General features: G+C 44.6%; 2 protein-coding genes, 1 non-coding gene and 1 pseudogene across 3 annotated transcripts; 3 read left to right on the top strand and 1 right to left on the bottom strand.

Annotated features, from left to right (window-relative positions):
- Positions 1–38,475: 38,475 nt before the first annotated feature.
- Positions 38,476–85,688, top strand: LOC8032470. The gene is made up of 3 exons (XM_029978549.3): positions 38,476–38,597; positions 76,295–76,675; positions 85,285–85,688. Exons 1-3 carry the CDS (start codon positions 38,534–38,536, stop codon positions 85,677–85,679), a joined length of 840 nt encoding a protein of 279 aa, XP_029834409.2. The 5' UTR covers positions 38,476–38,533; the 3' UTR covers positions 85,680–85,688.
- A 35,486-nt stretch (positions 85,689–121,174) lies between these two features.
- On the top strand, positions 121,175–122,668 carry LOC120844216. The gene is made up of 2 exons (XM_040215867.3): positions 121,175–121,516; positions 121,667–122,668. The coding sequence occupies exons 1-2, from the start codon at positions 121,175–121,177 to the stop codon at positions 122,666–122,668; spliced, it is 1,344 nt and encodes a 447-aa protein (XP_040071801.1).
- Positions 122,669–124,436: 1,768 nt separating this feature from the next.
- Positions 124,437–124,509, top strand: Trnas-gga. The gene has a single exon. It is a non-coding gene; the product is annotated as a tRNA-Ser (tRNA).
- A 213-nt stretch (positions 124,510–124,722) lies between these two features.
- LOC120844215 lies at positions 124,723–126,857 on the bottom strand (annotated as a pseudogene).
- Between the last annotated feature and the right edge of the window lie 17,322 nt (positions 126,858–144,179).

Below are 144,179 nucleotides of genomic sequence, written 5' to 3' on the forward strand. Positions count from 1 at the left end.
GGCTAGGTGGCGTAAGCTACCGACCGATCCAAAGGGCTCAGCCGTATTTCATCCATCCATCCGTGCATCTACAAACCCTCGTATTATCCTCAAAATGCAAAGCAAACTTCTATGGATGTGTTAGGAGCTTTGATGAAGGAGTCGGAAAAATCTGGGGCACGAGGAGCGCCATTCAAAATACGGTAAAGCTAACAGGTGTGCGTAGACCAGGGGCGGATTTAAGGGGGGGGGGGGGGCCACGGGGGCGGCCGCCCCCCCCCCCCCCCCCCCCCCCCGTACCATCTTCTCGGAGGGCAATTTGACATGGGTGAACCTCCCGGTGCATAAGAAAGAATGGGAGAATAGTATCCTTACAAATTGGCCGCCCCCACTTAAAAACGGAGTTCTGGATCCGCTTCTGGCGTAGACACTGCAATTCTAAGACTGTGTGTACGGTTTGCGCAAGCAGACGACAACGCGCGGAGGAAAACAATCTCGGAAACTGAAGTTGACTAACCTTGACATCTGGGAAAATTGGTTTATCATGGTTAAAAACCTAAAAACTGCTCAAAGACACGGACAATAACGAGAAGGTAGACGAGCAACAGCACTGATATACAACTAAAGTTAATTTGTGCGATCATCGAATGTAGATAATGCAACGTCAACACGAAAAATAAGGCAAAAAGTGTCTGTGCGCTGTATTAAATATTTTTTTTTTAAGATAGGGGACGCCCTCATCGCTTTAGGACATTTGTAGCTTCCACGACGGTGGACGCAACTTCTGAGTTCGATCAAAATAAAGACCACGGGAGTTGAAACAGTTATGTATTTGTATTTAGCCACACACTATGCGCTTATACGGGATCAGCTTTGTATATAGTGTATTTAATGACGCTGTTAACTACTGCGTGAGCGAAACATGCATGCAGTTTCACGAGTGTGTTTATTACATAAAGGAACCAGGTGACGATCTACCCGTGCATATTATTTTTCACGTTTATTGAATAAATTTTGCGAGCAGTTCTAAACCTGTCTCGCAATTTCTTTGAGTTCTTACATTTCACATGTTTTGTCTGGAGGGACAAAGCTGCCAGCCGAACGCAAACACAATGGCGGGGAACAAAGACAGCACGAACACGTTGACGATATTCGCCTGGGAGGAAAAGACGTCAAGATATGCAGCGCCAGCAACCCGAAGACGCCGAAGGGGACTTCACGAAGACCAGTTCGACCGCTAGGCGATGCGAACACTTCGACGACATTCCCCTCGGAGGGAAGCGACGTCAAGAAACATACCGACGAGCCGAAAACGCCGAAGCAGACGTGACGAAGACCGCTATGACCTCTAGCCGTCGCGAGCACTTCAACGGCATTCCACTTGGAGAGGCGCGACGTAAACAAACCTAGCACCGACGAGCCGAAAACGCCGAAGCGGACGCCACGTCGTGAGCACGTCGACGACATTCCCCTCAGAGAAACGCGACGTGAAGAAACCGCATCGAGTAGCCGAAAACGCCGATGCGGACGCCAAAAAACCCCCTACGACCGGTAGCCGACGCGAGCACTTCGACGACATTCCCTTCGGAGAGACGCGACGTCGAGAAACTGCGCCGACAAGCCGAAAACGCCGATGCGGACGCCAAAAAAACCCCTACGACCGGTAGCCGATGCGAGCACTTCGACGATATTCCCTTCGGAGAGATGCGACGTCAAGAAACTACGCCGACAACCCGAAAACGCCGATGCGGACGTCAAAAAGCCCCCTACGACCGCTGGCCGACACGAGTACTTCGACGATATTCCCTTCGGAGAGATGCGACGTCAAGAAACTGCGCCGCCAAGCCGAAAACGCCGATGCGGACGTCAAAAAGCCCCCTACGACCGCTGGCCGACACGAGTACTTCGACGATATTCCCTTCGGAGAGATGCGACGTCAAGAAACTGCGCCGCCAAGCCGAAAACGCCGATGCGGACGTCAAAAAGCCCCCTACGACCGCTGGCCGACGCGAGCACTTCGACGACATTCCCTTCGGAGAGACGCGACGTCAAGAAACTCCGCCGACAAACCGAAAACGCCGATGCGGACGTCAAAAAGCCCCCTACGACCCCTGGCCGACACGAGTACTTCGACGATATTCCCCTCGGAGAGATGCGACGTCAGGAAACTCCGCCGACAAACCGAAAACGCCGATGCGGACGTCATAAAGCCCCCTACGACCACTGGCCGACGCGAGTACTTCGACGATATTCCCTTCGGAGAGATGCGACGTCAAGAAACTTTGCCGCCAAGCCGAAAACGCCGATGCGGACGTCAAAAAGCCCCCTACGACCGCTGGCCGACACGAGCACTTCGACGATATTCCCTTCGGAGAGACGCGACGTCAAGAAACTCCGCCGACAAACCGAAAACGCCGATGCGGACGTCAAAAAGCCCCCTACGACCACTGGCCGACACGAGTACTTCGACGATATTCCCTTCGGAGAGACGCGACGTCAAGAAACTCCGCCGACAAACCGAAAACGCCGATGCGGACGTCAAAAAGCCCCCTACGACCACTGGCCGACACGAGTACTTCGACGACATTCCCTTCGGAGAGACGCGACGTCAAGAAACTCCGCCGACAAACCGAAAACGCCGATGCGGACGTCAAAAAGCCCCCTACGACCCCTGGCCGACACGAGTACTTCGACGATATTCCCTTCGGAGAGATGCGACGTCAAGAAACTCCGCCGACAAACCGAAAACGCCGATGCGGACGTCATAAAGCCCCCTACGACCACTGGCCGACGCGAGTACTTCGACGATATTCCCTTCGGAGAGATGCGACGTCAAGAAACTTTGCCGCCAAGCCGAAAACGCCGATGCGGACGTCAAAAAGCCCCCTACGACCGCTGGCCGACACGAGCACTTCGACGATATTCCCTTCGGAGAGACGCGACGTCAAGAAACTCCGCCGACAAACCGAAAACGCCGATGCGGACGTCAAAAAGCCCCCTACGACCACTGGCCGACACGAGTACTTCGACGATATTCCCTTCGGAGAGACGCGACGTCAAGAAACTCCGCCGACAAACCGAAAACGCCGATGCGGACGTCAAAAAGCCCCCTACGACCACTGGCCGACACGAGTACTTCGACGACATTCCCTTCGGAGAGACGCGACGTCAAGAAACTCCGCCGACAAACCGAAAACGCCGATGCGGACGTCAAAAAGCCCCCTACGACCACTGGCCGACGCGAGTACTTCGACGATATTCCCTTCGGAGAGATGCGACGTCAAGAAACTCCGCCGACAAACCGAAAACGCCGATGCGGACGTCATAAAGCCCCCTACGACCACTGGCCGACGCGAGTACTTCGACGATATTCCCTTCGGAGAGATGCGACGTCAAGAAACTTTGCCGCCAAGCCGAAAACGCCGATGCGGACGTCAAAAAGCCCCCTACGACCGCTGGCCGACACGAGCACTTCGACGATATTCCCTTCGGAGAGACGCGACGTCAAGAAACTCCGCCGACAAACCGAAAACGCCGATGCGGACGTCAAAAAGCCCCCTACGACCACTGGCCGACACGAGTACTTCGACGATATTCCCTTCGGAGAGACGCGACGTCAAGAAACTCCGCCGACAAACCGAAAACGCCGATGCGGACGTCAAAAAGCCCCCTACGACCACTGGCCGACACGAGTACTTCGACGACATTCCCTTCGGAGAGACGCGACGTCAAGAAACTCCGCCGACAAACCGAAAACGCCGATGCGGACGTCAAAAAGCCCCCTACGACCACTGGCCGACACGAGTACTTCGACGATATTCCCTTCGGAGAGATGCGACGTCAAGAAACTCCGCCGACAAACCGAAAACGCCGATGCGGACGTCATAAAGCCCCCTACGACCACTGGCCGACGCGAGTACTTCGACGATATTCCCTTCGGAGAGATGCGACGTCAAGAAACTTTGCCGCCAAGCCGAAAACGCCGATGCGGACGTCAAAAAGCCCCCTACGACCGCTGGCCGACACGAGCACTTCGACGATATTCCCTTCGGAGAGACGCGACGTCAAGAAACTCCGCCGACAAACCGAAAACGCCGATGCGGACGTCAAAAAGCCCCCTACGACCACTGGCCGACACGAGTACTTCGACGATATTCCCTTCGGAGAGATGCGACGTCAAGAAACTCCGCCGACAAACCGAAAACGCCGATGCGGACGTCAAAAAGCCCCCTACGACCACTGGCCGACACGAGCACTTCGACGATATTCCCTTCGGAGAGACGCGACGTCAAGAAACTCCGCCGACAAACCGAAAACGCCGATGCGGACGTCAAAAAGCCCCCTACGACCACTGGCCGACACGAGTACTTCGACGATATTCCCTTCGGAGAGATGCGACGTCAAGAAACTCCGCCGACAAACCGAAAACGCCGATGCGGACGTCAAAAAGCCCCCTACGACCACTGGCCGACACGAGCACTTCGACGATATTCCCTTCGGAGAGACGCGACGTCAAGAAACTCCGCCGACAAACCGAAAACGCCGATGCGGACGTCAAAAAGCCCCCTACGACCGCTGGCCGACACGAGTACTTCGACGATATTCCCTTCGGAGAGATGCGACGTCAAGAAACTCCGCCGACAAACCGAAAACGCCGATGCGGACGTCAAAAAGCCCCCTACGACCACTGGCCGACACGAGCACTTCGACGATATTCCCTTCGGAGAGACGCGACGTCAAGAAACTCCGCCGACAAACCGAAAACGCCGATGCGGACGTCATAAAGCCCCATACGACCACTGGCCGACGCGAGTACTTCGACGATATTCCCTTCGGAGAGATGCGACGTCAAGAAACTTTGCCGCCAAGCCGAAAACGCCGATGCGGACGTCAAAAAGCCCCCTACGACCGGTAGCCGACGCGAGCACTTCGACGATATTCCCTTCGGAGAGACGCGACGTCAAGAAACTCCGCCGACAAACCGAAAACGCCGATGCGGACGTCAAAAAGCCCCCTACGACCACTGGCCGACACGAGTACTTCGACGATATTCCCTTCGGAGAGATGCGACGTCAAGAAACTCCGCCGACAAACCGAAAACGCCGATGCGGACGTCAAAAAGCCCCCTACGACCACTGGCCGACACGAGCACTTCGACGATATTCCCTTCGGAGAGACGCGATGTCAAGAAACTCCGCCGACAAACCGAAAACGCCGATGCGGACGTCAAAAAGCCCCCTACGACCGCTGGCCGACACGAGTACTTCGACGATATTCCCTTCGGAGAGACGCGACGTCAAGAAACTCCGCCGACAAACCGAAAACGCCGATGCGGACGTCAAAAAGCCCCCTACGACCACTGGCCGACACGAGCACTTCGACGATATTCCCTTCGGAGAGACGCGACGTCAAGAAACTCCGCCGACAAACCGAAAACGCCGATGCGGACGTCAAAAAGCCCCCTACGACCGCTGGCCGACACGAGTACTTCGACGATATTCCCTTCGGAGAGATGCGACGTCAAGAAACTCCGCCGACAAACCGAAAACGCCGATGCGGACGTCAAAAAGCCCCCTACGACCACTGGCCGACACGAGCACTTCGACGATATTCCCTTCGGAGAGACGCGACGTCAAGAAACTCCGCCGACAAACCGAAAACGCCGATGCGGACGTCAAAAAGCCCCCTACGACCGCTGGCCGACACGAGCACTTCGACGATATTCCCTTCGGAGAGACGCGACGTCAAGAAACTCCGCCGACAAACCGAAAACGCCGATGCGGACGTCAAAAAGCCCCCTACGACCACTGGCCGACACGAGTACTTCGACGATATTCCCTTCGGAGAGATGCGACGTCAAGAAACTCCGCCGACAAACCGAAAACGCCGATGCGGACGTCAAAAAGCCCCCTACGACCACTGGCCGACACGAGCACTTCGACGATATTCCCTTCGGAGAGACGCGACGTCAAGAAACTCCGCCGACAAACCGAAAACGCCGATGCGGACGTCAAAAAGCCCCCTACGACCACTGGCCGACACGAGCACTTCGACGATATTCCCTTCGGAGAGATGCGACGTCAAGAAACTCCGCCGACAAACCGAAAACGCCGATGCGGACGTCAAAAAGCCCCCTACGACCGCTGGCCGACACGAGCACTTCGACGATATTCCCTTCGGAGAGACGCGACGTCAAGAAACTCCGCCGACAAACCGAAAACGCCGATGCGGACGTCAAAAAGCCCCCTACGACCACTGGCCGACACGAGTACTTCGACGATATTCCCTTCGGAGAGATGCGACGTCAAGAAACTCCGCCGACAAACCGAAAACGCCGATGCGGACGTCAAAAAGCCCCCTACGACCACTGGCCGACACGAGCACTTCGACGATATTCCCTTCGGAGAGACGCGACGTCAAGAAACTCCGCCGACAAACCGAAAACGCCGATGCGGACGTCAAAAAGCCCCCTACGACCACTGGCCGACACGAGTACTTCGACGATATTCCCTTCGGAGAGATGCGACGTCAAGAAACTCCGCCGACAAACCGAAAACGCCGATGCGGACGTCAAAAAGCCCCCTACGACCACTGGCCGACACGAGCACTTCGACGATATTCCCTTCGGAGAGACGCGACGTCAAGAAACTCCGCCGACAAACCGAAAACGCCGATGCGGACGTCAAAAAGCCCCCTACGACCACTGGCCGACACGAGTACTTCGACGATATTCCCTTCGGAGAGATGCGACGTCAAGAAACTCCGCCGACAAACCGAAAACGCCGATGCGGACGTCAAAAAGCCCCCTACGACCACTGGCCGACACGAGCACTTCGACGATATTCCCTTCGGAGAGACGCGACGTCAAGAAACTCCGCCGACAAACCGAAAACGCCGATGCGGACGTCAAAAAGCCCCCTACGACCGCTGGCCGACACGAGCACTTCGACGATATTCCCTTCGGAGAGACGCGACGTCAAGAAACTCCGCCGACAAACCGAAAACGCCGATGCGGACGTCAAAAAGCCCCCTACGACCACTGGCCGACACGAGTACTTCGACGATATTCCCTTCGGAAGATGCGACGTCAAGAAACTCCGCCGACAAACCGAAAACGCCGATGCGGACGTCAAAAAGCCCCCTACGACCACTGGCCGACACGAGCACTTCGACGATATTCCCTTCGGAGAGACGCGACGTCAAGAAACTCCGCCGACAAACCGAAAACGCCGATGCGGACGTCAAAAAGCCCCCTACGACCACTGGCCGACACGAGTACTTCGACGATATTCCCTTCGGAGAGATGCGACGTCAAGAAACTCCGCCGACAAACCGAAAACGCCGATGCGGACGTCAAAAAGCCCCCTACGACCACTGGCCGACACGAGCACTTCGACGATATTCCCTTCGGAGAGACGCGACGTCAAGAAACTCCGCCGACAAACCGAAAACGCCGATGCGGACGTCAAAAAGCCCCCTACGACCGCTGGCCGACACGAGTACTTCGACGATATTCCCTTCGGAGAGATGCGACGTCAAGAAACTCCGCCGACAAACCGAAAACGCCGATGCGGACGTCAAAAAGCCCCCTACGACCGCTGGCCGACACGAGCACTTCGACGATATTCCCTTCGGAGAGACGCGACGTCAAGAAACTCCGCCGACAAACCGAAAACGCCGATGCGGACGTCAAAAAGCCCCCTACGACCGCTGGCCGACACGAGTACTTCGACGATATTCCCTTCGGAGAGATGCGACGTCAAGAAACTGCGCCGCCAAGCCGAAAACGCCGATGCGGACGTCAAAAAGCCCCCTACGACCGCTGGCCGACACGAGTACTTCGACGATATTCCCTTCGGAGAGATGCGACGTCAAGAAACTGCGCCGCCAAGCCGAAAACGCCGATGCGGACGTCAAAAAGCCCCCTACGACCGCTGGCCGACACGAGTACTTCGACGATATTCTCTTCGGAGAGATGCGACGTCAAGAAACTACGCCGACAACCCGAAAACGCCGATGCGGACGTCAAAAAGCCCCCTACGACCGCTGGCCGACACGAGTACTTCGACGATATTCCCTTCGGAGAGATGCGACGTCAAGAAACTCCGCCGACAAACCGAAAACGCCGATGCGGACGCCAAAAAAACCCCTGCGACCGCTGGCCGACACGAGTACTTCGACGATATTCCCTTCGGAGAGATGCGACGTCAAGAAACTGCGCCGCCAAGCCGAAAACGCCGATGCGGACGTCAAAAAGCCCCCTACGACCGCTGGCCGACGCGAGCACTTCGACGACATTCCCTTCGGAGAGACGCGACGTCAAGAAACTCCGCCGACAAACCGAAAACGCCGATGCGGACGTCATAAAGCCCCCTACGACCACTGGCCGACGCGAGCACTTCGACGATATTCAATTCGGAGAGATGCGACGTCAAGAAACTGCGCCGCCAAGCCGAAAACGCCGATGCGGACGTCAAAAAGCCCCCTACGACCGCTGGCCGACACGAGTACTTCGACGATATTCCCTTCGGAGAGATGCGACGTCAAGAAACTCCGCCGACAAACCGAAAACGCCGATGCGGACGCCAAAAAAACCCCTGCGACCGCTGGCCGACACGAGTACTTCGACGATATTCCCTTCGGAGAGATGCGACGTCAAGAAACTGCGCCGCCAAGCCGAAAACGCCGATGCGGACGTCAAAAAGCTCCCTACGACCGCTGGCCGACGCGAGCACTTCGACGACATTCCCTTCGGAGAGACGCGACGTCAAGAATCTCCGCCGACAAACCGAAAAAGCCGATGCGGACGTCAAAAAGCCCCCTACGACCGCTGGCCGACGCGAGCACTTCGACGACATTCCCTTCGGAGAGATGCGACGTCAAGAAACTGCGCCGCCAAGCCGAAAACGCCGATGCGGACGTCAAAAAGCCCCCTACGACCGCTGGCCGACACGAGTACTTCGACGATATTCCCTTCGGAGAGATGCGACGTCAAGAAACTGCGCCGCCAAGCCGAAAACGCCGATGCGGACGCCAAAAAACCCCCTACGACCGGTAGCCGACGCGAGCACTTCGACGACATTCCCTTCGGAGAGACGCGGCGTCGAGAAACTGCGCCGCCAAGCCGAAAACGCCGATTCGGACGCCAAAAAGCCCCCTACGACCGCTGGCCGACGCGAGCACTTCGACGACATTCCCTTCGGAGAGACGCGACGTCAAGAAACTGCGCCGACAACCCAAAAACGCCGATGCGGACGCCAAAAAACCCCTACGCCCGCTAGCCGACGCGGGCACCTCGACGAAATTCACCTCAAAGTAGCGCGGCGGAACCCGAAGCAGACGTTGGAATACGCACAGAACGGAAACACCGACAACGCAGACGTGGTGGGCGCGCAGACGAAGAACGTGAAAGCAGACGAGACAGTCTATTAGAAGGCAGACGGCACGCCGCTATAAAAATACAAAATCGCGAGAAAAACAAACCCGAGCTCCTCAAATGAGCCGGTCAGAACATTGTTTTGGAGTAGGTCGCTATACTCTCGAACCCTATGACGTTTCTGCGCATGCGCGAGGTTCGCCATCAGAAGCCGCTAGGTGGCGCCACCGGTACGAATCTGACGCCTGTCGACTGTTCGCGCTAACAGTGTCGCGATGTGTACGCGAGCTCAATTCCTGTTAACTAACGGTAGTAAGAAATAATCTAAAAAAGCATTGTGATACAGCCAAAATCTTGCCTGTGGTGCATAAAGTGTAATATTGGGTCATTCGTGTTTCGTAAATTTTTTGTTGTCAAGCTAGAAATAAATGAATAAATTTAGTGCAACGTTGAAGTAATTATTCCACGGAGATTCGCAGGCCATAAAAAAGCTCTGCAAAAAAGAAACAAAACAAAACACACATCTTGTTGTTTATTTATACGATTGCTCTGGAATAATCTCTGGCGTAAAGAGCTTAATAACAACGTGGATTTCTGCAAAAGCCCTACTGCTGCCTAAACCACCCCCCCCCCCCTTTCCTCAAAAAAATAAATAAAAGATGCCGGTGTAAAACCTCGAAAATTTAAAATAATAGAAACAGCTATATTTTCTCCGAAATTCCCTAACAAACGGCGTTTTTCTTGCCCCTCAATTTGCCTTCGTTCAATTCGGTTTCACAGTTATTTGTCTGATCCTGCAGCGAACCTAGTGCCGTGCTCTAAACCCCTCACTTGACAGCGGGGACTGGAATTCATTTATGCCGTACCCCTTTCCTCTCTCAACGGGACCGGTAATGTGCGCCGGTGTCTGCCGCTGGTGTATATCCAGTCCTGAGGCAGGGCCCCCAGGTGCGCTCACTCATGTATAACGGAGCTGGACGCCGTCATATTACGTGCACAGGCGCTTCTTTGAAAAGCCTTTTGGAATGCGTGGTCAGCAGTGGTATCGCAAGACCTTTGGTTGAAAGTGGATCTTGTCGCCCTATGCACGCGTGGGCCTGGAATTCGTTACTTTCAAGCTAAAGGCGGGAGCATAAATACAAAAAAAACCCATGCGTACGTCGCATGACTTTGTATCCATAAGAAATAGTGTTAGAATATTTTTTAAACGAGCCCCGGACTTGTATTTTTTGCGCTAAAAGTTTAGGCATACTATGAACGAAGCTGTCTTTTCTACTTATATGCAGTTAATATTCTGGTTTCTCAAAGACATCATCAAAACAATTTGGCATGTTCCCACTTCCTTGCAAATTTTGGAATTATTTAACAAACATTTGTTCTAGTCTAATACTTGATTCGGACGAAGAAAATTTACTTGCAATCCGGCGGTTGCGATGCCACTCCTGCGGCAAAACGAATGGTGGGAGTCGTGGTTCTCAACGGTGGCAAAAGCAAAATCCTAAACAAAATATCACCCATGTGAATCGGGTTAAAGATGTTTTCGCCTCCGCGATGTCACAATCACCTTGAAGACTTTTATCCGCGTGTTGAGTTCTCTAATATTACATTTTCTGAAGTGCGCGGCGTCTAGTTTCTGTTGCAACAGCCCCCCGTGTACGCAATAGTTCGATTCTGCAATTTGAGCATTTATTGGCCGGAAAAAATGGCTGCGTCAGCCTTATGCGGGAATTCGACTCACTTCATTCGCGAATGAGCGTTTGGCAGGAACTGCGATCCGATCACACTCTTGGTGCTCAAAACATTATGATCGCCGATGATGCTTGATAGAGTTTATTCTTTTTTTTTTAACGTATTTTACTTATTCGTAGGTAAGCGGCGGCGAGGAAATGGAAATCAATAAGGCATGCGTATATGCGAAATTCTATGATACTTCCTTTTACGAATAACTAGAGCCCTCGTACGAAAAGAAAGAACCTTCGAGGAAACAAACTGGCGGCTTTGAGTTCATTTTGTTGGTTTCAGGCCGGGACGGTCGCATTTCCCTCTTTTATTTCTTTTCACTGCACTCCCCTGCAGGTCACGAGATGCCGTTCGAACCAGAACCTTTCGAATAGAGTAATATTTGAAATCCAACGAGATTTTTTAATACCACCTTGAAGACAAGGAATGCGCATGACGTTTTTTAGTAGCTCCCCGACTCGCCCCAAGCGACAATCACGCTAAATTTTGACACGACAATGTGTCAAGTGGCAACTGCGTCCCAGCTATCAAAATGAAACTTGCAACAAGAATGCCGGTTTATTCTTTGTTTAGCGCTTGTCTTTATTCTGCAATCCACAGTTCCTGCAGTTTGTATTATGGGCTGCTCGTTTAGTGCAAAAATGAATGACTCTGATGTTGATCGTCTCTAGGACATTTTCTGGTGGCAACCTATTCTATTTGAAGCTTGCGTCGCCATCCTTAGTGCGGCCCAAGAACCCGCGGTTACGAGTTTTACAATATGGTATGTGTTGTTTTTCGTCAGTTTTTAGTTCAATATGGCCTTAAAAAAGTGTTCAACCAGCCGCGTTAAAAAACAAAAAAAAAACGTTTAATTGTGTCCATTTACTGGCCGGTCTGACTTTCTTTATTCGTTTTGAAGTTGAAATGTACAATATCCAGCCAGGCTATAGGCGAACGTCTTGCACTTGCTCCAGAGCGAAAGGTGTGTAACTATATTCACAGTCGCGTTTGAATGGGTTGCATGAGAATACGCCGGCGAGTAACTATGCCCATTCACACATCACTGTTCTTTTACGCTTGAGACTTCACAACTGTGCTTCGAATTATGCCTGCCAATGTACTTATCTAACGGATTGCAACGCTTCGTACAAAACTCGGATGTCCATGCGAGTTACGGTCCTACCTCGACTGCTCAATTTCTTGTTACCGTCCCTACAAGGCATATGAACCACGATTGTCCCAGCAACTCGCTATTGTACTTCGAAACAAGCGGTCGTAAATTAGAGTGATGCATGTATCAAAACACGGCAGAAGATAGATGATCGCACGCAGGGAGACTGGTCGCCGCCATGCTTCGGCTCGTGTGGGCACGCTCGTGCTATTAAAATCTCGTCAAATCGACGTTCACGCGCACGCTGCACGTGATGGTACGCATGGGGCACCAGCGCCGCTTCAGGATTATAATTATCTATAGAAATATTTTTTGCAAGCCTTACGATGTTCTTGCGTCGCTTCAGTGTTAGGGCACTTTGCCCTTTGAAAGGGCTTGCAACCACCGCTGCCATCGGGGTTCGTATATTGTATACACAAAACTGGTACTCCGGTTTGAGACCTGTACTAATTTGCTTTGCGGACCTTCGAACAGCGGGGATTAGAAATTTTCGCTCATGCATTCGACTCTTCACGTGAACGTGTAACTTCATCACCTGCTTCAACTAGAGACACTGGGTGTTGACGTCTGTAGCAGACGATAGCGCCCATCCGAGGTACCTAGGGGTTGCAGGATGAATCTACTAGGGATGATTTTATGTGGAGAATACCTACAGGCCTTGTGTTCTGGGCGACATTTTTTCTTCCCATTCGAATACATTGAGATAAACACACATTCGTTCTTTTGAGTAAAGGGAAAGCTGTCCACTTCAGTACACGTATGTTGACATCGTTCATTCACTTATCACACAGTCGATTATTTCGGAAGCACTGAGTTTTGGACCCTTGCACCGCATTTGGTATTATGCACAGGAAAGCAACTGCGCGTGCCCAGAAAGCGTTCTGCTGCCCAATTGAGACAGAAGGGAGCATGCAAAAGGGGATTATCATGATCGTTTTCACCCAGTGTTCATTAAAATGTTAATTACGTTTACAAGTATGGTGGCATGATGTGGAATACGTTCAAAAATATAAAAGGAACAAGAGCGTGCACGAAGCACTAAAAAAACGAGCTCACGCGAAGGCTCGCAGCACTCTCAACTAAACAGCCAGCGTCCGGGAGTCAGGGCTGGGCGCTTGGGTGAAATATCTATAAATGACTGGCGTGCAAGTCTCGGGCCAACGATATATTCGATCCGGACAATGCGTCAACTTCCCTAAAACACGTTGCTTACTCTGCGGCGATATGCACTACCTACGTGGTGCAGAATATTCCACGATGCCCATGCCTCGACAGGCAAAGAGCCTTTAAAGCACCCCAAGTATTCACCGCCTCGATATTGAGTACGGAGACTTCACCGACGACAAAATTTCCTAACGTTCTCGTCAAAATGCCGGACCGCTTGGTTGTTTATTTTTGAAGTTTCATATCAAATGCGTTTCGTCATATGGAAATTACTAAATTTCAAACGTGTCCCGTCGTTGTTTTATCACCTCAATATTATGATTACATATGCTAGGCATCTTGCAGCCTTAGTGGAGTTATCGTTCTTAATTCGTTAACACTTTAAAAAAAGCCCGTGTGTAAACTTTCCCGCACAACACTCGGAGAGCCAATCACGGCAACTTACGGAAGCAGCTCAGCGAATGACGATGTAGAAACAAATGTTTAGACTAAAAAAACGCAGTCTGAGTTGTGACATTAAGCAATACAAAATGTCACGCCTTGCATTGCTTAATGTCACAACTCAGACTGCGTTTTTTTTTTTTGTCTAAACATATGTTCTGGCATCGTCGTTCGCTGAGCTGCCTCCGTAAGTTTATTTATTCCTCATTTATTTATTGAAATAACCCCACAGCGCCCGTGAGGGCATTATAGTGGGGGAGGGGCAAATACAAAATGAACATGACGCCAAAGAACACTTAATTGCTTAAACAGTCAAAACTCAAAAGGTGACTTACCCGGATCAATTAACATAAAAATAAAACACAACGAAAACTCAAACCAGCGTAAAGCTATAGACTCTGCACTCGTGAATATATACAGACAAAGCTGAAATTTGTAGGAATAACAAGCTTTAAGAATCTGAGAATGCGTCATGAAATTGAGAGCTTCTGTTTGTTGAGACAATCTCTTCAGGTAACTGGTTCCAGCTGAGTATTGTACAAGAAAAAAAGGAGCATTTGTAAATGTCTGTTTTGCTGGTAAAAGGCCTAATTTTTCTGCTATGATCCAGGCGCCGAGAGGTGAAGTGAGGTGGAAGTAAATATTGCGTTTTACGACGATTGGCTCTCCGAGTGCTGTGCGGGAAAGTAGACGCATGGGCTTTTTTAGAGTGTGTTTTGAACACGACTTTTTAATACTAGTCAGGACATTTACATGTTAACAGGCGATAGGGGCCCATTCCCTGGCGTCCAGGTGCCCTGAACTCGTCAAACACAAAGTTGGAGAGGAAAGTTCGTGGAGCGTGCTGATGGGACGCCAGCGAAAAAAACGCACATTCATCGTCGTGATTGTCCGAACGGTGCTGTCCGTCAACTTCGGCCCCAACTTTGCATTTGGCGAGTTTAGGGCCCCAGCGATGTGTGTGCGTCCGATCAGCGCGTGCTGACGGCGAGCCTCCACAGTTCTTCCGCAAAGTGCCTTTCGCACCAAAAAGATTGCCGGACTTAGCAGCCTATTAATGCGAGTTCTCGTTCAGAGTATGCGCTCTAAATTTCGCCCTCAAATATGGCGTCCAGTGAGTGCCCCTTATTCATGGCGACAATTAAGGGTATCGCCACCCGGTGGAATTTTTTCACAACCCAGTCTTAGCATACTTCAACTTCCTTTGGTGGTGTAAGCACATGCAATGTCAAGCATCTTTGCATTAAAAAAATTAAAACATAACCGCGTGGGTATCACGTGCGCTACCCTTAGTTAGCAGAACCATATATGTAAACATTTTGGGCACATTAAAACTGTAGACCTATGTTGTTGTAAAAAAGCTATCTCCAAACTCCGGTCTAAAAGCATGCTTTTCGTGCAAGGCTCGTCAAAATATGAGGCGCTAGAGAAATGCAGCTTTCTGGGTTAAGTCCTTATTTCGAGCTGTTTTTGTTCGCCTTCCACCCATTGAAAAGCATGCGGGAAGGGCCGTAGAAGCCGATACTCTAGTGGTGGTAGTTAGATTATGCAGGTATAGCAGCTTAATCGTTGAGTGCAAAGTAGAAACTTCAGATACCATATTTATTATTGATACTGGATCTTAGGTAATGCTCACGAAAGCGTCTGTATTACAAAATCCGAAGGAAGTTGTTCCTTTTAATATTTCGGAAGCGCGCGTTCACACCCAACTGATTGGAATTACGGAAAAATCATTCAGAATCATTCAGAACAATCGGTTGTTTTGGGAATATTTTTTTAAGATGGGAGGAACTACTTTTCAACATTTTTGTTTTGCATGCGAGGTTGATGTGATCTTTCCAGTTCCTGGAATATTCGGCTAAGATGTTGTGCGAAAGTACGAATTAAATATTCTGGCATCTGAAAGTATTCTTAGAATAAAATGGCAAAGCATCCCTATTCTTAAATTACAAAAAAAGAAAGACGTTCACCTCGCATTTTCTGATGCACCACCCATCGAAAGTGTTCGTTCTGCTATAGTTCTTACAAGGCAATGCGTACTACCACCAATTTCGAATACAATGGCCGTTGCCAGACTAAGTCATTTGATACCAATTTCCAGAGAAAGCGTTATAAAGGTGAGCTCATATTCATAGTTCACGCCCGTCGTCGAGCGGGAGCGTGCGTAGCCGAATGGTTAGCGCGCTTGACAGTCACGTGGCATGTCTGGGTTCGATTCCAGCCAGCGGGTTGTCCCTTTATTTATGCTTTCAACTTGGCGTTCTCATAAGTTCGAGAACATTCTCGTCTGATCGAGTTCCGAATGGTGTACGCACCGAAGGTTCTACGCCGAATGTTCTAGACACCCACGAGTGTAAATAAGGGACTCTGCATAACGAGCCGGGTCAGTCACGTCACAGCGTTCGATCCCGCTGTTACGCCCGCGACGCTCCGTCGTTATCTTCCGTTTACTTCTGTTTTGGGCACAAGTTCGCCCCATTAAACGCATAATTTTTCTCAGTTATTATTTGTTTCATCACTTAGCCATTTGTGACAATATGAACAGTGAGGGTGAGGTACCGGTGAGAATGATCAACTTGACAATATAGGAACTTCACGTGCCTGAGAATCAGCTTGTTTAGTACTTCATAGATATTGCGGATAAAAGGACAACAAGAGAGCCCGTCCTCGGTGGCGGCACGCAGACAGCACCAAATGAAGACTGGCATCCTTCTGAGCACTTTGATCGCGACCACCTGGAAGAGGAAGACGAAGGTTCTGGTCAGTTTGTTACGAAGGCAACAAAATTAGTCGTCGGCACGAGCCAGAGAGCACGAGACTAAAAAGAACGTTTGTATCTAAGCTCGTAGTTGGTCACACCATATTTTGAGTCCTCAAAAACGATCGCGCTACAACGGGGATTCCACCATGACTTTTGGGAATTATTGGTGGCAAGGTTTTAACATCCACTAAATGCAACGATGCGGAGTAGCTATAATTGTACCAGTTACGGTTTTACAATGGTTTATAATTGCTCTATATATTCATACAAACTCTTGCTCTTTGAACGAATGGTGAAAGACAACTTTCTCTTGTTTGTGGCATAGTGAATCTTTTTTCTTTTTTTTTTTGGCAGAAGGTAATCATTAGGTGCTAATGGCTTTGTAAAGCTGGTAAACTTGTATTAGATACAATTAAAAAAAAATCTCTACTTTCCTCTTTTGGCTTACTCCCACTCGAAGAAACTTGAACTCTTCAGGTACTTGGCGACATCTATGTGAGTAGGGTTTAACTATGCCGCTAAAGCTAACACTCTCCATGACCTGGAAACTGCGAAATCAATAGGGGATTCCTTTTTTATAATATCCTTTGAAGACGTGACTTTTCTAGTGTAGATGGCGCTACTTCCCCGAAGCTGAACGTTTCACGGGGGTGTGTGCGAGAATAGGTACAGGGTGCGACCGTAAGGACTAACACATCTCGCGCGCTTTCAAATTTATATTTCCAAACATACATTCCTAAAAGGAAATGTACTAAAATACTAAGGTGGGCTAGTTGGTCTAATATATTGAATTAAAAAGCGATAAGGGCAGTCACAAACATGCAGTAGACAAGACAGCGCTATACTCGCTGTCTTGTCTTATAACGTCTAAACTTTCTTGGAAACTTCATGTCGAATACGTGATTAACAGTGCTAATTGTGTGTTAGGATACCTTAAAAGAAATTTTTTTTTCGATCTGCCCTCCCTGAAACTAACCATTTACAAAACACTAATCCACCTAGAATATGCTGCCGCCTGTTTGGGACGCCTCACACTCTTCACTAGTTCCCCTTATAGAATCTGTCCAAAATCGTTCAGCCCGTTTTACGCTGTCAAACTGTCACCGCACTGCCAGTGTTTCTACCATGAAAACTTCTTTCGTTTGTGTCGTTTCCATGAATTATTTCGCCAAAATGCTGGCCTTCGTCCTTAACAAATTATCCCACCATTCTACTTCTCTGCTCACATTCATCATAATCATAAAGTCAATATGCAAAATTTTAGAACTTCATTGTTTTAATATTCTTTTATTGCCCAAACATCATTGGATTGGAACCACCTTCCCACCTCAATGGCTAACATTACTGATATTGTTTTGTTTAATAGGGTCCTAACTAACATTGGGGGTGCACAGTGTAATTAGTATTTTGATGTCCACTACCCTCTTCAATGTATTACCTTGAGTGTATTTAAAATAAATAAATAAATATATAAGTAAATAAATACTCACAACTGGGGTTTTAATAGAAAAAGGTGGAAGTCGTTTACAACTCCCTGTAACGCCGAATTAGAGCGCAGCTCCTGAGGAGGAGGATGGAAGCGTACTGAGGGATATAGGTGACTCTGAGGTGACTCCTAAGGTCACGTGACTCCTCAGGGAGGTCAAGTGACCTCAGTCGGTCACGTGAACCCAGGGGGGTCACGTGACGTCAGGGGGTCACGTGACCAACCTGGTGGGGGGGTCACGTGACCTTGAGGGGTAACTATGACGGCGACGGCGACGCCGCTCAAGCCGGAAACGGGCCCCTAAGAGCTGCGCTCTAAAAATGAAGGAGTTTACAATTCGCCGTAACACCGAATTAGAGCTCACCTCTTGAGAAGAAGGAGGGGAGGGTATGGAGGAGGAGGCATGTTTTTGTCGTGACCTTCACAAATGACCGTGACGTCATGCTTGACGTCATAATAGGGAACTTTTCATAAGGAAACATGCGTGTCACGAGTGACCGGCGCGCTGCATTATAGGATGTTTCGCATGATGCACAGCGTGGTTACGCCGACGGCGATGCCGACGCCGCTCAAGCCGGAAACACGTGCCTAAGAGCTGAGCTCTAAAATAACTTTTAACATTATGGCAACACGACTTTGAAGGATGCAGTTTTAGATGATAATCCCCCTCACTAGACACCTTCCGCGACCTCATGTAGGGTGGTGGAGGTATAATAGTCCTCTGTCTGATAAGGATACAGATGTCTCACTGACACAGACGTCACCACAATTCTTGATTGTATGCGCCACGTAAAGTTCTTTTGACCTTTTCCACGGTACTCTCCGAGGACTTCTGTCGTTTCGAAGATATGTGTTTAGTGGCAGTCACGGACGTGTATTGCAAGATGCCTGGAGGTGAGGAGTTGAGAGATGACGCATGTTCTCGCAGTCTGGTATACATGTGTTTGAAACTACTCGTGACATCACTGCTAAAACTCAAGAAGATGACAAAAAATGATGCCTCGGTGACTTTCTTGATGTCTTTTTTTAAAACTGGACCTAGTTGTAAGAACAAGCTAAAAATTTCAGAACTAGTCATACATTTTAAAAGGGAGAATTTCAAACTGCTTGCGTCTGATAAGGAGAGTGGATTCGAGGTATGTCTTGGCACTGTGTACTTAGATAACGCTTGAGTAACCATACAAAAGAAAGTCTACCACACGCATGACATCAAGATAAACAAAATCAAGGCAAAAGCACATCAATTTTTTTTTAAACTTGGTCTAGAAAACTTTAAAAAAAAATGTCATCCAACAATAGTTGGGGCGCAAATTTCGCTGGTGAAGGTTTAACATTTTAAAGAAATCCCGAGACTGGCGGGAAAAAAGGACAACACAGCACGAAGTCTTAAACACAGCTGAAACTGACGGTACAGAATATCGTGATTGTATAGGGTACTAGTATCCCAAGAACCAAAAGGAAGGAAAAGGGGAGAGGATGAACTTCTCTTTCCTGAACGCACAAGAGAGGGAGGGTAGAAAGTTGGAGAAGTTGGTGATTTATAACGATTAAAAAACGCAACAAGACGACAGACACAAAAAAAAGACGCAGACATAGCGCTGTGTCTGTGTCTTCTGTGTCCGTTGTCTTGTTGCACTTTTTAATCATTAAGGGAGGGAGGACACTGACCAATAGCACACCGGTACTGTTCTAACGGAAAAAGGGGGAGGAGAAAGATCCCTTTTCCCACCTCGGGGGGGTCCTGATACACGTCACGAAAGAAAGGGCTGCGGGATTTTTCTTATTAGGGGAAAAACCAAACATGGACAAAGGCGAACAACTCCCGACATTTGTCACACCGAAACAAAGGGGGCAGGCGTGAAACTTAAACCCGAACAAGCAAGATTTACACAGATAGAAACGTGACCTCCAAACAATTCAATTTGTTAAAATGATTTCAACTCCGTGTCCGAAATGAAAGAGGGCCTATTCAGTGCATTCCCGTGACCAATATTAGTGACAGACTATTTTATCAATCGGTTATGATCCTCTCGCTCGGTCAACACAACCGATGTGCAATTCCAAAGACGTACACAATTGTTACATTCGAACACATGTTTTGATATTTTTGAATACTGGTGTTTACTTCAAATAAAACGTTTGTGTTCAGTTAAACGATGATTCAAACACGGCTTTGTTTGTCCATTGTAAAATAACTCACAGGCAAAATGAATCTTGTACACTACGCCCTACACACAATCAACCTCTTTTCTCTGTGTCTTTTGGTACATTTAGTTCTGGCCGAGTTGAACGGGTCCAACCGACTTAATCTGAACTCATGTTTGAACACAGTGCTAATGCCGTAGGGGTTTCCGGCCGATTTGAGGTTATGAGAGATCCGATCGAAGGAAGGCAGAACAACACGCAAGGCAGATTCACGAACCTTTTGACATTTTCACTTCTATTAACCCGGAACAACTGTCTGAGCACATAACCTTTGGGAAAACATGCCACCCTGAAGCAGTTAAAAAGGCGTTACGGCGAATCACTAATCGAGTGCGAAAAATAATTTTAGGTGCACTATCTACTAAATTCCTGACTATGCCAGCCTTGATATTTTTCCAGTCGACACTTTTGAATGGCAGAAGCGGTTTGAATTCGTTTTGCCCAACTGTGTTGACAGCATGGCAAAACGGACGTCAAGCCGCTCCTGCCTTTCAGACCGAATCCCTGAGTGCTTTTTTTAGCGATTCGTTTTGTGTATCATCACCAAAAAGTAACTATCTTGAGGTCACTTCCAAGTTTTACTATGCTAATAAACGTATTTCAAAAGACTGAATTAGATGTATCTAAAAGCAAAATTATCACCGCAAGAAAATTAGATCGAATTCCACATGTGCTCATGCATCAAATATATAAAAAAATATATGAGATCCCTACAATGGTGTTCTAGCTTGAGCTCCGTGATTTACTGAGCGTGTAAAAATCTTTCACTGCGAAGTTCCTAGATTAATGCTTGCCACACTCTCTCCGTAGATCACTCTGATTCAGTGGCGGAAATTTCGGGGAAATCAACGCAGGAGCCCATTTAGTGAGCAGAAGTAATATTGTTTTATAAAAAACAAGAAGGCCGTCTGAAATTAAAAGATCCATCAACAACCGCCCAGAAACGTAAAACTACAAAGAAAGTACACATATCAAAATAATCAAGAAATTATTAAAACACATGATCTCCCACGCAAATGAACAAATGTCATTGTTGCGTCCAACGAGCCGAAAAGTTTGTTTGGCTCTACCGTTTAAATATATATTGTTTGGGAAAGCTCCAATAGACCTTATGCAGATTCACCCGACATGTGTCGGACATGGCGCGAACCTTGGCGCGAACCACCGGCAAAGCGACGTGTCCCTTTGCGGCGTATTATAGCGGCGCGCGACGACCGCCCGACTGCCGTTTCCGCTACGTAACCAACGAGGAGATTAAATTATTTTATATCTGATGTAGTTTTCTGGATTGTGTTCTTTTTCTTTTCCAATTAACGGCAGTATACCAAATATTTGAATAGTAGCAGTGGTTTACTATACTATTTGGGCTCCACACCCGAAAGAGCAACCGCGAGTAAGTGTCGCAGCATACTAAACAGTCGTTATGATATCACACGCTTGTTATTTAGGTTAAGGGCTATTTATATTACAAAGAAATATCAGTGATCATTTATTTTTTTCGGGAAAGTTTTTGTGCTTTACATTGGCTAGTGTGCTAGCTACGCTCGCGCCGAGCGACGGCGAGGCGACGTCAACACCCCTCAAATTTTCTGATTTGCCTACTGATTTTTGTTCTTCTTTTCCACGACTAATGTTTTTTTGTTTTTTTTTATTCCCGATATATAGCTCATGTTGAGCACAGAGGAGCTAGAAAACGTAACAACAACAACATTTTGCACAATAATATAAGGACAGTGGTGCTAACACGATAGGATGAACGCTGCAGCTTACGCTACGTTGTAGCATTGTTAGCACGCGTCTCACATTTTGAGAAAACTTTTCAAGATGTAGACGAAAGTATAAAAGTGGGCCCTTGGCTGCTAGTCTGGACGCTGGGCGAGTTTAACAGTCGCACTTGTTCGCTTTCAAACAGAGTGACTTCGGGAGAGAAGCTTTCTCATTTGTTTATAGTACTGCAAACCAGGACGTTTTCAAGCACTGATCCTTTTCTTTTTTTTTTCTTTTCTTTTTGCGGGTGAGCGTAAAATTTAAAAGCGCGCAAAGCTAGATGATTTACCTACGTTGAGCAACACGTAAAACTGTCGCTGACATCTAATAATAATAATTTATTAAAGAAAGCGTGCGTAAGAGCAAACGGGCCTAAATACTGAATTTGTTATTTCTTATTTTTATTCCAAAAGGAAAAAGTTTCGGATTTTCGTATGGTGGAGAAATCGGCTTATGAATAGATAATGTGCCGTGTACTCCCACCGCCCGGGGACGTCGTTGCTCTTTTTAGCGTTTGCGTCTCGCGTATACATTTTAGGATAGTAAATTATTTCCGTAGTCCTTTTATCTCCAACATTAAAAGTACTACTATGGTGGATTCGAGCTATATTACACACACTGATTATTAGGCTGTTTTAAGTTATGATCCCGTGTGCTCACCAAGAACTTCAATAACAGTTTACTTTAAAAACTTCGTTCCATGATCTTTTACGGGGAATAATGGAGTGTTCTGAAATAGAAGGCTCGTTTTGGGTTTACTGAGAAGAATTGGGGCACCGAACTGCGTACGCCCAGTTCTGCACCTGCGCAGTGTGACGCCTGAATTCTTCTTGATAGACCAAAAGCGATGAATTCCCATTTGTAAAACTCTCTAATACCTGGAAATGCCCAAAGGTGAAGACAACGGGGAACCAAAATTAAATTTGTCGTTTTAACTAGCCATTATTTTTCGAAGGAGTTCAAAGAAATACCCAACAGTATAAAAACACTCCGGCACACAGAAACCTATGCAATTCCAAAAATATACACAAACTACGGAAAAAAACAGAGAAACTATTATTTTCCGGCAATATTTAATATCTTGCCTAAAGACATCCTAAGCCTGTCATCTAAGAGGCAGATGTATAAAAAAATAAAAGAGTGGTGCTTTTGTCGAACTGAAATTCTGAACAATGAGGTATTATGTAAAAGCTTAGAGTTTTCTATCGAGTGTATCTCGTTGCATACGTGTTGATTCTTGTCATTATGTGTTTAGATTCACAATGTTTCTTTTCTTACCATTGATTGATTGTTATTGTCGAACTGGGTTTTAGTTCACAGGAGAATTATCTACTTGTAAAATTCCTTGTTTACTGTGCTATTTTGAATCTTTCTTTCATGTTTTACTTACATTTAACCATCATTTGTGTCTACATGATAAAAATGTCTGTACTGCCATGTCCCGCATACAAGCTTACCTACGCTTAAGCGGGATGGATTGTATGAGAGTTTTTTTCTGAAATCAAAGAAACTTATCTTATCTTTAACGTTCAATGGTCCCATCATGGAACTTCGCATTACGGGTCTGCACATGCTGGGCCAAGGCACACTGGCTCAATAAATGCTCACGTACTCCAGATACACAGCCATGAATGCTAGTTAAAGAGATACCGCAATAAAATTCAAGCACCAATTGCATTCTCTAAGTGTCAGTCACGTGACGACCACACCACGGCGGCCAAACACGTTTTGTTCGAGAAGGCACCGAAAACTTATTTAAAAGGACTAAACCGAACGTTCTCACGCCACTCTGAAGTTAAAGACAGCGCCGCTACGTGGAAGAACGTCGGCCAGTTGCGTGCGCGCGATCCCTGCCGAACCGGATTTCCCTTTGCTCCCGTCTTGTTCAAGTTATGCCGGGAGTGGGGAGGGGCCTCTAAAACGGCCAGGTTGTAACGCGTTTACGACATGAAGTGGCGGAGCTCATAAACACGCCAGCCTTCAAGCAGTTTCGCACGTGCTGGGCTAGTGGACGTCATGTCTCCCATGGTGTATTCCCCTCTCTGATTGCTGATCTCATTCGCTTCTAGGGAGGCTGCGCTATCCCTAGAAGTGCCTGACGGTCAGCGACTTGTGATTGAACGGGCCAAGCGAATAGCAGAAGCTAACGGAGCCCTGGACTAAGGGCATCGCCTAAGAGGGAAACAGCGGCTTCACTTCGTTAATAAAGTTTCTATCTCTCTCTCCCCCTCTCTCTCAGAGCGCTCGCTAGAATCGGTTTTGTGAACAAAAAGTTAAGCCATCTTTTCAGCATGCAAGCGTGTCATTGTCACTGGCAAATAGAGTTGATTGTGCTTAACTTATATAGAGAAAAACAGCGCAAAAAAGACGAACATGAAGTTGAAAGCGGCCGCAGGACATACGCCGACTAACAACCGAAGGTTTATTGGAACTTTCAAGCGCGCACAGCGGCACGTGCAAGTAGATGCTCTTCTTTTTCTTTCGACAAAAATAAATTCGAATAGAAAAAATAAAACGAAAATTTAAAAAAAAAAGAATGTGAGAAGAAACGAAAAATCTACACCAGCAAAAGAAATCCTGAGGCCCAAATGATGCGTTCGCACCACGATTAGGACCATATCTGAGGGGTGGCCAAACCGCGGCTCGCGAGCCGCATACGACTCTTTGCTGGTCCAAGTGCGGCTCGCGGATCCCTCGTAAGGGGACACCCCCACCCCCCTTCCCCGTTTTCGCCCCTTTCCATGTTCCCCCAGGGAAAAAAAAGAAAGGATTCCAGAATAAAGCGCACTGCTGCTTGCAGTTTGACAGCCTTGTACTCTGATACATACAGTCGTACAGCCTTGCGCCCCCCTACGTACCGTCACACTCTGAGCCAAATATTAAATTTGCCCTTACACCCCCCCCTCCCTTCCCCCTCCCCCCCCCCCCCCCCCCCCCCCCCCCCCGCGGCTCTGAGAAGTTCCGTGGCTTTGTTTGCGGCTCTTGGGCCAGGCCAGCCTGGCCACCCCTGCCATATCTGAACGTTGCGAAACGCGTGATAAAAAGAAATAGTACAAAAAAGAAGTTTTTTTTATTATTATTATTTCTTTGAATCACACGTTTCGTGCAAAAAAAAAAAAAGAAAACCTTAAGACGTTTCTTGTTTGTCATAGCTTGTTCTGTGTATTTTTTTTTATCCAATTTGTGTCGCGTTTTTTTTTTCAGCTGTCTTCACTATGTCGTTCAACCGACCAGCCCAGCAAACTAATATTTTATGTTTAACTTATTTCTGTTTGTGAGAGGTATACTAGAAGTTTCGATTCAAGAACCCTTGAATTCACAGAGGCCCGTCGGCCTTGCTAAGTCACACAAACTGACCTTGCTCAAACAGGCATCATCCGCTTGTCGGGAAAGTAAACATACGATTCTGAATGAAATGTGTGAGGGCGCCTGCTGCGGTGCTCAAGCGAAGCTCTGTTTTATAGAAAAATAGATGCCTAGTGAAACAGACGTATATTAACTTCAGCTTGATAATATTTGTAACTAATTATCAGTAGGATGAGACCCTCAACATGATAAAAAAACAAAAAATAAAACGTCACACGACGAATGCTTTGAGCAGAGACTGGGTATCATAATGCGGTAGGCGCCGGTGACGGTGGAGACGCCTCAAAAAAGGCGCCGAGCCACGGATAATTCGCGTGGTCGATAAGAGGTGGCGCTAATATTACATAAGGTTCATTGTATTTCAAAACGACCTGTTGTAATAAGCAGTGTTTTTCACCCATACCCCTACGAAATAAATGCAAATTAATATCTGATATTGCTGCTTTGTATTACTTTAATAATATTGTAATACATGCCTTTCCGCGTTTCTTTTTGTCGGTGAAAAATTAAGTTACGCGGCACACTGTCGTCAAATATCGTGCTCCAGGAAGTAGCGCCATCTAACTTTTAGAGATCAAATCATCAGAGTTTCATTTAAGGGCGGTGTCCTCTATTGATTTTGGAGTTCCCTGGTGTTCGACACCGTTAGCTATTCCGCTGTAGTGAAAGCCAACTGATACAGATGGCGCCACTAGCCTGAAGAGTCAGGTTCTCCTCAAGTCGGAGGAAGTCAGACGAATAGAATATATTATCTTTTCCTAAAATAGCTCATGAAAATTATCCAGCTTTATTGTGACTGTAGTACGTACTCCTTATATTGTGCAAACGAGGTAATGTTCAAACTTTCCGAAATTCGCAATCCTCATCTTCCACCATTCGTCAAAAAAAAAAACGGATTTCTAAATATTCTGAAGTATAACAAACTGCAGGAGCATTGTAAACCTCGAGCACTTGTACTCAGTGCTTCTCAGAACATCACTGTGAAGGATTAAAACAATGCATGATTTTTGGAATCCTGCTTTTTTTCGCCAGCATTCCGGTGGCGCTTGTGCATTGCTAATATGACATTCCTCTCACTGTATGGAAATTACCCCGTCGTGCAACTTTCCGACCTCTTAAAACATTCAAAACAGTAATGAAGTATGTGGGCTATGACATGTATTTGTTTTAGCGCACAGCTCTTACGCGCGCGTTTCCGGCTTGAGCAGTGACGCAGTCGCCGTCGACGTAGCAGTAGCGCGTCAGCGTAGCGCGTGGGAGTAACGCGTCGCCGTCGGCATAACTGCGCGGTGCATTACGGGAAACGTCCCATAATGCACCACGTTGACGCGTGCGTTGCATTATTGCACGTTTCCCTAACGCACCGCGCGGGAGGGAGGAGGGAGGAGGGGGAGGGGGAGGAGTAGGGGGAGAGAGAGAGGAAGAGGAATGAGAAGAGTGGGAGGAGGCGAGGAGCAGGGGCATACCGTCCCCTTCGTACCCTCCAATCCTCCTCCTCAAAAGCTGCGCTCTAATTCGGCATTACTAGCATGTAAATGAGTTTCATTTTTGTCATTGCTTATGTCGAGCAGCTTTTATCAGACACCTCTTCTCTGGCTTCCCCCTTTTTCAGCTGTTTTGAATTGTCTGGGGATATTTTGATCGCACCTGAAACCATATTCGCACATTTGCATGGGCTGAAAGAATTAGCGTGGTGATGCGGGCTACTTGGTTCATACTTAGGGATTCAACACAACGCACAAGGAACGAAGACAAACTAGAAATGTTTCAAGCTATTTACTACGTTGCAATTATTCGTAATAATTCCTTTTTAGAACAAGTACAGAAAAAAAATGCACCCGCTTTTTTCTGTAGATATGCACTACCGGAAATCAATTTGAAATCGCACCAAATCAAATTATATAGTTAATTTTACATTCAACAAAAAGTGGGGGAAGGCCGAAGATATAGCTGATAAATCAGCTTGACATGGTTTTCGGCCACCCTATAGAGGCAGTGGCGGCGGGTATGGAAAAATATACACCAAAGATTTAGGAAATAAAAGAGTTAGTGAAAATGCAAAAGGGCTTGTCAGGAGCAATGGGTAGAGGTATTAAAGAACATTGAGAAACTGATTCGCACTTTCCTTTTCGTTACACAAAGTTAGATTTTCCTGGCGAGATGCGAGAAGTTAAGTTACAAGCAAAATGTTGATCTGTACATAACCTTCTTAACAAAGAGCGGAATCACAAAGCGGTTTCTGTATGTTACTCCAATGACACCTTCTAATTTTGTAGCTAAACTTCTGACGTGCGAGTCACAGGGCATATGCGCACTGATGATCACACCTAAGGATTTAAAATCTTTAACCATTTTAATCGGTGAGTTATTTATCAAGAGATGGGCAGGCAGGATGACCTTTCTATTTCTAGGGAGCAACAAGATATATTTTGATTTGTTTGTGTTGATTTTTAAAGAGTTACTTTCTTCCCAGTCGTACAACTTACTTAGAGCTGGGGTTGCAGTATCACTGATCTCACGGTAACAACGTCCTGCAAACAACATTGTCGCGTCATCTCCGCATATTCCTAATGTAGCTTTCACGCCGATGTTCGCTATGTCATGATCATACAAATTGAATAAAACTCATGGAATGCTGCCTTCAGGTACGCCTGTACTTATTGTACTTAATAATTGCAGTCAGCTTTAATTTGTAACTAGCACATTAGCGGCAATTCAAACTCTAGTGTTCATTATGATAACTCATTGGGTAGCGTGTACCAGCTTGAAGCACGTGGAGCGAACGCTCGCACTGGAGGGATACTAGGTGCAATGCAACATTCAGCCTAAATAAGCATAGTACTGGCGTGCAGCCCTGTATTAGTGCTGCGTGGTGCACGTTACAAAATACCAGGCCAGCGGCTGCTTTTCACTTGCCAAATTTATCATCCACAGCCAGCTAAGACACCAGATGCCGATTGGGGCACCCGGCCAATTATTTTCCGGCGTTATAAACATACACAAAAGTACTTATTAATTTTGGAGTTACAAATCTCGGCCTTACACTTTTTTGAGGCAAACAATATCATCTAAAGTATGTTCTTTATGCAAGTGTTCTAGTCGACATGTGTTAATTAAAGCGATTATTGTGTTTCTTTCTTTCGGCTCGTTAAACGACTAGCCATCGACTGACTAAGGGAAATTAATCTCCATCAAACCATTAAATAATTAATTGGTAGCATAATCGATAAATTGCCCAGGCGTACAGTAAGTACCGTATATCTGGCCTTGTTACGTTATATATATATAATTCAAATAAATCAAATTCTAAATCTAGCATTTTTACATGTCAGCAAGGTAATTGAGAGGCTTTGTTTTGACGATCTATCTATACACTGTAACATATCATCAGTCGAACAGTACAGCCAAGAGGCCGATGTCTGTTTGCTCAAAGCCATAAGAATAAAACAAAAAGCCCTTGTAAAAAAAGTGATCTTAGCACTCTTTGCGTACTCCAAATAAAAAAAAATGGCCAGGACAAGTATTTTATTCCAGCGAATCTGTATATAGCTAGTGTTCCATGCATTTTCGGTATCCATGCGCAGAAGCTAAATTGCTCGTCAAAGCGCTCCACTGTATAAAAATGCATATACGCCCAGTCACCTCAAAATGCATTTTGATAAGGAAAGACGTCTAAACGTGCGCTAAAGGAGATGCACCCGAGACCAAAAGAACTTCTCCCGCTCGAGCTGCGTTACATCCCTGCTTTACACACATAAAAGGAGCAGCTTTTATAGTTATGTGAATCATTAAATGTATAGATTTAACTTTTGCAAAGAATGTAACCAAGTTGTAATGGAACCCATTGGTGTATATCATTGTTATCACAAAGCATTCACCACCGTTTCGAAATGATACGTATATACTCTAAATAAAAAATTTGTTGGAGTGCTTATGTGTGTCTCTTGGCAAATCATGAGCCGTAGTGCTCCACAGCTTCGCCGGCCAACCACCTTCATAGAGTGGAATGGGTCAAATGTTGTCGCTGTAACGCGCTTCCAGCTAACCGTTTCATCTGATGCTTTCTCGCTAACTCGAAGCCTGTGCGAATTTGAGAACAAGCATTGTATTGACACTAGAGTTTAGAGTCTTCTGTTTCAATTATAAGTGCAAGATCAAATATGAAAAAATCGAGGTTGGAAGGAGACAGTTAACATCGGTATCCTACCAAATATGCTTTTCATCTGAATAAACTCCACCCTGTCAAAGGGGCCCTCCAGTTATATTTGCGATTCTGTCCTTTTTACGTTATTACCTCGTTATTAAATCGAGCTACTCAAGGAACAAGTATTAACCACCAAAATTTTCGCGACATGTCTTTTGATAAAGTTAAAATAAAGTAGGTTAATGTCTAATGGCGCCACAGTATGCAGAAAACGCGCGACGGGTATCGTCATCGACAAATCATTTTGTGATTGGGAGTGTTGGCCACATCCGTCAAACATTTTAGTACTGGCAAAATAAGGTGTATTCCTCCGGAAACCTTTGTTACTTATTTAAAAATGTATTGAGCGAAAAAAAAAAGAAGATTTTCCCCAAATCACTGCTGCCGCTACGCTGAATCTCGACAAAATGTGTCAGTATTTAGCGCAGAAGGTAGGGCTCAGCGAAGGTGGGGAATTTCCACCTCGCAACGGCCCGCATACCGTTGACTTCGCAAGCCACTGTGTTATCCCGGTTGTCCGCAGTTTTCGGATGCAGCCATCACAGCTTCTTTCGATGACCGCCTATACGGTCCGCATACTCTTGACTTCAAGGAGCCCATTTTTCCTCCCCTATGTTGACGGTTTCGCATAAGCGGCGTCGCCGCAGCACCTCTGTATTATGTTGAAGCGTACATTGTGAATATTTGGATAACATATCCGTGTGCCTACACCCGGGTGCCATAGTTAAATGGGTGCGTGTCAACATTGGCGCGTCGTTTTTAAGCCTGCGAGAAGACTTTTTCACCCATACGTAAAAAGAAAAGTAGACGTAACCAGAGAACAAACGAAGCAAAAGAATACGGTTTGAACTGAGCCCCGGGATCCCGACACCAGTTCAATTCAGTCAAGTTCAAAGCACAACCCATCCAGACCAAAGACGGCTGCGTGCAGCAGGAAATATATGCTTACGCATTTAATAAAAAAAAAAAAAAAAAAAAAAACAATGCCTGCACTGTGACGACACAAGAAATACCTACGTCAAGTTCACCTTTGAGCTGTGGAACCAGTCAAACTGGGCGAACCGGCGTGCAGGTGGGGCAGCGCAATGAGCAGTAGCCCTCTTGCAAATGTCTCATTCCATTCGGGAACAGATAGTTGGTCCCCGTCGGGGCGTGTGCGTGAGTCCTATTCTTGTAATTTGAAGGTAAGGTTATTGTGATATGTCTCGTGCTGTTCTTGCCGTTCAGTTTGGTGTTGCCGTGTGTTCTTGGCTTGGACGTTGGTGCGTTCGATCGGTTGTCGCTGTAGGTGTACGTACGTGGCTGTACGTGGAGGACTGGCTGCCCCGAAAATTTTCGTGGGCCAACGTAGGCATAACGAGGATGATTATAGCTTTCCAGGGTGTCAGTAAAGCTTGAATCTAGACGAGGATCGAAAGGTAGAGGGACGTAGAACTCGGGGCGATCTTCTGTGTGAGCTACGTATAGTCCTCTGCTGTTCGTAGGCGCCGTCAAACGTTTCCACTGGAAACAAGAAATTCAAAGTGTAAAATAAAGTGGTGGTGTGCAATGAAAACAAACTTGAAGCACAAATTGTCAACACGACCTAATTGAGGAATCATCAGCTCCCTTCAATGCCACACGTAAATCAATGTGAGAGGCTAGCTACGATGTTGGTACCGGAGTTATTTGTGAGAGGGCTGCTGCGAAATGCGAGCGGATTGCGTACGTCGAAGACGGGCGGCGAATATTTTGACGGACTGACCATTTTTATTGTTTTTCTTTGCTGTCATTCGTTTGACATCTGAGGAAAAAGAAATGCTCATTTGCTTCTCCTTCGAACCTTTCGCGCCACAACTATATTCCCCAAAATCGCCGCATTGATAACACCTCCGCGATGGACTCTAACCCGATTGGGTTGGGCGTTTTTCAGAGCGGCGCCGGGACCTGAAGATGACGACGAAAGTCGTTCTGCGCCGGCGCGCATTGGGAATTCGTCGACGTTGAAATATAAAGCGCTCAGGTTCATTAGTAACGCCGATCGCGTTCGGAGCCTGAAGCTGAGACAATGGAATGAGCTTTAGCGGCGATGGGTGCACGTCCTCTACTCGGAAACCATGAGCCTAATGTGCAGTCAAGCGCCCAGACGCTTCTTTCAATCCCTCCGGTCATTAACCTTTCCCGACTGTATCACGGGATGAAAGTGTTTTCTGGTTTTAATAATCTTAATTTGCGTATAGCTCCCAAATACGTTTTAAAAAATCGAAAGAAATCTGCGTTTTTACGTTTGACGAGGTATGTTTCAACCCAAAAGGATATATTGGATTGATCCTATCAAAAGTAAGTTGTGCCACTTTCCCGTGCTGTACGAGAGTATAGCTCTCATTTATGACTTATTGTAGGGGCCTACAGAATGTGTCATGGATGTCAAAGTGCCTGCTTCGATAATACCATTCACATTCTAGGCAGGAAAAACCTCATGTTCAATCTTACGTTTAAAATTATATTAATTTTATTACTTTATTAGTTATTATTTGTAGCAGGGTCTGGCAGAAATACTCTATAGCAACTAGGTGTCCGCGATGGCGATGTGGCTTACAGAAAGCGAGCCACGCGCAAAGACGCGCACCAGTGCGCGGGTGAAAGAAAAAGAAAAAAGCCACGAGACATCACTCGGGCAGGTGGCTCGAAAAAAATGTCGACGGCTACACCTTCAGCTGGCTGGTTCCCGGTCCGGACGGTATCTGTAAATACAACCTGTAAATAAATTAAGTGGCCCTTGATTTATTTACAGGATATATTTACAGATACCGTCCGGACCGGGAACCAGCCAGCTGAAGGTGTAACCGTCGAAACCTTTCTCGAGCCACCTGCCCGAGTGATGTCTCGTGGCTTTTTTCTTTTTCTTTCACCCGCGCACTGGTGCGCCTCTTTGCGCGTGGCTCGCTTTCTGTGAGCCACATCGCCATCGCGGACACCTAGTTGCTACAACTCTAAAAATTATTTGGCTACAACTTTTTTTCTACATTTCAATGACGCCTAAGATACTGTTACAGCAGAACATATATACAAAAATGCCTCCCGATAGGTATCACGACTATATTTGCAACATATAAAACGTAATTGAAAATATTATTTTTTACATATAAAAGCTTCTTTCATACCATATTTTATTTAATTCGCTCCTGAATTATTGTTAACTAGTTTGGAGAACTACCACCAGCACAAATCTAAAAAAAAATACTCCTATTGCAAAAGAAAAAGAATCTGTGCTTCTCATTGATAATGTTTCTTACTACTCTAGCACCCAGGGTCTTTTCATAAAATTCGTATACCTCCTGTTTACAACGTCTGAAAGTATAGACTCGGATCAGTTTTAAGTTAGAAAATAAAAGATATCGGGATAGCTTAGTAAACCTTGCGGAGCTAAAAGAACATGCAACTTTGAACCGAACTCGTTCCGCTGCAGATTGAACTGCCCCTCTGTGTCACAACAACTATTCAATGCAATCACTCAAATACACATTTCCTACTTTATTGAACGCCCTAATAAAACGTAAGATTGATATTATTTCTAGAGCAATTCAGAAATTACAATCTGAACTAATGTCGGCCGAAAACAAATGAATCGATTTATGAGACTTGTTTAATTTTCGTATTCTACTTTGTTATGTCGGGTTTCTCAGTGTTTTTCGCTGTTGCCTTGTTTTGACTTCTGTTTGTGCCACTAGAAGGGAGTAAGGGGCTCAGTCAAGCTGTTCTCACAGCTTATTTTCTCTTGCTTCCTCCATTCATGTACCGAAATGGAAAATAAAGTTCCTTAATAATAATAATTTTAATAATAATAATAAAATTCAGGAATACATATTCAAAATACAAATCTTGAAATACATTTTGATAAGGAGCCACTTCAGGTCTATTCAAAATTCATACAACCGGTTGTGCGCACCCGCAAGTGTATAAAAAACGCAATTTATTTTGTCTTTGTTAGATTTATCAACCATCAAAACGAATACTAACTGTCGAATTCCAACTCTCGTGTTTTCGCGCCCAGAATAAAAAAAGAACGACATCTCAATAAACTTAAACGAGATACATCCGATCCAGATAGTATTGCGATAGCAGGAATACAACCAAAATGTACTTTAATAGAGAAGTACAAAATACAGTAAAAAAATTGTCGCGCGATCCAAAGATATAAATAGAAACTATATTTGTAAAATACGATTGCGAAACATTTGTATAGCGATATTCCCCAACCCTGCTTTGTAGCGACTCAGAATGATTTACTTCAGGTTCTCTTTGGGAAAATACGTGGGCACTGTACACAAACCACATGGAACTACATTTATCGTGGAAACTGTGCATTAACCAGAAACTGAAAACGTTCTTGAGCGAAAAAGAAAACGAACTAAAGGTGAGTTTTAGTTTTTTTTTTTCTTGTGAATTATAGTATAACAAGTATTTGACCCGAACATATCAAAAAACGCGCCCAAAAACTGGAAAAAAAATAACAACCGCTTGGTAGGACGTTGCACGGAGAGGTTTCAACAGCCTTGCACGGGCCGCTTGTTAAGGAACGCGTGAGCGTTTTCGATTGCTCTCTTAAGACTTCCGGATAGGGAGGAAAGGTTGAGATGTTTGATAAGTTTTCAGTAGTATCCTCCCACCAAATGCTCCGGGAAGGGGGAGCTTCAGTGGTAACTGATGTGGTGGTTACTTGGCGCGTGAATCTGAAATATAATTTGAATATTCGCGACTCTGGATTTCAAATGAAGACGATTTAAGTGTCTTTTTTTTTAATACAACACAACTTAAGTTTCTGTTTAAGCTAAGCAACTCTGTAAAAAAAAAAAAAAAAAAAAAACTTTTAGCGAAACTTTCAGTATGGAACTCAAGCTCCTCAGTCTTTGAATCAATAATCTGAACATCTAAAGCAAACGGTGCTCAGTCCACCCATTGTTTTTTTTTTCTTTTTTTTAGAATGAAGTTTTTCCCGGCGAGTCAGACAATTAAGCAAATGAGGCTCCTACAAATGTGGGGAAGGCTTCAGAATATCAATGTTTGCGATACCTGAGTCAACAAATGTAATTATGTGGGCACGTTCATTTTACATTTCACTTATCGACAACAAAGTAACTCACTGCCTTCAGGGTTTATGAAGAAGGTTGTTCGTTTTCGGGGTTTATGTTTCTAAAAGTACGAGGGTCTCGCTTCGGGTTTTATATTTTTACCAGAATTTGACGTCTTTCTCTGTCTCTGTGTGGCGTCTGACAAAAATCTGAATTCACCGTGACTAATATTGAAGAAAATGGGTCGGGCAATGCGGATTCCCCAGCATCGAGGGCACGTGACACAGATATTGGGAAACGGTCGTAGTACCGAAAGGGAACGGAACAAGGTAACTGGTGTGGTTCCCAAGAAAAAAGGGGCCTCCAGGCAGTTCTGTGGATGCACTGTTCTAGATTAACACATCAGAAAACTGTGAATTAAGATTTTCTCCCCAAAAAGATTCGGTTTTTCTTCCTCAAGGAGCACGTCAATTTGGGGTGTTTTTGTATATTGCGATGTTCATAAACCCGAATTTCGGGTTATTTCGTGTGGTTTATCGGTATTAGCCAAACACGCAACCATATTTCTTAAGCATGCTGGCTAAGGACTTAGTTAGACACTCTATAAAATATAAACGCGCCTTTGGTGGATCACAAAAAACTCTTGAAAAATTACAAGGTTCTAAATTTGAACATAGCGATCATATTAACTCTCTACTATCAAGCAAATTGAGAGAAGTCTCCGTTTTCAAGAAGACAGAAAGAAAGAGTTTTGACAGCGTTTGTGCTTCGTGACAAATGGTTAGCTTCTGAAGATTTCATCGATTTGTTGAGCACGTCAGGCAACTTAATACCATCAGAGCCCAAAACAAATACGCCACTAAAGTGGCACTCACGTTGCAAATATCCATCAAGGCAGCGTTATAAAAGATATATATAACAAAAGTTCCCCTTTATAAAACCTGCTTGTAATATCCATCGAATATTGATTAATGGTGCCGCAGGCTCCAGCTGCCATCTCTCGAACGTGACCGGCTATGTCTTCCAGGTGACCATCCCCGAGAAAAAGATTTCGACACGTTCGAACTAGCGCAATGCAAGCACAAATGTATTGAAACATAGAATCGCCGTAGCGGCAAAATGTTATTTTTTGTTTGGCTCAATGACTTGCGACATCGCCATTTAAGACTACGGTCTATACTCCCGCTGTCACCTCCATAACGGCTCCGTGCTGCAAAGCATTCTGACGCAAGACTCTCCTCCACATTGAGCGAAGCACCTGATGGAAATATTTTGGGCGGATGGCCCGGTAGACTGCTACGGGAAGCGCCGGTTTGAGCTTGCACCTCCTCACCCCCTCTTCCAGTATACCGACGTCGTCAATTTCTTAGTGCCAGCCGAAGTGACGCAAACAGCACGTCAGGACGCGCTTCCCACGCCGGTCTTGCTGCTGCTGCAGTCTTCCTTTAGGCCGAGTCGACGGCTGCAGGAAATCGGTTCACGTTTAGCCGCTATCTGCCGACCGACGCCTGTCAGGTGTTGTGACGTGCCCGAATTATACCCAACACCGGGTTTCGTAAGCGGATAGAGCCATGCGTGGGTCTTACAGTTGTCCGTGATGTTCGATACTCCTGCAGTTTTGGCGCTGCAAAAGTTGCAGCAACATGAAAAGTTTAGTACAGTATTCGGTATCAATTTGATTACGGTTTAGGCAGTGGGTCGGTTAAAACCCCGTGAAACCTGTCGGTATTTAAAAACAAACCTGATATAGAAGAAATTGTCCTTCGGAATTGTGTGTAATGCTAAAGCTCGCACGGCAATTGGGATAAAACTAATTTCGCGTTATCTTTTCAAGTGAGGCGACCACACATATGATCCGGCTGTTGGCATAGCAAATGAACAAATGCTCGTTTTGCATGTGGTTTATGCATACTTCTGAGATGTTTGAGGCTATACTTTTTTCTTTATGAGTACTCTTTTTTATTGACAATATTATTGTTACATTTCATTTGTTAACCGCACATTTTGAAATTATCAATCTAATGACACTTGTTTGATGGTGAAGTACGCAGATTGCTGCGTGTCTCATTATGTGTACTGGAGTATGACAGTCCCGGCAATAAAAAGAAAATGAAACCGAATAGAGAAAGCGATAGTCAGAAGTGAGGAATGATACCACTAAATACTGAACAAAGCTCAGTGAGGCCTTCGCACAAATTTTAGCACGCATGCCGCTCTCTATGTTGATGGGCACATATCAGTGATGTCGCGTACAAAAACATATACACGATTACTAATGAACCTATAACGGTCTTGTCGTATTGTAAAAGGAAAAAACAAAACAGGAAATGGTTCGGAAACATATGAAGTATAGTCTACGTTATCATTCTTTGATTGCCTTCGTATTTAAAAATTAGACTAATAATGAGTTTCTGAACATTTGAAAGTAAGAAATCACTGTAGTAGGAAAAAAAGGTTTCACATCATTTTTTATTAGGCGACTTTTTACAACAGATATGGAAACAAAGTGAGTTAGAAATCGGTTCATGGTTGAAAGGTCACAAGAGAAACACACGCCAAGATACCGGACTTGTGCTGCTTATGCTGCTGGCACAGTACTTCTGGTGCACGCACAAAGGAACAAAAGCTTTTTCTTTACAAATATTCCATGGATGCACCTCCACGTTTCAAGTTATTCCCCAGTTATTACACCACCTACGAATACAATTAAGGACCTCTTGTAGACTGGCGCAGTCTGAAGGCGTATTAATATCCACGTGGACCGCAGAATCCTCGTTGTACTGACGGATGTTAGAGAATCCAAAACAAAAAAAAACAGTATCATCAATAAAGACTAAACGAAGGGGATTAGAAACTGCCCCCCTACAGAACGGCTGGTTTTCTTTAATTCAGATATTTACAACACATTTCCTTTTATTGGTTATTAGTCCTATAAGCGGTGAACTATGTTCTGCACGGGGAGGGTGGATAAATTTATCTTAACGCGCACTTCACAAAATGCGGATATCGCCTTCCTCTTTCCAGTTCTGTGATTTGGCCTCATAATATCGTGATAAAGTAATCTAAGTTATCGGGTGCAAAAAAAATATACAGGATTTTTTTAGGTTGGTAACCAAATATACCGCTATACTATTCCATTCATTCTTTTGGTTATGCCTTGTATATTTTTAACCCACTTTATGCGAATGAAACAACATCATTAGCCTCTCGGGGAGCTTTCTCTTGCCAAACCGGAGAGGAAAAAGATCCCATTCATGGCCGGGTTAATCCAGGGTCCAAGCTGAAGTGCGAACACGCAAGCAAGAAATTAGCAACGCGGAGTTCTATCTGCGTCCCGGAAGTGCAGTCGAGAATCTCGTATCCGGTGGCGAGAATGTGACCCTCCGCCGCAAAGCCTTCCCACTTCCGGTCACGCCTCCGCTTCCGAGGTCGCCGCCTAATTGCGGCCAACAGGGAGAAGCCGTCCCCCCCCCCCCCCCTCCCCTTGTTCACACACCAACACCGCGGTTAGGACCACTTCCCGCGGCCCTTTGTGGCTCCGGACGGAAGCTTGCGACACGGAGAAAGAGCAACAAAAATAGACCCCCTCGCTTCTCTGCCTTCGACACTTTGGCTGCGCGTTGTATCTCGCAGCGAACAGCAGTCTCGGCCTGGAATAATAGGGAGGAAGGATCTAAACGTATAAAAGTATAATATGAAAAAAAAAAAAATGACGGCCCAGGCAGCTCGATTTCCCTGCGTGTCCGCCACCCCTTGTTCATAGTGCTGGATTTCGTGTGAAGAGTGCAGCGCAGTTTTCAGCAAGCTGGCGTTTTGTGCTGGGCGTCAATAGTGTGCAAAATGGAACTATACAATCAGTGGTTGATCCTGGGGAGCTTGCTGGTTCTAGGAGTGTTGCTTCCGAGTGAGTCGTCAATCTTGTACTAAATACTATAGTAGGTTACAAGTCAAGAAGGTAGCGGCAAATGCCCCTCAAAGGGAATCATATATCCCTCCGCCACCTCCGCATCCAATAGCGTCCCATTGTTTCCGTGACGTTGCGGCCGACGCGCGAGGAGGGTCTTGCCTTTCTGCACATATTTGCTTTATCTTTCGACTTTGACTTAGCATTGTGGAAGCCAAAAGAGGGTGATTAGAGTTTTCCCCCTCCGATGAAAACAACAACGACTTTCGGGGATTAGCTTCCCCCTCCGATGGATATCAAGGCTGCTTTCAGGGGCTCGGTTCCCCCTCCAATGAATACAAAGGTCGCTTTCTTAAAAAGTGGGATCGGAGACAAGTTGGCATCACTCTGTACCGAATATCTATCCATTGAAGCGGAACAAGGAGTGTTTCCAGTGAACTCTACTTTCCACTGCGGAGGAATTTGAAACAGGCGCCTCACGCTTGTGGGAGGAGCTTCTCCTACCTTCTTAACTTGTAACCGACTATAACTGAGACGACGATCTCTGTTGTACCGTCTGTTTTCTGCGGCGTATCCTACTCTGTAAAACGAGATATTTATTTTAAGTTTCTTAGTTTCTTTTTGCGAAGTCCGTTGAGTCGAAAACGTTTATTCCGGAGACTAACTTGCCTCAATGCCTCATCCAGTCAAGTTAGTGTCCGCAATAAAAGTTTTCGACCTCATTTGATTTCGCATATAGATACTGGCTGTACTCCCTCTATAGTAACTCACAAGAAATTCAAAATGACGTAATATCTTCACGCTTGTTACTTCGCGATCTTTCTTCGACGTTGTCATCGACTAATTGCACGATCTAACTGGCTGCGAAAGGTAGTAAGTTATGCGGACACACCACGTAATGCCTTCCTTAAGGCGCCAGTGAGCGTAAATCATTCCCGGCTGGCGCCAGAATTTTGCAGACCACTCTGATACCCAATCCTCGAGACATGCGCTGTCAACTAGTCGAATGCCAATGCGAAATGGAAATATATTTTCAGCTCAAATAACGTCTATTGCACAACACCAATCCTGACGTGTCACAAGCTATAGTCATGCTGAGTGCCTCTTTGCCGAGTACGATCTAAAAACTACATTTCTTTCGGCTTGTTATACAAGGTACACCTAAAGTATACTAATATTGGGAACTTGCCGTCCACCTCCCCCCCCCCCCAAAAAAAAAAAAAAATAACTTTTGAAGTTATGTAAATCTTTAACCGAAAAAAAAAACTGCATCGCCGGACGCTAATTCTCCGTCCAAAGTTGAGCTGGAGCTCCGAAGCAGAAGAGCAAATTTGCAGAACAACCCGGTATATTATTCAAACGTTAGAAGTGATATTATAAGCATTTCAATGGGACATTGGGGCTCATATTTGCCTGTTTTATGTTTCTTACGCAAAAAATCTCCATGTATTCGAGAGCACCGTCGACCGCTATTTTCCCAATGAAATTGCAGAAAGTCGCATATGAATTTTGAATAAGATACCGATTTGTGCTGAACCTTTGGCATCGGGTTCGGACTTCTAGTGCTACGTTTGGGTGGGAAACGAGCGCACTGGCTATACGTAGCTAAATTTTCCAATGAAAAAAAGACCTTGTAATATTTTGGGGGGAACGCCTTTTAAATTGGGGAGGTTAACTATTCGAAGCTTAGTGGGAAAGTACAAATATATATTTTTTTAAGCATTTCTGGTTTGAAAAAGAGTAAAAATGATATGCGAAAAACACACACACACAAAAAAAAACTCTTAGCCACGTGTTTGCTGAGATTAATAAAATTTCGGCCTGTACGAGTATTAATTATTATATATTCTCTTCCGTTGTCTTTATGGCTAACTGCCGGAAGACAATGTGACATCAGTTGGTATTAATGCATGGTATGAAATACGGATTACCTGTACGATTTCAAGTCATACGTTTCCAATGCTTCGATAACTACTCGCCTCAAAATGCACAGGTTGACCTCGATTTAGGTGTAAAAGTAAAGCACCCTAATAGGTCTTCAGCTAGATGAGTCATAGCTGTCCCGCAACCAGAAGCTGTTCATGGATAAACGAAAACAATATAACGAGGAATATGCATTATAGTGCAGAATTATTGTGTTTTTGTTGAAATTATTTCTCAGTTAATCAAATACACGTGTTCGCCGTGTGGTTTTATAACACGCGCGTAATATGACAACATAATTTGTCAGCAGCTTTAAAACCACGTAGTTTGAAAGTATATACAGCTGCAAATCTTCTGCTGAATGAATCTTCGCTGTGTTTTCTTTGAAGTTTCTCTATTTGTAATCTAATTTTTCTTCTTTAAATAGTTTATATAAATTGGTTCCGAAATATGTCCAACCTTAAACCTTGAAGTAAACGAAGTTCTAAAAATTTACAACACTAATATAACACTGTAGATAACTAGCAACTGTTTTCTTATGACGAGCTTTTTGTACGCGGCACATTTCAGTTATGATCCGAAACAAAATTGTACAGGCGAGCGGTTTACCTTCATTGTTGAGTGAGGCATGTCAAAGACTCCAGTATGAATCCGTAGTACGTTGAACAAATTTTGGATATACAATGGACACACCCAATGATATTATAAGGTGATCTGGCTGCGGAGTGGCTAATACTTGAAGTAAAAATTGGGAGTGACACAAATATGTATTCTCCTATGAAGGAAGATTCATATTCTCCTTAATAGGAGAAAATAAGTTAGGGGTTAACACTAATTGAAAGTTGAAGTAAATTAAAGAATTAAAACTAATAAAAACTTGTTTAAAAATCAATATCAATATGTGCATTTAGGTGAATCAGCCTCTGATAAGTTAGAAGTACGACATGGAGTGCCGCAGGGATCGATTATGTGCCCTCTGCTATTTCTTGTTTATGTAAATGATGTGGGAAAAATACAGGGCTCTCCAGAACTAATCATGTGCGCAGATGACGCGAACACGTTCTTTAAAGCACGTTCAAAAGACATATTACAAATATTGGCCAACGAATACTTGGAGAAGCTGGCTAACTTGCTTAAGCGTAACACATTACATCTTAATGTTATTAAAAGTAAATACATAATATTTCGCCCGTTAACAAGCAGGACAAAAACACTATACTTATTAGATTTGATAACGTACCTTTAAGCAGGTCAAAGCTAAATAATTTTAGGCATATGGTTCAATGAAGACTTCAACTGGTCGACGGATATACAGAAACTTTGTCCTTATCAATATTAATCAATAGGATGTATCTGTACAATTAATTAAATACTACCTCCATGGTTAACAAAGAAATTATATTCTTATTTATGCTGCTCAAAATATCATACGGTGCATTAGTATCGGGTGCCCCTTCTATGACGACTGATAATAAAAAATAGACCTTCCAAAACGAATATTTCGCATGCTCGCCAATTTTTAGGGTAACTTGCGAGACTTGCGTACGGACCCACTGTTTCAAAAATGCACTATGCTAAAGGCTAATAAAATATATTCCTTTAATTAGCTTCAGGTGATTCAAAAAGAGAAGGTATATTTCATGCCGAAGAATGTTAGCTAAGAACATGCTTAGAGAACAAATAACTGGAAAAGACCTAAAGTGAGAACAGGTGATGGGAAGCAACAATTGGGTTATCAAGCTTTCTCCTTCCTAAACAAATATTGAAGAAAAGGTAAACTTTCGGTGTTCCTGTCAAAATTTCAAGAGAAATATTTAAAAAAAAAACTCCCGGTGGAGAGTAACATCGTTTATAAATGAGTAACAAATGTGAAAAAGTCCTCTTTGATGTAAGTATATTATTTTCTCAGTCGCGCTTAATCTGGTACCAGTGTTTATTATGCAGTTGTTTGGTTCTGCATGTGCATTTGCAGATGTCCTGCTTTGCGCTGTACTGTAAAGGAGGTAGAGACGTCGTCAGGCTGTAATGGCAGCTTTTTTTTCTACCTCCCTTCCTCCCCTTTTTCTGGAAAGAAATAAGCAAACTAAACTGAACTGAAAGGCATAATTTTTATGGCATCATCCAAGAGCTGGTAATGCAGTTGTTAGTTTAAGATTGTCGTCGCCGTGTCAATATAATAGAAAATTCGAAAAAGAAAAAACATTAACAGCTGCTAAGAACACTTCTTAGCCGTGAAACATAAGTAGTAACAGCCGCGGCTATATAGGCAAATTTCGAAAAGTATATCTGGGAAAATGTCGATTTTACGATGAATAAAACAATAAAGCTCTCCCATTCCTTTAATATTTTTGGCCTCCGTTGGCGTCAGGTAAAATCATAACTATGTTCGCATTTTAGAAAAAAACATTCCTCAGCTTTCTTTTTTTTTATTATTTAAAGATTTGTGTATCACTTTGATGATAAGGTGATGAATTTACTTTTATTATGATGTCATCGCCAGGGTAATGCGATTCCTTTGTGAATTTTATGTGCATATTTTTATAAATTTAAGGAAAACTAGAGTTACCTTTTTGTGAATATACTTTAGCTACCATTCTACGGGGCAACTGATTTAGCCTTGTTTGAAAATTGTCTCATATTTTTAAAATTGAGTACCTGTATTCAAAGCTCATCTCACGGAATAGTATATTTTTTGTGAAATTACCTTTCACGCAATTGGTAACTTTTTGATCGCGAATGTTTTTTTTTATATCTAGACTATTAAATAAAAGTTTTGAATAAACAGCGCTTAAAAATGATTCTCTGGAAAAAAAAATCCCTGACGGTGCATCTTAACGATACATATATTTCAGCCCTCAGAAGGATGAAATAAGCATATAGATAAGAGAAGCAATTCGAACGTTATGAAGGTTAGGCCAGCGAGCGGTCCTTCCACACTTTAGATGCGGAGATAAATGTTCATTCTGAAATGAGCAATTGAGCCAGTGCAGTACGATTTCAACACTGGGAACTCTAACATGCATTTCGCACTTCTGATTACACAATCGCACGCCTCTACGACTGCCGTCCATTTCGAAACGGTGGGGCGCAGACATTTAATTCGAGCTCTCTTGGCTCCGTGACAATCACATGTATAATATGCATACACACTCCCATAATACTCAACAATACTCAATAATTATATGTAATATCCATACACATTTTAGACGAATGTGCATGGAGATTACATATTGCATGTAAATGCGGGTGGCGAACGGTCATTAACAAACATTATGTGCAAACGAACAATATGCATGTTTACTTTCTTGAAGAACAGAAAGAGGGTCAATCACAGTGAACATTACGAGAATACCAGAAAATTACTAACTTCAAAACACGATTAGATCTTACAAAGGAATCTGCGAAGAAAATATGAGTTGTTGAAACGTCATGGTGACAGCCACTGCTCATATTGTTTTGTTTTTTATTTCTGTCGCTGGGATAATTATATTATTCGCCGTCATTAGTTACCTTAGTGTTTTTTGCAGAAAATTGGGCTTACAGTTTTTATAGAGGGTAGCTTTGACAACTGTAACGCAAAGCTGGAAGTTGTGTTGTGTAGTCCATGTAGAAATAGATAATGAAATAAAGAGGTTGAACACAGATTATCAAGACGACAACAAGTTGGGTATATGAATTTAGTGTTGCTCATTTTGTCTTGCAAATAAATAATTTGCAAATAAGTTATTTAAAAGTAAGTATAGGTGACTCTTGTTGTGCATATAACACCGCCATATAACAATTTCATTTTGAAGTGCAAACATCACGGAGTCTCATCTGCGAAGGAGAATACTTGATCGGGCCAATACAACTGCTAACTTGGGGTTATTAAAGCGGATCATTCAACAAGTATTTTAAGCACGCCTGCACATCAATACTGCGTCATAGTTTATTTTGATACGCAACAATGGAAACTGAGCTCCTGATATCAAAGCCTCATATCTGAACTGTCTTCTCCCGTGCCTTATGGCACCACACGCGGAAACCGACACGCCAGTTACCTCAAACTTTCTGAAAGGGCAACTGTGGTCAATACTTTCAAATATGGGCTTACGACATGTTTCGTTAAGATGTAATCCTATTTTTGTTGTCAATATCTTCTGTGGTTTTGTAAATATCATGGCTCAAAGTTTTGTCTTGGGCGTCTACGGGAAAACGTAAACTATTCGATAGAGAGGAATGGCAATACTTGTCATCAACAGTACGGCGGCGACAACGTCAGGATGTTGCTGCTATACGTAGTGCGATATGCCGCTTCACTAGCCAAGCTGTCAAATGCAAGATACAAGGGAAGATGCTTCCTTGTTAGCATTTGCGTCGTTGATATGCAGCCTATGTGGGAAAGGTCAGTTCAAAATAAATGCGCTTGTGAGTAAAATTCGAATTCCACGCGCAATGTACTTAAAGAATAAAGCGCTTTAGGTGCCGGCACTGGGAGCCCGCTCGAGGCGAGCAGCGCGACTGCTTCGTTATATTCCTGTTTTCTCCACGCGCAGACAAACATTAATGGGATACATAACAAGATGATTTTAATACTGTAGGATCACACAATTGGGCGGAGTGAGCCTCACACGCTGTATGGCTGTTTACAATCGGGATCTCCCGAACCTGTGTATACTGGGCAAATATTTGCGCGGTGGGGTAGCTAGCTAGCATATATCGCTTTGGGATAATTTAAACGCGGAAAACGTACGACGGACACCCTTGGAGGTCGCGTTGTGTAGAGCGTTAATTCTCTCCTCAGGAGACGCTACCCTCTGGGGTCCTAGCTAGATATTTTGCGCGTGCATGGGGAGGCGCGGTGCAGAACAGCGCAGCATGATTGCATAGTTAATGCGCAGGAGCGTTAGTATAGAAAAGGATATACTGGAGACTCAGGAAAACCGCTAAAAGGAATAACATTTTTAAAACGCAAAAACCAGCTTTAATTGTTCGTGTACACAAGCAAGAAAAGGTATGGGAGAAGATCCAAACCAAAAACGTTCGTTATAGCCCAGTGTTGCTGGACTAACAACTACCCCGCTGACTGCCTGCTAAGGAACAGCAGGTCGCATGTTTAACATCTGTTTCAGCGGATTACGGGGCTTCACTCCAACGCAACATTCCGTTCGTGATCGCATCTCATCGAAAGCAGTCAAATAATTTAGTGTAATTTTTGACCGGATTTGCCTTTTAATATGAATTTGAGCTCGTAGAATCCTCGTTATGATGATAGCTTGTATACTGCTTAGCTGATATTTTTCTTTTTGACACACAATGTATTGTATATAGCTTGCAATTTAATAATCCAGAGAGATAAACACGCCATTAAGGAAGAGTCTACGAATGAAATATGCGAGTGTCGAAGCACGAGACACAGCACTGCTAGTTGAGTAAAATATATTTTTTATTGCGGTTTATTTGCTTAAGACACACTCCCCTAGTTGTGCAGGCGGCTGTGCGGTGATGAAAATGAACATGGGGCAAGTTCGGGAGCAGGGGCTGTGTATCAGCTTTCAGATTTTGTAAATTCCTAAATCGACTTCTACCTGGCAACTGCGCAACGGAATGCTCTGACTACTGACGATGTCGTATGAATGTTGTCGATGTTCTACGTTTCTTAGTGAACACATCGATTAATAAAAATTTATGTTTTCTAAGCAATTAATTGTGAAAATTAAATGTTTTTCCTCTTCATTTGGGCATTTGAAAAACTCCAGCTCTTTCTCCTTAATGAGTACCGCTTAGTTTCTGAATCCTGCACACGGGGTACTTATAACTTCAAAATATGCCCGCACTTCTACTTTCTCGCACAGCACTCACAGAGCCATCGACTCTGATCTGCAGAGGAGTTCGCCGTGTGACAACTTATGTTTGGTGCTCAAATGAAGCCTTAAATATGAAATCGAGCAGCGTGAAATGAGATGCTCCGTTTCCCAATACAGTCTTTATTTTTAGGTCTAAAGTTATTGCTAGAGCGGGAGAAGCGGGGCTCATCCCTATCTTTCCTGAAAATTAACGACTTGCTAAATTCCCAAAAACAAAAATTTAAATTGAAAAACAACGAACATTGCAATGTTCCCGGAATTATTTTAGATCGGAGTCATAAACTATTAATAAGCAGTAATTCAACTTCTGGAGGCCTATGTTTTCTTTACCCAGGGCTGTACAGTTCTTTCGCATTGAACCCTATAGGTCCGATATTAAAAATATATTAATGTCTGCTTTTGTTTAACAACATAACAGCATATGGAGGGCTGTAATTTTATGTTTATCATAAAGGAAAAATAAAATCTATTTTGGATATTTAATTGAACGCTTTGTTTTCATCGGATGTCCCGGATAGTGGTCCATTGATGCTAGACAGGCCCGTGCATCTCGCATTTGGAAAAAGGATGCTTCGAACAGTTTTGCAGACTACACAATCCTAGCCAACCTTCTCTCTGTATTAAAGCGATCGATTTATCCACAATACATTTGGCGCAGCCATTCGCTCAGCTTCCTTAAGAGGTAAATATGATGGCCTCTCTGTGTGCTGTTCCGCGGCGAGGTATGGGCAAGGCATTCATTAGTTTATGTTTACTGCAATATACAAGTTAAGCAGTTGGCGCATGCAGTTGTCTGAAATATTCAAAGGTAATGACTGCAGTCCAGGCTAATGATGAAGCTGAGGATAAAATTAATTTAACTAAAATTAAATGACCCCAACATCAATGGGTCTGACGTTTCACTTGTTCATTGTCCCTCTACCGGAGGCGCAGCCTGTTGTGTTTGCGGGAGAGGACGGAGGGTAGTTTTATGGCACTCAGCCTCTGCCGCAACAAAATGTAGGCGACCTTGTACAGGGCTTTGACGTAACGTCAGTCTGTCCCTCTTTCAAGTGGCCAGAAGCGCCTTGTCAACGGAACGGATGCTACAATTTACACCCTCCCGCGCTTTTTTCCCTAAGTCCGCCCTTCTTTCTGTTGGGCAGAAGCGTCTCGTTAACGCAGAAAGAAACACCATCTCACGCGCCGATCTTCTATTATATCTGAAAAAGTGATGTCAGTGCAAGCAATAGTATACGCCTCTCTGATAACGCCACAGCAGGGAAACAAAACACCTCCCAAACTGCACGCACGGCTTACACTTTCCCTCTAAAGTCGTTAGCTAAAGCGAGGGAACGGTTAACACAAACCTGGGAAACGCGCGCCACCTAGGCGCACAAGTCAATTCGGAGGTTTAAGTGCCGTATTGCTAATTGCTTTGCGCTGCTATTGATCGTGCAATAGAACACAAAAAAAAAAAATCAATTAAACGCCGGATTGCTTACCGTCGACGCCAGACTGAATAAATATGGAGGCGGCATGTATTCTTCACCAGTTTCCGTCGATCCGAATATACAACGCCGGTTGAGGTTATAAACCAGGGCTGGGCAGTATCCCGATACGAATATATCGCGATAGTATCTTGGAGATACTTTCTTGTATTTGTACCTCTGTATCGATATACATTGGAAAAATGTATTTCTATCTAAGTAGCGAAATACGTTCACAGTGTATCGCTTATATCGTGATACTTTGCCAGAGTGGTATCTCGTTACATTTGTATTTTTGTTTAAATATTTTAAAGGATAAAAACATTTGCCTGGCGCAAGTTGCTTCGGAATTATAATATGGACCGCCCTATAACAGATTCCATCTCTACCAGCAACATTAAAAAAATTCTGGTTTAAACAAGGTTACTTGCAAGAATAACGAAACCAGCTCCACTTGTACAGCCCTTTACTCTTTTCTATTTTGCAGAGCGAACGCTGTAAAGGAGTTTAATGGAGAAAAAGGACTGCTTTGTTGTCCAATCTTCACACTATATGGGAGACAGAAGCGTATAAGACAACCGTTTGAGATGCGCCCTCTCGGCTAAACTGGGTTCATTTCGGGCAGACGCCTTTTGTCATGCATGGTATGCAGACTTTATTGTTCTGTAACTATATGGTTTAACGGGGGTGGCAATCTTTTTTAGCGGCATTAATATTAAATAAAAGGTCCGAGGTAAGGAAGAGTGCGAAAAATGACACAAAAAGATGAGCACAAACGTAGTGGGAACAAACGAATTTCTGTAGGTACCTGTACGTGTATTCTGAAATACGTCTTCAGCGTTTTTGCAGAGTATATTAGGGATATCTCGTTACATAAAAGACAAATGTATCTCAGCATCTGTATTGGGGCCCTTAAATCACATGTGTATCAGTATTAGTATTCCCTAATATTTTTGGACTATCTCTGCTCAGCCGTGATATCAGCTAAAGTCAAAATACTGTAGCGCCTAAGATCAGCCTCGTCTTATCGCACAATCTCTAGGACGACCGGCGAACTGCCGCGAATCCCATGAGGGTCCTTCAGATGAGCTACGACCACAGTTTAGAGGGAGCACAGTTTAGGCCTAAGTAAAGCGCCACACGTGAAGCCTTAGCTTCGTTCCTTCAAGTAGTAATTAACAGATGACGCCTAATTCACAAAACAAATTGTCGCCAAAGATTTTATTATGCTTAACTTTTTTTACTTTCTTGATTTTTCCTTAACCCGTCGCTTTAAATGGTTTAAAGGCTGAGGATATAGAGGAAATAATAAAAAAAAACAAAGTTAGGTTGATGAGCCAGTTGAACCGGATACGCCAGACGTGTCCCCAGAAACAGCTGTCACTTGGCATTTTCTAAGAAAAAATAAACAACACTCACGACGCTTAAGTTGCACGAATACAATATGTACATTCGATTATATCAGCATTGATGCCAGCACAAGAGTAAAAAAGTTAGAATTTTTATGATATATCTGCACAGTTTGGGTAACAGTAGTGAAGGGAGGGTCGGGTAACCCAACGAAATCAAATGCTGGAAAATTCCTGGATGTTCTTTCGTAGGCAAGTTCTCCCATGTCGACACCAAGAATACCAATCCCAGGACAACGTGCTTAAAGGCATATGCACGGATCTTCAATTTACGGAAATCCATCTCCCCCTCCTCCTCCGCCTCCAGAAATTGTTGCTCCTCCTCTGGCCTTGTACTTTCCGAGTATACTTAAATATTGCCCATTGTATTTCGACGGCATTTCTCCATAGCTTGCACCAATTAGCTGCGTGTGTAGTTTTTCCAGTGAATTGAACGCACAGATAACATGTGTGTATGCACAAATCATTAAATTCGGAACCACAATCAATCATTATAATTTATGAGATAAATAACAAAACACTAGATAAAAGACATCACCTATAATCGTGGCTTCCCGCCATTATGAAGGTCTGCAGTCCTGTTCAGAGGAGCTTGTTCGAATAAGGGTGCCTGATTAGTGTGGTGTGATGTTGTTGCATGCTCTGGCTGTGACTACATCCTAAGAAGTGTGTAGGCCCTCATTTTAGGATAGACAAGAAACCAATTACTGTTTCACGGAGAAAGCGCAATGGTGTATTGTATCGCCTCATTTATATATTAATAATTTTATGGTAATTGATTACGAAATTTCATATTTTAAGTGCCCCCGTGCAAGTGGTATTTTTGAGTCAGAAGAGCTTCGGAATCTCATATTGCGTACACGCAATATTGAATCGCCTAATGTTTTGTAAACCACAGGGAAAATTTAGCTCAAGAAAAAAAAAACCAACATGACGCCGTTCTCAGAAAAAAAGATATTAACGAAAGCGAATTCTTCTTGAATTCTTCCAATGATGTGTCGAATGAAATAGCGTCCTCTGATTACTAGCCCCACCATCAGAAGAAATGGACCTTTTTGTGTTCTGTCTGTTCACTATATAATCTAGGAATGTTGCTTGCTGACTGATTAAATTTTATTTTATATTCCCTGTGCTTTGGTACTGAAGATGAATCGATGCAGGTTAAATTGCCATATTATATCCTACTGCTGCAATCGATTTCTCAGTTTAATTTCGATTTAGTTTCAAATACCCTTGTGCCTAAAATTTACTAGGCAGCCTTTACTCTATTAACTAGGCCTGCACATGCTCTATATTGATGGAGAGGAATACGGATGAATGCTGGATGTTTCACTCCTGTATTTCAGTAAAGCACAAAAATTATTATAAACGCAAATATACGTGGGTTTTGAATTAATAACCACATTTTTATATGCAGAATTTCGTTTGATGTGGAACGCCACCGACGCCCAGGTGCAGTCTCAGCCTCCCTGCACGCGCCGCCACGTCTTTTCAAACCATCGTGTTATCCTTTCCTTTTACCTCCGCCGTTTTCGTTTTAAATTTAATTGTTTTTCAATGACTTTAGCAGCTGTTGAACAATGATCATTCACAGTGTGCCATGCGACAAGCACTTTGCACACCGGAGAAATATGAGTTAGCTTTCATATTAAAGAAATACTGCATTAAAGACGGGAACACATGCCTGAAAACTATGCGGACATCTCACAAAACAGTATGTGTTTATGAGGTGGACTGCTTGTAAATTGCGTCACGCTCGACTGTGATAAAAGAGCGCTACATGCAGCTCAATACACGTAAAATCGATAGCTGGCAGTGATCCAGATAATATAAAAATCCTGAATAGACCAAATCAATCACACAGAAACCTAAATAGTCACAATTGATCCAATCCAGCGAGATTGACAAACGGGCTCAAGGTAGTTGAAGCCCGCACTATAAAAACCTCGGTGCAACGTCTTAGCTCAGCGCCTTATGGTAAAGGGGAAACAGAGCGCAAGCAACTGGGTCATTCACGGTATGTCTTGCCGCCGACGTACGCCTGCGGTATAGCACGCGACTGTTTGCGCGAGTGATACTTTGTTCATTATATATAGTACGCTGGCGAAGATTAGTGGTGTGTATACTTAGTCTAGCAAATTTCGTCCGGTGGCGACCGTCCGCTGAGAGTGACATGGGCCGTGTTTCCAAAATTTACTCGATCTTGCTCCAGGGTAAGGGTTTTGTACCTTGGCGTTTCAAAACCTACCCGCGTCCAGCACTTTTTAATATATGTTGTCCCATGACACGACCCGCCTGAGTAACTCGGATCCATTTGGGTGAGATTTGGAACAGAGCCATGTAGGCCCATCATACTTACTCTGCAGGCCACCGTCAACGGCGATTTATGCTTAGTTCAGGATACTTAATCCGCAGGTGACTATTGCCGTGAAGTCTTACATATATGTTCTGCATACTTAATTCGCAAGCGCTCGTCAGGGGCGAATCGTATTGAGTCAAGCATATTTTGTCCGCTGGCTAACACCGGCGGTGAGCCATGCTTAGTCCAGCATACTTGCTCCGCAGGCTACAGTCAGCTAGCGAACTGGCTCCCTAAGTACGAAGCGAGGTTCCCTAAGTGAACTCACGGCATCACTGTGTGTATCATAAAGTACGAAGTGATAGCGCAGCAGGTGTATGGCTTCACAACATTTCACAACATAAGGCAGCAATCAATAGAAAGCGTAAAGCGCGCGAGACACTTCCTCTCTTTGCGTTTAATTTGGTTAGAGCAAGGGGTTCCCCGCAATCCAATGGCAGTAAGAATCAAAGCCCTAAAGGCAACCACCAAAGAAAAAAAAAAACAGAAGCCATGACAAACATATAACTGAGGCAGGACCTAACACACACCAATCCTAACAAATTTAGACTTTATAATTTTAATAAACCCAGGGCCACAACCGTGTGTCAATGTGTGCAGCGCATCCGAAAATAAGCGAAGAGTGCTTAAGCAAGCATAGCAAGTCATAACAAAATGCTCGCACGGCGCATTCTGTACTCCGCGGGTTTAAAAAAAAATGATCAAGAGTTTAAATGTTAGTCCAGCAAATACAGAAATTTATTCGTGATAGGGGGTCAAAAAATATTTTAAAGTCTTGAATTCCGTGTGAGTTTCGGTTAATTTTCGCATATGAGTTTTATCCTTAAACATTTTGCACAATGTAGGGAAATGAATTGAGCTAGTTGGTTATTCATTTCGCTGAACCAGCTGAACATTGAAAGGAAGCAAGACAGAGCAGCAATTCCCTTGCTCAATAAATATAAGAGGAAGGGAACAGCAAAAAATTAATGAAGAAAACGCAGAAGAAAAGGAACAACTTTAGTAGAAGTGTAGGAGGTTTCAATGAATAGATGGTAGTACAGCGGTCGGTCGCCTTTTCCTACCTCCTTCCTTCATTCTAATGTTCAGCTGGTTTGACCCGAAACTTCCGAAAAATGAATGCGATCTGCGCGGAAACAAAGAAACTATCACTGCAAAAAGAAGACTATTTATTGGATATTTTCTACTCACTGAATGTTACGAGGCTCCCTCCAGAGATCATAGATGGAGTTTTGATAAAGTGTGCAAAGTTACGTTCACTCACACGCTAAATGAAGCACGCACTAGGCCGACGGTCAGGCATTGATGCGATGCAACAAGCCAGGGTATGGCACCTTCATTATTCTTAATGAAGGCGGTCCTTCGACGCTGCCAAAGTCATCGTTCGTCGGGATCACCCCGCATTCCGCACGTCACCAGGTAGGGCTCCCAGTCTTAATTAAGGGCTTTAATTAATGATGCTAGTCTTCTGTCCGAGCATCCACGACAGTTTGCGGAGTTTAATGAAGAAACTAAGCAAAACCGGCACACCTCAATGGCCTCTAAGGAACTCTGATGTGCATAACAAGTCGTGAATTTCGGAGCGTTAAGATATATGAAGAACAACTCAAAGGTCCAATTAAAAAATCGCAGGAATATTTTTTTTTCTACTTAACTTTTGTTTTTGTTGAAGGAAGAGTGTTTTGAAGAGCCAGATGATTATTTAAATAAAAATCAAGTTCTCGTAAAAATTGTTAACTAAAACAGCAGACAATGAATATAACAAAATATATTTAATAAGACGCTAACCCTTTAAAGCTTATACAAACTCGTGAAAGAAGGCAGGCTTGTTGGGTAAAACATTTCAAGCCTTTGGGAAGAACGTTTTATATATATATTTTTAGACCATCTTATAATCTTATACGGGCGTTCACAAAAATGGGCTCTGGACTGGAATCATCTATAGCTACCAGAGGGGGCATATGCTTCAAAGCTTATCTTCGCTTTCCTCAAGCTCAAGGCGGCATTCCTTCTCATAGCCTGCTTGACAAGGCTCAGAAGTTGGGGAGGTAACCCACTACGGCTGGGCAGCGTATCAGGCTCTGCTCGTATTGCGTTCCAGGAGATGATACGGTTACAATTACAGATGAACCCTGCACCTAAGTGCGTTCATGAAATCGCGATTATGAAATCAGAGTTAAATTAACGTCATTAGAAGCCGCGGTGACCTGGACGCTGCGTGTCAGATGGGCGCTTGTTGTGAGACGCTGAAAGACGCGCTGTTGGCGGAGCTGGCGCGTCTCGCCGTTCGTCGCTGGAAGAAGTGTGAGGTCATTACCTCCTATATACTGTCAAAGCCTGGCAGATAGCTAACAGAAGCCGCCGACAAAATGAAAAAGGTGGAGCGGCAGACGACGGATGAGAGAAGAGCCACGTGACTGGCGGCCAAATGCGGCGAGAGGCCGAAACACACTTCTCCAGAGCGAACAAGTGTGTTTTGGGTCCTCGCCGCTGCAAAAGCTGTGCGCTGACGTCCAGGTTCCCCGAGAAATGGCTCTTTGATGATTTGTGCCACCAGATCCTCGCGCTCCAAATCTGCGACCAGGAATTCTATGGCTCTGTCGTCGAACTGCAAGGCTTAGCAAGTATAAAAAGGCTATGAGGAGGTGAATGTTCATGGGAGCGGAGTCAACTGAAACATCGCAGTCAAGACCCCACGGTGCGTGAAGGTGACACCGATGCCCCAACGACTTTCCCGGGCTTGTAGCAGTTTTTGCTTTGTCTGCATCATGGATTACCGCAGGACTGCTAATTATTTTTGAACACCCGACCTCCAGCACGCGCTTGCTGCCTTTCGTCGTGCTTCGACTGCATGTGCAGGGTCGAGGCTCACAAAGTGCCAAAGCCTTATCAAAGGTACAAAGCTAGTACTGGAGGCGGGAAAATTTAAACTCCTTCGTGCCACCCTTATCCTATCAGCGACTTCAGAACCGCTTGTAGCAAAAAAATACATGGAACAAAAGTGCATCATGGGAGAACTAAACGTTTCATAAGCTTAACAAAAAAACAAAAATTCTAGAGATAAATATATTGGAACAAACCAAGACCAATTTAACGTAGAGAAATTCGGACGCATATTTTGCTCTCATTGCTAGTCCGCGACTTGAAGGGTTGTCCTCACTGAAGAACGCTGTTGGCTATCCAAGACTATGTCAATCAATTACGGACGCCTCAATCCTTCGTCATATGAGAATGAGTAGGGTGTCGAAATGGCGGTAGCATTTACTGACTGTATGAGCAAGCAACTTCAATTGCCGCCGCAATATGTACAGGCTTTGATATCCTTAATACAATACAGCAATGCTTGGGCTACACCTGAGAAAAGCGTGATTCGTTGAATGCGCTTTCGACCACAAAACTCGGTACGCAAATTTACGCTGTTTGTTTCCGGTATGTTCACGTAATGGCAAACTCTAGCTAATTGAAGTGAGGAGCCACCCCCGAGAAAGTTCTGGTGAATTGGAGAGACTGCGAGGTCTGCATTAACTCAAAACAAGCCAAGCAAAAAAATATTAAAACACGTCGAGCGATTACAGTCACGCTGTTGACTTTATATCCATGTCGCTTTTTCGTGTCTGTTCTTGCGTCCATATTTTATTACATAGACTCCCTTATAACGTAAGTTACGTTGAATAAGCTAAACAACAACGCATACCACGGCTACTATGTCCTTCCTTCTATTATATATATTATTTTTGTTCATGAAACGTCATTGGGCTCCCTTTATATTTTTATGCTCAACGCGCATCGAAACGGACGTGGAAGGCGTGATTTTTAGGTGACGTTGCCAATCGTCAATGCAGGCCTCATATATTAAAAAGATTCTTCGGGCCTTTCCAAACCAGATAAGTAAATTGAAGTTTCATTTGCCTCAACCAACGTTGTTGAAAAAACTCATTAGTGTTAATCTTTATTTGAATCGAAGAAGACGTTGATAGTGCGGTACCGGCCGAGTTGCTTAGTAAATTCCGTGCAGTTGTTCTGCGATTTATCGTCACAAGTCTAAGATAACCGGCGTGCGATGGATTTCATTAAACGCAGGCACCAGTATTGCTGCGCTCTACCGAGGGATAGCACCTTTCTCGCGTATTATAGCTCGCCCCTTACTTCCTCAGATAATAATGACTTCGTCGGTAACCTATGGCGCTGCCACTCCATCGATCGTGCCGTCCCCGTGCACGTTGAGCCGCCATCATCGCTCAAGCTCGCGCTGCATGATTACTTACGGGCTTCAAACCGACGGACGAGTTAAGCCTGATTTGCTAAACTTCTGTCGGAATTTTACACGCGAGCGGACGGGCCCTAACGCCACCGTGGTTGGCGGCGCCTCGGAGTCGTAGACGTGCCGCGTCTACTCAAATAGCTGGCTGCGGTGCGCGCATTCGGTCCGCTCATTACGGATGTATTTATAGCGGGTGGCCCCCGCGACCATCTCCGGCGATACGTCACGGATGAAGAGGGCCTCCCCTCTCTCCCCCCTCCCATAAAAATGGCGCAATTAGGCTGATGGATGGCCGTAACGCAACGCGAGCGTAACCGATGTAATAATCCCAAGGTGCGTTCGCCGTCCGGTCGGGATCCGAAAGACAGCGACGGCTTCATTGCTACGGCCTGCTGTAACGACGCCCGTAAAGATATATACGTGCAGGCGCTCGATGCGGGCCCGCTGATAGCGCTCCACGGGAGAGGCCCCATTTGTTTGCCCACGAGGACGCGGCGCGACTGCCCATAAACGAACGCGTCGCATCGTCCATCTCGCCCCTCAAACGACGAGGCATACGGCTTTCTTTATTTTCTTTTTTCGAAAAAGGGAGGGGATTGTGGCGTGCCCTAGAGGCGCTGCTTGTGCACTTTCCACCTGTTTCTACTTTGACACGCTCGGCGACGCCACTCTGTTAGCAGTAAGGAGACAAACGTAAATTGGTCTTTTCGATTAGCGTGGGTTCATAGCCTATATTAAGTAGTTGTCTAGACGTAGAGACGCTCTGTAGAACCAAAAGTGTCTTTAAATTCTGACAAGCACTGGGGAATGCCAATCGTTGGAATGTACTGATGGACCCCTCTGAATGATGTGTTCAGAGCCCCAAAACAGTCTGCGTTGTAATATGGCGTATGCAGTTTTAATAGCTGACGCCGTAATCAGTGCTTCAGCGCAAACTGTTTTCTCAATTCTAGACGAGGCATAACAACAGCCTCGTCATTGGCCAAGCGTTCGCCATTCGTCACACGCAGATGGCAGCGACCGGTTATCCCAAGTGCGTTGCGTGCAGTTTAGACGCATCAGACTTCCAAAGTGCGGAAGCTTAATTACCAACAAAAAACCTAGGGAACCAGTTAGATTGGGCGCTAATACCAACAGGATTAATGAATTTGCATACCTTCCGCACGCTAAGCTAATAAATTGACCACCGTACTTCGACAAAATTGTATAATGGCGGTTAATTACAACCTCCCAGCTAAGAGGCGCTGATCTAACTTACGTTTCCGCCCTAGGTACATGCTTTTCGTTCCAGCAGAATACTGCGCGGGCCGGCAATTTCACGGCGGAGCAGACCTGTTATATGCACGGCTAAAGGAGAACACGTATTCTAAGGACGAGTAGAGTCCGAATAACTGTTTTAAATAGACCGTAACCGGCCTGATCCAGAACTCAAACATAGTCGTACACTGGAGAATTACCTACTTAAAATATTTTCTTGTGATACATTTATTTCTGTGGAATGTGTGTCCCTTTAACAGGTAGTAAATATTGCTATAGCCATTAATATTATTCACTCATAATAGGTTTCATCACTGATAACTTTCGAGATACTCGTCCTTCTATTTGCGTTTTAATATATCCATGGCCAGTATCCAGGAATTTAATCAGTATCAGTTGCTAGTTTTATGGAAGCTGGAAATAATTTTTGCATTTGAGAGATTTGAAAAGAAAGTAAAAGAAAGTAATTACAAGAGTTTCTACAACCTTGAACCTAGCCGCCCTCTTATCTCCCCGAATTCCACACTATGCGAGATGCAGTCCACAAGCGCATGAAAATTGCCTGGCCCATTGTGCGAGCAGAAGTGACTTCTGTCAAAAGTTCACTAGACGATATGCATTGCACTCCGTGTATTTGTACTAAAGCGTGCGCCTGCAGCGCCACATCCTCATCTTACGGTGCGAGTATCTCGCGAACGCGATATCTCGGCGAAGCCGCCGCACCGAGATATCGCGTTCACCGAAAGCCTGCGATGCCATCGACGACAGAGGGCGGCAGCCAACCGTCTTAGTTAGAGCCCCTGTATACGGAAAAGTAGCGACATCCTTTGAAGAATGCCACCTGCTATCTTGGAGCGATCAAGGCGGCGCTACCATCGGCGCGCGAGCGCGAAAGAGCAAAATATGACAACATGAGGGATAAGGAGGGAGACGGAATGCCTCTGCTGTCGGAGTGCAGTGCAAACTACGAGCTCATGTTGCCAATCAAATACCCCTACTGTGCTACGTCACGGCTTTCACTGTGTTTCGTTAAGCGCATTCTTCGAGGCCGGTAGACCGTGACAGTGCGTTTTTGAGTCTGTGTGTATGTACTTTGCGTGTCTTTCAGCCTTTGACTGTGCTCTGACTCAAGTATAGGAAGGCCGTCTGATATCTTGGAGCGATCCACGCGGCGCTACACTCGACGCGTGGGTATAAAAGAGCAACACACAAAGATAAAAGGTGTGCGCGTCAGAGGAGGTGAGAGAGGATGTCGCTACCTTTCTTATTCAGGGATATTAGTCTTAGTTTACATTGAAACGTTTCCAGGGAGGTGGTACATGCAGCCGTTTCAACTACGGGAAACCTCTCCGTGCCAATGCCGTTAGATTCTCGCGAAGTAAAATGCTACCAACTGGTGAAATATTTGCTTTTACCAACACCTCCCAGATAAGAAGGGCGTAGTACTGTATTTATTACATCACCTAGAAGAGACCAGTGCTGCGCCAGCTTTCGGCTTATGCTGAATCAGAAAAGACGAGTCCTTGCCAATCGCTGACTGAGCACTAAATTCTGCTCCCCTCCCCGTCCTTTAGGAGAATGCGTAGCTACCGCGTTATCGCGGAACAAATGTTACTTTTGCAGAACATATTTCATGACGTGTGTCTAAAGGTTTGGCAACCGTGAACGAAGGTCACACACTGAAGAAATTCACTGCGATGATATCTTCATATCTTCGAGACTGACAAGCCATCTTAATCCTGTTTACCTCTTGTCCCTTAAAGGAAAAAAAAAGAGTACATAATTTTACTCGCGAATTATAATTTCTATGGCACAACTTCATAGATAAGAGCGAATCGTTAATTAATTGTTAATTTTATCTGACACAGCGTGTTAAAGAATGAAGGGAGATAAATTAGCTCGACGCGCAGCTTTGAAAAAAAAAAAACAACAGTAAAGCATCGACCTTGGCTCGCCTCCACTTACCATGTTTTACTTTAGTCAATATATGTCACCCATTATTGACAGATAACCATTCCTCGCAGGGCAAACAACGCCGCAAACTCGAAGTGGAACTCCCCCCCTCCCCCTCTTACTTATTTGCATAAATTTTCCATTGTACGGTGGGGCTTCTTCGACTTGAAAGATAGAACGTGCCGAATCGCTCCCCCGAAAGCTTCCGGAAATAGCACGAACGCGATCTATATCGTTATTATTTTAGGCTTGGGATTTCACCCGAATGAACTTCAATATTCATGCAGATCGGGATAATAAAAGCAGAGGCATCGAAATAAATGACATTTAATATGCGTCCGCGAGCTGTCCTTGCCGCGAGTTTGAATAGCAAAACATAAAAAGACTTTAAGCATTCTCAACGGAAAGCAAACATTCTTTCTCACAAAACATTCGCCCGACAAAAACACCCAACTATCCACAAAAAAAAAAAAAAATCCTTGGAGAGCGCGAGAGCGAAAAGAGAAAGCAGAAAACAGGGGCGTCTCCTTGGACCGCTTATTAAAATATATGTCCTTCTCCCCAATAGCGTCAACACAACGAAGGCCCTCAAATTGACGTAGCAACCGAGTTCTGTGTTTTACGCTTTATTTTTTACTTCGGGAACCTTGCGACTGGCAGACTTCTTAAGAAAATGAGTGGCAAAATAAACTCGTTTGTCGGATAAAAAACACAAACGAGGGCAGAAAAAAAAAAGTTCAACGGGGTGTGTGGTACAGGCAGCACATTTGCGTAATGGTTTCGCGGAAAATGGCTTTGCGAAAAGACCGACTCTGTGGGGATGTAAAGATTGGGAATCCGGGAGAAAGGAGGCCGCATTTCCGAAGAGGGAGAGAGAACGAGGGCTTGGGACCCTTTAGGGAAAAGTGCGGACCGCCCCATTAGACACGGACCAGAGGCCTTGTGGGGGCCGCAGGGAGAATATAGGGTCAAAAGCGTCGGCTGTTTAGATCCGACGTTTTCGGAGTGCGTTCGGAGGGCCAAACCGATATGCCCGGGAATCTTTCTCATTTATATGTAAGAAAACCAATCGGCTTTCTTGCTAAACGGTGTAGTGTCGGAAAGTGCGCTTCAATACCGAATTCGTTTTAAGAGTAAGCAAAGAAACGCGCGAATTCGATCAAAAATAAATGTGAGAAAGTAACACGACTTGAATGTGGCAGCTGGAAGGCGATATCTTTCTGCCTCATTTTGTGAAGATGCGTGATGAAAGCCCATATTCCCGTTGAATAACGAGGCAGAAATAGGGGCCACAAGCGGAGAGCCTCGAACCACGTTCCCGAAATGTTGGAACAAAAATTTAGAGGACTGGTTATTGAGTAAAAAGATTGGTTTCACGATTACGAAAAAAACAAAACATATCGACACTGACATTTAATTTCACAATTTTTCAGAAGTGTCATGGAGGATGAAAATGGAAGGACACAAGAGAGCCCGTTTCTGCAAAATGCCTATTCCGTACAAAATATTAAAAAAAAAAAAGAATGAAGAGGAAAGAGGTCGCCTTAAGGAAGAATTGACGAGTACGAAAAATATAGCGCATGAGGTCTTTATACTATTTTGTTCTTCTGAAGTTGGGCTTCTCCGCAGTGAAGATTGTGGCAGGCGCCATCCGTAAGCGACACGACGTTATGTAGTGTTTTCATTTATATTGTTAGTTATTGCGTTATCACCGGCTTGCTACATACACTGTCTGCCATTTTGAAGGAATTTGTGATTTACTGTGTCATCAAAAATCCGTTGTCCAGTCTATATTTTGTCAAATTTATTATTATTGGGCAATTGAGGAAAGCATTCCTATGTGTCTTTGGGTAGCAAAAGCTTTCAGGGTTAAAATAGTCGCTTTTTTGTATCGTCCTATGTTTAATAATTCTTTAAGTTAAACTACGACTTTGGAGAAATGAAACTTAGGGAGAGTTAGCAATTCGTAATAGCAGCACAGGCACTAGGGAACTAGGAGAAACAGAGAACAGGAATAAAGGTGCTCACGTTAGACTTTTATGTTCAACTTCTACTTGTTTCCGAGAAACAATAGCATAATACGAGGAAAACAATAAAAAAGCAGCGAAAAAAGTGAAAAACTACTTGAATATCAAGCAGTGCAAAATATTTTTATACACTGTGTGTAGACAAGTACTCCAACTCCTTCGCGAAATTCGCGCTAAAATTAATGCAGTTAGTCTGACGTGGCGAAGGCTTTTATATAACCTTATCATCAAAAGAGAGCTGCCGCCGAGATTTTCACTTCTTTCATTTTGTGTCAGCAAAACCGTCACTCTCCACATGTATATATAATGTGTAAGAAGAAAACGGCACGAAGCCTCTAAAAAGACGATCTGACGTCCTTGAAGATGGGGGTCAGTAAAACAGTATCTGATGTCTGACAGTCTTGTGGAACTCGTTATGTAATGAATAAGGAGAGAGTCCGCAATCTTTTTGGGGGTGAGCTTGGAAAGACGTGCGGCAGATCATTATAGCAACAACATGAATGTTTGCTGTGAGTATATAGAGAAGTAGTTACTATGGCATTTATCTAAATTTTGCGTGTATTAAAATATTTTTCATGACACTCTTTTTGTTTTTGTTCTTTTAGCCAGTTCATCAGACAGACTGGAAGCAATGAGAGACCTAGCAGGGATATTTTCTGAGAAGGGCATGCAAAAGCTTGTGGCACGTTTTAATAACTGTGGTAGTCCAGGGTTTACTCATAGAAGGGGACGTTTTTTTCGGATGAGCGGGTTTAGATGGGATACATTTTTACGAGAGAATTACACATAAAAGGGCAATGCGGGCATCATACAAAGGTTTTAGCGCAGATTTTTTGAAAAAAAAAAAAAAAACTAAAATAGGTGGATGAAAGAAAAAAAAAGGAAAGTTTCGGTGGGAAAAACTCAATCTCGGCGGACGGCAAAAATTGCAAAACGAAAATGAAAAAAAAAAAAATTATGTTTTAAGTAAGATTTACTAATCAACTTTTTAATTAGCGAAGATTAATTCATGGCTTAAATTAGAAACCAGCTGAGCTCCATCGAAAACTACTGAATAAATGCATTTGAAAAAGATACTGGGAGGTGCAGCATTTTACGTAGTAAATGCCCCCTCCTGCCCGACAGAGACGTTCGGGCGGGTATGCGCCTGATATAAGCAGGGATACGCGCCCTGACGACTTCGTCGTCTGATCCCTACCCGCGCATTCTGAGTCTTAGAAATAACGTTGCGTCTAAGGCTCATGTCGTGATAAATTGAAAAAGAAAGATAATTTCTTCAGCAAATAACGGGTACATAAAAGGGAGTATACAATTCTTGATCCCGTTTAGGTTTCTACACAAGTGCACACCTTATGCTTAGTGCCGCATGGTGTCTAATCCCTATGCAATTTTTCCAGTGTACATATCACATGGTGCGGAAATTCAGTATTTGCGTTAACGCGGTAAAAAGCGAAGATATATTATCGACGCAAAACTTTCAATTGCCTTTACCGCTTCTAAAAACGAGTCAGTCTGATTAACCAGAAAGTAACCCGTTCTGTTTGAACCGAAGTAACGCGTTGCTTTTGAATATCAGTGACAAGTAACGTACTCAGTTTCTTTTTGAGCGACAAAGACGACGACGATAACAAGACTGCAACGATGAGACCAGCAATATGCTACACCGGGCGACTGCGGCGTTATGTCTAAGCGCGGGACGCGAATGCCTTGGAGGTGGCAGCCGTCTGCCAACACTGGGCCACCTCCTGGAGCCCGCTGCCTTCACCGAAGTGAGCGGTGACACCACCAAAACTCCAGGGATTTTCCATGTGAGTGGTTCATTGATCAGCCCGCGGGAGGTCATTCCGGCCCTCGCTGGCAGGCTCGCTTGAACCTTTCCCGTAACTTCGAGCAACGGTGCTTGCGATGTTGAGGAGAGCGCGTCGTTCTCCCTTGGTATATATGATTTCATAATCACCATCACTAGGCGTGGCACCGTGGGCCTCCAAGGCACGGGCTGTCGCCTTTCCGCGGTGTCACGGCTCTCCTGAGCCAAGGAAGATTATTATTATAATTATTAATATTATTATTATTACTGTGATTAAAAAGTAACAGAATTTATATATGGTACGAATTTATGATTGTCCATTTACATAGTTTATGAGTGTGTGGTATAATTTTTCATTTTGTAATTTTTACCTATTTTTCCTGCTTTATATGTTATATTATTTTTTTAGAAATCTTTGTAGTTACGAGACTGTTTACATAAAAAAGATCAATCTGTGCTAGTATTCCCTCTTTACAATTAAATAATGTGTGTGCATACATTATCTCTTGTTTGGATACGTGCGTGTATATGTCCGTATCCATTATATATTGTATCTATTATTCGTATTTTTCTACTTTTGAGCTGAACAAAGTTTACCCTTAGTGCTGTTGCTGTAAGACTCTGCCCCCCCCCCCCCCCCCCCCGCCCCTCCTTCTTCCTTCCGTTGGACCTTGGTGCCAAGTCAGTCGACACGATCGCCGTCTGCGCCAAGGGGCCATTTGAAGGAGTATGCACCCCTTTAAAGAAAGCAACAAACATTAAACTGATTAATTGATTGATTGAAAATTCACTAACGGCTCCTGGTTACAGGACGTGATTAGATGGCAGCATTGTATGTCGTATTTTGTTAAAATTAAAGCTCCGCCCATGCAGAAAGCGGGTCAGTGTTGAGATATCCCGGCTCTGGTAAATTAAGAAGGTTAAAAAAAATATATGGTTTCTTTTTACCGCGAAAAATCGCATCGCCGAACGGTTATTTATTGCCTAAATGTAGCGCTTGTGGTTGGAACCAGGTGCGCTTGTTTCTGATCCTGACGTTGCATTACTCAAAGTTTATAAGCAATACACCCTTTTCAAAAGTACATCGAGCAACTTTGGTGGCCGCGATTGATTGAGCACGAATCGTGTTACTGAATCCAAGCCTTCTCGGAACGCTAACGGAGCACCCATTTTGAATACCAGCTGAACCGAGTTCACGCCTAACGCTGGTGCAGACCTCCTGTCCAGCACATCCGCACAGTACGAGAGCAAGCAATGGCAAACAGGAGATGGCGAGGACTTTAAAAATGGTCTATTTTAGGAACTTTTAAGGATCAAATTGTCTGCAACGACGCCTTCAATAACACATACATGAATGGCGCCTGTTACCAAGAAGGAACTCCTTTTTTTTTCGTTGGGCATTTCCAAAAATCACTCGTCTTTCGAATCACATAACGCGGTGTCCTACCTCATTGACACTTGGTCCCACCCACTAGCGCTCAACGTTCCTTTGTGCGTGCAGAGTATTTATTGAAGCTTTGTGGTTTCCTTGTGTGTAATGTATGTTTTAAAAATCTTATGGCAAAATCTTCGACAAATGAGCAATACAGTAAAAGTGTAATTATTATCTACTTAGACATATACTGAAAATATATTCGTTACACTTTTAATATACAGTCAAACATACTATAAGCCCGCTGTTAATACACTAGAAATATACTGTAACTTTACTTGTTAATACAAGCATACGCGTTGTGCTTCTTTGAAGTATACTATATAAACACACTTCCAGTAAACTTACAAGATGCTTATATCTACACTTTATGTGCATTTTACGTATGCTACAAGTACATGACCTTCAGGTGTACTCTTTAAGCCTTTTATGTTTCGTGTTCCAATAGGCCGCTCGCACTCCGACGACCAGCAACCCCGCAATACGCCACACACGAATTAGATGGATGACTCGATCTTTCAACTCCCCTCTGAGAGAGGCCATATCTTCACTGTCCATCTGCCCTAAAACGATCACAAATCAACCACCCAGTCTACGTTTTCACAACCCAGAATGAAAGTGACGTTCACAAAAAAAACAAAAATGCACACGTCATGTGGTATAACGCCAAAGATTTACCTGGCAAGAACCCTCTACTTACTGTTGCACCTGTTGAAGGGATACTAAAACAGACTTTTGGCGCTTATTCTTTGGTCTATTCCTATACAAAACAATATCACATGAGAAACGCAAATCTCTTGTTGAAAAAGACAAGAAAGGGAATTTTAAAACGAATTAAAAGATAAGCAAGCAGCATCCGGTGGATTTCGCTAACGCCTGGTTTTTAATCCTCGTCTAGGAACCTTGACAAGTAGTGACGATAACTGTCTCGCCTCCGGCCACCACAAGATGAGAGGGGAATAAGAAGCTTCCCTCCACCCGAGACTCTCCTTTGTGTCTCCCAGACGTCGCTATTGTCCATTGAAAAGTTAGAGAAGATTAACCCGTCACTCTTAATTCGTACAAAAGCAGCTTTGGGGTTAGTTGCGGTGACCCGATTTCTGCCGTGCTCAGGCCGTTTCGGAGGCTGAAACGGCTAGGCCATCCTCTCGACGTTAGCCTCGCCGCAGCTTTGCTCGTCTCGAGACAATCTACGTCAGGATTGAGGCGGACGTCACGTGCTCTCCGCTGGCTGCTCTTCGAGCCCATGCCAGAGTGGGCCGTATTTAACAAAATATACAGCCCATCAGGCTCATACTGCAAACGTGCGATTGTCATTTACGGGTACTTTGGATCATATGCCGCCTATTTCTTAAAACGACGAGTATAATTCAAATTTTGTTGAAGCTCCTTCTATGGAGTGAATACAAATACATGCTAAAAATGACATACTCGAAGATATCTATTAGTCACTGCACTGTCAAAGTGCACCTGCACTTCATTTTTTATTGGAACGTGTGTGTTTCATTTAGCTCTTATTCGTACGAGGTCGCACCAGTAACCTTGACAGCGTTGTATAATAAAAAGTTAAACTTATAGTTCACTTTGATTTGAGTGCAGATGAAAACTACGCACGCACATGTTTTACTTCGAGAATGCCACAGCGTTCATAACATGAACTGCATACGGCTCGCGGTTAGCACTCGTGCAACAAGCTGTCAGAAAAGTAAACAAAGCAATGGCAGCGAAATTTACCTCAATTCATATGATGCGTAATGTGCTTGTAGGGAATTGATGATTCAAATTTCCCAGATATCTTCGCGCTAAATTTAGTGAGAACAAATAGTGGTCGTATAGGTCACATGACGTCGATTTTCCCCGATGAAATACTGTAGGAAATTGCTTGGTGTCTTATTCGCAAGTCGTGCATTTTCACGCTAAATTTAGCGGATAACTGAATTGGTATATAAGCCACGTGGCGCCAATTTTGGGCTAAATTTAGTAGGGAAACTGAATTGACGTTTTGGCCACACGAGTTATTTTGTCCGCTACATTTGACGTGGAGACTTTGTTGACATGTGAGTCACGTGCCGTCAATTTCTCGAAGGTGAAAGGGTCACGTGATGTCTTGTTGCGTGCCGTGACGCCAATTTCCCGTGAAATTTAGCGGGGCAAACGAATTGGTGTATCGGTTTTGTGACGTCAATTTTTACTCTAGATTGAGCGGGGAAACTGATTTGTTCGCATATTTCGCGATGTAAAGCTTCGTGACATTTATTTTCCTCCTATATTTAACTGAGAAAATGAATTCGTGCATAGGTTTCGCGATATCCATTTCCCCGGAAAATTTAGCCGGACGTGCAAGGACGTACGGACGGACGGACATAATTTTTACATTGGAGGCAGCGTTAAGAAGCATTCCATTCGTTAGAAGAGACGCAATGTCAAGGATGCAAGACGCTTGCGCTTACAGCCTTTTCGGTTAGTACATGCCGAGGCGAAAACTATTACAACAGCGCGACGACGACGAAGGACTAAAGCTTCAGTCAGGCTGCTCATACATTATAGAGAAGCTATGGTGTCCGCTGCATAGACCTGTGACAGAATTATCCGCGGAGACACGTCCCAGCAAGTTCAAAGCTGACATGCCGCATAGATATGTATGCTTAGAACGCAGACGCTTTTTGTAGGACCGATCTGACGTCATACTTTAAGAAAGAACACACCCCTCCGGCAGTCCCTGCACACTGTCTTTTGCACGGCGTATCAGCAACCGTATTGCGGTTTAAAGGTATCTGATGCCGTACCTCTGTCTGCAACATCCCCGTCTTCCCTTCGACCTCTAAAGCTTCCACTTCAAATACTTTCATTATGTCAACTGGGACAAAGTGCAATCAAATTTCGCTCATCTACAGCAAAAAGTCTGCGTTGGAGGCACATTCCTTGCTGCAGTGTCGCGGTGGCTGTTGCGTTGAGGGCAGGCTCCTTGCAGCTGTGACGCGGTTGTCGCTGGTCTCTCTTCCTTCGTATTTCACAACCTCGCCGACGCCATGATGCTCTGCTACGTGCCACCCGTTGTCGGCCTTTTTGTACCTGGTCCCGGGGCCGTGCCGTCGAAAACTTCGATTCTGTTGTGTCTTTTTTTTTTTTTCATTTTCCCCTCTTTCTTGCGAGAATCTCCCTCGACCGTGTACCCCCTTTCCTCTTGTCTCCCCCGCCACGGGTCGGTCGGTCCCTAGCTTTCTCCATTCATCCCTTCTACACTTTTGTTTTCATTGCGAAATCCCGAAGAAGCGGCACAGGTTCCTGATGAAGGTTACGCGACCGCTTTATTGCAAACACAGGCTTATCTCTCTTGGCATTCGCGACCGTCCAGACTCCAAACCGTGTTCGCTCCGGAAGGCCTGCAGATCCCAATATTTGTACAGCGCACCTGGCTTGCCAAAGTGAATATTTTTGTTTTGTTTTCTTAGTGCGTTAAGGCGATACTGAGTTGAGGCTCGAAATGCCCCTCTCACGTTAAGAAGTAAGTTAAACATTATCAACTATATCTGCTAATGACAATCGCACTTCTGTATTTTGAACAAAGACCTATATTTTTTTGCTCCAAGCTGAAGGCTTTAGCGAGCTCGTTGAGCAGGCATCGGAGAGCGCGATGGGTCTCGGGAGATACGGCATCTAACGCGCGCTCGTGACGTCATGCGTATCTTCACGCGCAAGGCCAAATGAAGGCTTCGTTGTTGTAAGCTTTAATACTTGGTGGAGTCAACGGATAAAACCTTGCTGTCGGAAGATATTTCTGACTGGATCGGCAAGGCCAGTTGTGCCGAAAAACTGACTCACCTCATCTTCAAACTACTTTAAACTAGCTGCCCGCCGAAGTTTAATGGGTGCTTGAAAGAAGGTGAATTCGGTTTGGCCAAGTTCGGCAAGGATCGTGCACACGCAGCTTGTCGCCATACTTCCGTGCGGCAGCGCTGCCTTTATTAGAAGAGGAATCTAACGATATGTCAAGCTTTTGGGAACATCCACAAAATACAATCTTGGAATTGGTTTGTTCAGTATAAATAGTAAGTTGTGTATTTTCAAACGAGAAATTAGGGAGTTATAGAATAGCGCGCGCTAAAGCTTTGCGTACGCAAAGAATAGCGTCGTCGCCCCTGCGCATGCTCCGAGCGCAAACCAGGTTTTGCGCTTTGCGTGCGCAATTTTAGCGCGCGCTATTTCTCGGAAATAGCGTGCGTACGCAAAGAGTCTTTGCGCTTCTCCAAGAAGGATTCGTGATGAGAAGTTTGGCTAAAGTCAAGACGAGCACAGTTTAAAAAAATGGCGGCTTCCAGGATTATGTCGGCGGCTGCTTTGGCGGCGTCGTGAGTGCGACGTCGGCGGCATCCTCGCGACTGCAATTTTCAATACGGGACGAAATTGTACTCGGTTTGGCAGCGATCACCGGCAGCTTGATGCTTGCGACGCGCGAACATTTCACGGCGAAGGTCAGTACACGAGACCTCTCTTGCCGAGGCGACGCAAGCGGACACGACCGGTCAACCGCTCGCGTCGCGTTCTTATGTTTAAACAAATTAAAATGCTACTCTGGACCAAAATACTCGTTTTTTTCTAAAGTTACATCATTTCGTGTGTGAAATAAAAGTTTTTACTGTATCTGGGTGGCGTCGCAAGCGCGAGGCTTGGGCTTTTGCGTCGCGGCGGAGAAAGGCTATTCTAAAACTCTTCTGCGTCGCGTGCGCTAATACAAGCGCTAAATTTAGCGCTAGCGTGCGCTAAAATTGCGTACGATATTCTAAAACTCCCTATTGATATCTGTGGTGTGGCCAAAACATGATTGACATTGAGACGCTCAAACAGGCACTAGAATTTCATTACAGTACCATTTTAAGTCGCTTACTCACATTGCTCGCTCACCGTGTGCGTCAAATCATGAACAGAAAAGCTGAAAAGTCTGCCCAGTTATTTGGCTGAATTTATTTTTCTGGTCCTTTCGGACGCTTTTGAGTGTACATTCACGGACGCCGAGACACATTTGCATTGGACCGAGGCTAGTGAAAGGTCGAAGGCTAGAGTGCCGCTTTCACATTCGCTCCTTAGGGGAATCGCAGACGTTCGTATATATTTGCCAAATAGCCTTTGCATGCAGACAATGACGGACATTGAGGCTCCGCTATCACGGACGATTCTCGCAAGCGTTCTAGATGGTGGTGGAGTGTGATATGAAAGCAACCGATTCCGTACGCTACCGCGTCTCTGCCCGCACGACTGGCAGATGGTATGAAACTGCAGCCCGGACGACGCGACAGGGAGACATTGGGCTCTCGAACGTGCTTTGCTGAGCAGCCAAGCCGGGAGGAGGTCAGCATTCTGTGGGCGTCCCCACGACAAAACGACGGCTGCGCTCATTAGGTGGTGAAGTCCACCCCAATGGGCCAAGTGTCGTAAATATTGCACAACTATTTTTTTATTAATTTTTTGGGGTAAAATACGTCGTTTTGTCATTCTTCTTTTAAATTTCAGAGTGCTTTTAAAAGACATTAAAATAGAAAAAAATGGAAGACGCTTACGAATCTCTGTAACCCGAAATTATAGCCCAGCACTTGAGAAGTAGGAGGGGAGGGTGCGGAAGGGAGGGTATGTCTCACCAAATCCTCCGTACACTCTCCTCCTTTCCTCCTGCTCTCCTTCTCCCGTCCTTTTCCCACCTTTCCTTCTCCTCCTTCTCCCCTCCTTCTCTCATCATCCTCAAATCCTCATCCTCTCCTCCTTTCATTCTTCCCCCCTCCTCACCTCATCTCCTCCCCTCCTCCCACTCGTCCCCCTTTACTCCTCCGTAACCTTCCCTCCTCCTCCTGCGTACCCTCCCATCCTCCTCCTTCGTACTCTCCCCTCCCCCTCCCCCATCCCTTCCCCTCCTCCCACAGTTTCCTAGCTAAATTTAGCTGAAAAATTGACGCCCCGTGACCTCAAAAGCAATGCAGTTTTCCCGCTATATTTAGCGAGGAAAATGGCATCACATCACATGGTGTCACGTCACCTATGAAGAAATTCAGTTTCTCCGTCATATTTTGCGTAGAAACATGACGGCACATGATCTCAACAGCAATTTCATTCCCTCCTTAATTCAGAGGGAAATTCGATTGGTGTTAAGGTCACGTGACATCAATTTTCCTGCTAAATTTAGCGCGGTTACGTCGACGCTGATGGCGTCGTCGACGCCGTCGACGCCGCCACAAAACACGCAATCGTGCGCCGAAGAGCTGCGCTCTAGAAATGTAAGGTGTGTTCTTCTCCGAAAAAAAAAACAAAACAAAAAAAGAAACAAAAAGCTTTTCTACGAGAAAAAAAAAAAGAAAAAAAAAGAAAAGAAAGCTACATTTACGACGTTAGAGCCAACGAAGGTGAAGGCCACGACCAACTCCAGGTCCCGTTCACAGAGCGATAACTCCGTCAATTACTACTGTAGTAGCTTGTCTGCTAGGCCGAAAACGAACGCAAGCCTAATGTCGCCCTGTCGCCACGTCCGCTGCCGTTATCTTACCGTCTGACACCATCTGCTTATCCTCAGAGCCGACCCGCAACACCTTAAAGTGCACGAACTGACGTCGAAACTCGGAGATGAAAAACCGGCCCAAATATTGTAAATCCAGTCTCAAGTACCTCTAGTGTGTGAAATACGAAGTGCACCTGTGTTTTCTCCCAGGTTGTCACTGCTTTCAGTACCTGGACGTAAAATAATGCTGGAAATGCCCAATGTTGCTTGCAATCAAGATTTCAAAAACGTAATTACGATAAACGGGTAATTCTTTTTTGCTAGACCAGATTTCTCTTATTTTGTGGTTTCTAAAACCACGGCACAACTTTTAGTTCTCCAGTGTTTCAAGTAAAGCTTTTTGGCATTAAAAGGTTAAAGCGTCATCTGCTAATATAACACACTTTAACACCATCTGAAACGGTCGTAAGACCCGCACATGAAAGCGGCGCGTGAGCGTCCGCCTTTTCTACGTCCGTCTCCTCTTGCGCCACTGTTTACCGCCATCTGCAACACCTGGAAGACGGGGACGTGAAGACGGCCTTCCATCATGAGCGAGCCATAGCCTCCTATATACTCACAAAGCCTGGCAGTTCGACGACGGAGCCATAGAGTGCCCTGTGGCAAATTTGGAGCGCGAGGCTCTGGTAGCGCAGATCATCAAAGATACATTTTTCTGGGAGCCTGGACGTCAGTGCACAGCTTTTGCAGCGGCGAGGACCCGAAACACGCTTGCTTGGTTGGGAGAAGGGGCTGTCAACGTCTCGCCGCAGCGGGGCGCCAGTCACGTGGCTCTGCTCTCATTCGTTGTCTTCCCTTCCATCTTTTCCATATCGGCGGCCGCTTGTCGTGGCGATCTGCCAGACTTTTTCACTATATAGGAGGCTATGGCGAGCCACGTTCCAGTGCAAGTGTCTGTCAACGTGGGTCAATGTGTGGTGAAAAGCGATCGAAAGCACAAAAAAAAATATAATCAAAATAAATGTGCAGCTCTTTCAACTTTTCTACTCGTGTTGTGTTCTTGAATAGCGTCCGCGAAATTGGCAAGTGAGTGTCATGCCACACGATTAAAACGCGACATAAACGTTCGCTCTAGCAAGCCCAGCGCACTGCTCAAATCTTGAGGGATCTCGCCCTTCGGAAGCGCAATGTTAGGAACAAGCATGAACAAACCTGATCCGAACAGAACATCCGATTTTTTCCAGCCAGGTGACTCGCAAATTCTGACCTGTGTAGCTTACCTCGCAATACTGAAACAATGGTCCCCACAAAAACGGTTCCGCAATAATCAAAATAGGAAGGCCACTTTAAAAATAATAAGAAAAACCAGCGTTTTTATTTAACATCGAAACGTGCAAACGAACAAATCAAGGTACATCAAGCAAAATCCTTGACGTATGGCGCTAGGGTTACGCCCAACCCACTACACAAGCACACGCGCAGCGTTTCCGAAAGCTTGTATTTGCGAGAGTTAGTTGCTGCAAACTACGTCGCTTGACTATATCTTCGCCTAAGCATCTCCTGAGCACCCACATTTATGAACGCGGAAACAACTCGCGTTCGTCGATACAGACGGGCTCAAGGGGCAATACGTCGCACAAACCTGTTCGCGGAAACGCCGACAGCCATGTTACTGGTCGCTTGAAACGAAAGCGGAATAGGCTAACACTTAATATCTTGGAAAACAATATTGACTTTATCTAGATTGCTCGTTTCTAAAGCAATATTTCGAACAAAAGACTACCGCTCCAGGTGAGAAGTAATTTTGCAGCGAATATTTGACAAGTCAGTGATCTCCGCATCCAATGAAAGCCAAGAAATGAATTGAAGAGCGGCGCTCTCTGCGCTAATAGGCAGATCCTAGAGCAGGAACCTCCGCTTGATTTGCGTCTAACGGCGTAATTAATGCGGAAACGGAAATTGGCGTGGAAAAATATATTTTTGTAGAATACTTGTCCCACGTATGCTTTCATCGTTTCTTCCGTTTATGTGTCCCATTTCTGAGATTAGCGAAATTCTATTTTCCTTTACTTTAACCACATCCCACTCTCACATTCCATTCCTCCCACAAAGTCGCTAACGAGACAAATTAACACAAACACAATCATCTCATTCTGCTCCTACGATCTCTCTCGAATCCTCTATGCGAGGCCAGCCTTGCCCGAGAGGGAGGCGGAACTAAACGTGCATGCTCAGTCAACACAAAAACATCACGGGACCGATTGTTCCCAACCAGCATATGATAAGTAAACTGATGCGTGATCTGCACATACTCGACGATTGCTTCCCAAATAATTTTATTACTCGCAACGCAAAAAACGTCGGGCCTCAAAATGAAACAAAAACGAATATAATTTCAGTGTATGTCTCTCCGCAAAATCTTTCCTTCTGCGATTTGGAACCAAAGACGGACCTTGAGTTCTTGCATTGGAAGCGGAAAGTAAAATTATCAGGCATCAATTGAAGAGCGTGTCGGGAATCACGGAAGAAACTCGACGCAGCCAAAAGGGGAACCCACCGAAGCCACGGGGAAAAAGCTGCACTATAATTTCCTTAGAAGCGCCTAGGATATCGGCGTAGCGTGAAGCGATGGCGCGCTCGCCGAAGAGATTACTCCCCAATCCAATTAGCCCTGAGGATCGAAAGTCCCCCATTCCTCCTTCCCCGTCATACGTGAACGGGAGGAAGGTAGGAATGTTAGCGCGGGCTAAGTTCACCCCCCGTTCCTGAATTATAGAGCAAATAAGAGACGTGCCATGCCGTGGTATCCGCGTTTGAGAAAAGCGGATCGGTAAACGCCGCCGTCTCTTCCCGAAAACGGAGAAGGGCCCAATTATCCCCCCGCAGGTAAGACGAATTAAAGTTTAACGTCTCGCTGGGTCTGAGCTTTTCGCGAACTTTCTGCGAGTTTCTTTGAGATTCTGCCGCGAATCCGTTGATTGTGAGTGCGGTATTTTGTTTCGAAAAACGGGGCCTTTCACTATTTTTATATGCTATAGGGACGAGAAAGTTTCGTCGAGATTTAACCCCAATTTCCTAGTGTTTTTTTTTTTTTTTTTTTTGTAACTACATCTTTCTCCCAAAAAGGCGCATGCACGTTTTGCAGATGCTTCCATTCGCTGATGCCGTACATTTTCTTGTCTGCCTTCGCTTCTACAATTTTGTTTTTTCATGGAGACAGAAAAAATCGACTTCTTACTTACAATCCTTTCTTTGAAAACGACGGCGTCTTGACTCTTCCAAGTTTCCGCTGTATTTTACTGTTCCCTTCGAGTATGCACGTTTGTTGGTGATATGGAATATTTTGGCTTATCTTTTGGGCTCACGATTGTGTTCAGCAATATAATGAGCGTCACAAATGGTTTCGTAACCCGGACATATCTTCACAAGACAGCTTCATTGATCAGGACATCTCATAACGGTTCATTTTATTTCATCTTTATACAACCGATTGCTTCCCCCGTCCGCCCTGGAGACCACCACCTCGAAAACAATTGTTTTGAATAGAGCCCTGAACACATTTCAGGTGTTAGGCGAAGGAAATAGAACGAAGTGCCTCTTTATACGGTAATATCAGACTCCTTCAATAAAATACTGCTCACAAATTTTCCGCCAACACAAGGGGCCACAAACTACCACCCGGAGCGCCACTGTCTCGAAGGTGGCGTTTTTATTTGGCCACCCCAGGTTCACTGAGCCACTCTAAATTCGCGATTACACTAGGTTTTCAGAAAACAGTTTATTCTGTACCGACACTTTTATACGCTAGAATTTCATTACGGTATGCAAGCACCGGTCACATATTAATCATCTCTAACAACAAAAACTAGGGATCAGAGTTTTTTTGCTTTGTTTTCATAACAAACGGTGTTCTTGCGAGCATAAAAGAGACAGGCAAGGATTCGCAGTGCCTGAGCTTGATGGTATTGCTGCTGGTGCTAAAACATGACGGCGACAACGGTATAAAGAATTTATTGTTCGCAAAGATGTAAAAAAAAAAAAATACATTGGAGAGTTGTAGAAAAGGAAGTTGAATTCTCTGTCTGAGTGGACACAGTGAAAGACGCTTGCAATAACGATAAACGCTGTCAGTGCGATGACGCGTCACCGCGGTCTATTTGCGTCTTGTTCGGAGTGGGTTTGAGATACCTGTACCACTTATCGATTGCCCGACTCCAAGTGGTGTAGGCTGAATTGGCGGTCTTTGCCAGCCTGTCGATGCTAGCAACGCGAGTGGTAGTGTATTAAGCTCTCACAGCGTTACGGAGATCATTCCTAACCAGTAGTGTAATGAAGGGCTCTGGCAGTAGGGAATAATTCGTCCCAGGCGTATAATGCAGTGTATTATTTTGCCCCAATCGAGCTACATCAGATTCGCGTGGTTCTGTTCCGGTGTTTCTAACAATTTCTTTTTTTTTTTCATGTTGGCGGGTGTTGATTTGGTGTATTTCCTGAATGCGTTAGGATTATTTTGGTTTTATACTTCGCATAGAAAAAACTTTGTTAATTTAGCTGTTTCGTTCATCGAAAAACAAATCGAACGGCTCTCCCAGTGGTGATCGTATTTCAACAATCTTACAAATTACTAATTTGGCTCCTTTAGCTTGTTTCTTATTTCTATTTAATCTTATCTCTTTGATGCTCAATGCCACAGTAACGGTTTCTACTTATAGTTTATTTAAATAAAACTCTAAGTTTATGACGTCTCCCATATGCCTTGAACATCAGAATAGGATATATATCTGTCCGTTGGGTCTATTGCATAATTTCATATCTACGCCAAATTTAAATGACAGCGTAATAATAGAAAGGACGATTCTACTGTTTCTAGGCTTCAGCGGTTCCTTATAAGTTTTATTGAAAACAAAATTCTAATTGAGACATGGTAAACTACAGTGTTCTGCAGCGACTGGATAGGGACAAATAAATTATAAAAACATTTTTTAATACTATATAGTGCCACTTTCACGCTAATTTTTTGTTTTGAATCTTGTATTGTGCCGACACTGAGAAATTAACAATTTCTTATTATATCTGAAGTACTTAAAAGTTAGCAATATTATGTACAAACTGATTCCTGTGGTTACAAGCTCATTTAAAAAATAGCAATTTGAATTTTTTATGACTGTTGATCCGAGGAAAGTTCTATGGACACATTCCACTGTGTACTCCTGGAAATTATAGAGGCTTATTATAATTTGTAACACATATTCAAAACAATGAAAGTTTGAGATTTCCCATACAATTATGCTGTAATTCCAAAAAACTATATCCAAGTTTTGTTTCGTGCTCTTTATTTTTACTCTCGTAACACCACCACACTGAAGAGAAAAAGTTGGCTAGTTTTAATTCAAAATGTCACACTAATAAAAAAAACGAATATTTCGAAGAGCTGAGGCCATTCGTGTCTAGACAGAACGCTATTTGAACGCAGGTCCTGCGAGAAGCATCAGGATCACCAGACTGAGTGTGCCAACTTTCGTAAAGAACGGGACGGAGTCGGTCGTGTTGGACTGCGAGTACGAGCTTGACAGCGACCCCACCGATCGCCAGGGCCTCGTGGTCAAGTGGTTCCTGGACGACGACCCGGTTCCCCTGTACCAGTGGATTCCGGAGATCTCGGTGGGGCGTCACGTTGGGCCCAAACTTCGCAACAGACTTGACCTGTTCTTCAGCGTGCCTAATGGGAATGACCTAAACAAGTTCAGAGCACTTAAGATCATGCGACCTACGACGGAGTTGAGCGGAATATACACGTGCCAGGTGTCTTCTTTGGTAGGCCAGGAATCCCGCTCTGGAAACATGACCGTGTATGGTGAGTGCGTATTGCGTTAGACAATGCTTCCCTAGAATTTGCTATTAATCTTTTTTTTTTTTTTAAATTTGGTTAGAAGTGTATTTTTAAGCACCCCCGACAATCTTGAACTATACTAGAGCAGGAACTTTTGCTTGTAAATACCAATAATGTGAAATTTGTTTATACCATGTAAGTTACCTAAAGATTTGCAATTTATTATTATCAATTGGACCAATGCCGCACTTTCGATCTGAGTGTAGGTATATCGTTGGTTCCCCTTGGCTTTCTGTGCGTCATAAACAATAAGTTCATATGAGCCGGCGAATGTTGTTTAATGGTTGGCACACACTCATAATCACTGGTACTTTTTGTATCCTCAATAATGTTTATTAATTGGTACACAGCAAGTCTCAAGTATTTCGTAAAATTGTATCTATAAGACCTATGTCAGCTACTTCAACAAGGCAGTACCTAGCCCACGTTTAGCAAAAATATCGATTATATATTTCAAAAGTTTAATTCTCTTACAGGAGGCTTTCCTCAGTACGGTAATGTGCTTCAAATGCAAGACGGTTTAAGGTGTATCACGAGATATTTGCAGATAGAAAAAGAGAGTTCTTTTTATACTTTCGAGTAATTCTTCTATAGAATCGGACGCCCGCAAGCCCGACAAATACTATTCTTGCCTGAAATTAGTTTTTAGGGGCGAAGCTGCTTGGGGGGCTAGCCATGTCCGTATGTCCGTCCAATGTCCGGCGTCGGGTACTCGTGCTCTCGAGCACGTGAGGACGTGCTCCCGTGCTCATGTAAAACAAAAAGCAAAAAAAAAAAAAAGGAAACCGCATTTTCACTAGGTGAATTATGTTGATTGGGACGAAGCTCTAGTGGTGCTCGTCTGCGTAGACGGTGAGCCGCAGTATGCCGAGTGTTTCGTTCGTTTTCATCCATGTCAGAAAGAGAATGTGCGGTATGGAACGTGGTTATATACGCATTTGAGCACTTGACCGCAGCGTGATATGGATGAAAACGAACGAAAGGCTAGGCATGCTGCGGCTCAGCGTCTACGCAGACGAGCACCACCAGAGCTTCGCCCCTATCAACATCAGTAACCACGTGGGGATGCGTTTTTTTTAAATATAATATACCTATCAGCTACATGCCATTTGCAAAATATTTTTCTCTACCAACAGATTTTTTAAAAAGTTTAGTTTGTTTTTGAGATATCGTGTATGCTTTCTTGCGATCAACTAAAAGCTAAGACACTCGCTCAAATACTTTGAAAGGGCAATGCTATAAGCCCCCCGACAAGCAGTACAACATGCTCCAGGCTAAGGCCGGAGAAAAAAATTGGGAGCTAATGATCGGCGCTAAGATGACAACAAAATATCAAAACGATTTATCACGCGAGGCAAAAGCTCCTCGGTGGCTGCATGGCTTCATCGGATATAGACCATGCACTTTGATTCTTCCTCACTTGGACCACAGCCAGATGTATAAGTGCAAAATCTGTGATTTAGAATGCGCCTCCAGAAATTACCTGAGTGCTTCCGTGGCTAAAGCACAAACACTCGCAAAGTACCAACACTACCAACTCACGCGTGTAGCTTTTTTTTTTTAAATTTCTCTTAAGGAGACGGTACTCATGATTGTGTTCTTCTTGGGAGTATGCAGTCGTGTCAGTAAAAACGTCGATAGCTTCATTTACTTCAAGTTGGTGCACACACTTGTTCAAATGATAAATGCACAAAAATAATATAGAATAATATTAACCCAAAAAACAAGAGCAAGACTGATCTAGCTCCCAAACAATTTACTTTCTATACTAATTAACACCACCACCACTAATCCAACGACTATTGCCACTGCTACTAGCATGACTCTAAACTACTCACTATTGACTGCTACTATGATGTTACTACTATCACAACCAAACCCTACTAGTGTATACTACTAACTACCACTAACCACTAACGGCAATCAAACTACTACTACTACTTTACTCCCAACCGCTGACGACAACAGCTACAAAATTCTGGCATTACTGACTGCTACTAAAATTCTTGTTATCTTTAAAGGGGTACTCAAGTAGATTTTCAGATCGTCTATTTATGGAGATAACTCAATCTACAGGCTCAAGGAATTTAAAAAAAATATGTTTCTGGGAAGCGAATTTTTCTACTTAAACAATATTCAAAGATCCGGACGCGGAACTCATTTCTACGTCTTTGGGCAGAAACCAAAAGGCGCTGTCGGACGTCGCTTTTCAACAATAATTGTTGTATTATGTATTCTACACCTAAAAATTTCACGTTACTTAAAAAAAAATATTACAACGCTTTTAAAACAGCTATAACACTAACATTCAGAATCCCGATACAACTAGCTATTTTCATAGGTCAAATTTTATCTCGGTGGCCGGGAACCGAGGATCCCCCCCCCCCCCCCCCCCCCACCAAAAGAAAAAATTGTTATCCGCGTTATGTTATTGCGCTTTGTTTACTAAGACATCTTGCCATCTAAAACTGCAAGGGCGTTTTTTTTTTTTATCAACTCAAGGTCTATCGCACCATTATGTTAACCAAAACAATCTGCGAAAAATCACTCGAGTGCCCTTTTAGGTCCGAACGCATCTGACGCCACGATCCGTTAAAATAAATCACGCCGCAAAAAAAAAAAAAAAAAAAGAAAAAGAAAAAAAAAAAAAAGAACTTCGTTACGACGTTTTTTGTCATAGGGGTCTATCACTGACTCCATCAATCAGGCATAAAATGAGCGCGAGATAGCAGTCCATTTACTCTGCGTGACTTGTTTAGTCGGTAGATAGCTCACAACGACGATGAGAGCTGTTTAGATGTACTCTCAGCGTTGCTTGACTAGCTTCATTAGTTCGTAGCATAGGCTGCGGTGGACTTAGAGAGAAGCGAAGTATAGAAGCTAAAATCACATCATTAACCTCCTCCTACTTCTTTCCCTAAGCCTGCTCCTTATTTATGTTTTGTAATGACTCTTCGCTTATTAGAAGAGGGACTTCACCCTCGAATCTACGTTGCCTAATGCCTCTAACGTATACGCACTGTTCTGAAGGAAGAAGTCGATGAGGAGGAAGCTAGTTGTCCTTGAACCTCCTTTCCGCAAAACTATCACCATATTAAATCATTCATCCCTAGTCTCAGAGGTTTATCGGTGACATCTGGTTTGCGCGGAGGGAGAAGTTCGTGGGCGCCGGTTCCGCTGGTGCCTAAGCGGGTGGTATTGCCGCAAAAGGAACACCAACATCTTGTTCTGAATTGTTCTTAAATAGGTTTCTCGATCCCCAGGGTTATGAAAGACGATCACAAAATGTCTGTAGCGGTACCTTAATAACTCGCAGTCCCCAGGATACGGTGGCAGATACGAGACTAGTTAAACAGGTGTCTATAAAAGTATGTCGGCCACATCGGAAAGGCGGTTCAAAGGACGTTTTATAAATGCTTTGCCGTCAACATCTTGGGACGTCCTACTCTGCGACAAGTATTTTGACGGTTGCAAACGACTTGGGTACCACGATTGAAAGGAGCTCATAGGAGGGACGCTTAAATATACGACTAACCTAAAAGCCCGCGTTAGGTAGCATTGGAGCAACTGGGTCCTGGCCTACTCATTCCAATGTTCGGGTTCACCAAACGCATTGGAGTACGGCACCTGTAATTCATCCCAGAAGTTAATAGTGTCCTTGTTATTACCTAGGCAACGGATAGCGGTGGTTTTCATGAAAAAAAAAAGCAAAGAAAGGTTACTTAGTTTTAACCCCGTAATGCCCCACGTATCACGTGTGATACGCTACGTAAGGCAGCCTTTTAGAGCTCAACACGCCAGCATATATCACGCTGCATCCCCGAAAATATTTTTTCGATTTCGAAAGTTCGCCTAACCGCCGCTTGGGGAATCGACGCATTTTGAAAATGGAGCCTGGTCAACCAAGCACGTCGAGTATTCTGGCTCGCACTTTTTGCAGACCTCAAACAGGACGTCTGGGTACGTTTTTGTACCTGCTATGCTACAGAATGCGCCTAGTAAATATTGTACTTTGCCTAGCATAGTGTTTTAACTTCAGCCAATGTGTTTTGCCGTCGTTCACGAGTGGTAGCGAATCTCCGTATCACGTACGATACTCTGGGCATTTAGTGTAACTAAAATGCTTTGTAGCACGTGTGATACAGTAATGTACAAAAACAGGCGTTCCTATAGTTATTATAGTCTAACTTAATTTTTCATTGTATTGTCAGCCAAGACAACAGCCAGGAACATCTTGAAATGCCTCGTTAATGGCGAGGACATTGATGTCGATGATAGCAGCGGTGATAAATTTATCGACGAGGTCTTGAGCATTCGTCATGCTCAGGAACTGGCGAACTCGAACGACCAGGACGCTGAAGTATCTGATCAAGATGAAGAACCTGAAAGTGACAGGGACTCTCTTGCTGCCCAGATGTCGACTCGAGACGACGGGAGTTGGAGGAAATTCCTGTACAACAACCAAGACCTTCCTTTCACTGAAGAGTTTCCTGTGCCTGAAGACATGAACAGTCCCTTAGTGTACTTTAGTCCGTTCATTACGAGAGAGATGATGAAAAAAGTTGCCGAACAAACGAACACGTACAGCCACCAGAAATGAGAGCTTCGATCACCGTCAGTAGGGAAAAACAGGAGCAAGTAATAGGCATGTAAGTCCACATTGGGCTGATGGATGCGCCGTCAGTAAGATACTACTGGGGGTCAGAGTCAAGGTGCTGCAAAATTGCTGATGGCATGAGCCGCAACCGCTTTGAAGCCATCGTCAGAAATCTTCACTCCACCAAACATTTGGAAGCGACAGAATAACTGAGGAAAGACAAAGCCTGGAAAATACGGCCATGGATTCAAGCAGTGAAAGAAGTTTCAGTAACATTGAACCTGGAGAATTTAATTCTATCGATGAGATAATGATCAGTTTCACAGGGCGCACATCTGTAAAGCTATACATGCCAAAGGAGCCTGTGCCTTGGGGCACCAAGCTTTGGGGAAGGGCCAGAGCTTCTGGAATACTGTACTGTTTCAATGTGTACAAAGGAAAAAAGTGGCATAAACAACACGTATCAACTTGGTGGGGACACCGTGGTGGACATGTGTGCATCCCTTCCAACTAGAAAAAAAAAATTCAAGACACGCAAATAATATTTTTGCATCCATACCTCTCGCAGCTGCCTTGAGGACAAGAGGCATTGGGTTTGTGGGAACCCTTCGTCAAAACCGATTACGAGGCTGCCGATTGGCTTTTGAGAAAGAGGTGAAAACCACTGGCAGAGGTGCTCATGACGTTAGAGTGAACTCAGATGAAACTCTCTGCTTGGTGCGATGGTTCGATAACCGTACTGTCTCCCTTCCGTCAAACTATGTTGGAGATGCGCCCATCAGATCTGTCAGACGGTATTACAAGACTTCAAAAACTCACATTGATGTGCCGCAACCGCGCATTGTAGCAACTTACAACTCGTATATGGGTTGTGTGGACTTGCATAACTACCTCGTCCAGATGTGCAAGTACAAAGTAAAATCCAGACGTTAGTACCTTTACGTTTTCTACCGTACGGTATGGCACACAACTCAAGAGGCATCACATGAAGCTGCGTAAGTTCCAAGCGGCGGTTGCTGATGCACATGTTAAATGCAACAAAGTCGCCAGAGGGCGTCCAAAGAACGGCACAACTCCCCCACAAAAGAAAACAAGACTCGACCCTGCTCGGCAGGAATACGTTAGAAGAGACATTGTCGGCCAATTCCCTGGGTGGACAGCAGCAAGGCAGTGCTGCAGGCACTGCAGTACATCAATCAACCATTTTTCATTCACCCGATGCACAAAGTGCTTGGTACACCTCTGCAACACGAAGGAGCGCAATCGTTCCAGCGCATACCACTCTTAGTGCAACTTCATGTTTTCAGCGTACTTAATGCGTACTGTATCATATATGATACATCACCAATTTGTATGATAATTAATACATTTCACAAAAAGAAACAAACATTGGAATGCATTATTTTACTCTCAGTCTATTAGGATTTTCAATCGCAGAATTTTATGCTTTCGAGAAATGTTGTTGGGCATTACAGTATTAAAGAGCCGTCTCTGTTGCGGTTGTTAACTGGTTCATAATGCTTTCAGCAAGACTCTAGGTCCTCATCTTCACTTCCGGACAAGGCGCGCGGGTCCCGCTAACAGTGTTTCACAGTCACGGAGTGGGCGATACGTTGGACGATGTGTTGGTATCTCGTGTCACTTATTTCGCCTGGCATTGTGCCTCTTCTTGGGTTCGGCCACTGCTAGGTTCCAGGATATCCGCAGGAGGCAGGAAAATGTTTTGCGCCTTCACCAACCAGTTAGTGTTTTGTTTATTTCAGGGTTAGGGAAAAGGGGAAGCCAGTAGAGGTGTAGGCGAAGAGTGAAGGGCAAGTCGCTACTTGGCGATCTGATGGAGTGATAGTTAGCCAACTGATGGAGGTCCCAGGAATAATAGCATTTTCCTCATCTACACACTCCTTCGCAACAACTTTTCAAAATAAATATACAAATAAATAACACTGTTTGCCAGGAACAATGGATGACTGCTTCTTAAGAACAATAACTTGACAACCGTAAGCTGAAAATTATATACAGAAATTTCAGAGCCCCTGAGGAGCTGAACTCTTTCTAACTTGCAACCAGACGCGTCACTTAAGCAAAGCAGCCTTTTCGAGGTAGCAAATCAAAGGTACAGTTCATTATTATTTCTGAAATGACAAAGGGGAAGTAAATTATCCTGCTCATCGCATTTTCGGGAAGTAGGCTTCAGTTTTTTTTTTTTTTTCAATATGTGACGTTTTTAAAATGCAGTCAGATATAAACTTTAAGGCCAGTTGAGAACATTTGCTCGATACCCTCACCAATTGACTACGTACGTCCCTCAGCAAAATTTTAATCAATAGTAAATAATTAAGCTATACATAATACTCGCGATAAATGTCAAACTCTCGTAGAGGTATATCCGCTAGACAGGAGACGAGAAAAACGTGCATCACAGGAAGGATTCTTGGCTAATAATATGGCATCGCAATATGACTTGAACAACTCGAATAAAACTACTGATGTAACTATGAACGGCGTGACACCATAAGTAAATGTTTAGTGTTCTATAGGGGACGATCGTTTACAGTCGGAACGTTTTTCTGGATTTTTGAATAAAAAAGACGCCTCTATCTACCTTAGTTTTTGCGCGTAACTTCGATATGTAACCTATTTGAGACGCGGTAGCTCATTTACAAACAAGCCTCATTAGATATGACCCTTGAGCTTCATAAACCACCAACGTATTGAACTAATTGTAAATTCACGTTGATTAGTGTAGAATCTTGCTTGGGTATGCCAAAATCCCGCGTTGGTTATTTAACTTTTGGCGGTTGTTTGTTCAGTTTGTAATATTAGACCATTGTGCAGTAGCAACTGCTTTAATGATGGGCCAGACGTATGAACAGAATCGGTAGATGTGGGGGGGGGCGGCATTTTCATCCCTCCCCCCCCCCATCCCCCCAGCTTTCAGGCCACTGTTAGGGACAGTGAGTATATACGTAAACATACACTTGGTGGACTTCTTTCCACTAAGTGTTTTTCCACGATATGGCTAACGCGCGAATCATAAAACACCTAAAAATAAATAACTCTGGAGACATGTTTCCATGTAGTCAAAACGAAGAGGATGTTAAAAATCATGAGCCATTCCACTCTTTGAAGGTGGATGACCAGCGAGGTTGTTTAGAACATGACACAAACCCGCACCAAGGAGCCGGAGAAAACTATCGTCGGTGACAGGTCAAGAAGGAAGTGGAAGCTCTTTCTACACCTGTCCACTCTAGTGGAACGAACGGTGGAGAGAGGGCGACCTCCTTTCCACCGTTCGCTCGGCAGAAGTGGAAAGGGGTGGGAGGAGCTTCCACTTCGTTCTTGACCTGTCACCGACAATAGACACCCCCAAACGTTCCGCTCGGCGGAAAGTAGACAGGTGCAACGAGACTGCCATCCTGGGAGAGCCGAAGGACAGGAAAATAGGCACGAAAGCGCTTGGAACGACAATAAAGAGAGGGCGATGGCAGCGTAGACACGGGCGACGCGGGTCGCACAGCGGGATATATTTGAGGAAACTTCATTATCTACCTGAGAGTCTGGTTCTCTAGAAGGTGGTTCCTAATGATAAATCATCTATTGAAAAAAAACTATTCTAAATTACCCAATGGAGCATGCCGGGAGTGGTGTTACATACGCCACACGTACCGGCGTCTGGAGCAGTAACTGTTCCAAAACAAAAGCCTAAAACAATTGCATCCCGCACGCGCGTTCGTCAACGTTTTGTTTTGGTTATTTCCTTGGGATGTTTCATACGGGGAAGGCCTGCGCGTGCGGTGGTGCGAGCGTATAGGGTTAGTCACTGCACACCAAAAGGTCACGGAACCCTTGTCATAAACAGCGTTTCTGTCAAAGAAAGGGAGTTCGTAAATTTTAGCCTAGTATATAGTAAAGCTTACGATTAAGCCCTCACTGATGTGGAAACTGTTTTTAGTTTTCTTCCGAACATGTGTTTCAGCTCCTCCTCAGAACGTAACGTTCAGCATCATAAGTCCCGAAGTAAACGAGACAGTCGGTGGCGTCGAGTGCACGGCACAGCATGCTGTCCCGGCTCCGGAGGTGACCTTCCGGATTCTCTGGAGCATCGGACTCGACAACCACACCACCCAGCTATCCCCTGTAGAGACGTACGTCAGCCCGTCTTCGGACGAAGCCTTCTACGACGTCCGAGCAACTGCCCGTTTCGACATCCCGCGTCTACCTCCTCGCCAAGGATCGACGGAGTTCCAGTGCATCATCAGCGTTCCGGGGGCTTACAACCGGACGAGGACAATTAGCCGGAGGATCACGCGAAAGCAAGCCGACCCTGGTGAGGATTCGACTCCTGCCGTGTCGGAGGTTCGGGGAGTGTAGAGAACTCTCGGCGTGGTGAGTACGAGAACCGGTCATGACGACTCGCTGCTTCGCTTTGAGCTTGCATGCGATTGTAACAATCCTGAGCAGTTAAACAGGAAAAAATAACATCATTACATCTTTTTGCTAAATACGCTTTGAATCATGGATGAAACCGTAATAGCTGCATTTATTGAAAAATATATACGGAACGAGAAAATTATGCTAAAGATGAGGAATAATCATTGTTATAATATTTTTACTTGTTTATTTACGTAGTTTGAAGAAACTGCCGGTCAAATTTTGAATGCCAACGCATGGTCTAGTCAACACAACATAAAGTCAGTAAACCAAATTAACGCGCATAAACATTCAGTTTTACGATAACCAGTTCAGTTCTTTACGTCCATTCAAACGAAGAGAAGTATCAATTTCACTAAAACACGTAGCACAAGAGCAATAACCGTCACGCTTTAAGGCAACTCGTTCCACTCTCCAAACAATATGCGGACATGTTTTTTTTTTTAATCTCTTTTCTTAAACGAAATTCAGGAATCAGTTTTTTATACATCCTTCTTTTGTCACGGCTTACGTTAGACTCAAAATAGACATCAAGCTTTAAACGATTTTTTGATGTATTATACTATGTAAAAATGTTAGGCTATTTACTTTCCTTCAACATACAAATCATGCACTTCAGACGCAGCATACAAAAATGAAAGACGATTATTTGCTATGAAAATTAAAAGTGAGACTGTGCCAATTTTAACCCCCTCTAACTGACCTAAATAAGATTGTAAATGAGGGTCGCTAGGGTGTTCGCTTATTCTACCAAAGGACGGATTAGAGATTTGTACGCCTTTAGCCTAGTTTGAGGAGCACAGTCTTCCTAGCGACCACATGCTTTCTAGGCGCTTCGGCAATAACCTCCAGAATGTGAAAAGTCCAGCTTAAATTACAGGTGATTGTAACACCTGTATAATTGTATTCATTGACTACTGCTAAAGTATTGGAGCTGATAATGTAGGGGAAAATGGTGCTCTCTTCAGCGTTATTGTCATTTGCATGCATCTCTTAACCTTTATGTCCATTTACCATTTTGACACCACAAAAATATTATTTGAAGGCTATCATCTAAACATTATTGATAAGAAAAGCAATCTATTTTAGAAAACACTGTACACCTATCTGCGAAAAATCGACATTGTATTGAGGGTTTACATACCATCAGATCATTAATAAAAAAATGCAGTTGTCTGAGTAAAGAACTCTGGTGCACTACAGATATATAAAAAAGGTAATTCAATATATTATCTTTACCAGAGACACGAACCGTTAACGGTTGGTAAGGTAAGAATATAAGAGATCAACAGGAAATCATTATCCAATACCTGCTTCAGCTTGTGCATTAACTCGTGATCTAAAGCTCTGTTGAACACCTTCGCTAAATCTAAGAAAAGAACATCAGCTTGACCATCTTTATTCATTACTGAGGCCAAATAATGGACCATTTGGATAACTTATGTTACTGTCGAGCACCCTCCTAACTGCCTTCTAAACGTTCTTCTCGTGCAGCACAGCTCTTTATTGATAGATGATTGCGCAAGGCGCTCTGCCATATAAAGCAGGAAGTGAAACGTACTTTTTTAATTTGTTTATTTTTATATGCTTGCGACGCGTTACATTTTAGCCGATATAAGCTCTGTCTTTTTTTTTTCTTTTTTTTTTTCGGGGGGAGGGGGGGGGGGATTGTTTACTAACATAATCAAAGATTGGTTGGCATAAAATGGCTGAGTTCAGTGCGATTTAGATACTGGAAGGCAATGTCGTGAACAAATATTTTGACTAGAGTTTTGATTTCTTCCTCGGAATAAAACATACCGAGGCGGTTGGCCGCCTTGAATAGGAAGTCCGCAGTATGGTACCGCCCATTCATGCACCACATAACCTGAAACGAAGTACGGGATTGGTCTTTTTGCAATTTGATGAGGCGAAAGGCGAGTTTATCTGCTGCATGCTCCGGCAAGGCACCTTTGAAAGTTTGGTATTTTCGAAGGTTACACACCTACTGCATATTAAACACAAAGGGATAGCTAACCAGCATTAAACTGTAAAAATGGCAGGCCTCACTCTCCATTCGGTTGCATTATGAACACTCACCAATCGGAAAATACGCCTCATTTGGGTCTTTAATAACTAAAATCTCACTAAACATGTTAGGGCGCAGCTCTTAGGCGCCCTTTTCCGGAATGAGCGGCGTCGGCGTCGGCGTAACCGCTCGCGTTGCGTTATTGGAAGTCACTGTTTCCCCGCTAAATGTAGTGGGGAAATTGAAGTCACGTAACCTCGACACCAATTCAGTTTCCCGGCTAAATTTAGTGTGAGAATATCTGCTAAACTTTCACGCAGAATTTAGTTCAAAATTTTTCGCTAAATTTTTCTCTAAATTTAGCGGGAGCATTTTCGCTAAATTTCCTGCTAAGTTTATCCCGAATAGTTCCCCGCTAAACTGAGCAGTGAAAGCTTTGGCTACATTTAGCGGGAAATTTACGAAAATTTCTCGCTAAATGCGAGGGAAGCAGAGGTGAAAAGGTAAGGGTACGGAAGAAAAGGAGGGGCATACTCTCCCCTCCTCCTCCTCAAGAGCTGCGCTCTTATTTACCATTACAGAGAATTGTAAACGTCTTCCTTTTGTTATTTTTACTGAAAACGAGGTCCCAGCATCCACCAGCTGCCGTCCATCCTTCTTCCCACATCTTGTGGTTTTTCGGGTTCACAGCAGCAATCAAACCAACTTTCAGCGCTTAAAGCTACTCTTACCTTGTTTCTGATGGTTAACGACTGGCATCGCCACGAAACCTCAAAGTGTGGTGTGAATGACCGCCACTTGCCACCTTTTTTTAGGCCAAAACTTTTCAGTTTGAACAGCCTAGTTTTTCTTAACGTTACACTTAGCCGCTTTATTGGTAACCCTACCGGCTTTCATTCAATCTCCTTACTTAGTTTCACATAGAGCTCACCAGGCAGCTTCAGATACTTAAGTACGCGGTAGCTCGGTGCGCGCATCAATGGGTGTGGAGCATTTGTTCTAAAAAAAAAATCTGTTCGAAACATTTTTCTTTTTGCCTCCAAGAAAGGCTTTGTGTTTTATTGCACTTATAATCAGTGTCAGCGTAAGGACCCCAGGACGTACTTTTAGTCCCAATTATCTTATTACTGCACTGCAGCAAATGACGAGGCACGCCTGAAACCAAATGACGAGGCAAAAATCATAAACATAAAGAAGCCCCTTAATGCGTGGAACGTAAACATATTTGACAAAGATCTGTATGGTTGCCTATAACAATAATGTTGTAAAAGAAAAGAACGACAGCCCATGGGTTTGAGGTCCAAGCCATTGAAAGTAACGACTTGTGGATGCTCAAGTAGAACACAAGCCAGTGTCCACACTGGGCCGATCCATGCCACGGCCAAACGAAGTGTCATGTCTCCGACATCGGCGAAACGAAGATCTTTCCTGAGCGACTTCGTCAACAAATGAACGACGTGCGAATATTTCATCGTGAGCGCTGTGCCGTTGCCGAATACTGCGACGACCTTGGCTATCGAATTAACTTTGCGAACACGGGCGTGCTTGACGTGGATCCACAAATCCGGAAGATGCTTTCACTGGAGTCACGGCGCATTTAGCATACACCGGGCAACATGAATACGTGTTTGCGTGCCTTGCCAACCGTGTACACCCAGGGCCTACATCACCTGGCAAGCAAAGCTGCCAAATAAACACATGCGGAAAAGAAGAGAAAAAAGTATATCGATGAGCAAACAGGATTAAAAAAAAGGAAAAAAAAAATCAGCTGCGTCTTAATGTTTTTGGACGCCCTTGATGAAGAAATTGGACGCGTTTCTAAATGCTGGGTTGTACTCTTTGAGGGCCCTTTGGCTGGAATTCATTCCTTTTAACTTCACTCCAGGCGTCTCTTACGCTGTCTGTCACTACACCACTGCAATAATGAACAGCTTGGGAAACCCATGATGTGGCGTATTTCGAGCGTCCTTAAGACGCGCCGTATTGAATGCTATTGAGCCATTCGCCGAAAAGAACGCCGAAGAGCGCATCACAAAACAAGAGTATGAACGTCACAAAGAGGGTTCCGTATTTTCGGTATTTATGTTTCTTCGAATTCGGGGGTTATTAAAGGGTATTTATTTGATTTTAGTTTGAATCGGTGTTTACCGGTGTCGCATTTGAAATCCGGAGGGAAATCGGTATGTATCGGGCTAGTTTTGTAAAGTGACTGTGTATTTATTAATGAAAATATATTATAATATATAATATTAGATGTTTAATATTCCCTCCAATAATGCTGGTAAAGATGATAGAAGGGAATGGGGCAAGGATTGAGGTTCCGATAAAAAAGAACATTCACGAGGAGAGTTCAAGGTGACCGTGTTCTGGACCAAAGGATAAAAAAGAAAAAAAAAGTAGTGTAGAACATTGCTTCCTGTAAAACTGGAAATTTGTTTTCTTTTTTTTTTTTTAAATACACGACGGCCTTAATCTTTAGCTTCGTGGTTTTCACTAATTCCGAGAAAAACGCATCAGAGGTTGATTCTCGGCGGCTACCCGTAAATACCGAAACATGAAACCTTAACAATAACCTCCCCCCCCCCCCCCTCCCCCCTTCGTTTTTTTAAGCTGTCCCAGACTATAGTGAAAGCATTACTGTCGTGCCTTTGTCTTATATTTTTTGTTGTTGAAACGTTTTCAACCGTCGCTTGTGTTTTAAGGCACTTGTCGCAGGCCCTGCGTATCTGCAGGCTTTTAGATTTTGTCTATTTGTGCTATCCGTAAGTGCGAAACCCTTTTAGAGCGCTAGCTATATAGACAAAAGAGTGCATTTATTCTCACCATTTGTTATATTTACATTGATTCTATCGGCCATGCTTCATCGCCGTTTTCACAATGCAGAGATGTTTTAGAGTTGAACTGTTAAACTTCGTAGTAGAAACGCTAACATTTTCATATCACTCTTGACCACCAGAAAGTTGAGCAGCATCTAATGAATGTTGACAGCTCCTTGAAAGTTTGTGAGTTTGTCGATCGAAATAACAAGGAACGCCTTCCGAATCTTGCATTACAAATGATTGATCCTGAATGAAGTTTTATAATGCTTGTTCGGCTATGTTTTGATTTTTTTTTACTTATATAGTGTATTTTCGTAATAGGTTACCGCAGTTTATCTCCTATTATTACTGTACCACATCGGTTAATATATACATATATTCTTTTTTCTCGTTTCAGCAACATCAAGTTACAACGAAACGGTATCATTTCCCCTCCGGTATTTGATGCGTTGGATCCCCTGGCTTGCACTTTTGCATTGGAATATTTCCTGACACATTCAGCAACATCGATGGGTCAGTAAAGTACCGCCTTCCAGAAGGAAGCTACCTGGAATACATAAAAACCGAGGCAGTTATGTGTAAAATTTTTTCGCTTTCCATTTTGTATTTCTTTTTGTAGCTGATGGACTCTGTCCAGAAAACCGAAAAAATAAAGATTTCTCGAATAAACATTTGATCGAAGTATGTCGCTTCTTTATTTATACGTGATTAATTTTGTGTACTTAAAATTATATAAATAAAACATAAAAACGCTTAAAACGGTGTAAGAATTTACTTCAAAAACATTGTCTTGCATTGCTATTCACGGCGCTGAGTTTAGTAGATTTCACTTTAACCAGCAAATTGCTGGGTGTTTGCGCGACTTGCTTTGGCCCCAAGGGGAACTACTATAATGTACATTACTACAAAGCAACCCTTTTCGACGGTTACGTATGTTTCAGCATTCTTTCGGCTGAACAGATTATTTACCGTTGCAAAAGAAGAAGTTCGATTTCAACGAATTCGAGGCCACGCACAGTAAGCACGTCAACTATAGATCACGTGTGACTTTCTTCAAAAAGTGTTGAATTTGAGAGCGCATTAAATGTTTCTTGTCAGTTTCTCTTACCCCAAAACCGGTCAATATCACGTGAGACTCGCGTTGTATTGCAAAGCGCATAGGACCACCTCCGGTAACCGGACAAAAGCTCACCGGACAAAAGCTCACCGGACAAAAGCTCACCGGACAGAAGCTCACCGGACAAAAGCTCACCGGACAAAAGCTCACCCGTTTTTTCACAGACCCGGACAAAAGCTCACCTCATTTTTTTTCGCTACCCGGGCGAAACACGGGCTGAAATCAAATGCGGACGCGATGTACATTGCACCATTTTTAGCTGAAATTGTACCCCATCCCACGCAAGGGTTTACTACGGTTGATCGAATGCTATTTAGTCGAAACATGTTTTAGAGAACGGGCACGTTTTATTGAAGCACGTTTTAGAGAAAGCAGAGCCTCAGTTTAGAGATATGCCGTTTATCGAAAATGGAACGCTATTCAAAAAAGGCGTTTGTACTTCGCGCGTGTATCACTGGTGCGCGTGTTAACCCAAGCCCCCTCTGCGCTCCCGCTGCTTTGTGGCGGCAGTCTGCGGCGGCTCACTACAAAAATTTAACTCGCCCGACTTATCCGTACACGCCGCTTCGCGGTGGCCGAATTCGCCAAAAGGAGACTCATCGCCTTTTTCTCTAAACTTCGTTTCTCTATAAGACCAACATGAAATTTTCTCCTGGTGAGCATTTGTCCGGGTCTGTTAAAAAATGGGTGAGCTTTTGTCCGGTGAGCTTTTGTCCGGTGAGCTTCTGTCCGGTGAGCTTTTGTCCGGTGAGCTTTTGTCCGGGATTCACCACCTCCATAGTTTGTTAAAGTAGAGAGTTTTAGTAGATCGTTCCCATGACTCCGATAACGATATCCCGATACTCAGCCACCGCCTCCCTTGCGCATACATAGTATCGTTATCGGGGCTATCGGAGGTATCGGAACGATCTACTAAAACTCTCTAATAACTGGCTGAAAAACTCTCGAAAAAAGAAAAGGTTTCTTAAATGCTCAAAGATTTTTTTTCTTTTTCAAGGACTGTAACCATTTTGGTGTATTCGACTTGTTTCTGTCCTTGCGCTGTTTTATTTACTATGATATTGCGCCAACTACCCAACTACACACACACTGCTTTTGTTATGATAGGGCCGGTTCTCTATGTAGCCGCATATGTCTGATAGAATAATTTTGCGGATAAAAATATATAGCAGAGCCTTCTATACAGGTCTTGTTTATTGACCTCTCGACCAGATCGTGCTCACACTGAGCTTTATTTTGCTCGAATTTAGTCGCGCACGCGTGAATTAATTAGAGTCCTCAATTTTACTTCACATATCTTATTTATATCTAACATAAATCACGATACAATGGGGTCCAGCAAAAACAATAAGCCCAAGTGCCATAAAAGTATCACTAAGCTCAATTCCATACATTGCGAGGCTGTGTGCCCTTACAAAAATGAACAATGAGTTTCAATTGAGCTTCTAATGTGTTTTTATAGAGTCAAATGAAACTCATAAGAAACTCATCATTAAATGAGTTTTATCATTAGCCACTCCGTATCTATTCTTTTGAATTTACTCATTACAAATTCAAGTGAGGTTTATCGTTACCCAATCAATATCAATTCTTTCGAGTTTACTCATTACAAATTCAAGTGAGGTTTATCGTTACCCAATCAATAGCAATTCTTTCGAGTTTACTCATTACAAATTCAAGTGAGGTTTATCGTTACCCAATCAATAGCAATTCTTTTGAGTTTACTCATTACACATTGAAATGAGTGTTATCAAAAAAAAATCAATAAATCTACTCCTTACTGCATTGCACCCGAAACAAATAGCGCGTCGGTGCTAGTTCTGATATACAGATTTATTTCCTGTGCTTAAAATAATAACTGTATTCACCCTGTTTTACTCCTAAAGGCTTATTCACACGATGTATCTCTTCAACACGCCACAGTTTAGCGAAACCAAGATTTCGCGAAATCGGCCTGTTCACACGTGGAGTTTGACGCGCGAAACCTGTGACGCATTGACTCACGAGAATTTCGCCAAACCTTGTCATCTGCACCGGGAATACCAAGCGTTTCGCATCAAAATGATATGAAGTACGCACAGTGTGAAGGGACAGCCTGTTTTATTAATGCCACTCAATGAATTTCGTCAGATTCGGCTCACTCGGTTTACTAGTCCTGCCAAACCCGGGAAAAACCGCGAGATGATCCCGAAGCATTTTAGACATTTTTACACCGCTAATAAAAAACGTTATCCCCAGTCATCATGTTTATATACGGTGCTTGCACCCGCCGCGACTGTTGACGAATCTGCACTGCGCCCCCAATCCGTACTGTAGGCGCCGTTCACACACCTGCAACCGAGTAGGACCAAGACTCGTCGCCCGTACGCACCGCTTCTTCGCTTGTCGCATAGGGGGGCTTGTCGCTCGCCATGTTTGTTTGTTTTCTTTCGGCAAAGCTCGGATACGGGATCGGCCAAAAATCAGACTCCTCCAAAAGCTCGCTCCTCCTCGAAGGTCAGACGTCATAGCGAAGTCGAGCGGCCATTGGCAGCGTCCGCGTTTCTCCTTCGGGTGATTGACGGGCGTCGGTGAGGTTTCAGCGAAAAATTGCTGCAGAAGTGAGAAACACGCGCCACTTTTTTCGGAGGCGCGCCACTTTTTCGGTTGAGTTCAGACGGGGAATCTGTTTCCCGAAACCTAGTTTTGCGCCACAAGATTCGCCAACACGATGCATCATATTAACAGACCTATTTACAGCGCCCCTCTACCGCGATTTGGTCAGTTTCGGTTTCAGTATTGCAACTTTTACTGGTTTCGGTTTCATATTTTAAGGATCGCGTCTTCGACGCTCCATCGGTAGCGACACCAGTTCTTTGTTGTTTTTTTTCCGCCATGGTTTCGCCCGTTTCGCCAGTTTTGCGACCGTTGTGGAAATGTGCTAATTTAATCAAGTTTATCTATCTGTGAAGTTTTCTCTTGTCATGATTATGTTCAAGAAGAGCGCGGAAGACCGACTACGCGACAGAACGAGCAACTCAACGCAGTTGGTAAGCATACTTCTTTGTTTGCATTGTACGCGTTGAACGAGAGGTGAACATTATGGAGTTTTAGAGTAATCTCGTGGCTGCTGTGCATGCGCAGACCCAAAACAAGCTTCGGACTCGAGCTTTGGGGCCCGTTATTTCTCGATAATGGCGTGGGTACCGCAAAAGGCGGCGCCCACGACATCTCCGTTGATCGCGTCTTCGACGCCGTCGCCCGTTCGGGAACTGCGTGAGTCGCGCTCGGCGCCCGCGGTCGGTATGGTCGAAGCGTTTTCAAAACGCCACGGATCGCTGGATTCACAGCTCAGAGCTATCGAGGCGCAAAGCTATCGAGGCGCGTGTACTTACGATCGTGGCAGACATGTAAGCATGCCTGGGTAGTGGATCGTCTGGGCTTCGTAAGTACAGCTGCAACGGAAAAAGAGTAGCACAAGTGACCGATGACCGGAGCGGCAAATCGCGACACGCGGCGCTCTTGTTCCCGAGCGCGCCGATAGCGAGAGTGACAGTCACGTTCCATGCCCCAACGCGGGGGCGGCCGGCAGAAAGCAGCCCGTCCTAAATCCCGCATTTTAAATCCTATCTTATCCCTCAATTTTCTGCCGGCCACTCCCAGGTTGAGATATACAACGTGACTGGCACTCTCGCTATCGGCGCGCTCGGGAACAAGAGCGCCGCGTGTCGCGATTTTGCCGCTCCGGTCCTCGGTCACTTGTGCTACTCTTTTTCCGTTGCAGCTGTACAGAGTCCTTCAATGCTCTGGTACAAGAGAGCAGCTTGGCAGTGACGAAAACAAAACATGCGGCATTGAGTATAAAACAACTATAAAAATGTTACTCTGGACAAAAAGCTTGTTTAATTTTCAAGATTAAACGTTCTAACTTCCAAATAAAAGCTGTCGCGACATCTTGGTGGCGTTTTAAGCGCGAGATGCTTGCGTTTTGGGGGGTCCCCGGCAGAGAAACGCTATTCTAAAACTCTTCGCCGCAATCCTCGCTATTTTGCCGTCCGTAACGCGCTGTAAAGTAGCGCCCGATATTCTAAAACTCCCTATTTTCTCGGCACACGTTTTCTCGTTAAGATAGAATTTTTTTTTCTTTTTTTAACTAGTTGGGTTGGCTTTATTTGTCCTAATGTCGGGATCTATGTGTAGCGTAATGAAAAGTTGCCACTCATTCTGTGTATGGTCCAAGAAATTGTAGCTTATGTCAACAGAGCATGTATTGAATTCCTAATGCTACTTTCAGTCCGTTGCTTTAGAAAATGTCTTATTGGTTTAGCAGTGTACTGATGTCGTTCAACTATAAATTGATTACATTGATAATACTTCATTACATTTCAGAAGTTAGACTTCCTTGGAATTCGCTTCATGCAGAGCCAATATTCCTTTTCAGTCAAAATGGTTGAAGAGGATATCCATCTTTTGTTTTGAAGTTATGGAAGTGGACTGGATTGTACTGTTAGGACAAACTTCGGTCCCCTGGCTTTCTAGAATTGAACTGGGTTTACATTTGTCGGTTAGATTGATAAAGCAGTTGTTCCTTTTGCTTTTTTTTTTGTTTTTTCTTTCATTTTGCATTTGTGATGTGATAAAGCCGAGGGCCGCAGTTATTCCCAAATGAAGCAGCAGCAGTGTGTTCCCAGCTTGTGTCACTTCGATTCATTTCAAGGCATGCCACGAAATGAATGCCTTTATTCATCCCCCGTTGGAATTGGGACTGACTTCAAAATGCAGTTTGACACAGTGTTTTATTGGTATGGGACGTGTGTTGAATGACCTATGCGGTTGTCACAGGTTCGTGGTTGGTCAACCTGAAACGCTCCAAGTCCCACTTCCTTCTTCTTGTCTTCCTCTTCCCATTGGTTTGAAGTTCGGCCGGCATTATACTCTGTTTCATACTTAGCGTGCAACGCTGTCAAAGTTACCGGCGCGGGTGCGTGGCTTTATCTACGGTTTTGCTTGCGTGAGAAGGCGTGCAAATGATCAACGAGATCAAGCCCCACGCTCGCACCAGTAGCTTTGACAGCGTTGCACCCTAAGTATGAAAGGGAGTATAGTCTCATCCGAGCTCATGCCTTTGGCGCTCAGGTAAACATGTGCGAGAATCGCAATTGACCCTCCCCCAAACCACCCTTAAAGAGAACAAAATGACAAAAAAGACAAAATTTGTGACAGCGGTGTTCGAGAGAAACTGCAGACGTTTAATTACCCTGCCTGAAACTTTGCAAACATTTCAGTGTGGTTGCAGCTGTGAGGGTGAGGTGGATCCAATATGAAAACTGGACCCTGAAGCGACGCCTTCAGGATGCCGAAAATAATTATGGTAAGTTAGAAATTATCCCACTAGTATACTTCCTAAATATTTGGGCCGGGTGTCGATTAAAAAATTTTAACCCAGTTATTTTGTCACAAATTTTCAGGCACAATATCTTGAAAAGTATGAAACTGCAGATGTTCCAAATTGGCTGAGGTAAAGCAGCCTTGCAGTGCACCAAGGTTTACACTGAACATACTTTTGTGTATTGTCCACGAGGTGTAGCTGGTGCATTGAAGTTTTATGAGTTAGTTTCTTCAATGTTTGAACTTTCAGCGTGCCAGCTGGGTAGTGTGTAATTGTTTTTTTCTTTTTTTTATAGCGCAAGCAATAATCCTGGCGGCAGGAAGATTCGGCTAGCAGTTGACATGGTTGGACAACGGTGTGCATGCTTGCTTTCTCTGAAGCGGCCAATGAAGCGAAATAACAGCATGTGCGGATTGTCCATGCATTTAATTTTTTGTTTGTTGTTTGTTTCAGACTACATGTGCTCCCAGTACAAGGGGGTGGCCCTCCAGGCTCTGACGACCAGCATGTCGTCTCTGCTCTGCTGTCGAGGGAAATTTAAAGGGTAAATATTGCAGCTGCAGTTTTTTCTATTCTTTCCCTGCTACACTTCCTGCAAATTTCTGTGCATACTTGGTCTTTTTGTTTTCATGGTACTGTAAACTTTTGTTATAGTCCGTTGCGACTATAGAATAGCACAAGCCCCTCCCACAATTCCCTTTGCTTGCATTGATTGGCGGTGTCCTCTTGGCTTTCCTCCTCTCTAGTGTGTGCTTATTAAAAAGAGTGAAGGGCTTTGTGGGAGGGGCTTTGCTATTCTAGAGTGGCAACAGAGTATAGCATGACCTCAGTTAATTTAATCATTTCGAAGAGGCCTAGCGGGCACCCATGCATTTTTATGGGAAGGGCTCGGTGTCATATTTTGAACCGAGAAAACGACCCTACAAATGGGAAAGCACGGGCCTTCTGCTACAAAATTGACCGAACCAAACTTTGTTTTCAAGATCAGACCGGAAAAAGTCGACTCCTGTCTTATAAACGGCGAGTAACAGAAATCCTGTGCTAGTCTCGTCACGTTGGGAAGCTAATGCTATGACCCCCATCTTGATTTCTTTAATACTTGTTATGGCTGTTTTCACATCTGGTATTTTCACTGTTCTTTGGCCAAAAGTGAGTGGCAGGTCACCATAGGTTTCCAGAAGAAAGCGGTCGCATATGCAGAAATTTCTAGCAAGTTCGTAGCGCAGTGGCGCTTCGTCGCAACCGAGGAAAGACTATGGTATTGTTGGTGCAAAACATTAAGCCTCACGACTAGCAGCAACTTAATCGTGGATATACTGCACCGTACGGCGTTTATTTGAGCTCTACTCCACACAAAATATTAGAGGGGCACTTAGGTATCCCTTTGTGGATTGAAAGCAAAAGCATTGCCATTCCTAACGACAGTTCCTTCTTTTTCCCCTCTATTGTTAGGAATGGCAATGCTTTCGCATTCAATCCACGTAGGGATACCTAAGTGCCCCTCTAATATTTGTTTTACATTACATCATGCAGCGTCACACATCATGGTACGTCATGTCGTCACGTGGAGTGTGTTGTCATCGAACCGAGGACATATTTTTATGACCATCTTTCGGGCACATCAACGCCGATGCCGTCAAACATGATAAAAAAACAGCCTCGGATAAAGAGGGACGAAGAGCGGGTAAAGACATGCCGTCTTTTGCTGTAATGGAAGAAGCTTCTTTTTGAGGGGAGAGTAATGTCGCATTCCGAAGCGGCTGAGATAGCAGAGCAGCTAGCATGCCCGGCTCTCACACAGCAGCACTGGGTTCGAATCTCAGCCGTGGAAGCACATTTTATTCTTTCTTTTATTCCTCTGTTAACGTTTGGTACAACTCGGATTTTCCGCTCCATGGACATATAATGCTTTCGGATTAAAAAGGCACATCCAGTCAGGAATATGCCTTTTAGTGTGGTAGAGTCGCACAGCTGCTCACCACTTTGAAAATCACTACTGAAGTACGAGAGGGCGCTAGTGATCACCAAATCAGGTTCACGCCATTCATGGGTGAAGGATCCTTTTGGGTGCACTGAAGATTTGTGTGGCATTTTCTTTCGTTGATTCATTGGCACATCTCGCCGTTGATCGCAGTCCTGCACCTTGTTAGCTCTAACGGGCAGGATGGACAGCTCGGCAGACTCGTCGGCTGAATCCTCCGTGTGTAGTTTAGCATTGTCCTTAGGCTGCTTCAAGTAGGGATGCATGTGAACAGTGCGCAAAACACATGCCTCTTGCCCACGCTTCTATATTCATTGCTGGTCGCGGCGAAATAGCCAAGTGATGTGCGGCCATGTTTGCCCTAAAAAGTTTGTGAGACACTTTGGATAATGTCGTAATATTTCGTTGTAAGTCACACAAAAGTTGCGACAATTTTTGTTTTGTTAATAAGGATTTCTGCTCGGGTTTTGTCATACGCAATATTTTATTGTAAGTTTGCTTTTTGAATTCGGCCTCTGATGTCTCGATCCTCCCAATAATTCAAACTTCGTGTGGCGGATCCAGACCTCCGTTTTGGTGTGGGCGGAAAATTTTTAAGGATGCTATTCTCCCATTCTTTCTTGTGCAAGGGGGGTCCACTCATATCGAATTGCCCTCTGAGAAGGGGGGAGCGAGGGGGGTCAACTTTGTATGGGGGGGGGGGGCTGCCCCCCCCCCCCCCCCCCTTTGGATCCGCCACTGTTGTGAAAGCTGCAGTTGACACTCACCCATTCGGAGCACGGCTTTATGATCCGCATGGAACCCTATTACCTTTTCCTTTGTGTCCGTTGTGATTAAAAATACTTCTTCAAGATAGTAAACAAACACAAAAAATTCAATAAAAATACACAGGGACAACAATTGTGGGCATAAAACACTGGCGCCAGTGTTTACCACCACTTATTGTCCATGTGTTTTTTGCGGCGCTTGTCTACGATCATGGATCAATTGGCTCGAATTGCCATATTAATTCTGCGAGATGCTTATAAGTCTTAGCAGCTATGTTCGAATTTGGTAAACTTCATAAGCGGCAACATTTGCTAGCTTATCTTTGGTAGACCTTTTCAAAAGCCGAAATAAGAGTGCAATGCGGCGGCAAAACAGTGAGCGATTGATTCTTGCAGACTCGGGGGCAAAATATACTTTTGCATTATGGTGCCCCTGACAGTATTATTAGTACCACTCATTAAACTATCAAGGTAGTGTGTAAATTAAGTGCCTGGGTGAGCAAAAATGTAGGAATTTTGAATGTGACTTCCTGCATTTAAGGCTGCTTCACACATACAGTGCAGCGCTAACTCAGTCCTGTTAAGGCAACGAGTCACTGTTACTTCCATGGCTTGTATCGTGTGTTCTGAGGGTCCTCCTTTCATAAAGGACTGATGTCCCGGTTTGTAATACTGATTCAGCGCTGAGGTAGTGCTGCGCTGTGATCAGGATATCTTGCGCGGACATTGAAGTTTAGATAAGCAGATCAACGTGTAAATGTGCATCTTTTTTCTTTATAGGTTACCAGTACAAGGTCTCCCATGGACATGAAGGCAGTACAGGGTCTCCCATGGACACGAAGGCAGTACAAGGTCTCCCGTGGACACAAAGGCAGTACAAGGTCTCCCATGGACACGAAGGCAGTACAAGGTCTCCCATGGACACGAAGGCAGTACAAGGTCCCCCATGAACACGAAGGCAGTGTACCGTATACTCGAATTTTGCATTTTTAATAAACCAGTTATTACTCCTTCCCACGGTTTTATGCAGGCATTTTCCGAACCTTGCATGCGTATATAGGCATACATATAAGTAACACTTGCACTCACTTTACCCTTCCCTCAAAACAACGGTTAGATCCGGACCACATGTTATGCAACCTATTGCCGTCTTCCCCCTTGGAGCCGTCTATCTAGAAACCCATGCTAGGAGTATAATTTCTAATACATTTCATTTGAAAGTCTAGATACACTGCTTTGAGTCTCTGTTGAAAATCAAATGTTATTTTCTACAGCGTTGCAATTCAGGTTTTGATGGGCCATCTCATTTGGTATATTCCGACTCGTCGGAATATACCTAATGAGATGGCACGTCAAAACCTCAAGTACAACGTGGTAGAAAAAAAACATTTGATTTTCAACAGAGACTCAAAGCAGTGTATCTAGACTTTCAAATGAGATCTATTAGAAATTCTTATGAGGTGGCACGGCTGAACCTCAATTGAAACGCGGTGGCCAATAGTTTTCGTAAACTCCTTAGGGACTCGTTACAAAAAATCAATTGTTTTTCAACACAGACTCGAAATGGTGTCAATAGACTTTCAAATTATATTCATATGAAATACATTGGAAACTTTATGCGGTAGCTTTGTCGAAACATCAATTGGAACGCGGTGGCCAATAGTTTTCGTAAACTCCTTACGGACTCGTTACAAAACTCGTTTGCATTTCTATTGAGACTCGAAAAGATATAATGAGTAGACTCCATAAACTGTCAAATGAAATTCATTAAAAATTTTTGTAAGGGTGGCGAAATCATCTTGCGTCTCTTACAATGAGAGATGCAAGAGTGTAGTTTCGCTAAATTAAACCGACGTGGGATAAGGTTCGTTCGTCACAATTGGATGGGGGTTTTCATAGACCAAATGCAGACGACAAGTTTCTAGATTATTTTTAAAGAAATATGAATTGATCTTCTCATATTACCTAATATTGTGATAAAAAATAATCGACGTACTTTACCTCCTATCCTATACCCCGCTAGTACCAGATGTAGAAGCCATTAAACAAAATCGGAACTCTGGCTGCACCCGAAAACGTCCCAAGTTCTAGAGAAAGAGTTCTCCTACTATCTCCAAGAGTAGATACTAGTTATGATTCCTATGTATTATGATTTATCAATCGGTACAGCTCGTGCCGGTATACGTTCGAATCACTTACCAGGAGCGCTATTTGTCCTTTTGGCAACGTTATATTTATACATGTAAATAACAACGGGTAAGGGGCAAGTTCAAAACCTAAATAACTTAAATACATGAATAAAAAAATAAATATATATATATATATATACATACGGTAAGTAGGTTCAACGGGCCGGTTGGACGTAAAACGAAAGTGGAGGAGATCCAGGAAAGGCCTTTCTTTACTGCACCGACGTTTCAAGCGGGGACCGCTTTTCTTCAGGGTGAATGGTTGTGAAATGTCCTCTTCTTCTTGTTGATGTTCGTGTGGAAGAGGAAGAGTTACTATGAAGGGTATTAAAAATATTCAGAACAGGAGCAAAACAATTATCGTATATCTTTGAAATTAGTAATTTTAAACAATGTTAATCCAAATCAATACAACGAATTAAATTAATTTGTAGTATTTGGCACAGTCTTTGTTACAGCTCCTAAGCACAATCACTCCCGAGCAACCGGAGCGCACACAAAAGTAGCAATGAGGATGTGTTCAGAATTAACACCGCTTCGAGAGCGGAGATCTAGACTTTTTATATTCACAAATTCAATTCGGTTGCTTGTGGTATTAATGCAAGTCCAGGCGTGCTCACTTGGCTGCCACGCTGTGTGTAGGGCCGAGGCCACACAATTATTTTGGATTTGCACGGACTGTACTAGCCGAGCGCGTCGATGACATTGTTGCACCAAAGGCGCCTGCCATCGTGAGCTCGTTCCACGCCTCTCGTGAGCATCCTCGTGAGCGTGCGTCCCGTGGTGATCCTTCCGCTGCGTTAAATTCTTGGGTGCGTAAGCATCATTCAAATATGACATAAATACTTCATAAAAAACCGCCACGGCACCCTTGCGCTGTCTAGATCTCCGCTCTCGAAGCGGTGTTAATCCCGAACACACCCTCATTGCTACTTTTGTGTGCGCTCCGGTTGCTCGGGGGTGATTGTGCTTAGGAGCTGTAACAAAGACTGTGCCAAATACTACAAATTAATTTATTTCGTTGTATTAATTTGGATTAACATTGTTTATAATTACTAGTTTCAAAGATATACGATAATTGTTTCGCTCCTGTTCTGAATATTTTTAATATCCTTCATAGTAACTCTTCCTCTTCCACACGAACATCAACAAGAAGAAGAGGACATTTCACAACCATTCACCCTGAAGAAAAGCGGTCCCCGCTTGAAACGTCGGTGCAGTAAAGAAAGGCCTTTCCTGGATCTCCTCCACTTTCGTTATACATATATATATATATATATATATATATATATATATATGGGTGGTTTCATCTCAAATCGTGCAGGCAAAAAGAGTCGAATTTTTAATTTCGATGAAAAAAATATGTTATGGCGCCGTTTCTAAAACCGCAGTCACCACAAACCGCAGGTTCGTCGGATTTTTTGTTCTCGTCTTATGAATTTTTAAAGAGGCCGCGGCGAAAAGCAGTGTTTTTCACACTCGCCGGGGGTCGGATGTTTCGCTTGATCTCCCGCCATGGATTTTCAGCCCACATTACATTATATTTTTTCAAGCACTCTGTGGACACATTTGAAAGGCTCCAATACCATGAAATAATTTTAGGCGTTTTCCTTTTTTTCTGTAAAAATGTCAAAAACGCCTCCTCGGTCAATTGTTGACGAACTTCGACAATTAATTACTGGCGATCTATTTAGGTTACACCGATATTTTTTTATGTCCACGGAGAGCCCAAAACACGCTCTTTTTATTTATTATAAAATGCATTGGTTGTATAAAATATCCTTTGCGGTACGTTTACGTTATTATTATGCAAAAACCACAAAGTACCATTTTTGAAATCGATTTTCTAAAAAAAAACATTTTTATTTTTTTTAATTTTTGTTCAAATGTAGATATGATAGTTGTCGATACGAAAATCAATCCTAGAAAGTGTATATTTCGTTTGTATGTTTTATATTTAGGCCTCAATATCGGAGAAAAAAAAACGTCTTTGTTTTGCAAGACCTAAGTCAGACATTGCGACCCGTGCGTCTCTATGAATTGTGAAAAAGTTTTCTTGAATTTTCTTCTGCATTTTGTAATTAATTATAAACGAATTTTGTGGTATTGAATATTTATGTATGTTTTGATAAGAGCGGGAACCACGAGATACATATCTAAGCAAATCAGCAGGCCTAGTAGACTTTCAACAACCAAAAGGCACAGACGTTGTATTGTCTCGATTTATAAACCTTTAACAGTAAACTAGCACGACTAGCTATTAGCTGTCATATTACTAAGACAAAGAAAGCCACCACATCCTTCGATATGTTATATACAATTCTTTCCGAAACCAAACACTGGGGGTTTGTTCACCGCACATCACACAGGTCACCAGGGAATGTCCTTTCACTTCCGTAATACACAAAAGTGGTGACACAGAAACGGTCCGAAACACACGGAGAGTGTGTCATAGACAGGGGTAGGAAATAAAAATAAATAAATAGGAATTAAATTGCCCAACTCCGATCTTAACGAAAATTGCGTAAAAAAAAAGTATTTAGGTTCGAGTGGTGGCAAGGCGATAGGTCCACGCCTGGTGGAGAGTCAGACAAAGAAGTCGACGGCACGTAAAGGTAAAACAAAAAAAAAAAATCATTAATTCAATAAAGACGGGAAAACTCAGCCGCACATGGCATGAACAAATACCAACTCCTCCGGGCATTCCCTAAATCGGACGCAACCAAATGCGTGCGAACACGCTCTCTACATCACCGCCTAGGCCGCTACGCCATGACGAAATAAACCCAACAACCGAACAGTGCTAACAAACAGTTAGTAAGAAAACACTGAAAAAAAAAAAAAAAACGTTCAAAAATCCACCCGAGAAACTAAGTTCAGCGGGGGCGAAGAAACACACACGAGTCGGTCTCACGACACCGAAGTCTGGCGGGATGACGGCGTCCTGATGATGCTCGAATCTGTTCCTCCCTCTATTTCGCACATCCACGACGGCTGTGCGGAAGAGTGGCTGTGCGAAAGAAAGTGAAGAATAGATTCGAGCAGGCGATGCTCGAGAAGGTAACCGAGACTATGCCTGAAGCTTCATATCGGGAGAGGAGCTTTCGAGGTAGTTTCTGCAGTTACTCGAACTTTCTCTTTCCCCTTTCCTTTTTCAAAAGAACACGTCAGCCGGCGCTGACTTTTCATCGCGAGAGAAGCCCACTTTTCACAAATGGTTATAGTTTACAAGGAGGCTGACTTCGACCAAACTAGTCTCCGGGCAAAATAGAAACACAAGTATATTTAACAACACGCTCGTTTTAATGTCAGTCTCCGGGCTTTGCTGTTTCCAAAAGAGATAAGCCTTTATAAGGACAGAAGGAGCGGGTTGGTGGGGATAATTAAACTTAAACAGCCCCTTCTCGTTTTCTTCCTCAAGTTTAATAGATAACCCTTCGGTGCTATCGGATCTCCCCGGAGAGAGAGAGAGCACGGCCGTTTCAAGGTAAGGATAGGGCACTCGAAGCTGGGGTAAACAGGCGGTATCGTTTCACGCATGCACGGATGGCTGTTTTCAAATTTCTCCACATCCCTATCGAAACCGGCCCATCTTCGTGTGTGCGTCTGTGGGATTTCTGCCCCGCGCCGCCGGTTTTAGCGCGCACGCGGCGTTGTTCTGGCTGGCAGAACAGTTGTTGACCGTCGTATTGTAAGGCCGTGGTGTCCTCATCCTTTCAGGCAACGATTCCTTTGCTTTCCCTTGTGCAATACTCTGACTGACTCCTCCTGGGTGGCTGTCACTGTTCGCCGCGTCAACGACACAATCGTAACATTTCACTCCTCGTGACACAGGGTGCGCTGCTCGCTTTACTGTCATAGGCCGTCCTATCTAACACAACGAGCGCGAAAGGTCGTGGTCATCTGCTGGCTCCGAAAGGGCGGGACGCTCATGCAGGCCAATGAGGGCCTCGAATCAATACGATGTCGGCCGACTCCTACACGTTAAAAATTTACGACACCTGCTGGTCTGTTAAGAAGTGTTGCTTTCTCTTTTTGGAACTCCTCCGATGTAGCTTGCCGCCTATAATAAAATTTAAATAATCAATAAATATAACAGGGTGGAAATACTGTATTTCATTTTTATGTGGAAACGTTCAAAAAAATAAAAAAAACTATTTCCGAGCTTGCGAAGACGCGCAATTCGAAAGTCCATTTCGTGCCGTAAAAACACGTTTTTGTACGATATTGATGCTTAAATATAAAACATACAAACAAAATATACACTTTCTAGACCTGATTTTCGCGTAGAAAACTATCACATCTACCATTTACCGAAAAATAAAAAAAATAAAAAATGTTTTTTTTTTTAGAAAATTAATTTCAAAAATGGTACTTTTTGGTTTTCACATAACATTAACGTAAACGTACCGCAAAGAATATTTTATACAGCCAAGTCACTTTTAATACATATAAAGAACGCGTTTCTGGCTCTCCGTGGACATAAAAAGTATTGATGTAACCCAAGTAGGTCGCCAGTAATTAATTGTCAAAATTCGTCAACAACTGACCGAGGGGGCGTTTTTGACATTTTTACAGAAAAAGCGCAAAACGCCTAAAATTATTTCATGGTATTGGAGCCTTTTAAATGGGTCCACAGAGTGCTTTAAAAAAGATGGTATAATGTGGACTGAAAATCCACGGCGGGAGATCAAGCGAAACATCCGACCCACGACGCGTGTGAAAAACACTGCTTTTCGCCGCGGCCTCTTTAAAAATTCATAAGTCGAGAACAAAAAATCCGACGAACTTGCGGTCTGTGGTGACTGCGTTTTTAGAAACGGCGCCATAACATATATTTTTTTCATCGAAATTAAAAGTTCGACCGTTTTTGCCTGCACGATTTGAGATGAAACCACCCATATATATATATATTAATGCGGTCAGTGCGTGTGTGTACGGAATGCATCTGTCCCGCCCGAAGAGATCATCTATTCCCTGACTACGGGAAAATAGAACTTTCAAGGGATCTGTGCAAACGTCTTTATTTTTTAACTTGTGTATGGAGGAATACGACACATAAAAATGTGGCCAATATCGGTTCTTTCAAAAGATACAGCTGGGTATAATGTGGGGAAATAATGTCAGTATTTTATTTCTAGAAATTTCATTGTGGATGTGGAACTCGCATAAACGCTGAATCTTCTACAGCTATGTCAAAATAAACTACAAACAAATAAAAAAGTAAAATTTACAAAATGCGCCCCACACTCACTCCTGTTATTTCTTAAAGTTAGTGTACTCCACATGACGTTGTAAATTTTTGGTTCGGAAAGTTGGCCTTTGTAACATATGTGCTCTTCAAGAAAGGAATGCTTATATTCGTGAGACACAGACAATTCACCTCAAATCTCCAGCACAATGCCGTTTTCGCTTTCTACATTGATGTTGCCACAGCCTTGATTGCAGTACCATCATATTTAGCATTTGTGTCCGCCTTGTTGGAAACATAAAAAGTGCACGTCCGCTCAGGACCGCATTGAAAAAGAAAGTGATGCTTACCTACAAGAATAAGATTAGCGACGCCAATAACATGACTAACGTGTGCAAAGAGCTTTTGAAGTCTAAAAAAATTGCCACAAATATAAGTGAATTATGTATATAATGGCATATTTTACTAAGACAAATACAAGCTGTTAGTCATATTAGACAAAACAAAACACCGCTCCGATGACAATGACTGACAATCCACCAACTTGTGATAAACCTCAAACCTACTTTGAAACCGAACCTAGAGTTCTTTCTGGCTAACCACGAGGGAGTGGAACGTAATTCTCCGCACTAAATTTAGTCTCTTTACGGCGCTTGGAAACCATCGATCACCGGTGATCGTTGGCCTAAGGGCGCTGTGAGGAAAGAGTTAAGTGCCCCTATTTTAGAGCGCAGCTCTTAGGTGCCCGTCCCGGCTTGAGCGGCGTCGGCGTCGCCGTCGGCGTCGGCGTAACCAAGGTCACCCCAAGGTCACGTGACCAACAAGGTCATTCCAAAGTCACCCCAAGGTCACGTGACCCCCCTCCGAGGTCACGTGACCCCCCCCCTTCAGGGTCACGTGACCCCCCCAGGGTCACGTGACCCCCCGCCGAGGTCGCGTGACCTCCCCGATCACGTCATTGTCACTGATGACGTCACCGGCATCCGCATCGTCATCATCGTCATCACTGATGACGTCACCGGCATCCTCATCGTCATCGTCATCATCACTGATGACGTTGCCGGCATCCGCATCGTCTTCGCCATCATAACTGATGACGTCATCAGTGACGTCACTGACGACGTCATCGGAATCCGCATCGTCATCGTCACTGATCATCAGTGACGTCACTGATGGCACTATCGGCATCGTCACGTGACCCCAAGGTCACGTGACCCCCCAGGTCACTTGACCCCCCCGTACCCTTGCCTCCTCCTCCTCAAGAGCTGCGCTCTAATTTGGTGTTACAGGGAGTTGTGAACGGCTTTCACTTTTTTTGGATCTATCAAAAATCATTAAAAATTGTAGATCATTTAATTAAGTCGCGTAACTTAGTCTCCCACTTCCACACATATCGCTGAAAATTTGTTTAGGCTATGAATAGCTTGTAAAGAAATTTTAAAATCAAAGGTAAACGAACTTGCGCTTACTCCTGTGGGTTGTTCATTCATTAAAATTTGTGAACATTTAATAAAAATTATCATAAATTAAAATTGATTGCATGATTTTAATAGAAAACACACCTTTGTAGATGTTGTTTGTAAATATTTGTATTTACCATAATGTCAAGTTTGAACGTAAACGTACATCGTCTATGCACCAAGAATACCGAAGACGTCTAAAATCGATCACAATTTTGTCAGGTTTCATGAAGTATAACATTTTATGAGGCACGGAGCCGTGAGGTTAGAGCGTTATAGTTTTGACTAGTGTGTCCGGCGCAACAGATGCTGACCGACGCGAAAAAAAATTATTGATATACAATAATATGGCACACACGCATGAATTCAATCGTCCCTTCTTTAGAAAAACAAATCCACCCTGGAGTTATTTTATGTGAAATAACTTTTGTCAATGGCTATAAATATAGAAACAAACCGTTCCAATATAGTTCTACTCGACAAAATATCGTCGAGCAAACATTCCTACCCTTATGGAGAAGTTCGCATTATTCTATGCAGAAAGAAAATACACACCCCTGATGCTGAATGAACAATAATATTTCATACGTAAACATGCAACCATGCAGACGCTCATTCCATACATGCAGAAAGTTGTCGCGAATGTTTGAAGCGAACTGTGCGCCACATAAATAATACTTCGCTAGACTCGCGATGGTACGCCCTTTTATCCCATCGAAGCGAGCCTTCGTAATGTGCTTAGCATGGGCGCGGAAGGAGTCGAAGCAAAATAAACAAAAATATAAAAGAAAAAAAATGAAAGTCGTTCACAACTCCCTGTAACGCCCAATTAGAGCGCAGCTCCTGAGGAGGAGGAGGAGGGAAGGGTACTGAGGGGATGGTCATGTGACCTCAGGGGGGGGGGGTCACGTGACCTCGGGGCGTCACGTGACCTGGGTGGTCACGTGACCTCGAGGGGGTCACGTGACCTGGGGGGCGTCACCGGGTTGCATGCAACACGGCGACTCCGGTGGGTTGCATGCAACTTGGGCTAAATGCAACCCGGTTGCATGAAACGCGCGGTTACGCCGACGGCGACGCCGCTTAAGCCGGAAACGGGCGCCTAAGAGCTGCGCTTTAAAACATCTATTTACTTGGTGACGTGATGGATGGCGTCGGAGCAGCGGAAAACGGCAGCCACCGTGGCGGGTTTGTAAAAGCCGCCCAACCCGCACGCAACAGAAGCGCCAACTCCGAGACTACGGTGAAGGCAAGGACTACTTGAGTAAGGTCGGTCAGTTTCTGAGTTCGGTGAGTTCGCTTAGGGGCGTGTGTTCATGGGCTTGATGAGTTGATGAGTTGGTGTGTTCGTGAGTGAAAACTTGAAGTTGAATGCGGCCGTGAGGGTAAGGGTAAGTGCATTTTTTTTTAACTCTAAATTTCGACCTATCTATAAGTGAGTGAGTTCAGCAAGAAGTGTCGATATCTGGTTGTGAGATAATACAAGACGCGCTTGCGCCGAGGCTGACGCGATTTAGGCGCAGCTGTGTGGATACATCTATACTCCGTTTACTTTTTAAAGGGCACAGGGAACGTAAAAAGAAACCTAATGGTGCTTGGAAGGCCTCTGATTGTCGAACACGAGCTTACAGTGACGACATTGGTGTAGGGCGTTGGTTAATGACGACATAGATTCTAGAGGTAGGACTGGTTGAAAAGATACACGTGACCCCTTCTGATATTTTCAAGCGCGTGATTATCACTCAATATTTTGCTTTAAAGGGACACTGACACCCCCCAAAATTTATTTTTAATTTTTTGCCAGGCGCTTCATTATGGTGTCGGAGGACTACCCAATTAATATTTTGCAACAGAGTACCGTATTTTTTTAATAAAGCCAAAAGACGCAACTGCTCGAAACCGAAACCGAAACCTGACGGAGGTCGGAGAAGTGGAGAGAAGAGAGTGGAGTGGCGGAAGTCACGTGGCTGCACCCGACCGTGTGTTTTTTTTTTTTTTCTTTTTTTTTTTTTTTTTTCCTTCCCGGTAGCAGACGACATGCGGCGTATGGGAACTGCTCGCCGTGGGATTCTTTTGCAGTTATGTTTGTTCCGCTCGTTGTTCTGTACTCCAAGATGAGTTGTTTTGTACATTGAGGAGTTGGAGATGAGTAGTGAGTGCCTGTGGTGAATTTTGATCGGCTCCGAAAAGAATACACCCAAGATGTTGCGTGAAGAGCTGGCTCACATGTCCCGCGTCCGAAACAGAAGTGGCATTGTGCGACAGAGTTTCCGAAAGATCAACGGGATCGGGACCAATGGCTGGCTGCAATTCCTGTAGACCATTTACGGGCACCTCGGGAAGCGGACGGTACCTGATTTATATGCTCCTTGCATTTTGTGGAAAGTGATTACATTGAGTTCGCAGGTGTCAAAAAGGAAATCCCATACCATTTAATTCAGCGACGTGTCGTCCACAAAATTTGTTTCTTATTTTTTGTTTTTGTTTCTTCAGTAATAATTGTAAAAAAAAAAAAAGAAAGGTAGACATCAAAAGTATTTAGAAAAAAAAAAAAAGGGGTTCACGGGGGATCGAACCAGGCTCTACCGCGTGTGAAGGGGACGTCTTTCCCACTGAGCTACTGGGGCTTTTTTTTTTTTCTTTCTTTATTTCCTGAATTTTACAACACAGAAAATGACATCAATGAAGGGCTAAAAGAGCCACCCTGGCCGATAATAGAAACGAAAATTAAAAATCCTTAATGGTCGCCAGCTCTTCAAGAACGGGCAACCCCTCAGTTAACGGTTGTTGCATTTTCATCACTTCCTGCAAGTGACACACCGTTTCTACAAAGTACTTGTGCACTGGGCGGACGTTGATATCGGCATGACGCACCGCAAGACGACACTGCCAAATACTGTGCAGGCCTAAAAGCATTATGAGATCATAAGGCACCGTGCCCTTTCCATCTACAGACAGGTATCGGATGCCGTGAGGCGATAGGGGTAAGACCTTTTTTAGCGTTCTCTGCAGAACATCCCAAAAGAACACCGCGTCCCAGCAGTCGATAAATACGTGTTCTATTGTCTCGGGCTGCTTACAGAGGACGCAGTGCTCTGACCATGCTGTTGGTACGCCTTTAGCGATAAGCCATGTTTTAACGGGCAGGGTTTCAGTGTGCAACTTAAAGAAGAAAGTTTTCACGTTCGCGGGAACTACCATCTTTTTAACTCTTTTTAAAACGTCTAGTCCCGGGCCTGCACTGTATCTGGACCGGTACAACGGGACAGGAAATAACAAATCAATCAAATCTCTTGACAAACGTTTACGCGAAACCTCAGCGAGATAATCCAAAGAGAAATGCGTCGCTAAAAAGCGGTACGCACCGATGACTTCCTTAAAATAGCCGTATGCACCAGAAAAACAATCATCACACGACGCAACTACAAACTCTGGCAAAACATTGTATAGCCTTAACTGAATAACAGTCCTAAGAAAAGGGTCTTTCTGGTCACGAAGAAAAAGAAATCTGTTGACCAGTTGTCTTATGAACATGTGTGTGAGGCCTAGCCCTCCGTCTTTCACCCGACGAAAAATATTGGTTCGACACATTCTTTCCCAGGAGGAACTCCAGACAAAAACAGCAAAAACCCGATGCATACGCTGTATGTTAATTCGCGAACAATGTATCACCTGTAGTACGTACCACAGCTTTGCTGCTAAAAAGGTGTTACAGATAGTTGCGCGAGCAAAAATAGACATGGCACTTCCTCTCCACTTCCCAGTCCTTGCACGCAAAGTTTCCGTTTCCTCGCGCCAAAACTGATCGCTGGAGCGGTAGTACTCTAACGGTACGCCGAGATAGCGCACCGGCGTGACAGACCATTCAATGCGCTCAAAAACCGGAGGCGTGGAGGGCCAGTCGCCGTGCCAGAAACCCAGACACTTCTGCCAGTTGACAGAGCTACACGTGTTTTCACAAAACGTCACAGTTAACTCTACGGCTTTTTTAACACTCTCTTTATCCGAACAAAAAACGGCCACGTCGTCCGCGTAAGACAAGATCCGAACTTCACTGGCCTGTAATTTGAAGCCACATATTTGGTTACTACGTATGACGCTTAAACAAAAGGGTTCTAGATAAATACAAAAAAGCAGTGGTGAAAGTGGACAGCCTTGCCGCACTGAGGAAAAAAGGGGAACGCGGTCACTGACCCGCTTGTTAACAATGAGTCTGGTGGCGCAGTTCTGGTACGCCATACGCAGACCTTCAATCAAAATAGAGCCTACGTTTACATGCTCTAAAATAGAAAAAAGTATTTCATGGGACACTCTATCAAATGCTTTTTCGAAATCAATTTGCAGTACCGCCACTCTGCGCTCCATAGCATCGCAACACTCTAAAATGCTGCGTGCCACATGGACGTTGGTTACAATGCTTCTCCCCTTAATGCCGCATGTTTGATGCGGGCCAACAATCTTAGCTATTACAGACTGTAAACGTTCCGCCAAGACTTTCATTAAAATTTTATAGTCAACATTAGTCAACGTTATAGGTCGATAAGAACTGACTTGACGAAGTTTCGCGGGGTCATCACTTTTCGGAATGAAAACGGTATGTGTGCTTAAAAAAGATGGTGGCAAAAAGCCGAGGTGATAAGCCTCGCGGATAACACCGAGCAAAAAAGGAGCAACGTCCTCTTTAAACGCTTTATAAAAGTCCCCTCCCAAACCATCCGGGCCGGGCGATTTACCTTGTTGCAAATTATCAATAGCTCTTTCGATTTCACTTAACTCTATCGGTTGTTCTAATCGTTCCTTAAGTTCATTCTCAAGTGTTGGCATAAGTGGCAAAAAAATACTATTAAACTCCGTTTTCTGCGGGGTGCGATACTTGAAAAGTTGGGTATAATAATCGACAAAAGCGCTTTCTATTACGTCTCTATCACCAGACACTCTTCCTTGATAAAAGATTTCACTTATTTCATTTTTGCTTGCATATTTCTTTTCTATGCCCAAGGCTCTTTTTGTTGGCAACTCTCCAAGCGATAACCGCTTTAAACGCGCCCGCACCATGGCTCCCTGAAACCGTTCGGTATCGAGAGCTTCCAGCCGCTTTTTAAGATTGCTGATGTCATCCGAAAAAATACCCGGCGATAAGCACTCTTCGCGCACTAGCTGGTCTAACAGGCCTTTTAACTCTTTTATTTCTTTCCTTTCGACGTGCTTTATCAAACTAGAACGCTCGATTGCACTCATCTTAATCTCTTGTTTAAACAATTCCCATCGTGTGCCGAAACCTTCGTCGAGGCCGCCCAGTTCACTGAGCTTTTTTCGAACTCCCTTTACGAAAAATTCGTCCCCTAACAGCTGCGAATTTAGTTTCCAAAGGTGCCATGTAAACTTATTGGGAGCTTCCTTAGCGGCACACAACATAAACGAAACGAGGCAGTGGTCGCTAAACGACACGGGCTCTACTGTGTACTTCTTACACGCCCTGACGAGATCAAGTGAAACGTAGGCCCTATCCAAGCGGGCATGACTGGCCCCTTGGAAGTGGGTAAAACGCACACCTGACGCTCCTGACACGGAGTGACCAACGTCTTCCATCCCGTACTGCTCGATCATGTCGCTTAAAAACATTGTGCTCGCGTCTCTATACCGGATATTGTTAGAACGGTCCTGCGGTGCACACACGCAGTTAAAGTCGCCGAGAAAAATAACTAGTCTGTCGGTTTGTACATACTGTTCCAGATGCTCAAAAAAGATTAAGCGCTCATTCATTCTGGTGGGTGCATAAACGCACAGGACTCGAAACTTATAGCTAGAACTAAGAAAATCACACATTACAAATCGGCCAGACTCACATGAGCTACTGGGGCATACCGAAAATGGGGTATCTCTTTCCTTAGTAATAATTTAGCCGATAAACTGTAAGTTGAAAAGTTTGCTGCCGATTTTCCTCTAGCAAAAGCACTCCCGGGTCGAAGTCGGGATGCACCACGCATTCGCGACATTCTCACCTAGTAAAGAAATCGTACGCGTGCATATTCCACTCGAAGTAGACACGTCGCGCTTGACGTTTGCGCGAGCGATGTCTTCAGCCACGAGAAGGGAGCGACGGCTCGGCGACGTCTTCGTGCAAATCGGCTTGGTGGTCGGGCGTGTCGTACGGGATGAATACCAATTCTTTTGACCAGTCCCAAATTTCTCTTTTAAAGGCAGACAAAATTCGCCGGTACCGCGAACGACAGTTCTGAAATAGAGGTCCCACGCCCGTCGTCCGCTGCCATCGCCGTCCCTGCGAGTCCCACGATACGCGAAACGACGCACGCACAGAATGCTTCCGGTTGTCTGTGGAACTTTTTTTTCAATCAACGTATTTGCAGCTTTTTAGAAGCCACAAAAAATGGGTTTTATATTTTTTTATATTTTTAATATTGAGTGTGTGCCTTCAGTGACCTACGACTTTGATTAAATTTGGTGGTCGCATCGATACCTTAGAAAACGGCCCGTGACCGCGGAAAAGAGAGTGAGCGAGACTCGAACCGGCCAGTTCTTGATCGGCAGTTTTCGGGCGGAAAGAAACCGAATTTCGAGCCGCAAATTCTGTTCTGGGTAGTTGAGCTCTCATATGTCACGTACAACTAAAAACCTCGGCGAGCATAAATACCCTGTCAGTGTCCCTTTAACAACGGTAAATTGGAGGGGGATTCGTATATTGATATCTGGATGTTAATTCCAACAAATAGGAAGATCGTGCATGGTTTTTGCACTTGCTTGTAGTTTTGCCTCTCTGTTAGACTATACCAACGAAGTCATGAACAATGGAGAATTTACTCAAAACTCTAAACTTCTTTTACCTCTTATGTTCAAACAACATCAGATTTTTTTTATTATATCTTAATATGTTGCAACAGTTCCACAAACTAGTTCGAGCGAACGCCATGCGAATTAAAAATTGGCCAGATTTGCTTTACGATGCTTTTTTGTAAAACTGAGACTGCAGCAAATGCCAGAAGCGCGAGAGCTCAATATGACACTGCTATGGTTGGCTATAAGGGACTAAAAAAATTTTGTTGTTTTTATGTTTATACAGCTTAGAACTTGGTCTGCCTCAACGGGCGACGAGTCTCCCAGCTGTAGAGGAGAAATTCAGCCAGTGCAGTACAACCATTAGCCTGGGGTCTTTAACGTGCATCACGCAGTAGTGGTGCAGAGACTTGGAAAGTAATCTGCTACAAGTAACGGATTACGTGTAATCAGTTACTTTTTATCTAATTGTGTAGGTGCCACGTTACTTTTTTTCGGAAGCAATTTGTAATGTGATTTGTTACAAAATATTGGTAACGAATTATTTATATTACCCGTCACTAGAACAAATATGAGCACAATATACAGTAACTGCTGCAGTAGGAGCATAACATTCAGCAGTATAAAGAGAGCAAGTTCAACAATATAGAAAATATCGGGAAGGGAAGAATAGCCGGAAAAAAACATGATTTTTTTTGTATGACCGGTCACTAGAACCACTAAAAAAGCGGGCAAGGAATGTACAAATATGAGAAAGACAAAGATCAATAAGACAACTCTCAGTAGGCTCTATGTCGCCTTCCATTGTGTTTTTCTTCTTCTTCCGGGCAGGACAAAGCACTTTGTGTTGATTTGTTTTTGTATTTTACACCGTTTCAACCTTTCCAACTGCTTTGACGTCTCCCGCCACCTGCACATACATCTAAAGCGGGTTTGTACCCCCTCGATTTGCGGGTTAAACTCACGTAACAGATGATGTAGACTCGCGCGATGGTGTCCAGTTCTCTTTGTCTTCGATGTGTGCTACTTTATTCTAGCACGCTATTGAGGCACGACTGAAAACCTCCCGGTGCGAGGCTAAGAGCATCGTCTTCAAGTATACACACGATACTTCTTTTTTTTTTTTTTTGTCTGGGCATGTCAGTCGAGTCTACTTCTCACTTTGCAGTCAATTCTCAACATAAAGAGTGCTGACTGAGAGAGAGAGTGAGAGAGAGAGAGAGAAGCGTAAACGTGATGTGATCCTCTATTGTTTTGTGAGACCGATAGCCACCGCTTCTTTTGCTCTCTATAGCCTCCCCTCCCCTGGCCTCACGAATAATGGTATGAAAATGGCAACCAATGAGTGATCGATAACCCGTAACCGCCACGTTTTCTCTGGTTGATCGCGTTTTTTTCAGACATGGTATGTCCGTCGTCTCTATAGCCATCTGTTAATGAGATGTTAAACTTCAGGGCATCAAGAAGAACAAAAACCCAGAGTTTCAGTGTATAATTTGCTCGCCAAAAAACCACACATTCTCATCAGCAAGAACAACAAACACTAATCTACAGAAACATATTAAGGTAAGCTGGGACGCCTGCATTCTGCATTGGTTATACATTGTAACGTTAGAACCAAGTTTTTCTTTTCTTGTGGATCCCAGGCGAAACACTCTAGTACAAAGGGAGCTTTCGTAGATCTCTTGTTTAGCTCCGAATCTCGTAGCGAATGTAGACGCTGGTACTGAACACGCGCACCGCTAGCTTTGTCTGCACAACTCCCGGAATCATTTCCGGGGGCCGTAAGCTAGCGGGATGGCGGGTGTGGTTTCAGCTTTCGGTGGATTCTTAGCTTACAAGTGAACGGAGCGTACCTGCACTCTTTCTCTCAAATACAATATTTTATTTTTACAAGGACTACCATAATAGGGGCGCGTGAGAAATGGAAAAGTAGTGTTGCAGAAAATTTTTGAGAATGATCAAAATTATTATTTTTTTCTGAATAAGTGTGCGGAAAAAGGAGCGTGAAAGTAATTTGTAACGTAACGAGTAAAATAATCCGTTACTTTTCAGCGAAAATTAGTTGTAACGGTAATTCATTGCATTTGAGGCTTAGTAATTTGTAATTTGTTTCCATTCGATTTTTGAAGTAACGAGCCCAAGTCTTGTGATACACGACCGCACGCCGGTACGATTCTCATCCAGTTCAAAACGGGCAGGGGTGAGGATTGAGCCCAGGATCCTGGGTTCTGCAGCGCGAGCTTTCGCCCCACGTGCTCCGAACTGGTGTGCGCTAAAGCCCCTCGATGTGTTTGCGCTCGTCTTGCAAGTAGCGTCAAAGGCGCGAGTGCACGAGGCCCATGTCTCGAGCGGCCCTTGGAAGCAAATGGCGGCGCAGCACTGAAATGAGCGGGCCTTGGAAGCGAATGGCGGCGGAGCACCCGCTCATGGCATGTGTCTCGAGCGCTTCCACAACAATGGTTGGCGGTACTTGTAAAAAACGCTTTTATCAAGGGGCTTTAGTGTGCGCTAGCCCACTTGGCCACCGATCCCCCCTTTAAAGCGTGTTTCACATGCAGCGATTTTGGCCCTAGAGCGGCGCGAATTCTGCCGTCGCGGCGCTCTGGCCAGCACCAGCGGTTGAGCGGCACGAGCGCCGCGACGGCAGAAATCGAGCCGCTCTAGGGCCAAAATCGCTGCATATGAAACACGCTTAAGGGCCTATAAGGTCTATTAATGACGTGCGCGTTCGAAAGCGTCGCTCTGGTCGTGCCACGATTGGCCCAATGATGATTATGACGTCATCAAGGGATTTCTCATCGACGGAAATGAGAAGATTGTAAGAACTTCGATTGTGGGGGTGTTGGCAGTGTTGCATTGAGAGTGCAATAATATCAAGCTGCCACCACGCTAATTAAAAACACCATCGAATTTTTTGTTCGCAAGGTAATAACGTTACGAGAGGGAACCATAGGAGGGCGCTACCAAAACATCTGGCCGCTAATAGCCACCGTAAGGCCTGGTTCAGACAGTTGCGTTTGACTGCGTTTGACTGCGTTGCGGCTGCGAGAAACTAGGACATCTATGCTGTTTATATCGCGTGCCAAGATGATTCCTTGAATTGGATTCCACGCTTCATACGACGCACAGATGTGCTGGTGACTCGCTTCCGGTTCTTGACGCAACGCAGTCAAACGCACTCAAACGCGAGTGTCTGAACCGGCCTTTACACTGCTTTGAAGCATCCTTCTGCAGAACAAGCGCTCGGGCTAGAACTGAGTGTCCCAAAACCAGGAGTGCGTTTTGGCTCGCGCTAGTAGCTTTGGCTGCAGTCTGAGCTTAAGTGTGAACAGAGTATTGGCCTCAAGACCCAGATTGAATTGTGTTTCCAGTAGAGGTAGCGTGGATAATGAAGATGCCGAGCCGCTTCGCACGATAAAATCAGTCCGCTAAGCAATAAAATGCACTAAAACAACTTAAAAACTGGCACCACGATGCCCTGATATGCGCAGGTTGATCTTGCAATTATTTTCTCTTGGAGAAAAAAGCTGTTTCTGCCCGTTTTCAGTTCCCGGTTGCACAACACTGTTCACGATGGCGAACTTCGGCGAATTCTGCCGAAAGTTCCCCGAACCAGTCGAACAGTCCCCACCGTCCTCCAGTCGACCCCTACCTTATCGCGTGGCCTTGGTCAACGTGACCTCACTTTCTGTGTGTGTTTCGCGGGCTGGACTCCGTCACCCCTGAGCTGACAGGGTAATTGAAGCCAAGGCGTTCGGTGAACCAATCGCACGTCTAACTTTAATCAGGCGATCATGCTCCTTCCCGTAACCACGCGCAGAGAGCGGGGCAGGTGATGACTGATCCGGCGGGCGCGTAGCTCCCCCTGTACTGTCAGCTTAGGAATGAACGGATTCCTTGTCGCTCAAGGACGCCGAATCCTCTTCGCCCACAAAGGAGATTTGTGTGGGGAAAACGGGAGGGTAACTGTTCTCTCATCACGTGTCTCGCCCTTTCTGAGGGAAAGAGAGGGTGCGCCATGGAGTTTAGCCGAGCGACCTTGGTAAGCAATCCGTTCCGAGGCCGTTCGGCTCGCCCCTCCCCTGTGCTCTCCCCTTTCTCAAATACTTCCGTCTGTCTCTGCTCAAATTTGCTATCCGGGCGTCCCAATCTCCAAAATGAATGAGTATATAAAAGAAAACTCTAGAGCAATAGGACAAAAAGAGACCGAGAGACACGAAGCTCGAAACTCAACTTGAAGCCTACTGTCAAAATTAAAAAGAGACAATAAAAATAAAATGGTTACAAAAAAAAAAAAAAAAATGTTCGATATAAATTTCAAGAAAATTGTCGGCCTTGTTGGCGTTCCCTCAGAGCACCATTGAAGCTAACTAGATTAAGGCTGCGGTCCCACGGCAGCCATCTTGAACAAGGCTTTAGTTCAACCAATAGATGGCGACACGTACCCGTGGGGTGGCCGAAACATTGGTTCACAGTGGGATGGCTCGAGCACCATCACGTTCCCCTCGTGGCCTTGCTCGCGCCGCTGCCAGCTGTGCTCAGCTAGCTCAAGTAGCGTGGCCCAGCAAACGGATGTATGCGGAGATGCGGTTCGGCGGTTGTAACGGGCTTTCACAACAAATCTTACCAAGAAGGAATCAAATGTTGATTGACGTGTTAATATTCTATCAATGAAAATTTCTTCTGCAGGAATGCACGCTCAGTAGACTCAATCTTCCAAGACAGGAGTGGAAGCGGACGTCAAGTCGCGATTTACAGTGCTTACCTCAGCATTTTAATGACGACTAAAATAACGTCACGAAATATTGTGTTTCACGGGGTCCGGCAGATGTCTTAAAGGTTGTTACATTATAGACCCCTTTCGGAATGGAGCGCCACCTGTTGCACGCAACTGCAACTAGGTCCGCCGCCATCACGCAGGGGTCCCGCCAGAACCGCCTGCATCTTACCGCCTACAACGGTGCACTTTGAGTCCCAGTCTGCGCGCGCCGCATCAATATGCCATCGCATTGCTGCGTACCTTTGTGTACGCAGGATGGATACGTTGACGGAGACGGAAAAAAGGTACGTGTCAGACAAGTTCTAAAGTGTTCAAAAAGAAAAACCGAGTCCTCGTGTTGTTTACAAAACTTTCGCGGGTTAGACAAGAAAACGCTCTTATCTTCCGTAAGCGGAAGCATCGCAAACGATTATATGTTGTAGTAGTGTGCCCGTGTGTCGCGCCCCGTCTTTAACTAGAGAAGTACGGCCGCGGTTCAGTGCGCGGCTCGCATGCGCGAGCGGGTCCCTCCTTCAGCGCTGCTTCACTGCAACCGAGGCCATTTTAGGTACTTGTTCGGCGTGTAGATGCATGATTACTTCTTCCTCAAGTTCGTTTCCTTTACTCACGCCGGTAAAGAGTTTTCCAGAAAACAGACGTCGGGTGGAGGGAGTGCACAGACTAAATGCAGTGTACACCGAATATGAAGATCACTCGAACCCGCCTTGCGATCGTAGGAACTGTTGGAGTGGTGGCCTGAACAGGGTGCCAAGGCCGTACAACTAGACGTTTAGGGACGTTACGCTACTAATCAGTTTGGAAATTTGTGAGAATGCAGCCAAAGAGTTGGTGTTTAGAGCATGTTCAACAATTATTTTGTTCAACGGTTGTTATTCCTGAACACATTGTATGTTGTTCAATTATAATTTTTAAGAAAACTGTTTTTGATGAATGTATGTTATTTTGCAGGTGTCCTTTCATATGTTCCCCAAAACAGACAACGTCTATCGGAAGTGGATCACAGCAATCAGGCGTGATGAAAGTAGACTATTTAAAGTGTCGAAGGCAACAAAAGTCTGCTCGAAGCATTTTGTGGAAACAGACTTTGTTCGTAATGTGGCCAGTGGCCGCAGGCTGCTCTACGAACACGCAGTTCCATCAGTGTTCAGTTTCACCAAGCCTAGAGTCACTAGGAAGCCACCGAAGGAGAGACTTCCACCAGTCATACACCAGGCTTTGCAAGACCTTGAAGACCCAAACCGAAACTTGGAACAAGAATCGCAAAATCACGAAGACCCGTTCCCTATCCCCGAGCTGCAAGAAGTATGTCCACAAGTCACCGCAGAGTTCATGGGAGCGCCACCTTGCACGTGCAACCTGGGGCCAGAGCTTGACATGACGAAGGCTGTGGAGAGGAGGCAACAAAAAGACATTGATTAACTGCGTGCCGAACTGAAACGGAGCAAAGCGCAGGTGTACAGATTAAAAGCTCAGCTGGAGGCCGCACTTGCAAAATGTGAAGTGCTAGAAGCAAGAAGTGTGCCTTTCGGCGTAGAGAAATTCCGAGCCAATGATGAGGACATTCAGTTTTATACTGGGTTGCCCAATTACCGGAGTTTCCTTATTCTTCTAAATTTTGTCGACGCTGGCGAAAATGGGAGAAATATTCTCATGCAACATGGGAGGCACTCCTCTGTCTCGCAGAAGGCCGGACGGCGACGAAAGCTGTCGGCAGAAAACCAGCTGTTTCTGGTCCTCATGAAGTTGAAGGGCGGAATCTTCCACAAACACCTAGGCCATCTGTTTGACATTTCAATGAGCACCGTGTCAAAATTGTTCAGTGCATGGATGAGCTTCCTCTACCTGAACCTTACCCAGCTGGGTCTTTGGCTGCCACGGGAGGCCATCGACACCACCATGCCAGTTGCGTTCTTGGACAAGTATCCGACGACGCGAGTCATCATAGATGCTACGGAAGTCAGATGCGAAGTAGCAAGTTCCTTTGTCACACAGTCGGGAACTTACTCTTACTATAAGTCAACGAACACATTCAAAGGTCTCGTCGGCATTTCGCCTAATGGCCTTGTGACATTTGTGTCAGAGTTGTATATGGGATCTGTCTCTGACAAAGAAATTGTGATAAAGAGTGGACTGATCACGATGCCTTTTGATCAAGGGGACTCTGTCATGGCTGACAAAGGATTCAAGATTGCCGACCTTCTAAAACATCTTGGTGTCACGCTTAATATCCCTCCTTTTCTAAATCGGGGCAAATTTTCAGTTGAGGAAGTGGAGGAAACCCAGGACATCGCAGCTTTAAGGATCCATGTTGAGCGACGCATTCAAAGAATTAAGTCGTTCCACATCTTTGATCGACCCATCCCCATCTCGCTGGCACCCCTTGCTAACCAAATCTGGACTGTTTGTACCATACTCACGAACATGCAATCACCATTGATTAAGGATAACGAGTAAATTGTACTTGGAAATGTTCCCGCAGGTTGACCCAACTACTGACGAGTGAAAATGGGAAGTTTTAGTAGACTGTACAACTGCTAGCCTCCAGTACTGTGTAAACGATGGCCACTGGCTTGAACAGAATTCACAATGCTTGTATATAAGTGAATGAACCTTTGATCCTTTCAGCTGTGTTTTGCATAATGTTTTTCTATCCAACACACCAACAATTCTTAGAGCCACTGCACGGGGCAAGTTACCCCGCTAACACATGATTTTGTACTTCGGGAAGCGTTCATATGCTCGCATCTTACAGGTGTCATTTATGTGCCTATGGTAAAGCTGATTTACCGTGATTCTGCGTCAGATACTCATTTCAGAATGCTGTTTCGAGTTCTAGCGCCCAATTGTACCGTTCCACTTGTTCAAGATCGGCTTTTCTCGTATAAGAGAGTTCAATTGAATAAACCAATGTCATCAAACAGTTCGACTACACCGCTATTCCTGCAATGCATTGTGGAATCAGCAGTCTTTCTGCCCATGCAACAACCTTGTTGGCTCTTCGTAGAGAGCAAGAGAGGGTAAAGCCGTCATGTTCTGCCGCCTTCCTCCTGTGAACTAAATTGGGTGGTGTCGTGCATGCAGCAAGCGGTTGATCAGATCAATTTATTTGTATTGAAAGGAAACATGTCCGAGACCTTTCTGCAGACGCAATTGTAGAGTTCAGGTCCGAAGTCTGTGCTAACAGTAAATTGTGTAGAAAAAAAGACATGGAAAGTCACATTCATAAATCGATTACACCATGTATGTGTGACCTGAAGCCCCCCTAGCACAGTCTTTCAACCAAGATCAAACACTGGTTTCAGACTTTTGTTAAAATCACAAAAGTAATCCAGTTACAGCATGCAATACTAAACAAATTACAGGCATGGGTAGTGCTGCTGATGCTTTGTAAGCAACAGGTTGGTGCCTAAAAATAATAAAGTGGGGTTTGGCTCCTGTAGCACCGGTTTGCACGACTTCGAAACTGTTTTCGTCGGAGTGAGGTTCATCCAAGGAGGAGTGAGCATTGACAGGAGATCAGGGACACTTGTATGTTTAAAAAAATTTTATATGAAAAATGCATTCAACACAAAGAACTGATACAAAGACAACATAGAAAAGATCACACTCCTCCTCCCCCCTTCCTTCTCTTCCCCCCCCCCCCCTCCCCCAGAAAAAAAACAAAACATCATGGTACAAGGTGACTTACAATTAGCTGAAATTTGCTTCGTATGTTTAAAAAAATCTTTTACATCGAAAATGTATTCAACATAAATGAAATATACAACACAAGGACAACAGAAGAAATCACACACACCCTAAAAAGAAACAAATTCCCTGTGTCGAAGAGATTTTTTAAGTTAATGCAATTAATGCAGGAGTGTAGGCGAGCTGGATAATCCCTGGAGAAGGGGAACAAGGGGACAAACAACAAACACAAAATCTCCAACTTTAGCTAGGTGACTGGTGCGCAGATGAAAAAATCCGCCTAGTCCTGGTATCGAACCCCGGACCTCTCCATTTCCAGTGGAGCGCTCTACCCACTGAGCCAACCAGGAGTTAGACGTCAGTAGAGCAAACGGGTTTTAACAGCCGCCACCAGTCTTGCCACCAACAAGGGGGGTCCTACATTAAGGTTATGAAGTAATGCAATTAATGCAGGGGTGTTAATGCAGGACTCGCCCTTGTTGGTGGCGAGACTGGTGGCGGCTGTAAAAACCCGTTTGCTCTACTGATGTCTAACTCCTGGTTGGCTCAGTTGGTAGAGCGCTCCACTGGAAATGGAGAGGTCCCTGGTTGGAAACCAGGACCAGGCAGATTTTTTCATCCACGCATCAGTCACCTAGCTATTGTTGAAGATTTTGTGTTTGTCGTTTGTCCCCTTCTCGAGGGATTATTTATCGTTTTAAGATTTTTCAAACCACTTAGATGGGTAACATTGACCTCACTCCAAACCAGAAAAAATTCAGAAAAAAGTGAGTGCAATAAATGGTTCAGCTTACTCTACTCTGCAATTCAAAGCGCAGCAACTACCGTCTGCACTCCAAGTGTGGCAGCAGTTCATTAAAGTAGAAATCTTCTAACTTTTCACTCACACTCTGCCATACTTTTTCATTGAACCTCATCCTTTCAATTAGGATGAAACTTTTTCCATATACAACAAAGTCTGCCCACTGCAGCCCAGAAAGCGCCATTTGTCCGAGGACTTGATAATAAAAAGGATGATCGTCCTTCAGCCTTGTGCAATCTCCACTTCTTTGGAGCAGAAGTCCGCATGGGTAAGCTCTTCAACAGTTTTGTTGTAAAGGGAATGGGGGCACTTAATTTCCACAATCCCATGAGGGGGGTCCTCCGCGGGGTCGTGCACAACTCTGTCTGGTGATGCCCCAAGCCATGGGGTTTCAGGGTCGACGAACAGCCCGCATGACTTGACTGTGACCTGGTGGCCTAGCCCTCGGAGCACATCCTCGTAACACCTTGCGGCGAGTGGCTCGTTGACAATGCCATGTCTGCAAAGTAAGTAGAAAGTTACATTGGCACCGAGGTTTACACGGTGATACAGTGTCCGCAAAACATAAAGGTTTCAGCATAGTGCAGACTGCGGACGCTCCAGTAGCATAGTTGGAAGGATTAGAGCACATGACACGTGAAGCAATCGTACGGAAAGGCTCTACGCTAGTTTGTATCTGTAACGATTGACGAGCCTTAAATTTTTAAATAAAAGCTTGCCATTTTCGTGACCTGTGGGCGCTGAATTACAACAGTTCTTGGCTGATTTTCATTTTTAAAAAGCTTGAAAGCACGCTTGAAGCTTGAGGAATGCGTTCGTTCCGGCGGAAGCGACGGCGTCGACGTTTTCTGAATGCTATTTTTTTGGCGGCTCTGTGCCACCTGGTCTCCTTCAGTTTGTTTTCTCGTTGCTGTTGATAGAAATTTTGCTGTCACCTGTATGTATAAGGACATTCTGTCTTGTTTGTGCGAGCACTGTTACGTTGCGCCACACACTCGGTTTCGGATACATAGAGCTTGCCGATACTGACGCTTCTGTCTAATGTAAGAAGCTGCTAGTGTGGTTCGGCAGTTGCTGGCGGATATCCGCACAGCTTTCATCACCTCCCCCCCCCCCCCCCCCCCCAAATAATCAAGCCCTAACGAGTACCTCGCCAAAGGAATTTGCCACATCACGACTTCTCCTTGAAGGAGAAGACATGTATTAGAGGATAGGCATGCTGTGCCATGCAGTGCCATAAGTAACGCTTACAGCGCCTCCACTTTTGTCGGTTTTGCGCTGCTCTCGTTAGCGTGAAACAGCAACCCACCACAAACTCTGGATCGTGCTAAAAGTAGTAGGTCCCCTGCATCTGCTGGTAGGGCTTGAATGTGATGCAAAGCTTGGTTGCGCAACGTGGCCTTTTAAAACCCTTTAAAAGAAGCCCAATGGCTATTGGTAAAATGCATTCCAAGAGAAAATATAGAAAACAATAGGTGGAAAACCCAAATGGCAGCCAGAAATGTGCATCCGTATAGCTCCGGTGCATTCTAAGCAATGGTAGATGGTAGGGCTGCGCTACAAGGTGTGAATACAGCCTTCTGCCCTGATGGCATGCCTGCTTACCTCCAAAATCTCGTTGCCCAGAAAGGGAATGGGGATCTCCCACAATCCACTGGTCGAGAAGAATGTACAGTCTTTCGGGGGAGCATACGAGAAACTTTTGTGCTGCCCTATGTTTGTTACAACTGAAAGTCCATGCGGGATGATGGGTTGCTGGTAGGACAGCGGTGATCTGGCCAGTGCAGGGCCAAACCTCGTGTCTTTCACTGTGCTGTCCGTCACCAGTAGCAAAGCCTTCCCGAAGTCGGTGCAGGTGCCTAGGGTAGCGAGCGCTTCAGCAAAGCTCCTGTTGGCGGCATTTTGCTGGCACTGGCTTCTTGGTGAGATCCTGCTCTCATACAGACGAGATGTCAGCGGGGTATCCAGCCCGCCCTCCCTCACGCTTCTCCAGTTCACCGACTGAATCGAGGTACCCTGGATGTGGGGCCCTCGGGGGACCCTCCACTGTTGTGGCAGGTCGGTGCAGCTCAGCTCCGCTGGTGCCTCGCTGAAGCCTTTTGACTGCAGGAGTGCGACCGTCCGAAGGAGGGCCATCAGATGATGACATGCCATACCTCCTGCAGGGCATTCACAATGGCCATCCAACAACTAGCCTTGCACCCCAACTGCCGCCATCACAGTGTACGGATCCTGGGTCTTCTTCTTGCTTCGGTAGCAGGAGCGCTTAATGAAAAAACTTCCTGCACTGAATGGGATAAAAAAAAAAATTGTACACCGGTTTTACACTCCAAACAGCTGTACATATTTTCTTAGCAAATAAAAACCAATTTCAGCACATTTCTTTTTTTTTTTTTTTTTGCAATGTCACATTTCTAGCGGGTTCAAACAAACGTGGTACGTTTACAAACGCCGTGAAATAAACCCAATACATCAGTGGTTCTGGAAAGTCTACTCTGTAGCATTGTGAGAAATGCCACAACCCGCTTAACTTCTTAGTCTTTAAAAGGCTACCGAGGAAGGAATTTAAAATGCTGCCTGCCACCCACCCCTACAACCTTTTCTGCTGTTCTGTACGATTCACGATTGCGATTTCTTAAACACTCAAGGTTGTGACTCGTGAGGAACCTTTTGCAGTTACTGACACGCGGTCATAAGTTTATTGGAGGGGTACGAAAAACGAAACGAGCGAGTTCTCGGCTGTCACCGAACGACAAGCTCACGACGGGGGCAGCGTACCGGGTCGTTCGGAGTGGCCACGCTAAAAGCGCGATCACTATGATTAACTGTATTAAAATTATGGAATGTTACTAAAAAAAATTACTACAAAACAAGAAAGAACTTGCCTTTTCCTTGAGTAGTTAGCCCTTATCGATGCGGGGACCACGTAAGCTTCGACGAAGAAGTTGTAACTTCGCTCCATACAGCGGTCTGTGCCTGACCGACTCCTGTAGAAGGTCTCCACCTCTCTGTCACTTATGTGTGGCAGTGTCGATAGGTCATTACACCAACAGGTGATTGGGAAAACACTCGCACAAGCCATAGCTGAAAACGGTACGGCGGCTACGCTGCACGCCGACCGGCCGAACTAGTCGAACCCTGCGTAATGGCGGCGATCACCCAATGTTGCTAGATGTTTTACTATTCCAGCTAAACTTTTTTTAGTGTTGCCTAAATTCCGAAAGGGGTCTATAGGTTCCCAGAAAACAAACGCCGTTGCAATATTTTCGGAAGTACCGACACACATAATGTTGTAAGTACAGCTTAGGAGGAATATGATGAAAACCATCAGAAGAAATAGGAAGACGTTTATTTGCAATGGTGACGCTATGAATAAACGGCGTTTAGCGACGGCAAGTTATGAGCGTTCGGGAATTTATAAGTTCACGTGATTGCTAACTATGGACATGCGTTTTTGTCGGGAGATGGTGTTACGGTGATGACCTGATATCGGACGACTCGTGGCAGACGAACATGCAAGTTTCTTCTCAGCGAATGGTAAGAGTCCAGTGTAAAGCACAACACGTGGCTACCGACGTTGTCGACGTTTCGAACACTTACCGCTTTCGACAAAAGTCCTGGCACCTGGGCTAACTTTCTGGAAAGACTCGAAGTCTTCCTTGAGTCCAACGCCATCATGAACAGTAACTGAAAACGATCCACTATTCAATCGGTGGGCGGCGAAGCGTATCCGCATCTGCGGAGTCATGGACGATGCGTACTCTATGTGGTTGGAGGTTTACACGATGCCTGCCACGACGCCCAAACACGTCATTGACGTTCTACGGTCTCTTTTACCTACTTTTGCCCTACCGAAAATACTTTTCTTTGATAACGCGCCAAATCTTGCTTCAAACAAAATAAAGAAGTTTTTGAGAAAAAAAAACTTCATTAGTGCACCATACCATCCTGCAACTAACGGGCATGCAGAACAGATGGTGTGCGAAATAAAAAAATAAGTAAAAGCCGTTTACAACTCCCTGTAACACCGAATTAGAGCGCAGCTCTTGAGGAGGAGGAGGGAAGGGTACTGGGGGGGGGGGGTGAAGTGACCTGGGGGGGTCACGTGACCTTGGGGGGGTAACGTGACGATGACGATGATGTCATTATTGACGTCACGGTTGACGTCACCAGTGACGATGACGATGCGGACTTCGATGACGTCACTGATGACCTCACCGGCATCCGCATCGTCATCGTCATCATCACTGATAACGTCACAAGTGACGTCAATAATGACGTCACCGGCATCCGCATCGTCATCGCCATCATCACGGATGTCATCAGTGATGATGACGATGACGATACGGATGCCGGTGACGTCATCGGGGAGGTCACGTGATCTCGGCGGGGGGGTCACGTGACCCTGGGGGTGGTCACGTGACCTCGGGGGGGTCACGTGACAGGGGTCGCGTTACCCTGGGGAGGGGTCACGTGACCTTGGGGTGACCTTGGGATGACCTTGGGGGTCGCGTGACCTTGGGGTGACCTTGGGGGGTCGTGTGACCTTGGGGTGACCTTGGTTACGCCGACGCCGACGGCGACGCCGACGCCGCTCAAGCCGGGAACGGGCCCCTAAGAGCTGCGCTCTAAAAAAAAAAGCCCTTTTGAAGCTTACGGAAGAAGCAGTTCAGTGAAGAATCGCCAGGTTGTTGTTCCAGCAGCAAGCGACGGTCTCATCTTACACGGTAAAAACATCCGCCGAAGCAATATTCAGCGGACGAAGAGACACACCCCTCGATGTCATGATACCATGGCTTACGAACGAAGATCGAGAGATTCCCAGATCGGGAGTAATTGCAGTTTATTCGATCGGACAACTCGTCTACGTAAGGAATTTCATCGGAAGTCGGGCCTTCCATGTAAAACTTGAGTAGAAAAGGCTCTCTGTTGGTTGACCAGAAGGTGTCATCTCTCTGAAAACGTTGGATATCAATGCCCTTGAGTGTAAATATAACTAAATCACAAAACGCTCTTTGTGTATTGTGTAACTGCCCTTGTATTTCATAGTACAAGCTATGGTGGTGATTCGTACCAGGCTCCATTTTCTCTTTTTTCGCCTCATACTCCTTTGCGGTTTAAGTATGCTTCAAGAATCTTTTGGAACGGGGACACTTTACGTCAACGAGGCCATTTGTTCCAAGTAGTCAATCAGGGAATTCTGCTGGAAATTCAATCCTCCTTTTAAGGAATAAGCCGCACTTCTGCACAGTGCAGTTGTAAAGCAACATCCTCATTGATTCTACCATATTCTGTTGCGGGTGAAGAAAGTCCTTGGGTACACGATACTTGAAACAAGTCTGGCACTGTACGTTGTGGTTCGACACCCACAAATGTCGTCGTCCTTATAGAGCCTCATCATTTAATCATTACATCGTCACCTCATATTGCTCTTCATCAACAGTAAGTACAATAGGCTATCGCCATATTACTATCCAAGAATTGCAAAATTGAGTTCTTCAGTCCTTCAACAAGTTTATTATTTATATAATGTTATTACGTTACATTACCTCGAGACGATCGACGTCCATCGTCGATCTTCAAATACTTATACCTGTATATAAATTAGACGCACAAGGGGGGGGGGGGGGGGGGTCGGTGGCCGAGTGCATGGTTATAGCGCACACCAGCTCGGAGCACTTGGAGGGAAAGCTCGCGCTGCAGAAGCCACCCCGCCCCTGCCCGTTTCGATCTGGAAGAGCAGCGTACCTGCGTGCGGTCGTGTGCATCAGTACTGCGTGGTGCACGTTAAAGACGCCAGGTTTGCGGTTGTACCGCACTGGCTAAACTGCTCATCTACAGCTGAGAGTCAGACGCCCACTAAGGCGGACTAACTTCCGGCTGTATAAACATACACACAACAATTTGCAATTAGACGCATAATAACAAAGAGCACAGCGTGCCGCCTCTTTCCTTGGATGCCTCTTTTTAAACCAGCGCAAGCTCTTGCGTTCTCTCTTTTGAGACGGTTAGTACGGTCTCACATAAAACCCACGTTTCACCTATCCGGCCGCTTCCTCCTCTCATTATGTGTAGTTGGTTATAACTAAATAAGCTATAATAATAATGTATTATTCATATTTACTTTCAGTTTCAGTCAGGGAGAAGGAGTTTTGCGGGAACTAGAGCAAATAAATGAGCTGCGCTTGGAGTATCGGCACTCTCTTCCCCGTCAGTGTTGTGAACGGCGCCATTCTGGTGCTTGTGCAGTGCAGGCGCAACTGCCGATCATCAAGATTTAAAAGTGCGACATCCTCAGCATTAGATTTGGTGTTAGGAAGCTCACGTAATGTTGCTTTGCTTTGTCGCACACTGTTTAAAGTTGAGGACAGAAAAGCGCTTCTTGTGATTTCAGATAAAGCTTCAAATAACTGGCAAACATGATTTTAAGCCACAATATGGCCAAGTGTCGCTACTCTGACGCGTAGCTTATCTAATGTAGGGTGCCTCAATGTCTTTCTGTTTAGGGTGATGCCACCCTTTGTAGTACCCGATGCCGACAGCACGCGCTCACGGGTAAAATCCAAAGAAATCGATGAAAACAAAATGTCGCCATAGCACAGTCAGCGCCACAAACGCGTGCAGGGACACGCTCTTTCACACGCTTTTAAACAAAAAATAAAAATAAAAGTGTGGGACAAAATGGCGAGATGTCTCCACCCTAAGCAAAGCGCACATGAAGGCACCCTAATCTAATGGCACTATTCATGCTCTTGTTTAAGAGGCTTGTAATACCTGGAGGGGCCTTGACGTAAGCCCCGTGGATTCCACAAGCCACTACCTTTTGACACCTGCCTCTTCCTCATTGTTCCCACTTGTGCCAGTAATACCCTTGTTATACGGGCGCACTTAACTGCAGTTACGCTAAGCCACAGTTAGCGCACAATACTGGCCGACAACATTCTTTGGCTATGCAGTCAAAGCTATGGGCGAACGTGCGCTTGAGCATCTTGAGCACACATCGAAGCAGTGCACGAGCGCTCTCCACTTCTTCTGAAATAGCTGTCTGAGAGTATAGTGCGGTGACTGTGGTGCCACGTAACAGCAGTTAAAGCTGAGTTAACCACGGTTAAGGATGCTCGTGTAACAGGGGTATAATTAGCTACGGTTCAGAGTAACGACAGTTACTCTGAACCGTTGCAACCATGATTTAAGCCATATTGTGGCTTAAAATCATGGTTGCCAGTTACCTGAAGCTTTATCTAAAATCACAGGAAACGCTTTTCCGTACCCCACAAATGTTTAAACAACCCGCGACAGAGCACTGCAATATTGCATCAGCTTCCTAGCACCGCACCTAATGCTAAGGAAGTCGTACTTTTGGATCATGACGATCGGCAGTTGTGTTTGCTCTGAACAAGACCCAAAATGTCGGCGCCCAAAACAATTTCGGGGAACGGAATGCCGATACTTTAAAGCTCATTTAGTGACTCTAGACATGAAGTGAACTCGGGTGTATTATTTTCCTCTTCGTCTTTATTGTTTATTGATTTCAATCATATCGAATAATGAACACATTATATCACGCTACACGTGTGTAATTATTTGTCTTAGATTTATTAATCGGACCCAGTACTTAAACCATTCATTTTTCGATAGTAAATCTTCCAATATATTTTTTAAATGTGAAGGTAAAAAGACACGGAGATTGATGATGATACAGACGCCAACGCCGCCCTCGGAAATTTTTTGAACACTAGAAATCAGCAGTTTGTCTGCCATCCGCCAGGTAGCGCAACAAAACACCCAAACAGTTTTTAATTATTTTTAAAATTAGCTAAGCTCTATACCTATTAAGAAACCAAAGCAAGATCATTGTGAAAATTGAATACATCGCAATGTATATCTATTCCAAGCAATAAATGTTATTAGATGCCAATAAATCTGTTTGATGTCCAAAAAAGATATGCATAAAAAACAGGTAAGTTTGAAGGGCTCCTGGAGCGTTATAACTTTGAAAATGAAAAAAAGCCATCGTCCACCTCTTGGGCAACCATTGTAGCTCTAAATGTTATAAAAGATTTTGTCATAGCTTAATTATTTCCTCAGCGGCATTTGAAGTACCATGACTCGAAGCACAAAAAAGTGCTACGTTTGATATAAAATATCTAAACAAAAAAATTTTACACAACATTAAATTTTTTTCTGCATGTTACCAATTATAAGCACTACATCTGTAGCTAACTCCACTGCCCTAGCGCCTGTCATTAAAAACATATTTGTGCTGAAAAATGTCAATTTTAGGGCAATATTTGGAGGGATGAAAAAAACAAAGTAGTGCAAATACCAAAAAAGTGTATCGTTACATTCTGCTCCGACATCATCTTAACAAAACTGCTATATTGGAACCGCGCTATCTTTACTGGATCGTTCATAAAACATGAACTAGCGGAGCAAGTGAGGGTCCGCGCCATCATATTCGCAGTGCTACAAACACGCATGAACAGTAAAAACCAACAGATACATAATATCAAATGAAAGAGTTTTGCATTGCCTTTCGAATTACATTAATCCCACAAAACAGTTTTTAAAAGGAGATGAGTAATGACCTGCCAAAAAGTACCTAAACTGTCACATTCAGTGGGACCGTGGCCTTAAAAATCAAACAAAGCCAAAAAAGCATGCGCACAAAAAAAAAAAAACATTCACACAAACATGTGGGATGCGCTACATCGGTAGTCTAAAATATCAACGACATATGGGCGATCGTACGTATGTAGCATGATAGCCCCACGTGCAGAATCCCTGTGCAAGGTTCAACCAGCATTGTTCCAATGACGGCATGGTTACGTTACACACGCTCGCGTGCCCACTTATTGTCGCTTAATTAGAAGCAAAGTGCTCCGCCGTCACGGTGAGGGCCCGGCCACCTTATCTGAGGATTCGCGTCATTCGCTCCTGATGAAACTGGCCATTTTAAGGCGGGGCAAAAGGACGGTGTGTCAGTCGTGGTCATTTCACACGGAGCTTTTGTCATCGGGTGCTTCCGTGCACCACCCGATCGTACATAGGTCATCAACATTCTGTAAAGCGGTCTCCTTCATGGAACTTCGAAGTCCACTGTAATAAGTGTTCGTGTGATCCTTTGCTGGATAAAATACAGATTCCGGGGAAGTAGGAATCCAAAAAAGCGGCAGAAAGTACAAATGAGTATGACGGTTGCATGAGTGCGTCGTCACTCGTTTCATCAAATAAGGAATTCAGGTTCATTTGGGGTGAGGTATAATAAAGTGTGTATATATGTTCGCCTTCTTTTTTTTTTTCAAAATAAAATTTAGTTGCTTATAGCGCTCCGAGTGTGCACGCCTACTTCTTTGTGCTCATTTCTTTTGCGCCTTTAAGTATAAGATTTTGCACCTAACTCACTTCTGGTTAGACTCGAAATCGAAACCAACATTGTCGTCTGCTATCAGCGCCTTGACGGCATGTTGGAGGCATTCTGCGTCTTATTGTGGCAGCGGTAGTGCCGTAGTCAGAGAGCCGTCTTTTTATAATCACATTTCGGAATATATTTTTCCCTGGTCAATCGCAAAGAGGTTCCTCATCTGACACGAAATGTTGTCCATAAACCCGTAGTTGGGGTACGAATCTTGCCTAACATAATAATCTAGAGCGTTCCATGCATTTGGCCGCGAGGGAATGGCGAGGCATAGACGCGTGTACATAACGGCGGCCCTAATTGGCGGTCCCGATGACCCATTTTGGTTCAGACGGCTTAATATGCACAAAAAAAACAGCAAAACATATATAATTTCTGTACCACGCTATTTTCTTTTTTACTTTGCATAAATACACCTGAATCGCGCCGCGTTGACAAAATTAAACAAAGTTTACAAGCGCTCCAGCAACTTCAACTTCTGGAGGCAAAGCTAACACGCCTAAACCAGCCTATTTAAGCATGCTTCCAGTAATAAGCTAAAGGTATTCCCAGATTAAAGCGTGTTTCATATGCAGCGGTTTTGGCCCTAGAGCGGCGCGATTTCTGCCGTCCCGGCGCTTTGGCCAGCACCAGCGGTTGAGCGGCACGAGCGCCGCGACGGCAGAAATCGCGCCGCCCTAGGGCCGAAATCGCTGCATGTGAAACACGCTTACCACTGACCATTATATGCCACTGCGTTCTTGCAATGTCGATGAGTAGATTTTGCATAACCTTTATGTGCGCATTTAGCGTGACATAAGAACATTGAAAAAGCGGGTTCAAAACTTCGATCCACGAAGTTCCTTCGGCGTGGCGCAAGGGTACTCCGGCAAGTTTTATGTTATCAGCTCCACTCAATATCGGTGACCTAAATTTTGGTCCTAAATCGTCGCTTCGCCTGTTATGGCTTATCTGTTGACATTTTTGTATGGTAAGGGGTACCAGTCCTCCTAAAATGGTGCAATGTCCATCGTGCCCGCACTTTATCCCAGCCTGTCTTTAGCAAAAAAAAAATAGTTAAGCTTTTGTCGGTGAGCTTTTGTCCGGTGAGCTTTCGTCCGGCTACCTAGTGAGCTCGTGCATAAATAGAAACTCAGTGCAACGTCAATTGCTTTCTCATAGAAACGCGGTTAATTAATCTTAATTCTTTTTTTTTACTCGCCTTGCAATTTTTTTACATCTCTTTTAAGCATCCCTGATTGTTCTTCCCCACCATGGCAATCCCGTCGCTTTTGCTTTATGACATACTGCCCCCGACTACGTAATATTTCAGTATTTTCATGATAAAATATATACCTGAACGTTAAGCTGGGGTCACACTGCTCATAAATCCTACGAAGGACGGTCTGCAGACAGGTTCGAACGCGGGTCACCGCGGGGTCCGTTCTTCGAATGCTGCAGGGCAATGAGTTCAAGAGGAAACATGGCACGCGGCATTCGAAACACGGTTCTCGCGGTGACTTGATCGTGTCTGTCAGTCTGTCTTTTGTATGAGGGGTAAGCGGTGTGATCCGGGTTTCAATTTAGAATTCTGTCGGGCCTTTGGATCAAAAAGTAGCAAATCCTACTCCGTAGTTCTCCTCATTTGTATTGTATTCAAACGTTTGCTTAGTAGACTTTTTCTTTGCAAATTACCTAGATCGGTCGCACAGATGATTCGGAGTGCACAGAATGTGTAATATGTGCGATAGGCTTAGTTTCCCTCGTAGGAATATTTTTCTTTTTTTTTTGGCCACCTCAGACACTACACATCAAGTATACTCCGAATTTACCCTTGGTATCATGGTAAGTTTATTTTTTTCTGTTGGCTGGGGTGCAAAAAAAACTGAGGTTCTGCCTCTTGCCTTTCACTGTGAGGGCTCATAAAGTCGGAAGTAGTAGTACGCGACGAAATGAAGCTCCTGACCTTGCCGCGTGAAGACACTGCGTCAGTCAGCCTAGAGGGGAGCCAAGAGGCTTCTATGCAAAAAGGGCTTGTGCCCGTGCCCTTTTGGGCAAGCACATAGAAGACAAAGATGTTGAGACAATTTAGGAGCCCCGTGTATTATAGCGAAAGCTAGAGCACGAGTTCATAGCACTGCAAGAAGATCTGGATGCACGAGAGCTCATGCCGCGGGATTACGTTGTTTCGCTTTTCCAGACTTCACTCTGCTCTGACAATCGCTTGCTCGCTCGCTCAAAATGTGTGTTAAAAAAGAAAGGTTTTTAGGCCGCGGTAGAAGGAACACATTTTTCCTCCACCGTGCTCCACGCCAGACTCGTCAAACCAAACAGATCTCCAAACAGAAAGAAGCGATAGGGTGCCTGCATGTCTGTCTGTCTCAGGGTGAAGACATCCATTGTTGCACTGCATGTGCCAGCGCGTGACGCTCTCGCGCACTCGCTGCATGACTTGGGCGGTAAAATGGCGTCTATGCATTAGCCAAAGCTACGCGCTCGAGCTGAGTGACACCGGATTGCGCGCACTTCAAAAGGCATGAAAAACAATTGAGCGGAAAAATGGCTGAGATGTCACCACTCAAGCAAAGGCGCGCGTGTGTATGAAGGCACTCTAAGAAGCGATAGAGTGCCTTCATACACACGCGCGCTTTTGCTTGAGTGGTGACATCTCAGCCATTTTTCCACCCAATCGTTTTTTTATGCATTTTGAAGTGCGCGCAATCCGGTGTCACTCAGCTCGAGCGCGTAGCTCTGGCTGATGCATAGACGCCATCTTACCGCCCAAGTCACGCACCGAGTGCGCGAGATCGTCACGCGCTGGCACATTCCGGACAACAATGGATGTCTTCACCCTGAGACAGACAGACATCTAGGCACCCTAAGAAGTGAAACCAGGGCGCGCCATCTATCGGTGTTCTTTCCAACGAATTCCCGCGTCGACGAAGGAGCCACGCGTGCACTCATCGCTCTAATCCCCACCCCCGTTATCGGCCCTTACGCTTCCCTTAGCCTTGCCGCCGTGCCAGGCCTTCCCCCCTCTTTCGGACTCGACACCCCTCCCGGCCCTTTCGCAGTGGTCGGCCTAGCCCCCGCACTCGGCAGTTCCGGCTCGCTCGGCCCTAATCCACGCTCGGCCCTACCGCGAGGGTCGGCCCAGGGGGGATGCTGCCAATATGTGTGTGTCGAACGGAACAGAGGCGGGGCTCGCTGGTTTGCAACTGCGGCTTCGAATTCCCTACTTAGGAACTTGGGTAAAACGAGCCCTTTCAAAGATGCGATTATACGTAAATTAAATAGACAGTGCCTGTGCCCGTTCGAGTGAACAACGACACCCAAACATCCATACTGCAGTCATGATCGGCCTTTGGCCCAGTTGAGATTCGCCGACCGGACAACCCCTCTGCCCCATCATATCTCCGCACCTGTCCTCTCGACCCTGACGAATGAGCTAACTAACCAGAAACTAGTAAGTGTTCCTTTCATACAGAAAATATCCAGACGAAGTGCAATTGAATATAATTTGGAAGGATCTATTGCTGGTTTAAGGTCTTGCCTAAGTCCAAAAGTTAGAGTTGCCGAACTGCAACATGCTTTCAAAAATATTCAACAATTATTCGCTTTCGTTTTCTCGAGTTGCATCCAGAACACGTGGAAACACGAGTTTGGATTGGCAATGCCGCATGTGCTGTGCTTTAGACATTCCAAATATACGGCGAACAACTGACGAAGTTGCCTGGCAGCGTTCGTTTCGCTCGCTGCGTCAACAGTGTTTTGACGCCGCGAGCAGCGTCGAAGCCGCCGGTCCATTTTTGTCGCTTGTTTGCGACGTACTCGCTCCATTGAAGCAACCGGCGACAATGAAAAGTATGTTCTAAAACCCCGTTCTGCACTTTGGCACTGAATACAAAATTCTGACTACTATGCCAAACTTAATCTCAAAGAACAGCCGAGTTTTAGATTAAAACGTTTTTCGCATTGTCATTAGCTGAGGCAGCTTCCTCCGTATAGTTGGCAAAGGTTGTCTCTCCGTACATGCTCTGCGGGTGCAAGGAGAATATATAAATATTCAAGCAAAAGGAGCCGAAAAGTTGTAGCCTCGCCGGGGATATCTGAGCCATCAAGTTACACTGTCTGCGATTGTCACAGCCGCTATAGCACCAAACATTCATCCCCCAGTAGTTAAAATTCTTTTTCTATTTCCAGCGCGCTGCCACGCGAATGGAGTAATCCCGTTTCCTATGAACTACAAAATTTTATGCGTTATGGTGTTCAGAAAGGATAGTGCCACCACAATTTTTTAGATACTTACCTCTAGCGTTGTCACCCGAAAAGTTTTAATTCAAAGAGTTTATCCCCGACAGGTAAACCGATACAAAAACTCTGAAGATCTATATTATTTTATCAGAGTTTAGTAAAAGTGATAACTCCACAAAAGATATAAACACTCCCGCCCCCGCCGTTTTACACCGAGGAACCGCCTCCCCTAAAATAAAGGTCTGGATCCGCCCCTGGTCAAATGCCACGGTTTGTTTCTCCCAAGTACCGAAGTCACCGTCTTATCTTCCCCGAGTATCAACTCCGCAGTAATTCTGAGTCATTCCGATGCGTTCCCGCGTTCCAAAACTGTCAGACGAATACTTGCACACAAGTATACACTGTTCGGAAACAATCTGCAGTGCTAAAAATGAAAAGTGCTGTGTTGGACTCGGGAACTCGTGTAGGCGTAGCTCATTGTTGGAACATTCTTATTCGCTCGATGAACTCCACTAAACTTGTAAATATTAGAATGGACTTTCCAGAGAACAATATTAGTTGTCGGGGTCCCAGACGACCGGACAGGTTGTAATTTTTGGTTGATTAAACATTTTATTTCATAATCACAATCGTATCATCAAGGGCCCGCCATTTCCTCATCACTTCTTCTCCGAACGGAGAGGCTGTATTCGTAGCACACGCAGACGGAAACGGCTGAGACTGTGCTCAAATACTATCATATTTTGGCAGGTACTGGGCAGCGATTACACACAATGCTCCTAACAAAAACATGCTGCTCCAGATGTATACTCACAAGACGCAATACATCGTTCTCCCAACTTCGTTGAAATTGGCATGAAAGCGCGTAACCGTCAATTGGATGAAGTTCTACTTAAAGGCGAAGTGTTTACCGTAAAAAATTGTTAATTATTTATTTTTTTCCGCTCCACTACCGAACTCAATTCACCTCAGATTTTTTTTTTATGTCGTTTTTACAGCGCTTTTACGTCGGTACTTCGTGTTAGAGGACATCATATAATGTGCGAAAGGAAACGGTACGATCAATGCTGCACAGCCTCGTTTTTGCGGTTATGATGTCTTTACTTTCTTTAAAAATAAATAGTGATTTAAACTACCGACTTGCAAAAACGTAGAAATTGGATAATTGCTTCTCGTTGGGACACCATGACGACAGCGATACTTACGTTCGCTCGTGCTTTTCGCCAGCATTTCTACGATGAATCGCCAGGATCGCGACATGCAACAGCACGACACTCCGGCTTTTGTGACGTCAATTGTTGCTACTTCGGAACCACTTCTGATGTACGAGGGAAGGGGGGGAAGGGGGGATAGGGCGCTAAACACACCAATCGGAGACGCGCTCCAGGCACCATGTCCTGCTCCTAAAAATAGCTGTCACGTGCTTTGCTCCGCGACTGTGATTTCCTCATGGCAGCTCTGACTTTGGGGTTTGCCGAATTGCGGTGAAACGGAGTATAGACAAAACAGACAGGAAACGACCTGTCAGCATAAGCTAGTCAAACTTCCAACAAAAGAGATTAGTTTCTCCCCAAGCTGGACGACATTTATCGGGCGCCTTTAGAGCTCCGAAGCTCAAAATCGCGCTTACTTAATAATACTTTTTTCTCTCGCGTGTTTGTGATTTTTACAATGACCCGCAAGCAAAAAAAAAAAAAAAAAATATGGTGCTGTCACTCTGAGGGGGTGAGGGGGTACCGATATAGTGCAAGCCCCGAACATGAAGGATTCGCTAACGTCCATCAATATTGCGAACGGTAAATCCCCGTCACGCGAACATATTCTCACCATCTGCAAATATTTATTTGGCTTAGCAAGTAGAATATACTAACGGTATGTGATTACTATATACGAGACACCATTCCTCGGTTCTTCAAGGCCATTTCCTTAGTCCTGAACGGTCGCACTACGGGCGCCTGCAAGCCCACGCCCCTGCCCTCGCCCACGGATCTGCGTGAGCGAGGGCAAAAAGCCATGCCCTCAATAGACTACGTAGCTGCGTTGTTTCGTCTGCCAACAAGAAAGCGATAGCTCCGTGTTCCACAGATGCGTGTTCTGGTATGACTCCGCACGCCTGTCCTTGAGAAAGATAACAATATAGTCTCTGTGACCCCCTCCTCAAAAACCAACAGAAGTATACTGGTTTGGACTGAAAGGTTTCCGAAATATTTGCCAGACATTGGAAAAGCATATGTCGCAGAGCTTGGTTTGTGAAATGGCATTATTTTTTTTAAGGAAGAAATCACCTGTTCACCGCTGGGACGAGCAAATTGTCACTATTTATTGCGTCAGGTGTATTTGCGCTCATGAAGAAAAATCTGAACACATTCTTCTCCCAACGGCCTGTGTCGAATAACAATCGCTTTTTTAAACATATATGGACAAATAACTCATTTATTTGCTACAGTTTTATATACACGTGAATTAAACGACGTGAAACCGCATTTGGGATTAGATCTTGATGTCTATACCAACAACAGCCATATTTTTTAGGGCTTCATTGAACGATAACTTCAACAATAGTTGATGAAACAAGATGGCTCGATCTCACCAGAAACCTCAACGTGCGAAAATTCCACGAGTGTTCTCCTTGTGGGACTTCAGAAGCTTTCGCTTGCCATAAGGAGCTTGCTTTCGACTACAGCAGTGCACGGGCCCGGGAAGCGCGGAGCGCGCTTCTGTGGGGAGAGGTTGACCCACAATATGACGTTTTACGTGATAACGTAAGATGACGCGTCACGTGATCACATAAGATTACATAACTGGGGTGACACATAAAATTTACTCACAAGAAGACGTGTCACGTGGTCGCGTAAGATGACGTGATTTCGTGTAACGCGATGCCGTTTGATGACGTCAAATTGTGTAACGTGACACGTAAGATGACTTGTTTGTGTCACGTTATCACTTAATATTATATGATTTCGTGTTACGTGACAGGAAGGGGTTGAAAAAGAACTAACGCTCACGTATTTCCAACGGATGAATCCCATTGATCGCTCCACTCCAATTTTTTTTTTCTTTTCATTTTTGGTGCGTTTTTGAAATATTTTGAGCGATTGAAAGCTGGTTCACACTGTAGGAGAAGCGCTAAAGTAGACTTATTCACCCTCACACTCACACTCACACTCACACCAGGAAAAACGGCCACTCACGTCGCGCTGACTTTCAGCTCAAATTGTATTTTCGTCTTCTTTCGTTTTTCTTTTACCCGTATTAAATTTGTCATCTCACTTCGTTCTCTTCTGTACAAAACAATTAGTAATGTCTATCGCACATTACCTTCGAGAATCAAGATATAAAAATTCTTTTTCCGGAAGCGTTATGGATGGACTACTAACACAAGTGACACTCCTTTTTATGATGTTAGCTGCCTCTATTATCTCACGTGTTAACTGATGACGGTTCTTTCCGATCATGGTGGTGGTGGTGGGGGGGATCGGTGGCCGAGTGGTCTAGCGCACACCAGCTCGGAGCACGTGGAGCGAAAGCTCGCGCTGCAGAACCCAGGGATCCTGGCTTCGAGCCCCACCCCTGCCCGTTTCGATCTGGATGAGCATCGTACCGGCGTGCGGTCGTGTATCACTACTGCGTGGTGCACGTTAAAGACCCCAGGCTAGCGGCTGTACCGCACTGGCTAAATTTCTCATCTACAGCTGGGAGACTCGACGCCACTGTGAGGCAGACCAAGTTCTAGGCTGTATAAACACACACACAACCCAATTTTTTCGATCATGGTGCTACTTTTGAAGTCCGCGGCGCACCCAGAGTCACGGCAGTGAATGCCCAAAAGTCCGTAGTTTGCTAATCGGGCGTTGTTGTTGTGTTCCCTTAATCTGTCATTAATACATCTTCCAGTTTGTCCTATGTACTGTTTGCCGCATGAAAAGGAGTGACACCTGTGTTACTAGCCCATCCATAACGCGTACGGAAAAAGAATTGTTATACCTTGATTCTCGGAGGTAATGTGCGATAGACATTGCTAATTGTTTTGTACAGAAGAGAACGAAGTGAGATGACAAATTTAATACGGGTAAAAGAAAAACGAAAGACGACGAAAATACAATTTGAGCTGAAAGTCAGCGCGACGTGAGTGACCGTTTTTCTGGTGTGAGTGTGAGTGTGAGGGTGAATGAGTCTACTTTAGCGCTTCTCCTACAGCATGAATATCCAACTCACCCAAGCATTTATTCTGGTTCACACGTTTTCGTTTGACTGCGACTGCAACCACTGGCGCCGGCTTACGACTAGAGGTTGCTATGGCTACAGTTGCGTCGAGCATATACATGCCTGAGCCTGAAAAGCGCGCATCGTACTCGGGCGGAACCGAACGCAACTGTGTGAACCAGCCTATAGAGTCCTTTTTGCATTTTATTTTGGTGCATGACTACACGCTGATTCAAGATTTCCGGTGGTGTCGTAAACATGTGTTGGTCCCCCAAAGTGTGTCCAAGGGGCACAGTCGCGATTTATTGAGAATTCATATTGAAGGCGCGCGAACGTTGGCTGGAAGATACCCGCCCATTAGGTCTCTCTTTCTATTCTAATCATTTGGCAATGGCTTTTATTAGTTTCAATACATGACATGGTGGACTTATATGCTTAGGTGGACTGAAACCACAGATTGTACGGTTTTTAGAATACTTGCTTCGTGCATGTAATTAAAAAAAATGTTGATCTTTTTTTATTTGACGCCGTAGCAATCATAATGCAAAAAAAAAAAAACGTATGAACGAGGAAGGATTAGGATGCGAGGCGCCACGAGTCATGGAAGTACTGAATACACGAAAGATGGCATCATACATTTTTCACTTGCTGGACGTTTTACAGGTCGAACGTTGCGTTTGTATGCGGTTGAAAATAATATAACATAGACAAGGCTTCAGCACCTGAGTAACCAAATCTTGACATTAGGTGACAGGATCACTGGACTGGAGAACTATAATAGACAAAACAACTTAACATTGTATGAATTCGACAAAGACCCGTCAAAAACACATGATATGCTAAAGAAAAAGGTGATGGTGGATATTTCTAAAAACAAACTTGGGGTGAAAATTTCTTCCACAGAAAAAAAAATGACCGCCTATCCACGTGCTGAGTGATGCTAATTGGGGCGAATAAGCTCTGGTGGTGCTGATGATACTGATTTTGTTCATAGGTAGTGCTGATGGTGCTGACAATTTTTTATTGTTCATTTGTAGTGCTGAGTTCCGGGTTGCGCTGGTATGGAATGTGTGGTATGGAACGTGGCTATATACGCATTTGAGCATTTGACCGCAGCGCCCTCTCGTCTATAAACTTTGAGCCAATGCATGCAAAGTCTAACGCCATCATATACGCATTTGACCGAAGCGCTCTTTCCTGCACAGACGTTGAGCGGCTACATGCAGCGTTTCATCCATGACATCTCCAGCTCTTGAGCTACTATCACATATCAGAGTCCTTTAGTCGTCCGGCCGTCGTGGCCGAGTGGTTAATGCGATGGACTAGAAATCTCCCCACACAGGTTCGAATCCTGTCGACTGCGCAAACATTTTTTTAAATTTTTTTTAAAAAGACAGATGGGATGGCAATCGATGTGAGCACCGACGCCGGACGGACAAGGCTAGACCCCAAGGAGCTTCGCCGCTAAAATACATCGACTTGGGAAACAACACGAAACAAAATTCTGCCAGTTATGATAAGATTTTCTTCACGCAATGAAAACACGGGTCATGGGGAACGCACACAAGTTGAAGGGTTCTGTCTTATCGTTATCTGAAGACTACACTTTTGAAGTAAGG

The sequence above is a fragment of the Ixodes scapularis genome, unplaced genomic scaffold, assembly GCF_016920785.2.
Source record: "Ixodes scapularis isolate PalLabHiFi unplaced genomic scaffold, ASM1692078v2 PGA_scaffold0__279_contigs__length_252992795, whole genome shotgun sequence".
In the NCBI taxonomy this organism is placed as follows: Eukaryota; Metazoa; Arthropoda; class Arachnida; order Ixodida; family Ixodidae; genus Ixodes; species Ixodes scapularis.

What these genes read in the sequence shown, in the direction of transcription:
- LOC120844216 (XM_040215867.3), top strand. Translation starts at nt 121,175, where the DNA reads ATGTTCCCCAAAACAGACAACGTCTATCGGAAGTGGATCACAGCAATC. An exon ending in CTATCCCCGAGCTGCAAGAA is followed by an intron (nt 121,517 to 121,666) that starts GTATGTCCACAA and finishes AGCAAAGCGCAG; the next exon opens with GTGTACAGATTAAAAGCTCA.
- LOC8032470 (XM_029978549.3), top strand. Translation starts at nt 38,534, where the DNA reads ATGGAACTATACAATCAGTGGTTGATCCTGGGGAGCTTGCTGGTTCTA. An exon ending in TCTAGGAGTGTTGCTTCCGA is followed by an intron (nt 38,598 to 76,294) that starts GTGAGTCGTCAA and finishes ATTTGAACGCAG; the next exon opens with GTCCTGCGAGAAGCATCAGG. An exon ending in TGGAAACATGACCGTGTATG is followed by an intron (nt 76,676 to 85,284) that starts GTGAGTGCGTAT and finishes CATGTGTTTCAG; the next exon opens with CTCCTCCTCAGAACGTAACG.